Source organism: Rattus norvegicus, chromosome 8 (assembly GCF_036323735.1).
Source record: "Rattus norvegicus strain BN/NHsdMcwi chromosome 8, GRCr8, whole genome shotgun sequence".
NCBI lineage: Eukaryota > Metazoa > Chordata > Mammalia > Rodentia > Muridae > Rattus > Rattus norvegicus.
Window position 1 is genome coordinate 31937455 of NC_086026.1, and position 136565 is coordinate 32074019.

The 136565-nt window shown below is 38.7% G+C and overlaps 1 protein-coding gene, 1 long non-coding RNA gene and 1 pseudogene across 8 annotated transcripts; 1 reads left to right on the forward strand and 2 right to left on the reverse strand.

The window, feature by feature from the left end:
• Positions 1-18898: 18898 nt before the first annotated feature.
• LOC108351664 (uncharacterized) lies at positions 18899-58074 on the reverse strand. Of its 2 annotated transcripts, none has more exons than XR_005488015.2 (3): positions 57938-58074; positions 25602-25690; positions 18899-23615 (listed from the first exon to the last, which is right to left on the reverse strand). It is a non-coding gene; the product is annotated as an uncharacterized LOC108351664 (long non-coding RNA). The 2 variants fall into 2 exon arrangements; XR_010054098.1 differs by having other exon boundaries at positions 28962-58013.
• Positions 58075-58142: 68 nt separating this feature from the next.
• Septin7 (septin 7) lies at positions 58143-121615 on the forward strand. 6 transcript variants are annotated; one of them, NM_022616.2, is made up of 14 exons: positions 58144-58329; positions 64283-64284; positions 79060-79162; positions 92680-92786; positions 100237-100337; positions 101704-101838; positions 107074-107191; positions 109868-109960; positions 111040-111136; positions 112772-112823; positions 114966-115091; positions 117275-117410; positions 119187-119326; positions 120553-121615. In NM_022616.2, exons 1-14 carry the CDS (start codon positions 58269-58271, stop codon positions 120590-120592), a joined length of 1311 nt encoding a protein of 436 aa, NP_072138.2. In that variant the 5' UTR covers positions 58144-58268; the 3' UTR covers positions 120593-121615. The 6 variants fall into 6 exon arrangements, with proteins under 6 accessions (XP_063122146.1, NP_072138.2, NP_001107212.1 ...); NM_001113740.1 differs by lacking the exon at positions 64283-64284 and adding an exon at positions 77874-77878; XM_063266076.1 differs by lacking the exon at positions 64283-64284 and having other exon boundaries at positions 58143-58329.
• On the reverse strand, positions 89822-90612 carry Rps6-ps5 (ribosomal protein S6, pseudogene 5; annotated as a pseudogene).
• Positions 121616-136565: the final 14950 nt, after the last annotated feature.

Consider the following 136565-nt stretch of genomic DNA (forward strand, 5'->3'; position numbering starts at 1 on the left):
AGACATACAAACACCTTTTGATGGTGTGTGAAAAATAATCTACTGCCCATCAATTCATATCATCGGGTCTGGAGTAGGTCGTTCAGAGACTCGGCCTGGCTGGTAACCACATGTGGGTTCAGCCCACTGATGGCAACTATGGGTTGAACAGGCAACCCTCTTTCCATGACGGACGCCCAAGGCTTCAACAAGTCATGTTTGTATGCTTCACCCAGTGGACTTTTGTCTTTAACTTCCCTATATGGCACATATATTATGAGCTCATCTTCCATCTCTGAGTGCCAACAAACACTCAGTAAGTCAGGAAGGCCATTTGAAGGTCTAGTTAACCACAAAGAAAAGCAGATGTGAGAAATGATTTACTTATACTGAGCCCAGCAGCTTGCGGCAAGAGAAAGCCCATGTTACAATGGGGCTTTTATGAGCACAACCTTGTATAACAGATGTATTCCATTCAACCTTTGCTCTCACATGTAACCATGCAACTGGGAAAGTGATTTTTATACCTGTAGGTTTTATCATCATATACCTTAACAACAGCACTGTGAGGGTTAATCTCCACCGTCAACTCCACTGGGTTTTAAATCAGCACTGAAGTACAGGTGTGTCTGTGAAGATGGTTCCAGAAAAATTTAACTTGACAGGGAAGACCTACCCTGAATGTCTGCAGCATCACCTGTGAGCTGGGATCCTAGACTGAATGAAAAAGAGAAAGAAAGCCAAGTGCCAGGTCCATCATCTCTCTCTGCTTCCTCACTGTGAATACAGTGCTAAAATGATGTCTCAAGACCATGTTGCTATGACTTAACTTTTATGATGAACTGTATTTTTTAATCTATGAGTCAAAATAGAGAATCAATTCCCTAAGTTTCTTTTGTCAGGTTTAGGCACAGCAATGAAAAAGAGAATACAAGTGTCTACCTCTTTGGATTTTGGTTTTAGGTGTATTTACTTTTATTATTTTATGTGTATGAGTGGTTTAACTGCATGTATGTGTGGGGCAGCGAGCTGTAAAAGGTACCCTGATTCCTGGTCGAGACAGGTCAAATCCCTGGGGATCCTAAAGGGGATGGCAGGCACATTCCCAACCACCCAGATCAGGGCCTCACTAGCTGCAGCCCCCAACAAACCCCTGTAGAGAGGTTTGAGAGACCAGTCACATAAAGCAATGCCCGAGCCCCTCCTCCACAGGTGAGGATGTGACCACAGGTCACATAGGCTCAAGACAGATCAGCCGTGGAAACAGGATCACGCCCCTGAATATGTAGATGAGGTCTTCCCAAGCTCTCCGGCTAAACCAATAGGAAGTACCTGCTGTCAGACACTGACCCGATGCAAAAAAATGTATTTAAGTGCCATGCTCAGAATTAAAGGTGTGCAGGAATTATTCCATCATCTGAGAGCTTCTGTCATAAGAGCTGTAACACTGCCACTTGGGGAAGAGATCTGCTCTTGCCGAAATGGCCACCAGAAGCTCCCCTGCATCCTTTGTTGGCTAGTCAGTCTCCTGCTGGCTCAGCCAGACCCAGCAACTGAAGTGGCAGGCAGCGGCAGAAAGGAGCAGTGTAGCCGTGGAAGGCCTTGGGCACCAATGGAAGAAAAACCCTTGGTCCTGCCAAGGCTGGACTTCCCAGTGTAGGGGAATGTGTGTGGGGGTTGTTGGGAAGGGGAACACCCTTAATAGAAGAAGGGAGGGGTGTTGGATAGGGGGCTTATGTCTGAGAGACCGGGAAAGGGAATAACATTTAAAATGTAAATTTAAAAAATCCAATAAAAAATTAAAAAAAAAAAAAAGGAGCAGAACCGGCACCGGGGGTGGCAAAAGCTGTTCCACCTCCCTGCCTGAGTTCTCTTTCCTATCTCCCGAACCCACACCCACATACCTAGCCAGGCAAGAGATCGCTGTACAGAGCACCCCTGCACCAGAGCCCAACATGTGTGTATGTGTTCTACATGCATGCTGGTGCCCATGGAGGCCAGAAGAGGGTGTTAGATTTCTTGTAACTGGAGTTACAGGTAGCTGTGAGTTACTGTGTGCACTCTGGGAGCTCAACTGCAGCCTCTGCAAGAGCAGCAAGTACTCTTAACTACTAGAACACTTCTCTAGGCCCCCAATAGCTGTTTTCTGAGCAACTATTTTATATATTCCTGCTGTATGTCAGGTACTGCCCTTGAAGAGAAATACACAGCAGTAAGCAAAGAAAACCCTTGCCCTAGTATGTTCGTAGAAGACAGACAATAAAGAAAATCAGATCGTTCTTCTAGAAGGAAAAGAATCTATGGTTTGTTTGGGAGGGCTGACATTTTAGGTGAAGTGCCTAATGGGCCCCTTAGTTAGAAGACAGTTCTGCGAACATGACAGCAGCAAGTGTGTACTGGGAGACAGCCCTCCAGGAGAGGGAACAGCCTACAGCACGATCCTGAGATAGAATTTTAATTAGTGTGGTAAGTTTTCCTCTTACTCAGCTAGCTCTTAAATAATTAAGACCGAACCATTATATATATATATATTATTTTTTCATTTTTTTTATTTAATTTACATCCAGATCACAGCTCTCCCTCCTTTCCTCCCAGTCCCAGTCTTACAAATTCCTTCCCCCACTGTCCCTTCCCCCTTATCCTCAGAGAAGGGGGAGCCCCACCTTGGGTACCATCCCACCCTGGGACATCTAGTCCCAGCAGGACTAGGCACATCTTCTCCCACCAAGTGACTGCATGTAGTTCCTGGGAATTGAACTCAAGATCTCCTGGAAGAGTAGCTAGTGCTTTTTTTTTTTTTTTTTTTTTTTTGGTTCTTTTTTTCGGAGCTGGGGACCGAACCCAGGGCCTTGCGCTTCCTAGGCAAGCGCTCTACCACTGAGCTAAATCCCCAACCCCGCTAGTGCTCTTAACCATTAAGTCACCTCTCCAGTCGCCAAGATTGGACCATTATATTTATTTAACATGCTTTAAACGCACAACAACTGAGCAGTGTTATTCTATTTTAATCCTCTAAACTAATCTGACTACTTCCCAGCCAAAACTCCCGAGACACTTGCATTTTATGTTTTCTCTGCTCGAGCTGTTTTCTCACGATATGCTGTACCCTCTCCCCATTGCTAATCCACTTCCTCTCTCTCCTGCCACGCCTCTGACTGGGAGGAAGTCCTGCCCTATTCTCTTCCCTGCCCAGTCATTGGCTGATCAGATTTTATTGGCAAATCAGGGAAGAATTGTGGAGGAATGTTTACATAACATTGAGACAGGAGATACTTAGAATAAGAATCGCAACTAGATATGTGGGTACAGAAATCACTGTTTGAATCATACAGTGCACAATAAGATTATGCCTACAAAGCAAGCCTAGTGTGAAGAATAGTGGATTTGGCTGAAGCTATCTAAAAATGGAGTCTGCATAAAGGGAAATGAAGTTTGAGAGTAGGAGATCATGGTTGACTTGAGGGGGAGAAGGCAAGTATCCAACTTACGTTTTCATGGGGCTTCCCAGGCTGCTGGGTTGTGTGAGACTTCGGTACTGTGTGAGAGCACCTCTCACTCCTGGAGAGATTGAGCAAATGTCAGTTCACTCCGGATAGAGCATTAATGACAAAGTAATGAAGCTTCCATCCAAGTCCAGCTTAGTGAGCCAGTGAGCTTGCCTGGGCTACTTACTACAAAGCATAGGTGAGTCAAGGACTCCTCATCACCAGAAAGCCCACCCCACAATATGTGACAACTCATGAAAGCCACCTGCGGCTCCCGGAAGGACTGCATCATTTCAGCAGGTCAGAGTCTCCTGTCCACAGCAGTTACTGCTTATATAACCCAGGCAGGGAGTTTAGTAATTCTGTAATAGTCAGAAGCTGGCCAAGCCCGGTGAGCTTTGTTACTTCCTAAGACTTTGTATGATGTGTACATGTGTGTACAAGTATGTGTGTGTATAGGTGTGCGTGTATGTGCACATGCATGTGAAGGTCAGGTGCAACCTTGGTGCAAATCATCAGGACCTATCCACACAACTTTGGGGACAGGACCTCTCACTGGCTGAAAACTCACCAAGTAGTCCAGGCTGGCTGGCTAGTGAGCCCTGGGGATCCTCCCATCTGTGTTCCCAATGCTGGTACTACAAGCACAGTCACCACACTCATCCTTTCTACATGGGTTCTGGTAGTTGAACTCTGGTCTTCAAGCACTTTAACCAACTGAACAAGCTCCTCTGCCTCAACTTAGTGAGTCTTACAAGCTACCTCCTCCCTGCATGAAGGAAAGTTTCGATTTGAAGAAAATTGCTGCACAGTACAGAACAGGACAGAAGTAGGGTTAGAAATTGTTGCAGTGGTTTATGGGAAATGACACATGTGATGCTCTTACCTTAGTGCCTGATGTTAAAACCACCAGAGTCTGCTTGCCTCTTTCATGTCACATGATGGCCCTTGGCTACCACCCCACATCCTTTCTCAGTACCTATTTTTATTCTCTCTAGGCCTCCTTTCTCACTACCCATATCTGCACTATTATAAACTTAAAGACACACTGCCGTGTCCCAGATATACTACTCCTGGGCATGTAGCCATCTCCCCGTGTCCCACCACAGAGAGAACAGCACATCCACATTAACAGTGTCACTAGCACAGGAGCAAGGGGATCGAACAACCACGGTGCCTGTCAGCATATGAACAGACGATGGCCGTGTGGAGCGTACACACAATGGAATTTTATTTAACTAGTTTACAATACATTATCCCACTCTTAACTGGACCCCTGTTGGCTTCCTCACATTGCTCCGAGGAAAAGTCTGTCCGTCCAAGGAAGCTTTGAAGGTTCTTTTGATTCTTGGTTAGACAGTAACAAGTCTTTCACCCAAGTGGCTTGAAGAGCCACATTCTACAGGGTACATCAAAAGGAGAGACAGACAGTGCTAGAAGAAGGTTCTGCCATAGAAGTTGATTGACATTATTGGTGGAGCCAATCAGATTGCAGCCAGGACAGGAGTAGCCTGTGCATTATTTGCCAGTATAGATGATCTAAGAAAGGCATCCTGAGGACATTTTCTTCATTGAATCAACATCAAAGCATGCACAAAACTGAATGGGACAGCTTACTATAAACCTAAAGATATAGTATAGATAATTTTTTTAAAGCTTTTGATTTTTAAAAACATTTTTAAAACTACTTTTGTTTAAAACTTCTGTACAATTAGAGAGCCTATACCCATAGTTCACAGGAGGCAGACACAAGAGGGTCATTAGCCTCTAGTCAACCTGGGCTGTCTACTGAGACCCTGCATCAACAAACAAACCAAAGCAAAAAACAAAACAAGCAAAGATCAGACATCACTAAGTCCACAAGATCAGGTAAATAATGCCCTCTCCCTCTGTCCCATTGGAATATCTCTAGGGACAATGTCAGATGCAGCTGTCACCTCCTATGACAATAGTAGCTCCCTTTGCAGCTACTAGTAAAAGACATGCCCAAGGATGTTTCACATTAATTAACTAATTAATTAATTAATTTTAGTAAATAAAGTGAGCGTTTTGCTTCCATGTGTATCTGTACACATATGTGTGTAGCACCTGCAAAGGCTAGCAAAGGGCATTGTATCTCTTGGAACTGGAGTTACAGATGGTTTGTAGCTCCCATAGGGGTGCTGGGAATTGAACCCAGGTCCTTTGCAAGAGTAACATGCCATCTCTCCAGCTTTCTATTTATAATGAGAAATGATATACTTTAGAATAATAAAAACATGTCACAAACCCATAAAGCAATAACATTGTTTCGTTATCAAGAACTATGAGCTAAGTGCTGAGAGATAGCTCATTTGGTAAACTGTTTGCTCTAAAGGCAAACGTACCTGAGTCAACCCCCCAAATCCATGTAAAATAGACAGGCCAATGGACTGAGTTCTGAATGCTAGCACTGGGGAGCTAGAAATGGGCATATCCCTCTATCTCACTCTCTGGCCAGCCAGTGTCACTGATGACCTTCAAGCCAGCATAGATTTCCAGGACTACTTCTGGAAATGTATCCTATGTGTACTACTGTATGCTATACATAATTGTATATGCTTACTTTTATACAACTAAATGGTTGTCCCGACAATGGGTTTGTCTGGACTGGCACTGCCACAAATTCCTGAGCAATACACTGTACTACATAAAAATTACAGCAGCTAAACATCATTAAGCAGTTGGGCTTTTGAGCTCTATCACAGGCTTGAGGGACTGCAGAGACATATGTGGCCTGGTGTTGGCTGAAACTCTTCTTGTGCAGTTTAGGACAGTATTGAAGGTGCTACCTGGAAGGATGCTAGCATAGGTAACCAGAAGTTGATTCATCCACTGGCTGGACCTGGGAGTAGCAGGAGTGGGGGTTGGTCATTTCCATTCATAGCACAGGAGGATGAGAAGACAGGACCCATAATTCCATACCTATAGCTCCAAATCAGATGACACAAAAGTATGTTTTATAGCTGCCACCTTCTTGGTGTTGCAATTCAAATGATCTTTCATGTGAGCAACAGAGGTAGTTTTTGGGAGCTGTTCTGACATCAGAGCTGCGATGACTACACAGACATGGGTCCAAAGCACTGAGCCAAACTGACTGTGTCATCCAGCTCAACTGTCTCTTCATCAGAGCCCCAAGAAATCCAAGTCTACTCTAACGGTCCCAACCAGGGGACAGAGAAATTCAAGCAGAGCCAGACAGTGGCCTTAAATCATGAAAATCTCTTAAAATCTCTTCCTTGTGCCTATCTTATGCAACTATTTGGACCTGTGGACACATTATAGACTCCTGTGATGACACTGGAATAATCCTGTCAGGGAAGGTTTGAGCTTGCAGAAAATCAGCACTTGACCAGAACAGACACAATACACTTTGATAGCCAGAAAATTAATTGTGTTACAGGAAAGGCATTAAGGCAGGCAAGAGAGTTTCCTTAGGCATTGTTCACAGCAATAATGAATTGCCCATACTTGTTTGTGAACTAAATCGTACTGAAGGCACCTACTTTGTGGGTACCATGCTCAGCTCACACAGTGAGGAAAAGTACATGCAAGCCGTGTCTTCACAGGGCCCTCCAAGGAATATACTCAACATCAGACAGCCAGTGATATTATCACAGATCCAGGGAGAGAAGATGCTCAGAGTGCAGGACGGGTCATCCCGAGCTTGTGAGGACATTAGAAACGACAGATGTAAGGATTCATTTTTCTCAGGAGCTTTGTTTTTCAGTGCTGAGCACGGCCCCTCTAGCCTTGTGCCTGCTAAGCAGGTGTTCTACACTGAATCATGCTTGAACTAGTTATAGCCACTCTTTGCAGGGCCTTCGAGAGGCTGTTCAGCTGCTTGAGAATATATGTCATTATCATGGCGATTTGAGATGATGTCATGGCTGTATTCCCAGTTTTGCCAGTCCTCAATAATTATCTTTGAGTGCCTATTATTTGCCTAAATAGCCAAAGACTAGGAAAATAGTGAACAAAGGTTCAGAACCCTGCCTTTGTAGGACTGTGTCCGTGAGGGATGGGGTGGGGGTGGGGGAGGAGCAGAATCAGACTGTACCCTCGCTAGCTATAGGCTGCAACCTAGTGATGGCTTCCTTCATGGGACAATGCAGGTACAGATGTGCATGTGTGTCAACAGGGTTAGCCAGCAAGGACAGACTTTCTGAGGGAACCACAGTGTGCTAAGAGTCAGAGATACAGTTAGTGAAACAGGGAAGAAAGCAGGAGACCTATTTATAAAGTTCCAAGTAAAGCTTACTGCTCTGATAAAAGTCACTGTGTAAGGGTGAGAAGACACCTCTGCAGGACACTCATTGGGGTGGGGGGATGGGGAGGTAGTGTGTCTAAAGTAGATGGGAAGCTAAGAATGACGTTAAGCAGGGAGTGACATGGCCCAGGGATATAAAAAATGGCTGCTCTGGCTGCAGCAAAAATATCAGATTACACTGGTTGCTTCTGCCTTTCTCACTCTGCTTTCCTGTGATTTCAGAGATTTAAATAAATGCACACCTGATATGGCTGGAGGCCAGTCAACAATGAAGAACTGTGTGGCCTGTGGAAGTGGGCACTGCTTGGTTCTGAGCAGCTCTGCCTCTGCCCCTCTCCTCTTACCTCTTCTGGAATCCATGTTCCTCCCGGTCTATGGAGTGGGAAGAGCAATATCCACTCTGGGGAGTCACAAGAGCAATAGCAAAGGGGTTCACCCATCGCCTGGCACTGGCAGAACTCTGTATGTGCCAGCCGTTATAGGTAGCCAATGTGCCACTGCCACGCCAGTCACAGGACTACATCTAGCATATACCTGGTGTGTGTGTGTGTGTGTGTGTGTGTGTGTGTGTGTGTGTGTGCCAGCACTACATATTTTTTTAAGCACTACATATTTTTATAGATAGCTAATGATATCCACCTAACACCAGTACATAAGACAAGCTTGTACTGCCTGCACTATTTAAATATAAACACATAGATAATAACATTTAAAACCATTTCTCGGGGCTGGGGATTTAGCTCAGTGGTAGAGCGCTTACCTAGGAAGCGCAAGGCCCTGGGTTCGGTCCCCAGCTCCGAAAAAAAAAGAACCAAAAAAAAAAAAAAAAAAAAACCATTTCTCAGTCTTTTATATGACATACAAGTCATTCATGGTTGGAACTTGTGCGATTATTCCCTGCACCAACAAATCAGCATATTCATTAGCTTGTCCATCCTCCTGCCTAAATGGCATTAACTTCTTAGGAATAATTTTTTCCAACAGCTTGTTGTAGCCCATTGGGGAGTCTGATGTGCCACAGTAGGTGCCCAGTAAAAAACTGCAGGATGGAAAACCGAGTAAAGAATAAGTGAATACATTTAACTACACCTTACGAGGCATTTAAAGAGTGGAATATTTGATATCCAGACTGCCCTAGAAGAGTCAAGAGGTATGATCAGCATATACTCGGACTTTATGTGAGCACACTGTCGCTGTCTCAGACACCAGCAGAGGGCATCAGATCCCATGACAGATGGTTGTGAGGCACCGTGTGGTTGCTGGGAATTGAACTCAGGACCTCTGGAAGAGCAGTCAGTGCTCTCAACCACTGAGCCATCTCTCCAGCCCCCCTTTTTTTAATTTATTTATTTTGTATATGAGTACACTGTAGCTGTCTTCTGACACACCAGAAGAGGGCATCGGATCTCTTTACAGATGGTTGTGAGCCACCATGTGGTTGCTGGTATTTGAACTCAGGACCTCTGGAAGAGCAGTCGGTGCTCTTAACCACTGAGCCATCTCTCCAGCCCACACTCCGACTTTAAACAGAGCTACGGGGAGCAGCTATAACAAGTTCCACTGTGGGCCTGTGCTATGTTTAGTTTTGAGCCTAAAAATTCTTCCAAGCTCCTTGTTCACAGAAAAGAAACAACCTAGATCTTAAAGGTCCTCTGTTTAACCCCAGACACAGGGTCCCCAGATCGGCTTTTCTCTTATCTCACTCGCTATAATTAGCTGCCTTGACCAGACCTCTGCTGGCACTGAAAGAGCAAGCCAAACAGCGGTAGATTTTGTTTGTTAGGCACAGCTGAGCCTGGCTCAACAGAGTGTCGATTCAAATGGGAAATAAAATATGCAGTGAAGTAGAGAAACTGGGAACAAAGAATCCAGTCTGACAATTTACAGGAGAGCTAAAGAAACACTCAAAATGGCATCCAAAATGCCCCAAGAATCCAAAAGAGAGAAGATGGACTGAGAAACTGAGAGGAGCTCAAAGGCCTGATTCAAAGTCAAGGAAGAGATTCAGGGCTTTGGAAGAGGGCGGTTTAAAGTGAGGCTCACTGAAGTGTACTCTATGTACAAAATGAAATTTACCCTTGTGCTATACAGCCTTCTAAGTTTTGACCAGCACATACAACTATGCTGTTATCACCATAGCTATAATATAGAGGTGTTTAATTATTGCAACATTTCTTCTTATTCTTTTGGAACCAGATATTCCCCTAGCCCTGATCTGTTTTCTGTCCCTCTAGCTTTGATAGGAGTGCAACCACAGGCAAGTTCCTAGTTCAATCCCTGGTGCCACCCTCAAAATTAGGAAAGGGGCTAAAACGGCCAGTAGAGCTTAGCCTGTGTGGGTGATGGCTGAGACTCTTTAGCCATCAACGTCTGTCCATTTTCCATGCTGTTTAATCATTTAACGGACATTTATATTAACCAGAAATCGATTATCGATAAACCCTTTAATAACAAACTGTAGACAGCATGCACTGTCTTTCTTTCTTATAGCCCATCTGTGAGGAAGTAGAGTCAGCACTTCTCAGATAAGAGGAGAGAATCACCGAGACGTCCAGCAGGTAAGGCGAGCAGTGACTGAGAATAAAGACAGGCAGAAATGGTACCATGACTTCCCTCTGGTGCTAGATGAGGTCAGTCTGAACTTTCCTCTTTTTTTTTTTTAAATCATACTTTGACAATGAGATTATGTTACTTCTGCAAACAAAAGACTACTATGTATAAATGACCTATGTAAATACACATACCTATGCATAAACAAAAAATGATACATGCAAAGTTTGATTCTATAGCCTTTTCTCTTTGCTGAACCGAGCAGAGTGTTGGGAGATAGTTTAAAAGGAGACAAAAGGCTCCTCTTGGTGACTAGCACTCATTTAGAGAGAAGTGAGGCTCACAAAAAGGACTAAAGCTCTTCTCACAATAGCTCTCTGCACTATTGACCATGAATAGACCATTTCAAGCATAGGTGTCACCATAAAGGGCCACAAATAATTGGCCTTGGGAAAGTCCAAAGCCCTTCGAGACACTCCAGACATAGAAAGGCTTCCTATCCTCATCTTTTTATCTTGCCCCATACCTTCAGAAGACCAGACAAGAGGAACTTATCCTCCTGGGCAATCCGAAGCATACGGCTGTTTTAACAGCACTAGAGTGGCAGGAAGCCATATTATGAGACCAAAGCTCAAAATACAGGCCAGATGTGAACATAAAAGTAGTGCATACATTTAAATAAAAGGTTTGTTGAGCATCTATTCCCCAAAGAATTGTATCTAGAACAGTGATTCTCAACCTGGGTTGAGACCAGGCTATGACCCCTTTGGCAAACCTTTATCTTCAAAATTATTTATATCGGGATTCATAACAGTAGCAAAATTACAGTTATGAAGTAGCAACAAAAATAATTTTATGGTTGGGGTCACTGCAACATGAGGAACTGTATTAAAGGGTCACAAGGTTAGGAAGGTTGAGAACCACTGCTCTAAAATAAAAAAAAAAAAACCAACTTAAAAAAGTCAATTTGGATTGCCTTCACAATGGATCAATGGATGATACACAAATGGCTTTAATCAGATTCCACTCACTTCCCTTTCTTGAGAAGCAGTCTTCTGCATAATCTCAGGGGTCTAGGTATGCAAAATGAGTACAAACCAGATAGGTTGACAATCCATCATAAGAATGTATGTTAAAACATTTGTTCGGTAGATAATCTGACCATTTCCTACAGAAGAAAACAACCGAGGGGAAGTGTCTGCTTATTATCGCCTGGCTAACTGAACCTGGGCTGAGTATTTTATATTTCAGGCTGGAGAGAATCTTCCCAGTTTCTCAGAGATGACTGAAGTGCTCATTTACAGTCTTTGATGCTGAGGATGCTGTTTTGCATAAATACACAGTACAAAGCAGCAGAGGCATGTGTAGGGTCATTTCAGAAATTGTTGGGAAATTCATCCTAACCATAAGCCAAAATTCATTTAATGTCTTTGTTTTCTTTCTGCCTTATTTAATTCAAGGCAGCAATTCAAATAGCAATTCATAAAAGCATTTAAAATTTTTGTGCTTGTGCCTGTGGTGTGGATGTGGCATGTGTGAATATGTGTATATGTTCATATATATGTGGGCACATGTGCCTATGGAAGAACATGTTAGCATTGGGACTTTTCTTCAATCACTTTCTACTTTATTCATGGAGGCAAGGTCTCTCAATTGAACCCAGAGCTCACCAGTATAATATGGCTAGAACAAGCAGCCATCTTACTTTGGATCTCCTGGACAAGTACTGGAACTGCAGGTATCACCTCACGCCCACCTAGTGCTGAACTCAAGTCTTCGAGCTTGCCTAGAAAGAGCTTTGCCAGCTAAGCCCTGTCCTCAGCCCTCAAAGGGCTGCGTACACTGTAATCCCAGCACTCGGGAGTCAGAGGTAGGTGGATCTGAGTTTGAAGCCAGCCTGGTCCACAAAGGAGGCCAGGACAGCCAGGGATACACAGAGAAACCCTGTCTCAAACAAACAAACAAACAAACAACAAAAGCAAAGCAAAACAAAACAACAGCAAAAAGAAAATCATTCTGAGACTGGAGAGAGGGCTCAGTGGTTAAGAGCACCATTGCTCTTGCAGAGGACCCCAAATCAATTCCCAGCACCCATATGAAGGCTCATGCCTGCCAGTAACTCCAGTTCCAGGGCATCAGATACTCTCTTCTTGCCCCTAAGGGCACCAGGCAGGAATATAGTACTCATACATGTAGGCAAACATGCAAACCTGAAATAAAAGTAAATAACTTAAAAATATCTAACATTCTAATACAGCATGACCCAGCAACGTAAGAAGTTGACATTTACGTGCTGAGAAATGATTTTAGGAAACTACTAAATGATTTTGTCTTTGGGAAACAAACTTGTGTTACTCAAAGAGCAGAAAGTTCATTCCTCCAGTAAAATCACTGCAGTTCCTAACCAAACCATTAGAATTTGAGCTGAGGTGTTATGGGCCACATTCACTGGTGCTATGTGATGGGGCTGCACGAATGGTGCAGTGTAACCAGGGTGGGATAGATTCCTGTAGTAAAACATAGGTGAGCATTGCTAGAAACACCTTTAACTCATTACATAGTTGATTTTGAATTAATTTTTTATTTTTAAATCCATTACTGTTACGAATTTTTGTGGTCCCTCCTCATATTCAAATACATAACTTCATATGGGAACATGACCCACAATTTTTAAAAAGGCTGGAGCTGTGGATTCCCAGAGCTCTCTGGCCACCCCTGTAACCAGGTGATGACATCGGGTTGGTTGAGAGACCCTGTCTCCAGTGGCATGGTGGGACGACAGCTAGCATCAACCTCTGCTTTACACAGGAACAAGTGCAGCAGACACATCCTGTGTTGGTTAGTCTTTGTCTCCGAGACACAAACTACTGTTACCTGGAAAGAAGGAACCTTCACTGAGTACTTGCCTCCATCAAACGTCTGTGGGCATGGACGTGAGGCACAGCCTGTTTGTTTGTTTTGTTTTTGTTGTTTCAAGACAGGGGTTCACTGTATAACCCTGGCTGTCCTGAAACTTGATCTGTAAACCAGGCCAGCCTCAAATTCACAAGAGATCTGCCTGTCTCTGCCCTCCTAATGCTGGGATTAAAGAACTGCGCCACCTGTCTTCGAGGTATACTCTTGATTAAGGAATGACACGGGAGGGCACAGTGCACTGCCCTGAGCTCTGTAACATAGCCATCTGAGCAAGCCAGTAAGCAGCACTCCTCCATGGTCTCTGCTTCAGTTCTCACCATCCAGGTTCCTTCCTTGAGTTCTTGTGTTTGATCTCCCTTGATGAAAAACTGGTCCTGTAAACCAAATGCACCCATTCCTCCCCAAGTTGGTTTTAGATAATTTTTTTTAATCACAGCAATAAAAAGCAAACTATGACATATATTCCCCCCACCACCAATAAAAGTAAAGATACCATCATTAGTCATTAGGGAAAAGCAAATTAAAGTCACAATGTTTTACAAATGGCTAAAGTAGAAGGTCTTGAAAACAAGAAAATTGATACATAAATAATAAAAAATAGATACATAACAATAAATAAAACAAAACAAATAAAAATAGATAATAAAAAATAAAAATGCACACACACACACACACACACACACACACACACACACACACACACACACACACACCAGTATTGACAGCAGCACAAGTGAAAGAACATGAATTAATCAGACTTTTCTATGCTAGTAGTGGCACTTCAGCTTAGCTACATGTCAAAAGTCATGGAGGCATTTCTAGAGACTTGTGCAGAAGTGTTCGTTGCTACTTTAATTGACAAATAAACTGAGCTCACAATGGATCCCTACTCGGCATCATAACGTAACAAAACCTGAAAGACATCATGCTGTAGACTACTCTTTTAAAGGTAATCTTGAGTGAAAGAGGACCCAGGAAAAATCATAGTGTATGACTGTATCTGTAATGAAATGCTCAAAAACACAAAACTAGCCTATGATGGGAAAAAATGAAAGGCAATTGCCTCTGAAGTTGTTAGGACAAAAGGATGGATGTAAGGGAGCTTTCTGGAATAAAAGCAATGTGCTCTATTTTAATAAGTGTTTTCATTTTATAGAAGCTTCGACCTTCATTCCAGAGCCAATGAATCAAACCCAAAAGGTGAATGTGCTTTGACCACTTTAACCAGTAAGGAAGAAGTGAGTCTGACCAAATACCAAACTCTACTTGATGGTATACATACTACAATCTTTAGGGGTAAGGGAGAATAAATGCATGTAAAAAATAAGATGGCTTGTTGAATCTGGGCATGACTACATGCATGGGTGAGGGGTAATTGCTCAGAGAGTAGAAGGCCACTTGTACAATGCAGACTGCAGCATGAGGCTGCTGACATTGTTTTTCATTTGTTTGTTATGTGTTGTGTTTTTTGAAACAGGATTTCCCTGTGTAGCCCTGGCTGTCCTGGAGCTCATCTGCAGGCAGGCTGGCCTCAAACTCAGAGATCGGCTTGCCTCTGCCTTGAGTGCTGGGATTAAAGTCTGTGACAACATTGCCTAATGCTGTTAAGCTTTTTGTCAGGGAACTAGCTAATATTTAGGAAAAAGGAATAATGAGGTCAGACAAAAGGGATGGACTTGATGTAAGAACAGTTTCAGATCTGTGAGTCAGGGAGGGGAACAAAACAAGAGAAGGAAAAGGAAGGGGAGAGAGCTGATCCACGGTGGGCAATGCTCACGTGATTAAGTTCTCGTTTCCATGGAATCTTTCCTCTATAAATATTTTGTATGCTATTCTGAGAAAACATTATTTTTAGAATAGGGTGACGGCCTCCTTGTGTTCTAGCAGAGGGCATGGGGAAGATATGTTGACCACAACAGATTTCACTAACTGCCCAGGTCACCAAACTGTGATGCTGTGTTCTCATAAAGTACCAGCTTTTCTCTTTCTGAAAGAGAAGGTCTGGCTGGGTTGCCCAAGTAGCTGGCAAATGCTTTGCTGCAGCCCTGGGCTTTGGAGGCTAGGTTTTAGCAAATCAACAGGGAGAGGCTTCTTGAAGAGGTCTCTCTTGACACACTACCTTGTTAAAGAGGAGGTAAGTTCACTTCGCCCACACACAATAGACCACAGACAGTGCTCCAAGATAACAATGCTGGCTCCATTCTCTACACAGCCAGGGAAAATGGAGTAGCAGTTCCCAAAATTCTATAACAGAGAAAATGGCTGCAGTGACTTAGCAAGGAAAAAAAAGAAAAGATGGACTCCAAAGCTGGAAAGAACATTAAAAGTTCTCTAAGAAATAGATTCTCACTTACATCATCTACCTCAATGTATCTTGCTAAAGTCGTTCCTCTCCAAGCATGTACCATATGTTAGGAACCACAGGGAAAGATAATAATAGCTTTCTTATACCATATATTCACAATTCTAAGATGCATAATTATTTTTTGCATATTTAGGCATCCCTGAGATGAGATGGTTTTTACAATTAATGTCATGTAATAAGTACTACATTTTTAATGGTGTATGAGATAACTGATTCCTAAAATCATTTTTTTTAGAGTTATTAAGCTACAATATCTGGTGTTTCATTGCACAAAGTGTTCTCATCTTATTTAAACTCAAGAGCATCACATTTTGGTGAGCTGGGCAGTTCCTGAGATCTGGCAATGGACAACACATCTCCCCATGTCCTCAACTAGAATATGATGAGGTCATCACTCTACTCTAAAAATGTTGTTTTCTCTTAATAATACACAAAATATTTATAGAGTGAAAAGTCCATGGAAACAAGGACTTTGTCTTACTTCTAAAGCACCAGGGTACAAAGGATTTTTTGGCAGAGAAGATATTCAATAAATATCTATTGAATAAATGTTGTATTATAGGAGGAAATGAGAGGTCAGAGAGGGGAAGGAGGGAGGGAAAGGGAGAGGGTGAAGGAAGGGAGAGGGAGAGAGAGGGGGGAGGAAGGGAGGGAGAGGGAGAGAGAGGGGGGAGGAAGGGAGGGAGAGGGAGGGAGGGGAAGAGAGAGGGGGGAGGAAGGGGGGAGAGGGAGGGAGGGAGAGAGAGAGAGGGAGAGAGAGAGAGAGGGAGAGAGAGAGAGAGCGCTCTGAGGGATTTGTGTGCTGGAACACTTATACAAGGGGTGGCTATCCTACCATTTTCCCTCTGTTGATAGTGTTTCATAAATCAGTCAAGTCATCCACCCACAAAGCCTTCTTTGGGTCAACCTAAATGCAGTTGGTCCCCAGCATATTACAAAGCATACTGGTTTCTACATCAACTGACCTGATTTTAACCATCTGCTGCTGCATGAAACTTTGGGAGAGAATATCTAAGTTGTCTTGTTCTTAATCTTTGTTTATCTGCAAACTGAGGAATAATAAAACCTTCAGAAATAACTGTGAGTCTTAAAGGATTTCAGCTATGGTGAATGTACCCAACAAAAGGCAGGGGTTAACAACTCTTCCCTCCCCTCACCCTGCTCTATGTCAGCTTGATTACACTTCATTAGTTTACCTTCCCCCTCAGATATTAATTTAATTCATAGCCAGCTTTTCAACGCTCAAGAGAGTCCCTGACACATTCTAAGTGCCCTTGAATATTTTGGAATTGATTCATTCATTCATTTCATAATTAAATACCTACTATGTGCCTGCTATGTACTAGGGGCCATTCTAACTACAGGGTGTGCCATAATTCTTAATAATAGAACTTGAAAACTCCCTGTGCACGGGTTGAGGATATAGCTGACTGGCAGAGAAATTGCCCAGCATGAACAAGGCCCTGAATTTGATCCTTGGCACTGTTAAAAAAAAAACTCTTTGTCTTCATGGTGGGAAGATAGGCAGATGGACAAGACACAAGGAAATGCATTATGGGCAGTGGTAAGTATTGTAGAGAAAATAACACATAAATGGATTATAATACATGTGGGATGGGTAGGAGTAGATTGTTGTAATACTAATTTAAATGTAGTAACTGTTGGAGAGATGGCTTATCGGTTAAGAGCACTGACTGCTCTTCTAGAGGTCCTGAGTTCAAATCCCAGCAACCACATGGTGGCTCACAACCATCTATAATGAGATCTGATGCCCTCTTCTGGTGTGTCTGAAGACAGCTACAGCATACTTATATATGCTAAATAAATAAATCTTTAAAAAAAAAAGAGCAGAAACTCCAAAGGAATTATGGAAATCTGTGCCCATATCAATCTAGTAATTTCTGAGAGAAATTAAAATATTTATAGGGAAAATTGGAAGAAAGTAGCTAGAGCATTCTAGAAGGTGGAAACATTTGACCAAGAGCAAATTAAGCAAAGCACTGTGTGGACAATGCTAAGTGGACCGTTTACTAGAGAGTCTTAGCACTGTGAATATCAAGATAAGAATTTACATTGTACCTTAAGTACAATGCTGAATTACTGAAGGTTTTTAAGCAGATGGGTATCACTGGAAACTATCTGGCAGAACAACACTTACAGAAAGTGTTTAAAACAAACAAAAAAAAAAAGACAGCAGCTCCATTTAAAATTCTTGAGTTTGGCATCACAGTGGGTCACCAGGAAAAATCTGCAAGTGTTAGGAAATGTAGGCTTGAGGTTAAGACAGAAAAACCTGGGATTTGAGAGATGGGCTTTGAGATTTCAGAAGCTCAAGCCAGGCCTAGTATGTCTCAGTCTCTTCCGGCTGCCTGCAGATCTAGATGCAGAACACTCAGTTATGCTACAGCACAGTGTCTGCCTGCTTTCCCATGTTCCCCCATGATGATGATGGGTTAAACTTCTGAACTGTAAGCCACCCCCAATTAATGTTTTCCTTTGCTGGGTGGTGGCAACGCACACCTTTGATACCAGCACTCAGAAGGCAAAGGCAGGCAGATTTCTGAGATCAAGACCAGCCAGGTTTATAGAGCAAGTTCTAGGACAGCCAGGGCTACACAAAAAAAAAACTCTGACTTTAAAAACAAAACATCAAACAAACAAACAAACAAACAAAAAAGTTGTTCTTTATAACAGTTGCCATGGTCGTGGTGTCTCTTCACAGCAATGAAACTCTAAGACACCAGACTAAACAGCTCGTGAGAGTCCATTCTAATGATCTCCCAAGGCTGCAGCAAATGGAACATGTTAAATCTCCCTCCTGACTTAAGAGTATTTCTCTCTGGAATGTTCCACACTTAGCCCAACACTAGATAACCAGAGTAAAAAGCAGAAAACAACGTGCTTTGGAAAGCTCAGATTCACTGGGAATCTGCAAGAACATTTCTCATGCCAGATGCTTCTGTCTTATAGAGGGATTTTGTTTAAAAGTGTGCTATGTGAAATTATCTAAGCACTTTTCATAAAGCAGTATGCCTATAATTAGTCCTATCTTAAAAACCACATGGCCCCTCACATTTGACTTCTCAATCTAGCCCTGACTGGAAGCATCAGAAAAACAATCTAAACCTAATTCTTTAGCATCTGGGATGATCTCTTGTTTACCCTTCAGCAAGCAGAAGCAGAGGTGTGGGAGGGCTGCAGAACCAAGGAGTGGGGTTTATAAACTCCAGGGAGAGAAGACACAGGAAGCAGCTGCTTCTTTACGTAAGATTCTTGAGAGCTGCTACCGTGCTGTGTGACAGTGGAGATCTGAGAAAAAGAAAAAAGAAAATGTTGCTGAAATAAACTTCGTTCTTCCTGACAGAAGTTAATAGTTGTCATCTTGCCTACAATTTCCCAAGTGTGTTAGTTGTCTATAGTTAGCACCAGGTTCCTCAGGAGGAAAGAAACTGGAGGAACACACAAAGAGTTAGCTTGTTTTACTTGAAATAATATCATCTTATTCTAGAGATCTTCAAATGTTTTGCTTACATAACCCCCAAAAGAATTTGAGTTACGTAACCCTTCACATATTTTCAGTTGACATATGAAAATTTCCAACATAAGGTAAAATGAGATGATCAACCATAACTAGGATGATATTATTGGAAAAAACAGGTCTTCCCTCCCCAAGGAACAAAACACTCCAAATTTGAAAGGAATCATGTAAACATTTTCTAAGTCATTCAAAGTTTTTCAGCATTTGTAATTGTCCTGAAGAACATTCCAATTCACATAAAGAGAATCAACACTTTGTCTGCTTTCTAGGTGTGTCAAATCCAGAGCTCCTCCCAGAAAGGCCATCAATCATCCCACCTCCATTTGGGAGTGACACACTTACTATTAATAAAAAGTCTTTGCTAGCTAGTGATTATAATGAGAATGGCCTTCATATGCTCATATATTTAAATGTTTGGTCTTTAGCTGGTGGAACTATTTGGGAAGGATTAAGAGGTGGGGCCTTGTTGGGGGAGCCACTTTACTGGTGGTGGACTTTGAGGTTTCAAAAGCCCATGCAGACCCAGTTTCTTTCTGTGTCTGTTGCTTATGGATCAGATATAAGCTCTTTTGATCTGGTAATGCATCCCTAATTGTAGTTATGTTGTGCCCAATGGATCAAAACATGATTCCTGGGGAATGAAAAAATTTACTCTTTCTTGTATACAGCACAAATGTACATTCAGTATGTAAATATCCATGAAGGACTCCTGTGGTGTTTTTACAATAAGGAAATGGTTGGAGCTAACGCCTAAAAATGATTCCCCCGCCCCCCAGGGGTGTGGAGAAACACTGGAAGACTGAAAAAGCACAGGTCTCTGTCCTGACGCTGATGGACTGAGAAGTCCCCACCCTCAGCATGTGCATTCCCTTGCTTTCTATGTGTGGTCACATCCAATGACTGAATAAGGCTGACTCATACTGTGTCATTTCCACCCAACATGGGGACTTATAAGAGAAGTCTTGACTCTGGAGTTTCTTCTCTGAGCTGAGGAAGACTTGTGGCATCTGCAATGTCTGACTCCCACTACCTCTGTTTCTGTGAACATCACTCCTCTGTACAACATGGGCACTCCTAGCTCTGTTCTCCTCCTAGAGAACAAAACTGGTATTGCGAAGACCAATGCTGGCTCACAAATAGATTTTAGCAATGAGTAGACAGAAAGCTAATGATCTGGAAAATGGCCCCTTTAAAATTGCAAAAAAGTCTTTACCTTCGAAAGGAATAAGGAACCACTCAAGGTTCAATTAGAGAAGAATGCTAAAAACAAATTATTTTAATTTAAGCTAATTTATAATTTATTTAATATGGGATTTAATGTAAGAATTTGATCCTCCTTAATTCTGGGGGCTGGTCACAGCTGGTTGCTTCTATGTCTAGTGCTGAAAGCCTTGACATTCTCAGAGAAAGCATTTGGGAAATAGAGATGGCAGTGAGGCCTAAACAAAGGAGCTCACAGGGAGAGATCAGAATCAGCATTATCTTTCTGCCCCAAGCTTCCAATGTCAGTAATCTGGTACTTTCTGAAGACGCTGGAGTCCATTAGGAGGCCAAACACATCTCTTAAGGGAGGCAGAGAAGCCGGAGAAGCTGCTGTCCTACCCTACAGTGGTGGGAGTGGCATGAATGAGCTGCAAGAACAGAAGTAACCTGCACCAGCTCCCAGAGTGAGGAGAAGTAGCTGCTGTCCAATGTTCTTTTAGCTGTTTAGATCTCACATATGAAAGGTCCCATGCAGCCCATTCCATTCCACAGGTGCACAGAGAAGGGAATGTGGAGCCCACAGCTTCAGCTGAGCTCAGATGGCACTCAAATCTGCCCCCTCTAACTAAGACCCGCTGACTGCATAAATTACAAAGGGCCAGAATTCCACCTGAAAGTTACATCTTAGAGTTAAAGATAAAATGTGTACCTCTGTTGAATATACTAAAAGTTCATTAAGCCTAAAAGTCTACTGGCTGGGGGAGGAAATTACTTCTTTAGGACTTTGGCAATGACCTAGGGATGTAGAAGAGGAAGCTTAAATCTTAGAGATCTAGGGGTGTGTGTGTGTGTGGGGGGGGTTGGTTATTAACCTCTGTAATGTTCTGTTTATTCATCCATAAGAAGGACAGGATTCGGTGAGGATTACAATAGCACACAAAGTTAAGGTATACAGTGTCAGTCCATCATTAGTGTTTACCAAAGGTCAACCATTATTTCAGAGGTGTTTTATAGCTTCTCCATTAATAAAATCATGCTGAGACCGTAGATGCACTGAATTCCTAGACAATCACACCAGACAAAGATTGGTTAGGTTAGAGATTGAAGCTTTCAGAACTATCAGCTCAAGTCCCCTAAAACCAGAGTCACCCAGTGTCCTTGGGTGACAAAAGCAGACACAATTCTGATAGTCCTAATGGGTTAGCTCCCAATTGATCCCACAAATAGCTGAAGGCAGAAGATCATAACCAACGAGAAATGATGCTTCACTGATATTGAAAGTCATTGTTTCCTCAAGGCAGATCCCCCCTTCATGCCTCAAAGAGCTGAACTGACCTGGGAGTTGTGGGAGCAAATAAAGTGTGAAGAGCAGGGAAAAGGTCATTTTGTTCTGTCCTAATGTAATGTGTTTCATCCTCTGCTTCCTTCTACTAGTGTGTAATTTAAGGACCACAAATGCAGTTCTCGGTCAGAATGCACCTGGTCTGGAATTAATCAAAACTGTGTTTTTTGACAACTACAAATCCAAGTCTAACTATCTGTAAAAAGACAAATACTCAAAAAAAGAAAGATGAAAGGACAGAAGATGGGAAAGAAGGAAGGAGGGCAGGGCAGAGAGGGGGACGGGAGGGTGGGGGAGGGAGGGCGTTGTTCCTTATTTGGCTCAGCAATGTGTATTCCAGAGGAAGTGGACTCTGGATTTTGCAGAGCCTTAGGAATCCAATCTCTAGGTTCTCTCTCTGTAGCCCAGGCTGTCTTCAAGCTCATAATCCCCCTGTCTCACCTTCCTGACCATTAGAATTATAGGCATGTGGGACCATGTCTGGAGTTCTGTCTCTGCAGAATGACTTCAAACTCAATGAACTAAATAAACAGTTAGTGCGTGTGTACTCGCCGAGCCCATTCCTAGCTTGCAGCACAGTCTATTACCCTTAACTTTGTCTACAAGCCTCCCGTGACTCATTCATGCCTTTGTGCTTTAAAGAAAGGCTGATGATGCACTTTGCAGGATCCTGTGACGATTACAATAGTGAGCACAAAGTGAAAAGCACACAGGATTCCTGCTGCACCCCATCAACGTCATCCATACTTCCCATATTCTGCATTACTGTACAGAGATCCTACAGCACACTTCTCTGCCACACAAGTCTATCGATTTTTTTTTTTAAAGAATATCTGAATTGGCAGCAGAACTCCTTTAGAAACAAAAATAGTGTTTACACCAATTCGAGCTAAAACACTCCTCCTCCGAATGATTTAAGATATTCAAGCAGCGTCTGCTGTTTCAGCCTTTAACAAAGGGTCTTTTACATGGCAGCAGCAGCTGGGGGAAAGAAGAGGGAGACAGAAGCTGGCTCTGCTGTACTCATCTGCCACCCATAAACGATCTTTTCACGAGGACAGCCGATAAGGAGGAGAGGGAAGACAAAAAGCATTCTTGACTGAGGACTGGAAGAGCAGCACCCCCATGCCACGTCTGGTTCAGATATGCAGAGTGGCTTTCTCAGGCCTGTGCCTCTTGTGAATTATGATTCCCCCCACTCCCAGCCCCACCCTCTGGCTTCATATTAGAGACAAGATGCAGCTGTCAGGGTCTCCAGAGATTTCCTAGCAGTCTACTATAGTGAAATAAAATAGCATGTTATGCTGGAAAACTAGCTAGTCCTCTTTTCACATGGGCTGTGCTATCTCAGGGGCAGGACAAATGATCCCTGGCCTTGCTTCTCTTGAGATTTGTACCATGAGTTACACAAACTGTGTGTGTGTGTGTGTGTGTGTGTGTGTGTGTGTTTTAATGTGTTCCCTGATAATTTATTTTTGAGACTGATTCTCATCATGTAAACTAGGCTGGCCTTTAATTTATATGTAGGGGAAACTAGCCTGGAACTCAAAACTCTTCTATATTAGCCTCCCAAGTGCAGGACCTACAAGGCATGTGCTACCATGTCTGCAGAGCTGGTTGAAGTAGAGTACACTTCTGGAAGAATTGGATTTGCTTGTGTGATATATAAACAACACACACACAGGTGAAAAATTCTCTCTCCCCCCCCTTGGAAATCTGTCCTGAAGGAAGACAACTATTTTATTTTCAACTGGAGAGAGGTTGGTAGCCGTAGTGTCCCAGGTGACTCAGGATGTCGGCAGCCTTGTGACTTCTGTTTTTATCTTTGGCTCGTTACTAGTAGAGCATCACACATCACACCATGGGCAGGTTGAACTGCTTCTGCCGTTCCATGCTTAGCTTGATCCACATCAGAGAAGAGCAGAGCTGGCTGAAGTAGAACTGAAACCCTACATGGATATTGGAATACATCAGTAAAATGTTGGGCAGTGTCAACTGTGGGCGCTTTCTGGTTTAAACTGTAGGAGAGATCTCTGTAATTTGAATATGGAATGTTCCAGTGGTTTGTTTCAGGTAAGTTCTAGCAGGAGCTTTTAGAAACTTCTGTAGCTAAAGAGTACAGGGAAGAAGTTAGACTGCTGGGGCCATCCCCTCCAAGGGACCATGGAGACTCTAGCTCCGTTCTCTCTACATCCATGCTGGACAGGGTGAGCAGACTTCTTGCCTTGCACACCCCCAATCATGATGTTTTCCCCACTACAGACCCAAAAGCAATGGTCCCACATGACCCTGCACCAAAACTCTGAAACCAAAAGCCAGAATAAATCTCTAGTCCTTTGTATTGTTTGTCTCCAGATTTTGGCAGAGCACCAGAGAGCTAACTTACACAGAGAATGAGTTAAAAGCAAATGTGACACCTCATCTTCACATCTTGATGTCAATCTTTGGACATACCTCATGCAGAAATCTTTGCTAGAATAAAATTATCAGTTGCCAAAAAACAAATCAGTTCTGGACTGATAACCTGGTAAGGACCTAATTCAAGACACAAATATAAAATTATGTGTTCATTCAGACAGATCAGTCACTCAAAGCAAAACCTGAAGCAACAGAATTAATTTATCAGCTGAGGGAAACAGGGAGATTTTTTGGTTTTCTTTTTTGCATTAAGAGCTTAATAAATATAGTACAGCTAATAAATACAGTAGAGTAGTACATTGAATTTATCTATGTCTATTTTAAAGACACTAATTCAAAAGGAATTGACCAAGTACAACAAATTATTAACTTTATCCTATATAACTTCTTATTTCTAAATTATGGTAATTTTAGTATCAACTATGCTGATATAGTTTTTTTCTTCAGAATCTCTTAAGTTTTTTGTGAACTAGTGAAACTCTGCTGCCATAATCTGATTTGGTCCTCACAAAGGTAGTATTACATAAGTATTCTTTTAATATCTTTGTACAAATAAAGAAGCAGAGATTTAGAGAGGTAAGTGACCTACTTTGAAGGACATCACTTAAATATGAAAATTCAAAATCAAACTTGGCCAACCTTGGTGGTATTCGCCTGTAACTCCAACCCTCAGAAGCTAGAGGCATGAGCATGGCAAACTCCAGGCCAATTTGGGCTACACAGACATGGAGAGAATCTGTTTTGCACTACTCATCCCTGCCCCCAAGTCAAGTGTCTTTGAATCCTGAATAAAGTATTTTTAAAAGTCTCTCTCTGGCTCTCATCTCTTCCTCTCTTCACTCCTCTTCCCTCCTTACCCTCCCCCTTCCTTTTCCTCCCCCCATTCCTCTTGTCTGTCTCCCTCCCTTGCCCTCCTCTCTTCAGTAGTAAACATTCTGACGTATGCATGTTTCCTGCATATTCTCTAAAGCTTCCATGAACCAGCGAACTTCCATCACCAGAGACCCCTGCAGTCCCACGCTGTAAAGATAAGCAGGATGGCTGACATTCCTGCTACTAGACAGCCATGAGGTCGTTACCCAGATGCTAGATTCACCCGATACTAACTACTTAGACTGCTCAGACTGCGGCTGTTCAGGCTGGGGCTGTTCTTGGATTTTTTTTTTGTCACTTAAGTGTATTAATGGCAATCATTAACTTAAAAAGCAAAGTTTAGAAATGACTGTGACTTTGGTCAACTAGGTTGTATAAACATGTGCTATTGATGTAAATAATGTGCATCAGACATTTGCTTTTGGTGGTTTGCAGAAGCACTCTTCACATTCCAGAAATCGTGAGAATCCAAGTAATATCCGGGTCACAGTTACAGTTTTTCCTTTGATTCAACACAGAGACACATACTTCTAATCACTAATACTCGGCCCTATAAACACACTGCTCCATGGTTTTACATATGTTATCTTATTTAACCAAGGCTTATAGGAAGCAGGCATAAGCTGACTAGTCAAACGACTCACTGGCAAAGACAGCTCTCCAGTATACGTTGGCCTTATGTCAGATCTAATTCTGAATCTCCTGCTCTTGGTGACAAGCCTGTGGCATCCCTCTACAAGACAAAAAAGAAATAGCTCTGTCAAGGAATGTGGAATCCATTCTCAGATTATTTTAAATGTTCACAAATGTAATAATAAAAGGCAAGATGAAATCTAATATTATCCCCTCTAGCCAACAGATAAGGAGTTGTAATGATTTCGTAAAAGGAATAGAGCCTTAATTTGTGAGCAATGCTTTTTCAAGGACCTAGGAAAATGAGGAAACCGCAGAGCACACTCTGAGATACGCAGCCTTCCAAACATCACCATTTCGTCTATGGGATAGCAGAGCCAGGAGTGGGGGTGGGGTGTCCAGAGAGCATGGCTGGGATAGATTTGAAACTGGTCTATTTATCTGGAGATGAAAGGGTCAGAAGGCCCAAGGGAAGATTAGAGCTAATGACTCACAGGACTAGAAGGTGGGTGGCTACTACTGTCATCATAGAACGGACAGTAAGGATCCAAGAATTAACTACTGGGATGGTAAGGCCCTTGAAGACCAAGACCTTTTGGAGGATTTTGCTATAAATAATTTACTTCATAAGCCACAGTCTTTAGGACAACACTTGTTGTATTAACTTATAATCATTACTAGCTTGAGGAAAAAAAGGAAAAGAAATCTTGTAAGTTTTTTCTTTATATTTGTGACTTTGTGAAGAAAGTCAATACCAAGAGTCATTTTTTTTTCTGAAAAGTTGGAATTATTATATCACTCATCCAACTCCAAAAATTCTAAAGGACCACACACTTCAGCTACTCTGGCAATAGATGATTTCCCCCTCCTAAACACTACTTTTCTTAAATGTCTATGCAGCTTTACCTTTCAATGGATTAAGAATGTTGTAGGGATGCAGTTACCAAGTTCTGTAGGTTGGTGTGAGACAGGTAAGAGTCTGTGTCCTTCAGTGGCTGTCAGATTGCTCTCTAACAGTGAGAAATACATTCTGCCCTTTGCTGATTGCATTCCCATCTGGAATGGCTAAAGCAACAGTGCAAAGGGATCACAGAAAAAGAAGCTCATTTGTGTCCCAACTACCCTTTGAAGGTTATCAGATCACAATTATCTTTTTCCAAAAAATCTGGTGGGAACTTGCAACGTACTAGCAGAAATTAGTGCGGAACAGCCAAGCATTGGTAAGTCCAAGAAGGTTTAAAAAAAAAGAATCTTGACTTTGAAAAGTATTTACATACGTTCCAGAGCATTCCAAGAACATAAAGAAAAAACTCAGCAGAGAAAGGCATTCCATGCCCCAAATTTTGTCTTTGAAACTAGGATTTGTGTGGAAGAAATACATTCTGTTTCTGCCAAGTGGGGAGAAACAAAACAGAAGTCAAAGGCCCAGATGAAGTGTTCTTGGAAAATTCGTGAGAAAGAGGGGCAGACACCATGGAGAAGCTTTGCAGAAGGACATGCCTTGCAATTTGAGCATTTTTGAGCTTGCAATGGAATTTTAAAGCCATCCAGAAACAACAGATGTTTGAACCCAAATGCTTCAACTTCTTGAAGCCAAAATGAGGAGGGCTCTGAAGAGGAATGATAGAGTTGTAACATATGAAGAATAACTTCAGGAACTCGTTTTCTCTAGGCAAACAGTTCAAAGAGATTGATTCTGTGGCTTGCTGACCTGCCTCCCCACGGTGCTCATTTATATTCTAAGCGATAAACTTCCTGTCAAATGGGAATATTAGTAACTCAGGTCCACATCTTCTCTCTAGCTAGGTCTGACCTCAGTCTCTACTCTTCTCCTCGTTCATCGTAACTCCTGACTACACTGAGATGTCAGAATCTTATATGTAAAAATCTCTACTTATTATGGCTGCTGGCTCCAGCATTACCTAGTTAATTTAATATCTGCAAGCAAGACACTGTGAGCATGCAACCAAACTAAACTATTATTAAGGCCCTTCAGCAATTAATAAGCCAAGTCCACTTCTGAAGTTTATTTTTCTGAGTATATGCTATAGGTGATGGATACATGTCAAATATGCTTTATTTGATTTAAAATAATCTATCATTCCTTCTAAAGCAAGATTATTATCATTATACTAGCTTGTCAGACCAACTCTGCCTTTCTATATCTCTCTGTTTAAAAATGAGTGCCGTACAGACTACTGCTTCACTCTATTCAGCTTCTAGAAACATTTCTTGTATACCATATTTACCAAATAAACTTCCCAGAGAGGGAGCAAGGTTAATTTATTTCCAGAAAGTTATTGGAATAAAGATATGCCATAATTAGCTAGAGAAATACTGTTAAATAGCATCTTGCGGAGAAAGCAGCAGTATGGCTGTACTGTTAAACGGCAGCCAGGAACTCACATTGCAACTGCACTTTAAAAATAGACAAGCAACTATGATTATAATTTAGCTCCACAGCACGTACGCATGGTATGAACAGGAAGTGGGAGTGCATCTTCTCAGCCTGATAAGAGTCTCTAATGCAAGACATATGCTTTGCTGCTTAGCTGGCAAGCTAGGCCTTGTCAGAAGGAGGAAGAGCATATATATTTATCTTAACTGAAAGATCAAACTTATAAACCTTGGAAGACTTTTTTAATTACTTTGGAATAAAGCTATGATATCAAGAGTCTGTGGCTTAGACTCAAGTTTTGAAAAGATAGATTCATTGGAAGAAAATAAAGACTTGAAGTAATTTCCAGAGAAAAATTCATTAAAGTTAGTTAGGTATTGCCAAGCTGTTATCTCAGGGCAGTCTCAGCAGGGCAGGGTCAGCCCTTACAGAAATCACTCTGGTCAAGAAAATGTGCCTAACAACAAGAACAGCAGCAGCAACAACAACCACTCACCAATGTCTATAAAAAGTCAGTAGTGAGCTTTCTATGGATTTTATGTTTCAAGAACATTTTACAATATCAATGATTATTCATAGTTTAACCTGGGGCACATAAAAATATAACAGAATACATTTGAGGTTACTCTTATGTTTTAGGAAGAATCTGGTAATTCTAAACTTCCAGATAAGTGTTTTAGAAAATAGAGAAAACAGACCAACATGGTTCAGCAATGGACACATGATAGTACATCAGCACAGATTGTTAAGTTTTCCAGTCTATATTAAAAATAATGAAGAGGGGACAAATGCAAAACCTATCATCAAAATTCAAATGGGATTCCTTAACATAGTGATATAATTCATACTAAGAAAAATCCGAGACACATGGAAAACATTTTAAAAGGGACTTTGATTTTAACTTGTATTCCTTTAGAAATAGAAGTCTTGGAATATTTCTCTGGTTATTCAGAATAAGAATGAGTTTACTCACCTTCCAGTTTCCCTCTGTGCCCGAAGGTGATTCTGTGCCACAGCTCTCTCCTCAGGAGAGAGCTGGACTCCCAAGAGTGCTGACACACTGACTTACAGGAGGGTCAAGCCACTGTCAGAATCAACAGGACCAACTAATACCAGAGATAAGCAGATGGAGAGAGGCAAGCACAAGAACATAAGCAACAGAAACCAAGTCCACTCGACATCATTAGAATACAGTCCTTCCACCATAGCAAGTACTAGAAAGCCCAACACACCAAAAAAGCAAGATTCTGATTTAAAATCACATCTCATGATGATGATAGAGGATCTTAAGAAGGACATAAATAACTCCCTTAAAGAAATACAGGACAACACAGGTAAACAGGTAGAAGCCCTTAAAGAGGAAACACAAAAACCCCTTAAAGAATTATAGGAAAACACAACCAAACAGGTGAAAGATTGGAACAAAATCATCCAGGATCTAAAAATGGAAATAGAAACAACAAAGACATCACAAAGAAATACAACCATGGAGACAGAAAATCTAGGAAAGAGATCAGGAGTCATAGATGCAAACATCACCAACAGAATACAAGAGATAGAAGAGAGAATTTCAGGGGCAGAATATAACATAGAAACATTGACACAACCATCAAAGGAAATGTAAAACTCAAAAAGCTTCTAACTCAAAACACTCAGGAAATCAAAGACACAGTGAGAAGATTAAACATAAGGATAATAGGTGTAGAAGAGAGTGAAGACTCCCCACTTAAAGGGCCAGTAAATATCTTCATCAAAATTATGGAAGAAAACATCCCTAACCTAAAGAAAGAGATGCCCATAAACATGCAAGAAGCCTACTACAGAACTCCAAATAGAGTGGACCACAAAAGAAATTCCTCCCATCATATAATAGTCAAAACATCAAATGCACAAAACAAAGAAAGAATGTTAAAAGCAGTAAGGGAAAAAGGTCAAGTAACATAATGAAGGCAGACCTATCAGAATTACACCATACTTCTCAAAAGAGACTATGAAAGCCAGAAGATCCGGGGAGAGGTCATATAGACCCTAAGAGAACACAAATGCCAGGGTAGGATACTATATCCAGTAAAACTCTCAATTACCATAGATGGAGAAAATAAGATATTCCATGACAAAACCAAATTTACACAATATATTTCCACAAATCCAGTGCTACAAAGGATAATAGATGGAAAACTGCAATGCAAGGAGGGAAACTACACCCTAGAAAAAGCAAGAAAGTAATCTCCTTTAAACACACCCAAAAGAAGATTGCTACACAAACATAATTCCATCTCTAACAACAAAAATAATAGGAAACAACAACCATTGGTCCCTAATATCTCTCAACATAAATGGACTCAATTCCCCAATAAAAAGACATAGACTAACAGACTGGATAAGTAAAGAGGACCCAGCATTTTGCTGCATGCAGGAAACACACCTCAGTAACAAAGACAGACACTACCTCAGAGTAAAAAGCTGGGAAAATTTTTTCCAAGCAAATGGTTCCAAGAAACAAACTGGAGTAGCCATTTTAATATTGAACAAAATCAACTTTCAACCAAAAGTCATCAAAAAAGATAAGAAAGAACACTTCATACTCCTCAAAGGAAAACTCCACCAAGATGAACTCTCACTTCTGAATATCTATGTTCCAAATGCAAGGGCACCTACATTAATGAAAGAAACTTTACTAAGGCTCAAAGCACACATTGCACCTCACACAATAATAGTGGGAGACTATAACATACTACTCTCAGCAATGGACAGATCAAGGAAACAGAAACTAAACAGAGACACAGAGAAACTAACAGAGGTTATAAACTAAATGGATTTAACAGATATTTATAGAACATTTCGTCCAAAAAAAAAAAAAAAGAGAGAATATATCTTCTTCTCAGTACTTCATGGTACCGTCTCCAAAACTGACCATATGATCAGTCACAAAACAGGACTCAAAAGATACAAGAAGACTTAAATAATCCTCTGCATCCTATCAGATCACCACAGACTAAGGCTGGTCTTCAATAAGAACAAAAACAAAAGAAAGCCCATGTATACATAAAAGCTGAACAATGCTCTACTTGTTGCTAATTTGGTCAAGGAAGAAACAAAGAAAGAAATTAAAGAATTTTTAGAATTTAATGAAAATGAAGACACAACATACCTAAACTTATGGGACACAATGAAAGAAGTGCTATGAGGAAAACTCATAGCTCTGAGTGCCTCCAAAAAGAAACTGGAGAGAGCATACATTAGTAGCTTGACAGCACACCTAAAAGCTCTGGAACAAAAAGAAGCAAATACACCCAAGAGAAGTAGACTGCAGGAAATAATCAAACTCAGGGCTGAAATCAACCAAGTAGAAATGAAAATAACTGTACAAAGAATTAACAAAACCAGGAGGGGGTTCTTTGACAAAAATCAACAAAATAGATACATTCTTAACCATACTAACCACAGGGCACAGAGACAGTATCCAAATTAACAAAATCAGAAATGAAAAGGGAGACATAAGAACAGAAACAGAGGAAATTCAAAAAATCATCAGATCCTACTACAAAAGCCTATATTCAACAAAACTTGAACACCTGGATGAAATGGACAAATTTCTAGAGAAATACTAGGTACCAAAGTTAAATCAGAATCAGATAAACCATCTAACTAGTCCCATAACACCTAAAGAAATAGAAGCAGACATTAAAAGTCTCCCACCCAAAAAGTCACCAGGACCAGATGGGTTTCGTGCAGAATTCTATCAGATCTTCATAGAAGGCTTAATGTCAATACTCTCCAAACTATTACACAAAATAGAAACAGAAGGAACACTATCCAATTCATTCTATGAAGTCACAATTACACTTACACCTAAACAACACAAAAACCCAACAAAGAATTAGAACTTCAGACCAATTTCCCTTATGGATATCAATGCCAAAATACTCAATAAAATTCTTGCAACCTGAAACCAAGAACATATCAAAACAATCATCCATCATGATCAAGTAGCCTTCATCCCAGGAATGCAGGGATGGTTCAATATATGAAAATCCATCAATGTAATCCACTATATAAACAAACTAAAAAAAAAAAAAAAAGAAAAAGAAAAAGAAAACCCAACACAAGATCATCTCATTAGGTGCCGAGAAAGCAAGCATTTGACAGAATTCAACACCCCTTCATGGTAAAAGTCTTGAAAAGATTAAGAATTCAAGGCCTATAACTAATCACAGTAAAAGCAATATATAGCAAACCAGTAGCCAACATCAAGCTAAATGGAGAGAAACTTGAAGCAGTCCCATTAAAATCAGGGACTAGACAAGGCTGGCCACTTCTCCCTACCTGCTCAATAGAGTACTAAATTCCTAACTAGAGCAATTATACAACAAAAAGAGGTCAAAGGGATACAAATTGGAAAGAAAGAATTCAAAATATCACTATTCACAGATGTTATGATAGTATACTTAAGTGAGGCCAAAAATTCTACCAGAGAATTCCTATAGTTGATAAATAACTTTACTAAAGTGGCTGGATATCAAGTTAACTCAAACAAATCAGTAATCTTTCTCTACTGAGAAGATATTCAGGCTGAGAAAGAAATTAGAGAAATGACATCGTTCACAACAGTCACAAATAACATAAAATACCTTGGTGTGACTCTAACCAAGCAAGTGAAAGATCTGTATGGCAAGAACCACAAGTTCCCTAAGAGAGAAATTGAAGATCTCAGAAGATGGAAAGATCTCCTATGCTCATGGACTGGCAGGATTAACATGGTAAAATGGCCATCTTGCTAAAAGCAATCTACAGATTCAACGTGATGTCCATCAACATTCCAATTCAATTGCTTATGCTCTAAGATCAGGAATTGGCAAATGGGACCTCTTAAAATTGCAAAGCTTTTGTAGAGCAAAGGACACTGTCAATAGGACAAAATGGCAACCAACAGATTGGGAAAAGATCTTTAACAATCCTACATCTGATAGAGGACTAATATCCCATATATACAAAGAACTCAAGAAGTTAGACTCCAGAGAATCCAATAATCTATTTTCAAAAAGGTACTGAGCTAAACAAAGAATTCTCAACTGAGGAATATCGAATGGCCAAGAAGCACCTTAACAAATGTTCAACATCCTTAGTCATCAGGGAAATGCAAATCAAAACAACCCTTGAGATTCCACCTCACACCAGTCAGAATGGCTAAGATAAAAAATCAGGTTACAGCAGATTCTGGAGAGGATGTGGAGAAATAAGGACACTCCTCCATTGCTGGTGGGATTGCAAGCTGGTGCAACCACTCTGGAAATCAGACTGGTGGTTCCTCAAAAAACTGGTCATAGTAGTACCTGAGTACCCAGCTATACCACTCCTGGGCATATACCCAAAGATCCTCCAACATATAACAAGGACACAGGCTCCACTACGTTCATAGCCGACTTATTTATAGTAGCCAGAAGCTGGAGAGAGCCCCGATATCCTTGAACAGAGGAATGGACAGAAAAAATATGGTACATTTTTACACAATGAGTACTACTCAGCTATTAAAAACAATGACTTCATGAAATTCTTAGGCAAAAGGATGGAGCTAGAAAATATGAGTGAGGTAATCTAATCACAAAAGAATACACATGGTATGCACTTACTGATAAGCGGATATTAGCCCCAAAGTTCAGAATACCCAAGATACAATTCAGAGACCACAGGAAGCTCAGAAGAAGGAAGACCAAAGCATGGAGGCTTCAGTCCTTCTTAGAAGGGGGAACAGAAATGCTCACAGGAAGAAATATGGAGACAAAGTGTGGAGCAGAGTCTGAAATAAAGGTCATCTAGAGACTGCCCACCTAAGGATCTATCTCATATATAGCCACCAAACCCAGAGAATGTTGCCCACGCTAAGAAGTTCATGCTAACAGAAGACTGATCCAGCTGTCTCTTGAGCTGTCTGCTAGAGCCTGACAAATACAGAGGCAGATGCTTGCAGCCAACCATTGAACTGAGAACAAGGTCCCCAGTGGAGGAGTTAGAGAAAGAACTGAAGGAACTGAAGGGGTTTGCAACCCCATAAGAATAACAATATCAAACAACCAGACTCCCCAGAGCACCCAGGGACTAAACTACCATCCTAAGAGTACACAGGGATGGACTTATGGATTCAGCTGCATATGTAGCAGAGGATGGCCTTGTTGGGCATCAATGGGAGGAGAGGCCCTTGGTCCTGTCAAGGCTGAATAGCCCAGTCTAGGGGAATGTCAGGGCAGGGAGGTAAGAGGGAGTTGGTGGGTGGGGGAGCACCCTTATAGAAGCAGGAAGATAGCGGGTTTCTGGAGGGGAAATTGGGAAAGGGGACAATATTTGAAATGGAAAAAAAATCCACAAAAATGAATTTAGTAAATTCAGCAAATAGTATATTGTTTCCTGTATATGAGGTCCTGTTGTCCTTGCAGAGATCTGGCAATGGGAAAGATAGATAGGATGATGGAATTCAAGAAGAAGTTGACAGTCAAGAAGCAGGTAAAGGAAGAGCCCTTCAAGCCTGTAAGGGTGAGGTGTTGTGGGTGACAAAATAGGTAATAGAATACTGAAGGAGAGCTTTGAGATGAGACCTGAACAAGTGGAGGAAACAAAGTTACTTCCCCTCACCCCAGCTTTCTCTTCCTCTCCCCTTCCTCTTTCACTCTTTTTCTCTCTGCCTTGTAGAATCCTAAGAAGCAAGCACTAATCCACAGATCCTGATCCTGAAGAAAATCTAGTGAAGTCTGAAGATGGTGACTGAGAGATAGAAACTTGGAGAAGATCAAACTGGAGCTATTGTGCCAGGTAGTGTGGTTTGGATAAGTATTTCCCCGACAAAGTTCCACATGTTAAGGGCTGAATCTGCCTGTGACACTATTGGGAGTAGTGAAGCTTTACATGGGTGAAATCTAATTTGATAGTCTAAATAGGATTTAGGGTCCACTGTTGGTGATGCTGTCTGGGGAGGGCTAGGAGGTATAGCTTTGTTGAAAGGAGTATGTTGTTGGGGTGGACCAGGCTTTGAAAGCCCCAGCCTACTTCCAGTTACCTCTCTCGGCTTTGAGCTTGTGGTTTAGAATAGCTCTCAGCTTCCTGTCGGGCTGTCATGCCTGCTTGATGCCATGCTTTCCTGCCTTGATGGACTCTACCACTCTGGAAACTGAAGCCCAAATAAACTTTTCATTCTCTAAGTGGAATCATCCATGGTATCTTAACATAGCATCAGGGAAGTGACTAGTACATCTAAGAAAGAAAGTTATGTTATTGGAGCATGCTTCTGATAGGAATAGTGGGATCCTGGTCTTTTCTCATTCCTGCTATTAGTTCCTGGCACAAGCTGAGTTATTCCTTTTGTCTTGTGCCTCACCATGATCTTGCTACAGGCCCAGGAACAATGTGTCTACCTACTGTGGATGGAAACTTCCCAAAGTATGAGGCAAAACAAACCTTTAAGGTGATTTTTCTCAGGTATTTTGGCACAGTTATGGAAATCATAAGAAGGTCAAATTCGCTGAAAAAGATGGTCCTTTTCTAAAGAGATCAAATAAGTCGGGATCATGTAATACTGAACACGCCAGTTTTCCACAATCCTCCTCATGCTTTCTTAAATATCATCTTTCCTGTAACCTCCTATATCCCTATATGCTCTCACTTATGTGTTTCTCCCAACCCCTGTAAAACCATCTGTTATCTCTGGGGCTCTCCTTTGTATGTAATTCTTTAATATCATTTAAGACATAAATTCATGGTTTTTGTGAGTTTATATCCTTCACTTAAGTGTAACTTTATCTAAGAAACCAGTTAGTGTAGTTCAGTAATTTTACACCCCCAGACTGCAAACTATTGCCTAATACAATGGGGGTCTGAAAATAAATTACTAGATTATTAAGTTACCAAAGTTGGAAAAAAAAGAAATCTAATTTTTTTCCATCCTTGAAGCCATGTTTTGGTTATTATCTATATTTAAAGTCCTTTTCTTAGATCATTTGTAAAGATGAATGAGTATTCTCTATGGAGATGAAATACTAGGCAGTGATCCTTCAAAGTACTTCAGCATTCATTTCCTTCTTTGGGAGGTTAAGATGTCTTGTTCTTCCTTTGTGAATGAAGTGCTAACATTTTAATGGTGAGTCCAACTGTAGATACGGCTCCAGCAGGTTTGTGGCTCTCTGTTTAGGCTATTTTTCCATTCCTGGGTGATGACCTATGCTCTCCACTGAAAAGATATGAGGCACAGCTCCTGCTAGTGATTAAGGTGAGTACGAGGTGGCTAAGGGTGCATACCACAGAACAGAGAGCTCTTACTGAAAGCTGGAAATGTGACCTGGCTTGACTAATAACAATTTCATAGGTGTGTATATGATTCTGCCTTGATGAAAACCAATGTGTGTGGTAATACATACTGTATTTGGAAATAGGGTTCATTATGAATGTAAGCCTTAACATGGAAGCTTGTGGCAGACATCTCTAAGACACTAGGCTGAAATACTGTTAGATTAGTACATGATAATCAAGAACCTTCATATACACAGAACTGCTTAAAATATAAAGAAAACTATTTATAATAAAGAGTAATAAATATAATATGTTCATCCTGGCTCATTTTAAGAAAAAGGGTATCAGGACCTGAAAGCCCCATATCTACTACTTGATTACACAGATGAGGTCTGAAGGTCTTTAAAATATGCTATATTGTCCTGTCTGTGGTCCTCTCCAAAGGCACACAAACACGATCTTTATAGAAGGCAATTTGACAAAAGTGTAAATTGCAAATAACTTCCTTTTTAGCCAACAGTGTCATTTCTGGGAATTTATCTTTTATTATTTGTATAATTCAAAATCGTCCATGTGAGAGGCTGGAGAGATGTCTTAGTGGTTAAGAGCTGTTCTTCCAGAGGTCCAGAGTTCAATTCCCAGGAACCCCATGGAGAGGCTCACAGCCACCATAATAGGGTCTGAGGCTGTCTTTGGCATACAGGTGTAAACGTAGATAGAGCATTTATACAGATAAGATAATAAATATTTTTTAAAAGTCCATGTGAAGCATTGCTACGTTGTCATAACTATAGTTATGAGATGCTTGAGAAAAGTTCTTCAGTGTTATTATGTGTAGTAAAACGTAAAGATATAAAAAGCAGTTGTGGATGAGGATGTTGGTCATAGTCAAGAGTACTGAACTAGTACTCACAAGGCTTTGAGCTGGGTCCTAGAACTCAGGTTGAGGAATGGGCAGTGATTGTTGAAAGCTTGGCAGATCCAAAAAACATTGTTTAAAAGGAAGAGTGAGCTATGAGAATGTTTTTAATTAAAAATAAGGAAGTCGAGCTGTCTTGTGCCTTAGGGTAGTATTCCCTCATTGGATATTTCAGTGGTAGACATAGGAGAGGGACAGAAGGGAAAGGTAGAAGCTACTCATGAAAACAAAACTGTAGGGCAGGAGAGCTGGCTTGGCAGTTTTAAGAGTCCATGCTGCTCTTGCAGATGTCTGGATTTGGTTCCCAGTACTCATGCCTCCTGGCTCACAATTTCCTGTAACTTCACCTCCAATGGAATCAGACACTTGTGGCCTCCATGGGCACTTGCACACAGCCACATGGAGATACATGCACATGCACATATACATGATCGTTAGTCCTTTAAGCTAAGGATCCTGTGACCTATCCATCCTTGTACCACATGAGCTGGGAAGTCCTCCATTCTGGTTACCCTGAATCGATATAATGCAGTCACAAAGGCTGTGAGTGGGCACAAGCCACTAACAACACAGGCTTTCACTCCATGGAGAGTGAAAGGCCTGAGTGGAAACTTCAAAGTTCAGGCCTCACGGTTAGTGACCTTTCTCACCCAAAGTTGATATGGAACAGAGTCTGGTCTTGAACTCCTGATCTTCCTGCCTCTATCCTGGGATTATAAGTGTGAGGAGAGATTTTCATTAAAATATTGATATGCAGATATACGTGTAAAATAGGAATGAAGAGATAGCTCAGCAGTTAAGAACACATACTGTTCTTCTAGAAGATCTGAGTTCAATATTGGCACATCAAGTGATTCACTGTCACCTGTAACTCCAGCTCCAAGATAACCATGCCTCTGCCCTCTGTGTTCACACCTGCATTCATGTATGCACTAAAAAAATAATTAAAAATAACCAAGCTCATTATTGTTTTGTGTGATTTTTTTTTTACATACTATATGAGTTAAGAGAAGATCTCTAAGAGGATAATTGGAGGTAGAAAGAATGAAAAAGAAGGCTTACTCATCAGCTGACACCATTCTGACCTGGATTTTAGAAAAATACAATGTAGACAAAATTTACTTGTTTACATTAATATACCAAAAAATTAAAGCTCTTATCATAATCCTTAAGCAAATACAGAATTTTTGAATACTGATTTGAATTATTGGGAAGTCTTTTGGCCCACAGATGAAATATGCCAACACAACATATTAGGTAATATGATAAATACAGAAATTCTATTTTCTCTTAATGGCAACATCCACATCTGAAGCAAGCTGTCAGTAGGAAGCAGTTTTGCTCGAGTTGCACAGCTTAGCAGATGTCTTTGTTAGGAATGTGACAATTCTGGTCATATTTACTTCACTGAATATCAAGTGGGAGAGAGAGAGAGATGCCAAGTCCTTGGCAATAGCTCGTGATTAATCACATCAAGCAAGCTCGGTGCATGCTTTGCCCTTTGTTACTTGTTCTGCACATTATCATAAAAATACATCCTAACTCTGATTCCAAATGGAACCCAATGCAGTTAGTATCGATGGTTACACAAACTATGTAAACTCCACGGGGAAAAGGGATTCCTGTCCCTTATGCTTTACTGCATAATACTGCTGAGTACCAATCACTTGGCATTTACTCTGTACCAAATTATGAGGAAGTACTCTGCAGTCACTATTTCGGACAATTGTAATCAGAGAGTCTCTGATAATCACACATATTCTCTCACCTGCTCTCTCTTCCTTTAACATTTTATTTGTTATATCAGTTAATCACTTGTTTTGATACGATGAGTGCTGTGAACTTTTGTGCACTGAATAATTCTGATGATAAAGAGTCTGTGCTGAATAGGAAATTATTGGGTAAAAAATATCAAATTACTGCCAAAAACAAATTTAGAGTATTGCTGCCTCAAATAAGTGAAAAAATCCATCCTTAATTCTATGGATTAAAAAGAAGCCAGCATTAATATAGCATTCAACAGTTCAGTGAGCAATTAAGTGCCTACTGTGTACATGCTTCACAGTCATCTAATAGTACACCGAAAATGAACTTGACCCAGCTCCTCTCTTTCAAGTATTTGCTCTAGTGGAGAATAAACAGTAATTTTTGTGCAAAGACAGATTTAAGTATTTTCTGTGTTCTGGATAGTAATTTAATTTAACACTGTGGGGGGCGTATTTTTTGATTCTGATGATGGGAAGAAAGCTTTTTAGAGAATAATTTGAATTTGGTGTCAAAAGTCTCTACTACGGCATGAATAGTGAGGGCCCAAGTCTAGTCTTCCTTGTGCCCTGCAAAGACTATTTGAGAGGAAGCCACAAGACACAAGCAATACTCTAAGAAAACATGATTGAGTACAGACTATGTTTAGGAACTTGTTACAGACCAACACTGGAAGGAGTAAGGTTAGAGAGACAGAGATGGACTAAACTAAGCAGGGTTTGACTATAGAGAACAAGGGGTGAAATCCTTTGACCTGAAAGTGGAACCCACTTAGGTCTGAGCCTAGGGAAGATAACTCTAGCAGCAATGTCCTAGAATGCAGTATTTAAGACACCGGTTGATGCAGACAAATAAGCTGAAGAGTGGGAGAGAGCTTTCAAAACCATTAGCGTGTGACTCCACTCCAGCAAATGGAGTGAACACTGAATGAAGGACGGGAAGCCTATTGCAAAGCCCCACACAAGGATTAATAAGGTTCTTGCTCTTTTCTAGATATGAAGCAGCCAGTGTGAGCATGCAAACACAGTATCTATGGCTACCTGAGCAAAAAAGACATTAAAGAAAAGGGGAACAAGTGGAGAAGAAAAGGGGGTTCAGGTTGTGGGAAGGGGATAATAGGATAATGGAGGTTGAATATATCCTCAGTGTATATATGCATGAAATTGTCAAAATGAAATAAAAGGTTGAAAAAAGAATTAATAGGCTTCTGGGACAGTAGAGAACAGGGAAGAGTGATTTGGGAGTTAACTGGGAAAGATACTGTATTGGATTCATTGGCCAAGATGAAGGACAATGCAGGAGTAGGGGTAAGGTGCATTCAGTGTAGGCCAGAGTTTAAAGTGTCTGAAATCCACCACCTTGCGATGGTCAGCATTTATAAGAGATAAGGGCATACAAACTAAAAAGGAAATGAGGGCTTGTTAGAGGAAGACAGATGAGGGTTACAGCCACCATACTGGGGGTCACTCTCACAAAGAAGACAGACAGACAGTTCAAGCCAGAAGGTTGATGAAACTAGGATAGGCTATTGGCAATTAAATGAAAAACACTGAAATACCAATCTTCAGATAGTCTGCATTTAGATAGCATGGGGATTGTTTGTTAGTGGGGCTGCTTTTTGTTTGCTTGTTTGTTTGTTTGCTTTTTTTAGGGAGAAAAGAATCCTGAATGGAACCTAAAGGGCAGCCACTAAGACAGGAGAACCAGAAGAACGTAACAGGGATACCAGGGTAAGAGGAGAGTTCTAGTAGGAAGGAGTGGGCACTGTGTTAAATGGAGCGGATGGACTAGGAGGCTCTGGCCTTGGGAAGCCCAATAGGCTAGTGATGCCGAGGACCCAGTGGGAGAAGAAAGCAAAGAGCATGAAGTGTAGACGGAGACTGGTATACCACGAGTGGAGTTGTCATTTAGGAGCCTTTCTCATTAGAGTAGGAGAGCAAAGGTGGTCGATGTCAAGGGAGGGCTTGAAAGAAAGGTAGGCTCAGAACACACAGAAAGGAGTCATGTCAAGAAGGCTGTGAAAAGGAAACAGATCACTGTACCTAATAAAGTCGCTGAGCTTTTCTCCAAAGTAAAAACCTAGTTACTTTTCAAAGTTTAGAAAACTGTGCCTCTGTGTGTGGTAAGACTGGAGAGAAGGTAAAGGGAATGGGTAATAATCTTAATACAGTTAAACAAACCACATCACATGACCACTAGCATATTCTAAAATAGGCAGCAAGCATGATGTGGAGAAATTTAATGAGACTACGGAAGATTGAAATAACAGGCATTATTATTATTTTAAAGAGTAAATCAGTGAGAGGTGAGAACAGGAGCACAGTGTTGTTGAGTCCCCAGGCTAACTGAATGGGAGGCATTTTACATTATCCTAACAACCCAATGATGCTATACATTCTGGAGATGTCCAGGTGCTTAGAAAAGTAAAAAGAACACACAGATGGATGCTTTAACCAGTGTTGAAAATTGGCTGAAATAAGAATAATTGGTCAGTGGGGCTGGAGAGATGGTTTTGTGGTGAAGAGTGGCTTGTGTGCTTGTAGAGAATCTAGGTTTGGTTCCCATCATGGCTATCAGATGGCATACAACTGTTTATAACTCTAGCTCCAGATGATCCAACACCTTCTTCTGACTTCCAAAGCCACTGAACTCACATGTACAGAAAGTACATCTAGACATACATATATATACACTCAATTAAAAACAAAAAATAAGGGGTGGACAGATGGCTCACTGTTCATCCAGGGGTCTTGAGTTCAAGTCACAGCAATTACATGGTGGCTCACAACCATCTGTAATGAGGTCTGGTGTTGTCTTTCAGTGTGTCTGAAGATAGCTACTTTATACTCATATTCCTAAAATAAATCTTTAAAAAAACCCTAAAAATAAAAAGTTTATTAAAATATAAGTCAAGATCAGAGTGCATGCAGTTAAGGGTATAGTGAAATAAATCTGCCTGAGATTTGGGAAAGGGAAACTTACAGAAGCTTGCTAGAAGATGACTCATCAAGGGATGAATCAGGAGTGAGGCACTAAGTAGAGAGAGGAAGATAGGTAGTCTAAGACTCTCCAGTATGGAGAGGTTATAGGTGACAGTGACTATTAGGCATTATTAGTTTGCTAGAGGATTTGAGGCAGAATTATGTGGGAGTGAAGGAGGACAGAGTTAGAAAGATGATCAAGAGCAATTATAGACTTTTCCAATATGACAAAAGCCATATTAATATGGTACAAAAGAATATCTGCAAAAAATATTTAGAAAGACACTCAGTCTTTTTCATTCATCAAATATTATGTATTGAGTATTAAAATGTATCCAACATGAAACTATATTTAAGAAAGCATGCAATGTGAAAGACTCTTCTGTAAATGATGGCTTAATTAACATTTAGACATTAGTTCCTGCTGTCTGTACTGATGGGTGACCTTGTACTAAAAGTAAAAAATAGACAGAGGTTACCTTGAGTAATGGAAAGAAATAAACTAGAAAGGCTAAACCTAGTCATTGTGAACCACCACCCTACAGTGAAACGGATAGCTGACCCAAGTGAATAAGTCATTCTTAAGAAACTGCTTGTGCTCATCTTGAGATCACCAATCATTTCCCTTCCCAATCATTTCCCTTTCCATAAGCTTTCACGGTCTTTCTGTGTCAATGAACACAAAAAAGGCTCATCACCATATCCCCTGGGTTGTCATAAGACTAACTTGGAGGTGGCACATCTGGAGCCACTGAACACACAAACCACAACAAGCTGGAATCACTGGCCCTTTGTACCCTGGGTGGGTACAGAGCCACGATTTTCTCGAGTTTGAAAAATAAATAAGTTGTTTTTTTTTTTTTAGAGACAAGTACAGTGACTCTATTATATACACTCATCAGGAGACTGTGCAGAGTTTAGGATGCTGTAATCATCCAACTGAAAGAGCAATTGTTAGCTCAGCACTGAAAATATATGTAAACAGGCTCGGCGAGTACACACTATCTTTGAGTCTTTGACTAAACATGACAGCATTGTTTACACAGTGTCAAACACTCTTTAAAGATGGGGAAGCCCCATTTTTATATTACTTAAGTGGAATATAGACAAAATGTTAATTATGGAAGTTGCATGGCAGATAAAAAGTTTATTGTACTTTTCTTGTATCTTTTAGCTGTGCTTAAAATTTCCTTTAATTAAAATAAATTCGAGAGAAATCCTTTTTGTTCTCACTCTGTAGCTCCGATTGCCCTCAAGCTCACAGCAATCCTATTTCAGTTTTATAAGTTCTAGATTTGCAGGTACATGCTGAATCTGGTTTAGAAAATCTACTTATTGTGCTAATGTAGCTAGTAGATGTGAGGTTAACATTTTTGTTTTTCTCCTCCCTGTTGACATACACTGCAATGTCTGGAGAGTAGCTTATCACACTTCCTGCTTTTCTAGGACAAATTAGACGACATGGACACTAAAATTTCACTGAAGTTGGATGGTATGACATCATTACTATTGTCCCCTCATACCTTGTAACTTTTACATAGGCTGCTACTTCATTGATTTCTATGTACCTAATACATTCACAGCTTTTCTCCTAAATAGGTGCCCTACCTCGATTCAGGCTGAATGGAACAGGTTTTAATTAATCACCAATGGATCTTGAGAACCTAGTATATATCATTATTTAACATTACTTTATGTTCAATGGCACACAAAATGTAAAGTGGAGAACAGCATGCAATAGACTGTCTTGAATTACTCATTAAAAATTTATTGGGCTGGAGAGATGGCTCAGTGGTTAAGAGCACTGACTGCTCTTCCAGAGGTCCTAAGCTCAAATCCCAGCAACCACATGGTGGCTCACAACCATCTGTAATGAGATCTGACACCCTCTTCTTGTGTGTCTGAAGACAGCTACAGTGTACTTATATATAATAAATAAATAAATCTCTTAAAAATTTATTAATGCCTATTATCTTCAAAAAGGCTACCAAGGCCTTGGTCATACAGCATACTGGGAATCTCTGCAAGGAATCAAGAGTAAGTAAGGCACAGTGATGTGGAAGTTCTAAGTGAAGAGTGGGGGATTTTATAAGAATTCAAATTCCCAGATCCAACAACAAGAGGTCCCAGGAAGCCGTGAAAACTACTGCTCTCAGTCATCAAGCCTCAAGGGCCCATAGCCCATCCAGGTGGAACTGTTTTCCAGTTAGAATGCAGGAAATGTGTTTGAAATCCATCCTGATGCTGGAAGGCAAATGCAAAGAGGGTCAAAGCCTAGAGACAAAGCAACAGGATCTGGGTAAGGGTGAGAACTGAATCTCAGAAGCCTGCGGATCAAGGCTGGCTGGCTTGGGTCCTGTTGGAGTCCTAAGGTCTATTTAAAGATGGGTTTGTATTTTGTCATTGTGTGTGTGTGTGTGTGTGTGTGTGTGTGTGTGTGTGTGTGTGTGTGTGTGTATGTATGAGAGAGAGAGAGAGAGAGAGAGAGAGAGAGAGACTATGTAAAGCTCTTTACTTGTGTAATCTCATTCCATATTCATGACAGTTCTGTGAGACAGGAGCTGATGTGTTCAAAGTCAGATGGCTAAGAAGTGACTAACAACTCCTTCTAATGATGTCTTGTTCTGTCTTCCCCCCTTCATGTTGCCTTTAAAAGCAGGTCAGACTCCTGCATAGATAGCTGGGAAAACATTTAAGCATGAGGGGCTTGTCTTTTTTAAAACATTTTAATTAATTCTTTGCGAATGTCATACATGCACACAGTGTATTTTGTTTGTATTCACGCCCTGCTCCTTCATCCCTGTCAATTTTTAAACTTTTCTATTAATTTTTATTTATATGAATACACTGTAGAGTCTTTAGACACATTGAGGAGGACATCAGATCCCATTACAGATGGTTGTGAGCCACCATGTGGTTGCTGGGAATTGAACTCAGGACTTCTGGAAGTACAGTCAGTGCTCTTAACCACTGAGCCATCTCTCCAGCCCTAGCAGCCATGTCAATTTTATGTCTTTTCTCTCTCTTTTACCATCATGACCACTGTGTGCTACCTATATATTCATGAATGTGGGGGCATCTGCTGGAACTTGTTTGACCGTCTTTCTTTCCTTTAAGGAAAAACAATTGTCCTAAAAGTCATCAAACGTAGATAGCTCTCCACTAGAGGTGGGGGCTTGTGCGTCCCTTCCCTCTTCATGCTGGAATGCTGACTGGCTTGATGTGCAGTCCTGGGCAGCAGCCAGTTACAGCTGCTGTGAGGTTTTTCAGTGCAACAGTGCTTCCATACCCAAATAACACTGCTTAGCTCCAGTCCTCTCCAACCTATGGCTTTACGGTCTTTCCATTCCCTTTTGTCTTAATAGACCCTGAGTCTCAGGGAAGAGATTATGACATAGATGACCCACCTACAGCTGAGCACTTCGTAGGCTTTTATTGTCTGTGCTTCGACCAGTTGTGAGTTTCTGCAAGAACTGCTTTCCACTGCACAAAAATTTCTGAGTCCTGAGAGCAGCACTAATCCATGGGTACAGAGAGAGGAATTTAGAGGCAGTTTGATACTATGCCCATTTAACAAGAAAATAGTAGATTCCATGCTGGGGCTTCTGAGCTTTTAACAGGTTCTTGGCCAGATTTACAGCATTAGGTATGTATTTCCTTCTGTGGAGCAGGCCTTAATAAGTGCTACTATTTTGTCCATGGTATATCTCACCATGTTGGTTGTTGTTATAGCTGAAAGGGTTCACAGCTGAATAACACATTTATGGCTTTTCTTCTTCAGCAGCCTGCATGGCACCTTCTAGTATGATGAATGCTAGCCAGTGGAGGAGGGCTTGGGGGTGGGGGACTGTGAGGGATGGGTGGGTGGGATTTCTAAGTCAGTATCAACTTGATATCCCCATGTCCTGTGACATTTTCATCAATGGAGTCTTAACATCAAGTTCTACTTTTTAGGAAGCTTATAAAATAGTAGGTTTCCAATCAGCCTTTTCAAACATCCTTAGTGTTAGTTGTCTCTTCAGCTCCTCCAACCTCTCATCCCTCTCCCCTTCTTAAACCTCTCTTCCAGTTATTCAGTCATTACCTGTATTAGTCAGGGTTCCCTAGTCACAGAACTTATGAAACGACTCTATATATTAAGGGAATTTATTATGATGACTTACTGTCTGTAGTCCAAGTAACCCAACAATGGGCAGCTGTGGAGGGGAAGTCCAAGAATCTAGTAGTTTCTCGGTCCCATGAAGCTAGTTGTTTCAGTTGGTCTCCTATAGAAGTAGGTTCTAACAGATGTGCTGGCAAGCAGGCAAAAAAGAGTGAATCTTCCTTCTTCCAATGTCCTTATGTGGATCTCCAGCAGAAGGTCCCCAGATTAAAGCCTGGATCTGGGACTTGCTTGTCCTAGGCTGACCTTGAACTCAGAGATCTCCTTGCCTCAGTCTCCTAGGATTAAAGGTGTGTACTACATTGCCTGGGCCTAAGCTTTTTATGGCCACTATGCCTTAAGATCTCCATGCCAAGATCCAGGTCAGAAATTTGTATCTTCCAGCCTTAGATCTGGATCACAGGTGAGCCCTCCAATTTTGGATTGTCGTCAAGTAGTAACCATTATATTCCCTTTCATATCACCCAGGGGCTCCTCTTACAGGAGATACCAGGCAGCTTAGAGTGTCCATACCATATTCATGAGGGGTGAAATAAGCTCCCATTAACTTATGACTGTGAAGGCTCCCATTATTTGCAGAATCATATCTCAGCCAACGTTGGGAAGTTTGTCTTTATGCCCTCCATGGCTATCTAGTTCTGTTTCTCCTCCAGTAATCAGGTTGTGTGTTTGGGTGGGCTACCTAATATTCTTCAACTGCCTTCACATCAAACAATAGTCTGTTGACAGAATCAAAAGGGCTGTGCTTTGGGAACCATTGATTTTGAACAAAGATTGGGAACTTGAATGAACGAAAGTAGTATCAGGACAGGGGCATAAGGGTTTGACAGATATGCTGAATTCCTGAAGTCACACTTTGGGATAAACTGGAGGCAAAGTGCTGTAGGAGAGAGATAAGATCTCAGGAAATAAAGGGACCAAGGGTTCTGCTGCTTCAGGTTCTCTTCAAGTACTCTTCCTGCCACTGTACAAAGTCCTCAGTGTTCACTGGGAACAATGAGTATGTGTACATTTAAACAAAGATGGTCATTAACGTTCACAATCCGTCAAAGCCACTTTCTTTTGATAAGTGAGGTTACAGACCTCACTACTACTATGTTAGTATTCCAAAGGAAAGTCTGTCCTGCCTACAATAAGGGGTACACAAAACATCTCTCCTCGTACTCTTTATTTTAGTGCCACAGGAACTCAAGACAATGGACTTTTTCTACTCACCAATTACTGTTGAGCTCCTTATGGCTCTAACAAATGCATCCGACTAGTGGCTGCCACATAGATTTAAGTACTTCCATACTTTTAGATTTAGAAGTGATGTTTGCTGAGGGAATAGAGACCAGTAAATGATATTCTAAGATAATGTCAAACTTTGGATAGTTTTCTATATCCTGTATATAAAACAGAAGTAATTTTGTAAGTCAACAGTACAAAGCCAACAAGAGTTGACTTTGTGGTTTATTCTCTGCAAATTTTGAAAATCACCTGACTCTCCTACGATGTGCTTTCCACGGTGTACTACGATAGAGCAGCAATAATAACACTTGCCTAGAGAAGTTCTTCCAAGAATTCAAGTATACTATCTGGGAAAGTGCTCAAAGATGTTGATGGGGAGCTACTTGATGCTCAATAAATGAAGCTTTGAAAATGTATTGTCAAACTTTAGAGACTGGAATCCTATCTACCTAAGTGTGTAGAGGAGAATTTAAGAATTATCAATTTCACTTTTAATTCAAAACAACATGTCTATTGAGGTATTCCAACTACACAAATGGACAGATAAAAAGTACAAGGCTCCATCCCAAAGTTTATACCTTGGAGGTAGTCATTCTTGACAGGGTGACGTTTAGCTAGGTATGTTCGAATATTTAATTTTAAATCATAGTGTACATTATATAGTGTTCTGCAATTTTAAATTTGACTTAGCAGTGTATATAGACTCACTGTTCTATTTCCTCAGTTGGATTCTAATTTAATGATATAAACATGTTGTTAATGAATAATTGGTCGCTTTATTATTTTTTGCTCTTTGACTCAAGGGGGTAGTGAACATTCTTAAGTATGTACTCATATTTTGGCATGTGTACTAGATATTTTTTTCTAGGACAAATTTCTAGAAAATTGGTAAGTACTTGTACTGACCGGCCTTTGTTAACTTGAATGGAGAATGTTACAGCATGAGTTGTGTCCCTCAAGAACTACAATCTTTTAATTTACCTGGTGCTTCAGGGTGAGAATGTATTTCAAGACAGAGCCTTTAAAATGGAGATTAAGTTATTAAGAAACATGTTGTTAAAGGGGTCCTAACCCTGTCTGACTGGTATCCTAATAAGACAAAGATGTTTGGATGTACAAAGACATCAACAACGTGCACACGCAGAGCAAAGAGACACGGAAAAGTCAGGCATCTGTAAACCAAGGCGAGAAGCTTCAGGAAAAGCTAGCTTATTAACACAATTCATCTTGGCCTTTTAGCTTCTACAACTGTAAAAAATAGATTCATGGACAACATTCACATTGTGGTATGATATTTCATCATGGCAACCCTCCCAGACTGTGAAAGTCACTAAAGGCTGTGTCACCTGCTTTGCTGAGCCCAGTGTTAAGAAGCTGAGGTAGTCCCTCTCTCTGCACCTCTGGCCTATCCATCTCTCACTGCTTGTATTGCCCTGCCTTGTTGCTGTTTATTTAATCAGATTGTTTACTCTGAACCTTGGGGAAACCAAGGATTTTGGGAGGTTTATGAAAAATAATTATTTATACTTTTAGGGTTTTTGTTTTGACTAGAATGTATGTGTACTTAGTATATATTGCTAATTACGTATCACAGCACATGAATGGAAATTAGAAGACAATTTGTAGAGTTTCACCCCCCAATCCCCACCATTTATATGGATCAGTTATCTGACTTGCACTCTTACCTGCTGAGACATTTCTATGGCCACATCTTTGGTCTTTTTGTTTTGTTTTGTTTTGTTTTGTGCTTTGTTGTAACACATTTTGCCAAAAAACTACAGGTCAAAATATTTTCCACTGAATCATTTTCTACTTTTTCACAATAAAATAGTAAAAGTAAAAGCAATAATTTCTTCCCCTCAAATTTTCTCAAATATTTCTTTCTTGGATTGATGGGAAAACACGTCTCCCTTTAGTAGATCATTTTGAGCTTATTAAATATGTTGTTCTGTAATACTAAGGCTTGCACTTAGAGATTGCATATGCCAGGCAAGCTGTCTTGCCACTGAGCCACTTCTCTGTCCCTTCTAGGACTTTTATTTTGATTATTTTTGGAGACAAATTCCCGCTAAGCTGTTCAGACATCCTCGTGTGACAGCTTCCACATAACTAGTATTATAGGCCTGCGCTACCAGGCAGACACTCCTTCTGGGTCACATAATTAAATGAACCTGGACTAACCCAGTAGCTAAAAGGCATCTACCCTTTCACCGAGTCCCTCTTGACCACTCTGTTTTCCCAACCCTCAGTAAATTTGATGTGTGTGCTTCCTCAAGAAGCAGGAAGGAAACCTGAAATTACGGCCTGCAGCCTCATCAGCAACCTTCACATACTTGACATTCTTTTCATTTCCTAAAGAAGTGACTCACCCAGAACTCATAGCCAAGGTAGCTGGAATGGTTGGCCTATTTCTTTTCCTTTAACAATTTACTTGTAAAATCAAGGCTGCTTTGCTGGATATTTTTGCATGTTGAGAATAAAAGCAGAGGAGAGTCTGTCAGGGGTCTAAAGAGGATTTTCCTTTTCTGATCTTTCTCATTTGTTTTCTTCCCATTTTGGCCTGGTAAGTCTCTTTACTATCAGATTAGTAAACCATGGGAGCTGAGTCAGAACTGACTCAACTAAGTGATCAGGAGAAGCATGGCCTAGAAGACCTGACTAAAGTAAGGCAGGTTAGCACACTCCCAATGTGATCAACTGAGCCTTTCATTTCAGTGTCACAGAACAGAAAGAGAAAAGAGAAGAGAAGAGAAGAGAAGAGAGAGTTGTCATGCAAAATTCACAGGAAGACTATTTACCAAAGGACTATTCTCTTGTTTGTGTTTATTTTTTCTCTAATGTTTTTGCATGTATGTGCAAAGGAAGTTGGGAACAATTTAAGAAGCAAACCCAAAGATAATCTCCTTATTTGTAATATTCATGTTCTACTTTTTTGTTCTTTGTATTTTTTGATATTGCCATTTCCATTTTATTTAGTTTACTAAGTCGCATAAGAACCTCAAAATATATGCAATTATTCCCAATAAACTTGAGTGCTATATTAGGCCCTGTATGAGACACTAAGTTCTATATCAGATAGTTAAGATTTAATCTATCTCAGCATCTAGAGATCTACTCAACAATTTGCAGACACCTAGATTTTAAAGCTAGTGGCCACTGGGAAAAATTTAAATCACTTATATTTAGCTCAAAGCCCAAGATTATTTTGAGACAATAACAATTAAATGAATACTTTTATCAGAAACTAATTCCAGAAGTGTTCGTTTGTGTGTTGAGAATCATGAAAGGGAAAGGGAGTTACACCCGTGGCATATGTGCACTCTGGAGCTACAGTAATATCATCATCTGCGATACAGCTGCTTCCCTTAAATGCTCACACTCATAACTTCAATAGTAGGCAGGATATGAGCTATGAAAAGGCAGTTCTGCACTTGGTGGGTAGCTGATTGAGAGTATGAGGTCCTCTAACCTTCTAACTCTGAGACTAAGTGAAGGACACACATAGAGAGAGCCTTTGGGGTCAGGAACTTGAATAGATAAGCAAGCACTACTGTCAACTGTGATATTACTATCATTTTGGATGAAAAAGATGGTCATTATTTTCATTTCATGAAGTCTCTTCAATCTTTAGTGTTCAATGCATAATGTTATTACTTACTACAAATTTTCTGGAACAAATAAAATACGAAAAAGTATTAAGATAAACAAGAGAAGTCATTTGATTCATGGAATCATTTGATTCATGGAATGAAATCACATTATGGGTAGCAATCATGAATACTATTACTTGCCTCTTACTTTTTGTCAGGTGCTTAAGTACCTCTCTAGAGTAGAGTCCAATCAACACAAAATGGCTAATGATACAGTAAGTCTCTAAGTTGGGGGGCTGGAGAGATGGCTTAGTTGGTAAAGTGCTTGTCATGAAAATGTGAGGAACCCACACTAAAAACACAGATTTGGGCCAGGTGGTAATGGCAATACACCTTTAATCCCAGCAAGAGGCATACAGATCTCTGTGAGTTTGAGGCCAGTCTGGTCTACAGAGTGAACTCCAGAACAGTCCGGGTTCCACAGAGAAACCCTGTCTCAAGAAAACAAAAACAAAAATGAGGCATGGTCCATATGCCTGCAATCTCAGTGCTGGAGATGCTGAGACAGAGAGTCTCTGGGGCTTCTTCTCATTGCCAGTGGAGCCACTTGATTCAGCCTCAACAAAATAAGATGGAGAAAAGACTGAGGAAGACACCTATTGACTTCTGGTCTTTGTACATATACACACATGTATGTGGACTCACATGAAAACACATATATGTATGTGCTTACACATACACACAACACAGTCTCTGAAGTTGTTAGGAGCCTCACAAAAAAGGGCAGCAGTGACACAATATTGTTACTAACAGTTTGACTTGTCTCAGTCTCCATGGTACTGTAATGCAATTGCTCACTTAAAAGAAACAGACTAGACTAACAAAAATGTCAAGGCATTTGCTTCCACTTTAAATTTCCCCTTATTCTCTCAGGTATACCTTCAGAAAACTCATCAGTCACTAATCATGGTTTATAGGGATGTAATAGGTCAGCTAGAAAAGAACAGGGCTAGTGCCTACTGCTTATAAAATGATGGTCAACTGCTAACCTATTACATCCTTATAAACTTAGTTAAGTTCAGTTCACTTTTGTATTATTTAGCAGGAAGTGTTCAGCCATTGCCAAAGTCAATATATTGAGCCTAGTTGCTGCAGGCAGCTGGTTTCCCATAGATAGAACCATGTGTCCCTATTTCCTATTTCAGTCAATTTCTGATTCAGTGGTAGGAAATGCCAAAGGGAGTTGGCAGCAATGGCCTTTTCCACTTGCAATAGATTTTATAAACTTTGGATTTTTTTCCTTGATAGCTCTAAAACAAGGTACTGATGTCAAACAAATCATAATGAAAAACAAGGTAAGTGCTTTATTCTCGTTCCTGTCCCAGAGGCAACTGCACTGCCAGTCTATTGCCAGGGATGTGGGGCCCTCAAGGAACAGAGGGATTCTCATATGTATGAGAAATACGTTTGTAAAAAAGGCTGGGATGTGAACATTCCTTGAGACTTCAGTGATAAATTGAGATAAATTTGGACTTCTGGGACATCCTATTTCTGTGCTATGATTTTACCCACTCTCTTCTTGGCTGGTGGGAAAAATAGGTAGAGGTTAAGAATGGAGGTTGTTCTGATATTTTTTCCATTTTTTCAACTCTCTGGGATGAAGCTGAAATCTCCCTGCTTTTCCTTCCCTCTCTCTTCTTGCTGTGTATTTTGGCTTTTCTTCTACAATGTTTCATCTTTAAAGTATGGGGTTTTATTTTTCTCTATTTTTTGTTCATTAACCTCAAAAATGTCCCATCTTGTACTTCAGATTCTTAATCCATATAGGGATAAATCAGTATCTATTCCCTTTTGTTTGTCAAACACCACAAATTTTCAATTATTTTAATAAGCTTGTCTGAGCTCACCCCGACTTTCTTCTGGCACTATGCTATTTAATTACAATTATTTAATCTACACTCAGATTTCATGAAAACTTAAAGTGATTGTCTGGACGGTACACACATTAGTTTTTTGTTGTTGATGATGCTGTGATAAAACAGACTGACAAAAGCAGCTTAAGGACGTCTCTTTTTCTATTTTCCTTTCTTTTCTCTTGGTTCCAGAGGGATAGAGTCTTGGGAGGGCAAGGGAAAAGAAGGTAGAGGGGGGAGAGAGAGGGAGAGAATTCCTATGCACTAGGTGTGGGGAAGCACATGTGCCATTTCAGCACTAGCAAGAATGAGGCAGGAGGATTGTTAGTCGAAGATCAGCCTAGACTACACAGAGAAGCACAGCATTTCAAAGTGTCCTAAGTAGTTGTCTTGGAGTGCTGGTAAAGTGGAAGTCACTGGTGAACAACAGACACCTGGCATGCATTACCTATGCCTCTGCAGCAGGGCTCACATGTTTCCTCACACAGCACCTTGCTATTACTCAAGTCACTGAGGATGCTAAGGTATACTGCCTATGTGGAATACATGAGCTACTTCATTTGATTTGTTTTTTTTTTTTTTTTCTTTTTTTTCCGGAGCTGGGGACCGAACCCGGGGCCTTGCGCTTGCTAGTCAAGCGCTCTACCACTGAGCTAAATCCCCAACCCCGAGCTACTTTATTTGAAATTAAAACCGAGAAAGTTTAGATTATTTTCTAATTCAATTCACAAATATCTAAAATACATTAAAATATAATAATCTATGTCAACACAAAGCACAGCTTATGAAAAATATCTGTATCTTCAAAGCAATAAAAATTAGTTTGGGACATCACTGCTTTATATTTTGGCAGCTAAAAATGTCGAGCTTGATAAGAAACAGCTAATTATTTATTTATTTATTGCATTTAACGTGTTACAATTATCATACTGAAAAATACTAGTGTATTTTTATGAGAAACAGATTTAATAGAGAATAAAGCCTCATAATCAGTTTAATATTGCCTTTAAAAGTCAGTATTAGTATGTTAAAATATTGACCTCCAGCTCCCACATTGTCAGAGACACAGTTCCCTACTCACTGTTGGGATTCCTCATTCAACATGTAGTACTATATTAGTGCCTACTACACAATTATCCCTCAGGAAATAGCTGCCGAATTAAGTAGTGAACACTGTACCCTATGTGGGGCTATCTATGTTACCAAGAATCCCTGCTCTTAAAGAGTTTGTACTCCACTGGAAGGGAGACAAATATTTACAAAAATGTACTATTAGCACAATTTGAAAGTAAATACAAGAAACTATAGAAGTTTAGAGGGCATGTCACCCAATCATGGGAGATCAGAAAAAGACTTTTAGAGAAATAATGGTCAAACTGATACTGAAAGGAAAAATAAAAAAAGCATGAGTGCAGAAAAGGAAATGGAATGTTAGAGTATTACAGACAGAGGGTCAGCAAGTCTTGCTAGAGTCTAGAGAGAGAGAAACAGTGAGCAGGCCAGAAATGAGGAAATATATCATGTACACCTTCTGGTATAAAGACTAAACAGACTGATCTAGTTAAGGCTTAGAATGGTCACTATGGATATAGAAGAATGAGTTATAAATCATGAAGCAATAGTCACTGGAATGATGATGATACCATCTAGAGATCTGAAGCAAACATAGACAAAATGAAATGAGAAGTTTAGTTTCAGATGTTATTTTGAAATACCTTGGACTATGTAGGATAGACATTTTAAAGGTATGTGAACTTTATTCTTAAAAGGGAGAAGTAGACTTGAAACTTATACTTAGGAGTCATCAGCACACATATGATCTCAGAAGCCAACAAGACACAAGAGGACTGTTAAAGGTGAAATGGGATTCGGGATGGTGCAGGGGATGAAAACACTTGCTGGGAAGCCTTATGAGTTTCAGGGATGGAATCAATGGTGAAATGATAGAACAGATTCCTCAAAGTCCTCTGACTTCTGCACATATGTTATATGCACATATACACAGTAATATACTACTAATAAATGACTTTTTAAATCATGAGACAGGGATCTGGTGAGATGCCTCAGTAGTTACGGTTTCAGGCTGATCTTCCAGAGGACCTACTTTCCATTCTCAGCACTCATGGCAATTCCTAATCTTTGGCACTACAGTCTCAGGGATGTGATGGCCTCTTCTGGCCTCTTTGGGTGTCATGCACACACATGATTAATAAACATATAATACATAGTGCGCGCGCACGCACACACACACACACACACACACACACAAAGTGAAAATAGGAACAAGTCCTATATATAAAGTGAAAATACAGATCAATTTGAACAACTTCTAGGTGTTAAGCGATAGGCAGATGATCCTAGAGTGAAAGATTAAAACAAACAAACAAACAAACAAACAAACAAACAAAAAGGTAGAGATCTAGGAGGAAAACCAGGAAAGTGTAGTTTTACAAATCAAATGATATATATTCAGAAAACCATGATTACTACTATCTAATACTGCAGAGAAGTTGATTTAATAAAGAAAAAAAGGTCCACTCTATCGAAAAACTGAGTACTGATGACCTAAGGTAGAGTGATAGGGATAAAATCCTGAAGCTTATTGAGTGGAATAAAATATCTGTTGAGAGAAGTTCCTGAAGAGACAGAAATATGTGCTTCGGAGATGGTAGGGGGTAAGGGAGTATCCAGTTCCTGGTGCCAAGTCGGATGCCTGTGCAGGCAGGCTTGTGAATGAGGAAACAATCCATTGGTTTATATATTTTTTTCTTTTTTCTGAAAATAAGTGAAAGATGACTTGAAAATAATGCAGAAATTCTGAGGAGGTTGTTGTTGAAAGTGGAAAGAAGAGCTGACTAGGGAAATAAGCACTTGATGAAGCTGGTAGTTTACTGGATGTGTACATTGTAAATATATATTGGAAATTTCCTGCATGCTAAGCCCAGAAATTTCTTTTTCAAGACTCTCTCTGAATTAGGTTAACGTCTAGGCATTATTTTGTTAACAAGGACACACAACAGATCATAAAATGAGCATAATTGGAAACTGAATCTCTTTCTGAGAAAACTCTACATGGTATAAACTCATTTCCTGTAATTTACCATGCATTTTCAATAGAACACACTGACGTTATTATTTGGGGTGAACTTAGTATGACAGCACAAATGTACCTTTGACATTATTTATATTGAGAATTTATCCATTTCCAGGAAATGACAAAGCTCACAATTCACTAATCTCTTAAGATTCAGATCCTACTAAAAGCTTGTCTTCAAAGAAATTTACTTACAAAGATAGATATTTTCTTTATAGACTATTAAATTATATAAAAATATTTTAATTTTGCACTATAAATTCATCATGATAAATTAACTACATGTAAGAAATATCAGTAAGCTTCTACTAGGCAATGGGCATGCATTAGTGTACTGAATTCAGACACTTGTAGAGGAAGAAACTTGATCATAGAAAGTTAAGAAATTTTTCTGTCCTTGGCCACGTACGTGCCTAATAATGTGAGCTGGGATTTGAACCCAAACACTCTAACTTCCTAGACCTTGTATTTTCTATACTGCTCTTTTATTCGACCCCCTCCCCCCTCAGTATAGCTCTGGTTGTCCTGGAATTCACTCTGTAGACCAGGCTGACCTCGAACTCAGAGATCTGCCTGCCTCTGTCTCCTGAATGCTGGGATAAAGGTAGTGCCCTACCGGCCCAATGGCAGGCTATATTGCCTTTTTTGAGACAGAAACTTAATGAAAGAACTTTAACACAATAATTGGTTGGCAGCTAAGGTGGGATACATTGATAAATGTAAAAATGTAGGTGTAGGAACAGCATAAATCAAGATACAATATAATTGGATTTTTAGATAAAATTTCTTTCTTTAAAAAAGGCTACTTGGAAGTATTTCAAGCACACAGGAAATTGAACACCCTTGTGCCCTATACTTAATTTTAACATATTTTAACTTTTGGCTGTCGCATTTTCTTCAGATTACTTGGACAGAAAATAAAAAGATACAATGGAACGCTTCCTGTTACACTCCCTCTGGTCCTCAGTAAAAGTAGCCATTATTTTAAACTTGATATGTATCATTTATGAGACCTTTGCACTTTGATTTCACAGCTTCTCATTTAAAAAATAAAACCTTTCTAAAAACATTACTTATACTAGATAATTTTTGCAACCTGCTTCCCCCTCAGTATTGCGTTCTCCATAAATGCTGATAGCTGTACTTCACTGAATTCACATAGTAGTCTGTGTACCAACTTTTTAAACGATGTGGGATTCCATTAGTAGATACTGTTTCACTGACAGAGCTGTGCTGCTACGAACATTTCTTTAGGGCTCACAGTAACTTTATACAAAATGTCTTAACTTGTGCACCAACTTTACAGAACCATCAGTTTCAAGCAGGGACGAAAGAAGGATCATTCATAGCGACTTAAGAACACTCTCACTAGGGAGGGAAGGTTCTAAGGACCGTATAAGACGACACCTCCCGCCTTCCGATATCCTCAACTGTTACTGAGTTTCTTTCTCATGCGTCCATTCATTTCCTCAACCAGAGGGCGAGCAGGGACCAAGGTGAGTCAACAAGTGTGATGAAACTGCAGCAGTCGGTCTCTCGACTGCGCCAGACCACCAGACATGACAAGAAGGAAGTGTCCAGGCAAGCAGGGCCTAACCTCACTTTCCACCCACAAAGTCACGGAAGTGAGGAAATGGGGTGGCCAGGAGAACTAGGAGAACAGACACCTGCCTGTCTCTTCTCTTTCACAAAGACGTCAGCTCCACAGCAGAACCGCCTAACCGGGGGCCCCCACCCTGAGGGCAATTTTCCAAGAGCTGGCTGGCTCTTTAACCAGCGCCTCCCAGCCTTACGCCAATTCCGTAAGGAGAAGCGGGGGCCAACCCCGCGGCTCCCGCTGCTCCAGAACCTGAGGTGAAATTGCGCGGGGAGGCACTGGCGGCGGCCATCTTTAGTTCGGGCAAGACCCCGCCCTCGCGCCCCAGTCACCGCTCCCACTAAATCCCCAGGACTTTCAGTGACAAAAGTAGCGCAGTTAACCGTAGAGGTAGTGTCGAGAAAAAAAAATACTGAAGACCCTACTGTCCACGACAACGGAAGTGCCCAGACGCGGCCAATGTAAACATGGCGGTTGAGGAGGCACAGCAAATCGGCGGCGGCGCCAGGGAGAACACGCTCAGAGCGAACGAAGCAGGGCGGCAGGTCGCGGAGGTGGGTAATCTCGCGAGAGCGTAGCCGCCTCGGCTCGGCCCGGAAGCCTCAGGGCGGGCGAGAGCCAGTGGGGCAGTCCGCCTGCTGCCGTGTGCGTAAGTGGGGCAGTGACGCTGGGCGGCTACGCTGCGGAATCGGCGTAGGAGGTTTTGGAGAATCCGCCGGCTGCGACGCGCCGGGGCTGGTCGCGGAGGGGGAGGGGATGTCGGTCAGTGCGAGATCCGCTGCTGCTGAGGAGAGGAGCGTCAACTGCAGCACCATGGGTGAGCCTCAGCCCCCGGCCGCCGGCGATCCCGGCTCCGGCTCGGGACGCGCGGGTACTCGGCGACCTCCGGACCAGCCGGGGAACGCCCTGGGGCTAGAGGGGCGAGCGGCACGGCGGGGAGGCGGCGGGCCCGGGGCGCGGCGGCCGGGGGGAGGGGAGGGGAGGCGGCCTCGGTGACAGTTTGAATTGAGCGTGAGCGGAGCCGAGGCGGCGGCGTTTCCTGCGCTTTGGCGGGCAGGCCGGGGGAGCGGGCGGGCGGACCGTGGCCTCTGAGGCCCGAGTCGCCCGAGCCGCCCCGTCCCAGCCCAGCCCTCACCCGCCTTGGAGGCCAGTCTTTCCTGCGTCTCCTCTGGGCCTCCGGCCCTCGACTCTTCGGTCCCGAGGCCTTGCCTGCTCGGGTCTCCCGCCCGAGCAGCCTGGGTTGAGGTCCCCTTGTGGGTGTGTAGGCCGGGCGAGCAGGGTGGGGATGTTTGAGCGAGTTGGGCGCGGGTTCTCCGTGGGCCGGCCAGGGAGGGCAGCTGGAGGGAGGGAGGGAGGAAGAAGATGCCCTGGGCTGGGGCTGCGATGGAGGCGGCGGCGGCGGAGGCTGCAGCAGCAGCAGCAGCAGCTCCAGCAAACGTGGTGCTGCTCGCTTCGCCTTCTCCCGGCTCAACCCTGAAGGCCGGTGGATGGCGGGCGAGTCTCGAGACAGATCCTGAGCTTGGTTTGGGTTTAATTTTTTAGGAATTAGGGAAAGAGAAGGTCTCGGAGGGCGCCCCCCGGAGGAGGTGTAAAGGGATGGGAACGGTGCCTGGAAAAAGGAGGGGGTTGGGCAGACACGGACTGGAGAAGTTTAAGGAAATTAATTTTTGAAAATAATTTCAGTAGTCTGTTTTTCTCTTAAGCCTTTTCATTTCCTCTCCTCCCCCACATGCTGGAAAAAGAACAGGCCATCTCATTCATATTTTCCACTCCAGAGTTCCACTTCGTACTTTTTATGTAGTATGAACTAAGCAATTGAGTCTTTTTTCTTACACATTTCTTTTTCTGCTAAGTTACTTTTTATAGTACACTGTTCCATATCTGCTTTCTTTCAGTTGAAGGGTTAGAATCTGTGATGACCAGATGTTTGCTAAGTTGCTGAAATCATTACTTGTTACTTAAATCTTGGCAAGCTTATTGCTAAGTAGTTCAACTTTGAGAGTTACTTATTTTAATTCTCTAATTTTGATGAAAAGGAAAGCTCTTTCCAATTGCCTCTGGGGAGAGGAACAGGTAATCTAGAGTGACAAGCATTTTTTTTAAAACATATTTATGTGCATTCAGGTAGTGAGAAGTTGAGGAAACTCTGGGATTCATGCATATAGCAGGACTGCAACTTGTAGAATCTTGAGAGACTGAAGGATGGGCACAATTTCTTCCTGGATTCATTATTTCTCCAATCAGCAAGGGAAAGAGTAGGGGATGGTGGGGTTGGGGGAGTAGAGGCAAGAAACAATCTTCATTACAGCCAGCTGAATGAGACTAGAGGAGATAGGGCTTGAATGGCACTATCAAAGAAATATGGAAGCTACATGGGTAGTTTACATGCTAAAGTGTGCCATTCAGTGATAGGGCAGCGATGGAGCTTGGCCCTCTTTATACTGTTATTAAAAATATCACATTGCACTCAGGCTTACATAATTGAAAACAAAGTTTCTGTGTGACTATGAGAACTTGGTGAATGTTTTCCTAATTTAGCAATTTATAGGTACTGGTTTTGGTTTAGAGATAATTTGTAGGTAAGGACACGAAAAGTTATGGTAAAGACATAATCTATTGGGATATTTGAAGGACTCTTAGACCAGACTCTTATTATTAAGTTCAATCTACAGAAAATGCTCTTACTATTAATGCAAACCAAAACTGTTTATGAGAGCGGGGATGCAGCTTAGTGGCAGAGCAAGGTCAGTTTAGCAGAGGACTCCAAGCCGACCTTAGGACAGTTTAAAGGACTGTAACAACCAAAGTGTTAAGGAAGCAGGAGGAGAGTTAACTTGGGACTTTATGACAGATTGGAATGAAGCTAGTTGTAGAGCAGGTTGGCCTCAGACATATAATTTGATGGTATATATATATTCAGCATAGACTGGACAGTAGTGTTGCTTGACTGAATTGCTGACAGAAAGCCTAATTTCATATTTTGACTTAAAAAGCTATCTTCAAATTTTTATTAAAAGTTGAAATTTGTTAATGCATTTTACTGAGCTTTGAGACAAAAATGTGTAGATTCCATTCTCTGTACTGTGTGGTCAAAAAGTGCTGTTGGTCAAAAGTAAGGATGTTAAAAGGGTTTGCGGCCTTGGTATGAGAAAAGAAGATTTAAATAAAGGCTGTTAAGTTCATGTTGCCTTTTTCTTATTTTTGGCTTCAGTTATTCTGCACACCAGAAGCTAGTAGGGCTAGAGAGGCCATATTTGTAATCTTCAGAAGAGGTCACCCTCAAAACCAGATAAAAATCAGGGCTGGTCCAAAAAAAAAAAATAGTAGCCAATGACTGTTTCACCTTTTGAAAAGAATAGTTTTGTAGGGTTTTTATTTTATTTGTTTGTTTTCTTTTGATCATTTGTGTCATCAGATTTCTAGAGAGTCTAGGAGAGGGGGAGGGGCATTTTCTGGTTCAGAATCTTAATGAAAGTACACCTTTGCATGATTGAGAACTTGAAGCTTGATGTCAGACATAGATTCAGATCTTCACTTGCTCCTTCTACTGAGGTGTCACTCATTTTAAGTTAGTGTTCACAAAAGGTGAAGGATTTTTATTTTTTTCCCTTCCCCTTTTCTCCTCACTACATAAGTCCCTTTCTTTCCTCACTGCCCCAAATCCAAAGTTCTGCAAACGTCTTTTAAATAAAAGCAGAATGAGAAAGATAGCAAAAGTCCCAGCTTCTTCTTCTTAGGTCTAATATACAGAAAATGCTCTTGCTATTTTAGCAAAACAGAACTGTTTATGAGAGAGGGGATGCAGTTTAGTGGCAGAACACAGTTAACTTAGCATCTACAGGTTCTGGATTTGGTTCTAGTAGCCTCAGTCCTCACAGGAAGTCTTATTTTATTATGCTTAAAATTTCTATCTTTTAATATAATCCTGTGCATCTTCATACACTGGTCTGCCATGCTTTCAGAATAGAAACCTGGATTAGGGCGTTATGCAGTAATTTCTGGGTGGCTAAAGATGGTGCCTTATCAGATAGATGACTTAAAAGATTATGTACTTGTAGCCAGTAACTTTAAAAGTACTTTAAAAACTGAGAAGAGCAAAGTATACCTGTGTTTAAAAAATAGCAGGAGGCTGCTCCTGTTTACTTTATGTAGGGCTTTAGCTTTGCATCTTCATGTATTTGTGTTTTAGTCTATGTTTACTTTACAAAGAATATTAAGAGTATATCTCCCTTGGTAATCAAAAGTTACGATGACTCCTTTTTATTTTTAAAATTTTAAAATTTGTGTATGACTGTTTATATCTATTGTGGTGGGGGTGCATGTGGAGTTGAGAGGACAATTTGTTAGAGTCGGTTTTCTCCTTTCACTGTGTTTGGCACAGAACCAAGCTCAAGAGGTCAGGCTTAGTGGCACTTTAGAGGTCACCTTTGTGCCCCAAGCATGCTAAATCTGCTCCATTTTACTCTGGAGTCATAAATGAATAATTTTGGAAGCTTCACTTGAGATGAGCCTTCAGTCAGTTTCTCAATCTTGGCAATGTTAATGTGTATAGAGTAATATATAATAAGAGTTTATTATTGTTCTGTGAGTATAACCTGTAGGAGCATGTGTGTGCATGTATGGTGCATGTATGTGTGCATATTACATATACTTAGTATTTCTCAAACTTGAGAATTAGGATTATCTAGGTAGCAGTTTTGCTTTTATTGTTCATATTTGATTCATCATTATTATTATTGTAATTCCTTGACATTGTGCTAGATCAGTCAATAGATCCCAGAGTATAAATTGTGATCATTAAAAATGAAGAGGCCATCATGGCCTTGTGTTTAAAAGTGCAGATTATCTTATTCTCAGTAATGTTCCTAGATTCGTAGTGTTTGGGAGAGGAACCTAGAAACCTTCATTTCCAAGTATTTTTCAATTTAGTAAGTTTATTAAGGTATTTATGCTATACGTTTATTTATACTATATAACTTTATTAAGGCCCTTATACTATAACATTTACAGGTTTTAAGCATGCACTTCAAGGAACCTTGATATGTAAGCACAGATATATCTTATAGCCTTATGTACCAATCAAGACATTGAACATTTTAACATCTTGACATTTTCTTGTTTTTCTTTTCAATCTTAACCTTGTTGCTCCAGGTAACCATTGATCTGATTTCTGTTAGTCATTGATTAGATTACATACATATATATATATATATATATATATATATATAAAACTATATATAGTCAGTCTCTCTATATAGCTATATATAGTCATAGTTTTTCTGGGTAGTTTTTGAAGTTTTTCTTCCTTCCTGATTTTGTATTTGGTGCATATGCGTGTGTGTGTGCGTGTATGTCTATCTGTGTGTCTACCTTTGTGTCCATCCATATATTCAAGTGTGGCAGTCAGAGACTAATCAGTGGTTGATGCTGTCCCCTATGGTCTCCACCTTATTTTAATTTTTGGTACATGTTTTTGTGCTGTGGTTATGCACATGACTGTGGGTGCATGTGCCTAATTGCATCCATGTAAAGGCCAACGGAGGACATTAGGCATCTTCATCTATTACTATTATATTGAAACAGAGTCTCTCACTGAACAGAAGCTCAGTTTAGGGGTCCATTTGTCTCTGACTCTCCTCTTTCTGTGCTGGGGTTAGAGGCATGTGCATCCATGCCTAGCTTTGTGTGTGTGTGAGTGTGTGTGGTGCTGGAGATTTGAATTTAGGTCCTCAGGCTTACATAGAAAGTGTTCTTATTTACGGAATCAACTCCCCAGCCTATTTGTCTGATTTATCAACCTGAGCTCCCTGATTGGCTAGACTAGCTTGCTTGTAAGCCCCAGACATCATGCTGCCTACACCAGTCCGTACAGGGTTGCACATGCGTGGTGTCATCTGTGGATTTTATGGCTTACACTGGGGTAGTGGGAATCCAAATTGAGACTCTCATGCTTTCATGGCAAGTACTTTACTGACTAGGTGATATCTGCAGCCCCTTTATAAGATTTCAAATGCACAGAAAAAAGTTAAAAGATCACCTTGGTATATTTAAAGGAACATAATTCTAGTAGCTTTCTAGAGTTTGATAAACAGTCTTGGGATGGGCCTCTGGAAATATGAATAACTTTTGTCAATATAAAAAAAATTTTTTACAGCGTCTGAACATTGTAAAATAGTCTTGTAATGACAATTTGATATTTTGTAAGCCCTTTTTCATTTTATTAACAGATACTGCTTATAGAAGTCTTATACCTATGGACCCATAGCCTTGTGTATATTATTGTGTTTCTATTTTGTTTCTGGAATTGCTTTTTGTCCCTCCTCATACCTTTTCCATTTTTTTGGTGGGAGTGTCTTACTGTGTAGTTCAGGCAGGTCTGTAACTCATTATGTAGACCAGGCTGACCTAGTAGTAATCTCAGTAGACCACCTGCCTCTGACTCCCCCTGGGATTAAAAGTGAGCACCACTGTGCTGAGCTCCTCCTATCTTGAAAGTCATCTTTTCTACTCTTCAGGCCATCTATGTTAATAGCTTCTTGTATGTTAGTTTGAAGAATTCTTTTAAAGTACAGAATCAAAAATCATACAGGTTTCCTGCCCTATAAAACATCATATTGTGTTTTAGTTTGTTTGTGCTGTGATAACAGTATACCTAAGATTGAATCAATTCTAAAGAACAAAGTCAATTCTTACAGTTTTGGGCTGAGAAGGTCAAGATCCAAGTGCCAACAGGGTTACCTGGTTAGCTGGTTATAGCCCAGTCTGCTTAGCTGTGGCTTCCTAAGGAGACAAGTACCCTTTCATTGTGGTGAGGAAGCTTAGAATAAATAGTTTTCTTGCACCTCTTCTCAACAGTGCTTCTATTGTTTCTTTCTTTTTCTCTTTCTTTTTTTTTTTTTTTTTTTTAAAGATTTATTTATTTATTATATATAAGTACACTGTAGCTGTCTTCAGATACACCAGAAGAGGGCATCGGATCTCTTTACAGATGGTTGTGAGCCATCATGTGGTTGCTGGGAATTGAACTCATGACCTCTGGAAGAGCAGTCGGGTGCTCTTAACCGCTGAGCCATCTCTCCAGCCCTCTTTTTCTCTTTCTTATTTTTTGGCTCTAAATATTTTTATAAGATTTTTATTTTTTGAAATTTAAAAAACATCATTTCCCCTCTTCTCGCCAACCTACCCCTCTCCCTCTCTCTCTCTCTCTCTCTCTCTCTCTCTCTCTCTCTCTCTCTCTGATCCATGACTTTTTCTTTAGTTGTTATTACACACACGCTATTTGTACATATGTGATCTCAGGCTTAGTATTCTATAACCAATTGAATTCTTCTTGGGGAAGAAGACCATTTCTCCTTCTCAGCATTTCTCAGTTGCCCATTACTTACTAGGGTTGAGGGTCTGTGAGCTTCCCCATTCCATGTTGGCATGCTCATTGGTGTTGTTGATATATATGCAGGTCTTGTTAAGGGAGCTATGTGGATGAGACTTCTCCACATGTGGATCATCACCTCTGACGTTTCTAGGAGTTGCAGCCTCATAGCAAACTTGGTGTTCCAGCTCTCAGAAAACTTTTTACTCTCTCTTCCAAAAATGTCCCCAGAGCTCAGGAATTGTGTTATAGGTGGATCAGTTGGGACTGGAAATCTTGTTTTCTGTATTTTGATTTATAGTTTTCCGTGATGATCTGTGTTGCAAAGAGAAGTTTCTCTAATGAGAGCTGATAATTAATACTTGATGGTATAAGGGTAAATATTTAGATTTTGCTGATTTAGTAAGGTGAAAGTTGTAAGTTTTCCTCTAAGACCTCACTAGCCCTGGATATTTGGCTAGGTTTCTAGTACCCGGCATGGTTTCCCTCTTGATAAGAAGGTCTTAAGGAAAGAGTCTTTGGTTGCTACTACTGTACCCTTAGAGTTACCATGCCCATGCTTGTTTTTGTTGTGGTTCATAGTTGGCATATCTGGGTAGCACTGTTGGTCGCTTCCCTCCTTTGGAAGCTGGCATGGGTGTCTTCTGGTACCAGGAAAGCTGGTTCTCGTGAAGGAAGCGTGTTCTCTAGGTCCTGTGTCTGAAGTAGATGCTATCTTCGGCAATAGGGCTTTAACCTTCCACTTCTGGGGTGGCTCAACGGGTAGCAGCAATAGCATATCATATTTTGGAAATTTCTTATGCAATCTTGATAACAACTTAAAGGGGGCTTCTCATGCATAGTAGAGGGGTTTTCTTCCTTTTTTTTTTTTATGTTTGTTTGTCCATTTGTTTGTTTTAAGATAGTCCATGGCTCTTGGGAGGAGCACTGTGAGTCCAGGTGGGAAAATTTCATTTAAACAATCTATGTATGTATGCATGTACACATACAACACAGACTTGATATGTGCTATATTTCATTTTAGGTAGAGAATATGACCCCTTATGGCTTCTCTGATAATTGTTTGTCTTCCCCTTTTATATTCATGCACCTCTCCCAAATTAAAGTCCCATTTTCCCCATTTCCCCCTTGAATTCACTTAGACTGTGTTAACGCCACTTCCCCCTTCCTGCTTTTATTTCCTTGTTTTCTGCAGTTACCATATACTCATATCTGTAGACTTAGAGGAGCTAGGAATTGCAGATGAGCGAAAACCTATCGTCATTTGCCCTTCTGTCTGGATTGCCTCACTCAATATGATGAGTTCCATAGATTTACCTTCAAATTTCTTGATTTGATTTTTTAAACAGAGGAATGGTGTCACATAGTGTATATGTATTACATTTTCTTTATCATTTGTTAGTTGAAGGGCAGTTAGGTTGTTTTGATTTCTCTATTGTGAAAAGAGAGAGTGCAAAGAAGTTGGCTGAGACAAGTATCTGTACAGTATGATGTTGAGTCCTTTGAGTATATGTCAGGGAATGCTGTAGCTGGGTCATATGGTAGACTTGTTTTTAGCTTTCGAGGGTTCCTTCATACTGATTTCCAGAGTGGACGAACAAGTTTGCGATCCTACTGACCCGAGTGAGGGTTCACTTTTCCACACATCCCCTCCAGCATTTGTTTTTAGTTTGTTGTTGATGATCTTTATTATTTTTGACTAGAATAAGGTGAAGTCTCAAAGCTGTTTTGATTTGCGTTTCCCTAATTGTTCAAGATGGTAAACATTTTTGAGATATTTTTGAGCTATTTAAAATTTATTTTAATTTTATTTTGTACGCATGATTGTTGTGCCTGCCTACATGTCTGTGCACCATGTGAATGCCCAGTACCCACAGAAGTCAGATACTCTAACTGGAATTCCTGATGGTTGTGAACTGTGCTGTATGTGCTGGGTACAGAGTCCAGGTTCTCTAATTTTTGCTTTTGATGTAATATACCATTAGATTTTGACAACTTTGACACTACAAGTTCGTTCATTTAACAAATACATGTCTTGTATCTGCTATTTGTGTGTTTGGCTCTGGGAAATTGAAGCTAATACTTTGACAGAAGCAGAGCCATGATGATTAAGATCTTAGGTTACAAAGTCTGACCAGGATTCACATTTCAGGTTTAATGAATGCCTAACTGAATGCTGGGCAAGTAAAGTAGCAGTTTTCTTTTCCCTTCTTAAAGTAATAAGTAGACAAATCTTATTTAGCATGATGCCTGCTAAATGAGAAACATTGAGATAACTACCTTAGGAAGTTATCAGACTGTATTACTATATAGTGGACTGCCTCCACTATGCATTCCTGAGCTTGTTTGTTTTGTATTCCCAGATCTTTGTTGTACTTAGTAAATAACTTGTGGTGTGATTTAAAGGCCTGTAGCATATACTGATCCCAGACTGCCCTGTTCAGACTGGAGAAGGGGAATCTTTGGTAGATAAAAAGGATGGTTACTTTGTTACATGCTGAGAAATCATGGTAGTATCAGATTATGAAGCTAGAGGAAAAGATAATAAGAAATAAACTCATTAAAGAAGTTTAAAAGAATAGCAATGATGGGAATCATCTTGATGGTTATCACTGGAAGACTGGATAAGGTATCAAGGTAGGGTCAAGTGATTGGAAAAGGTTATTTATCTTTTCCAGGACTAAGATAGAATTAGAGCAGTCATAAGGAGACAAAGGGTTGGTTGGTAGCTCTTAGGGAAGGTGGAGATGCAGGCATAGAGTGCATAGGTACCTACCATTTCCTGACTGAGATGGACAGTTTAAAACATGAGACAGAGAGGCTTGGAGAGAGAGAGAATGAATGTGTGTGTGTGTGTGTGTGTGTGTGTGTGTGTGTGTGTGTGTGTGTGTGTGTGTGTTAGTTTTATTTCCTATGGTATCAGTAAGACATGGTCACCTAAGATCTAAAAGAACTGTTTTTAAGATTACTGTATTCACTTGTGCCTTAATTTATTATATTTTGTAAGTGAACAGATTAATTTGCACATCAGAAAATTCTAAAAGTGATTTAGTGAAGTTTTCCTGTTCTCGGTTAGGCCAAATCTCCTAATTTCTTGAACATATTATTACTAAAGTTTATTAACATTTGAACTGGTACATTTCAAACTAATGTCTTTTTTTTAAAAGAATTGACATTTTGTATCTTTTAAACTTTTAAAAAGTTATTAATTTAAAAAAAGATTTAATGTATGTTAGTACTCTATTTGTATGTACACCCGGATGCCAGAAGGTATCATACCACAGTAACCATGTGGTTGCTGGGAATTGACTCAGGACCTCTGGAAGAGCAGACAGTGTCTTAACTGCTGAGCTACCTCTCCAGCCCTATGTTTTTTTTTTAATTTTATTTTATGTGCATTGGTTTGAGGGTATCAGATCCCCAGGAACTGAGTTAGACAGTTGTGAGCTGCCACATGGTGCTGGGAATTGAACATAAGTTCCTCTAGAACACCTAGTCCTCTTAATTGAGGAACCATCTCTAGTCCAAGATTTTGTATTCTTATATATAGTCAAGAGTTCTATTGAAGGATTTTTTTCTATTTTATCAAGTTTAGAGACTATTTTGAGGGAGATTATTTGTGTAAGAGGAAAAAAAGTTTTTTTGTAATTTTATCTTTATGCTTTTAATGTATACTACTATTAAAAATAACTTGAATACCATTCCACTTGTTGTAACATTCTGAAATATGAAGTGATTTTCTACAAAGAAAACTTCTCTAGTAGCTAACTCATTTCTAATACTGACATTGTAAACCATTTTTAAAGTAAGTATAAAAATAAAATTTTAGTGAATGGACTTTTATGATTAGGTTAAATAACAGGGAACAGGGAAAACAGTAACTTCAATAATCGCTGATTAATTCATTTCACTCTTAATTGCTATAATCAGTGTTATTATTAAATGCTATAATCAGTGGTATTATGCCCAATTTTGGTGTCGGAAATATTTAAAGTATATAACCCATTCAAAGATTCATTTATTCTCTAGGTGAGAGAAAGGGTCCAGAAATTTGTATTTAAGTATTTTATATTTTAGGTGATTTTGACGAATAGCCAGGGCTGAGACTCTTTATAAGAAAGAATCTTTCTTACAATATGAGGCAATATATGTGAAAATATTCTGTAAATACGTTATGAAAGTTTGGTATTCACTTAATATAGTCTTTTGATCTATTAAACCATTATTAGTATGTTTTAAGTACATTTAATATTTTTAAACTTCAGAATTAAATGTGTTAAAGTTGCTTATCTATTTTGTAGTTTCTGGACATTTTATAGCTTCGATATTTTAAATTATAAACAATATTTTAAAGAGAATATTTAGCAAACCTCTTCCCCTTCTCTAGTTATTCTTACGGTGTTTATTAGTACTTTAAGTTAGTAATTTACTTTTCTTACATTTTTGGGATGAGTTTTAAAACTGTAGCTTTTTGAATTTTCTGCTTTGTACATATATCTACCTACCTTTTATTCTTATTTCCTGGTTTCTTTTTTAAAAAGCCATCTATCTGACCTATGTGTTTCTGTCTGTCTATCTATCTATAAATATAAATATTTAAAAGGTAGTTTGACAACATGATATAGGTTTTCCCCTAGGGCCTTTGACTTCCTTACTCATATTTTGACCATGTTTACAGTACCAGATCTCAATTCTCCTGTGTAAACATGCCTCAAATTCAGTCCAATTTAAGATCTACACTGTTAATCATAGAGCTAGATTACTTGTTTAGCTCTCAGTTTTTTTCCTATAAAGTTGAGATGCTGGTTGAAAAGGAAGTTAATTTAAGTAGGGATAATCTTGTTCTGCGGATATATAAAACAATCTACTAGTAAAGGAGCCACCAAACCCATTTAGGCTGTTGACTAAAGATGCTCAGAATATACGGCTTGCCCAACAGGGTGAATTGATTACTCTAGTTTAAGTTTGGAGAAATGAAAATTTGACGTGAATGGAAATAGTGAAAGCATACAGAAAGTAGTCAGTCTTGCCTTGGCGTTTTTTGTTAGAAAGCACAAGTTGGTTAAATACAGCATACTCATAGCTTACTTCAGGCTTTTTTGATTGAAGGGTAGGTATTCTAAGTTCTGTTGGTTATAGGTATTGTGTTTAATGAAGTAGAATCTAGTTAAGTTAAACAAAGGACCTTAATTCCCGTAGCTAGCTTCTTCATCAATCTTTACTGTTTTGGCTTTTTCCTAACTAGTGAATCTGTGTTGAGAATATTGCACCTAAACCTCTACTTTAATAAGCTGGTTTATCTATTACTGAACTTTAGTATCTTTTCATTACTTACAGTGTGGGTTTTTAGGTTATTATTAAGATTACTATATCTCAGGCTCTACAGCCAAGCTATAGATTTTAATTGCCTATTTCTAGGTGGGGGTTAGGTGTGTGCTTTCATCAAAAGCTTACTAGAATCTGTAGCCTTCAAAGCTAAAGAAAAAAGGCCATACACCTTTTTTGTGATATTAAGTTATTTTTTTGCTTCAGTAGCTTAACAAAGAAGGCTTTTCAAATCTTTAGTTATAGAATTTAGCTTATAATTTTAGAGAAACCTTTATAATTTATTAAGAATTTAGCTAATAATTTTTGTAAAAATTTTAATTTCCCAGCAACTACATCAATATGCTAGGTCTGTCACAACTACTCTCCCCCACCCCCCAAAACCAAGTGTTTGTTTTTTCATGGGAATGCAGTAGGGAAGCAATACAAAAATAGAATTTTTTTCACTTACAAAGTTTTTCTGTTCAGAACCCTACAGTAAAATTAGAGAATGCTCATATATTGCATAAAGAAAAGATAACAATGACAGACGAAAACTGTGATAAAACTAATCCCTAAATTTCTGGGATAATCTTCCCAATAATTTCAGGAGATTGTAGGACAGGAAATAAATCATTTAGTCTCATCATAGAAGCAGCTCACCCTGCAGTCTAAGTTAGGTGGTTGCTTAACCCTGAACTGTCCGACATAATAGTAACACATGGTGGTTGAACACTTTAGATGAGGTGAGGTGTGAATTAAGGTATGGATTGTGAAACATTTTTATATGAAGTATCTTGTTAACTTTTTTTGTTTTTTTGCTTTTTTCCTTGTTAATTTTATATTGATTATAGAATGTTTTGAACATCTTGCATTGGTAAAGTATGTTGTTACATTAATTTTGTTTCCTTTTGCTTTTTTAATGTAACTCAAAGAAAATTTAAAAACACTTATGTCCTGTATTAGAACTCAGAGGTTCTCATTTGTTTCTTGAGATCAGAAGGCTATTTCTTCTTCAGTATTAGATAATCTTCTGGAGGCAATCCTGCGGCTTTTCTGAGGTTTGGGAGTTTGTTTTCCTTTCTTTTGACAGTGTTTATGAAGCAGACAGCCAGGGCTTTTGTACCATTGCTACTTCCTCTGAACTATATTTTGTACATGGCCTTTCCTGGGGTTACATTCTAGAGAAATAAGCTAATGAATCTTAAAGTTAAATAACCTTTTAGGACAGTTTTGTTTCCCTACTGATGTATGTTGTCAACTAAGATATATTTCTTTTTTCCTTGGGCTGCTATATAGTTTTTGCTTATTCATTCTTTCCTTAAATTTGGAGAATTTACTGAATAGATCAAATATGTTTTCCATCTCTTATTTCTGAAGTTCTGTTCTAGTTATGACCTTCATTAAAACTTTGTCTTTCAGAAAAGGCACACGGTTTGGCTAGAGGTCTAGAGTCCTAGAAAGTAACTTTTAGCTTAGTCACTTGCAGACTTCACGTGTACCTTCTGTTTTTTTCACTGAATTAAGAAATAATAGGACTTAATTGGGGTCATAAGACTACCAGACTCTTGAAATGTCTAACTCTGCTGTGGTTGATATACACTTGAGCAACTGTTTATCTGTCTTACTTTATTAATAGTTTATTTCTCGACTTTCCTTGTATTCTCCTTACAGCTAAGATTTTTTTCTTTTGTAGTTTTATGAGTTTGTCAACATACAAAAAGTCTAATTTACCTGTTTAAAAGAAAGAGCTAGGGGCAGGACTGAAAGAGCTGAAGGGGATTGCAACCCCGTAAGAACAGTATCAACTAACTGGACCACCCACAGCTCCCAGGGACTAAAACACCAACCAAAGATTATACGTGGAGGGAGCCAGGATTCCAGATACCTATGTAACAGAGGATGGCCTTATTTAACATCAGTGGGTGGGGAGGGAGGCTTGACCCCCCAGGGTAGGGGGATTCTAGACTGTGAAGTGGGAGTGGGTGGAGAAGCATCTTCATAGAGGCGAAAGGGGAGGGGAGAAGGGGAATGTGGTGGGGGTGGGGGGTAACTGGGAAGGGGAATATCATTTGAAATGGAAACGAATAAAATGACTTAAAGAAAAGTAAACACACAGTAGTTTATGAAGTACATGGCTTCATTTTCTTTCATTGTGAATTTTTAAAAATTGAGTTGCTTCTGATTCCTTGGCGATAACTTGGGAGATAGTAGAAGAATTGCCATGAAGCCCAGCTAGCCAAACAACACTGATGTTAATTAAGATTGGGGTACTGTCTTCTTTTATATTGTTTTTATTATTTTTATTTATTTATTTACATTTGTTTATTTATCCTGGGTATGGGGATACTTGTGGAGGTCAGAGAACAACTTGCAGGAGTTGGTTATCATTCTGTCTTGTGGGTTTGGGGAAATTGAGCTGATGTCTTCATGCTTGCCAGCAGTCACCTTTCCCCACAGAGCTCTTCAGCTGGTTGGCTGTTAATTGACTTAAAAAAATTCTGTAGTGATGATGACTTAGGGTTCATTTCTTTAGTCTGACTCAAATACACAGATGTATACATGTTAATTTTTTTTCAAGCTATTACAAATCTTTTCCAATTAGTAGCAGTACTTATAGTCCTACCAGGAATTTATTACAGTTAGGGTTTTCTATATACTCATTTATTATATTTATAGAGGTGACCCATTTTATTTTATTTTATTTTATTTTATTTTATTTTATTTTATTGAGGCAAGTTCGCTTTCTGTTATTCTAGGACTTGCTTTGTAGATAATGTTGGCTCCTATGTGTGATCCTTTTGGCTTTGCCTCTGAGAACAGTCAATGATACAACATGTGTAGTGGAAAAGAGAATATTCTATATTGTGAGTACACACCAGAGAGCTACATCCTTAACTTCAGCTAGAATTTTAATGGCCGTATAAGGGGCCTGAAACTTGTGTTTCTTTTGTTAAATCTTAAAAAGACACTCCCTTCTACAGTTTTCACACTTCACATTCTTTTAGTTATTGCCTTCTCCACATGTGACCCCTTAATTCAGCTCTACTTGCCAGCTCTCTTGAGTCTGGTCCTTTTGTCTTTTCCAGAGAATAACAGTTTCAGATAAATCCTAAATTTGTTACTTTATGTTCAAGTTATAGGTTGCTATTTGAAAACAAAATATCACATGGCTTCAAGTTTACATCCAAAGATTTTGTGATCTACAGCCTTACTTTTTATTTTTACTCTCTCTTTTTTTGTATTTTGAATCAGGTTGAATCAGGGCCTTGTTCATACTAAACTCTCCAACACCAACTTACATCATATTCAACCTTGTTAACTTTGGCAGGCCTTGAACCTGTATTCTTCCTGCCTTAGACTCCCTAGTAGCCACCAGGTCTAACTCCTTGCCCTCTCTACCTGTTTTTATTGTTTGCATATATTTGTCTCTTAAAATTTTTCTAGTCATTCCTCTCTTTTAAGATTAGAAGAATTAATCTAAATTAATGGTACATTAAATTGAAATGATTTCTATATTTACTAATATGTACAACAGTTCATCTAGTTGCTCAAACCTGAAATCAGAAATATAAGAATTAGCACCCCCCCCCAGGTTAATTATAGAAGTACATCAGCTTAGTACTTTGGTATATAGTCCAGTATACATCTACTGCATTTAATTTAATGCATTTGAGGCTGGAAAAGTGCTCAGTGGTTAAGAGGCTTTTGCTGTTTTTTTCAGAAGACTTTTATTTCACAGCACCCATACTGGGTAGTTCACAACCACCTGGAACTTCAGCTCCAAGGGAGTTGATGCCCAGTTCTGGCTTCTATAGGTACTCATGTGCATGTGACATGTACACACACAGACACACGTAGGTGCACATGAATGAAAATAAAAATGAATTTTATTTTAGTTCATCACTTCCATCTGTAATCCTATCACTAGCTTAAAATTTACAACAGCAGAAATGAGATAGAACCCCCCTCAACATTGTAGAAATAAAGAACTGACTCCCAAAATTGTCTGACATTAGAGCCATGATATCCACAAGTTTGTACTCACACAAAATACATTTTACAACATAAAAAAACCAACAAAAACAAAACCCACATTGTAGTAGAAACTAGCTGGAGAAATACAGAAAAGCACATGAACCTTTAAAATAGGAGTAGGAGATATGCCTATGTAATCCTGTAATATTTCAGTGTTTGTGTTATACTAAGTTTAATATGTACTTTTTAGATTATTTATAATAAAAATATTCATACCATTTTAATGGTGCAGTTCTTCAACATTTTCTCTTTTGCTATATGATTTAGAAATTCAGCTAAGCAAGTGCCTGAGAGTTGTAGTTATATGTATTATGTAATGCTAGAGATATTATGTAGTAGACAAGTAAATTTTTGTGGTAATATCTTTTCCTTTTATAATTTGTGATTGGTTCTCATAGTTATAATGAGTTAATTAGCTTTGCAGTGGAGGTTTCACTGGGCTGGCCTTGAGTCCCAGTGCTCGAGTGACTCTGTTGCTCTGCTTCCATTTGGGGCTGGGACTGTGGCTGTGCACCACTGCCTGCCTCCTCCATTAGAATTAGTTGAAAGACTTGGAGGTAAATTTAATTTTTTGTCATTGAGTAAAACAACATGTAATATACATATATGCTAAAATTCAAAGATTGAATTTAAACCATAGAGGAAAGATCAGTGTTTATCCATGCTATTTAAAGTTATTGATGTATCCTTTGTATCTTTGCAACCTGGTATTTTTTTCTTAAATGCAATGACAGTGGGAGAAATAGAATCTATATATATGGTAAAAAAAATATAACCCAGTTCTGCAAAATTTTCAATTTTATAGCCGGTTATAACTTATTTGAAATATATTGTTATTCTAGTATTTTTTAATTTCTACAACTAGTTAAATGAATTTAACACAGATCTATACAATGTATTTTATTTCCATCAACAGAGTAGTTTGTCTTCTCAAATAAGATATTTGATATAGAAATTTTATCTATTAACTAAAATATTTTATAAATACAAGCTATTATAAGAGATCAGTGTTGCTTCTTATGTAACTAGCTTCAGGTCAGGGAGTACCTTCATGATCCAAGGGCCTCAGTGAAACTGTTTATTTATAGTTTCATTATTATAAAAGTCATAATTATACCACTCACACATACATATAAATAACATTTCCTTACCCAGAGATTTAACTTCCTTCTGGCACTGTGACTATTTTATGTGTGCAGGAAAAGGAGTAATGGGTGGTTAGGACTTTCAGATTTAGGGGCTGGAGAGATAGCTCAGTGGTTAAGAGCACTGACTGCTCTTTTGGAGGTCCTGAGTTCAAATCCCAGCAACCACATGGTGGCTCACAACCATCTGTAATGAGATCTGATGCCCTCTTCTGGTGTGTCTGAAGACAGCTACAGTGTACTTACGTATAATAAATAAATAAATCTTTAAAAAAAAAAAGACTTTCAGATTTAAAGACTTAGGTTTTTAAAGTTCAGAGTTAGGAAAGATGCTTAAAACTTATCTCCTCTGGTTAACAAACAGTGTTATGTTGTTAGTATAGTTTTTACATTGTATTTGGTGCCAGGTTAGCTCCAGGCTGTAGGTTTTGTATTTTCTGGGATGCTTGCATGCAAATTCTAGGAAAATTTGTTGGCGGCAGTAGCCAAATTCCTTTGTCATTTGGATAAATTTTTTTTCAGAAGAAATTTGTTTTGAAAGTGTGATCATCCACTCTTTTGGAGATTATCAGTTATGGATTCATATTTTGTTAGGATTTTAGAGAAAATCTAGCACTCAGAAACCAGTCATATGGGAATTGTTAAGTTAAATGTTCTAGATCATTTAAATTTAAGTGTACCTAAATCAGCCTAATCACATCTTTGCTGTATTATTAAGAGTGGTCTTGTTAAAAGGTAGCAGTAAACTTAAAACTGTACAGGTCATCTTTTCCTTTGTTAGGTATAACAGTTAAAAGGCTGTCCCATCCTTGCAGTCTTAGTTTTCCTCCCATCTTCCTGGTAGGGTTTTCTCAACTTTAATTTTCAGCCTAATGTGTTAGAGTGCGTCAAGGCTTTGCCTTGGAGCCTCTTCCATTTGGAATCCAGTAGTATCCATGTGCAGATAACTTGCAACCTTGGAATTTTCTAGTCATCTGTTTAAAGCTGTCTACTGAACACCTCTGCTTGAATAAGACATCCCAAACTTACATGTTTAAGGCTGTGTTGATTTTGGCATTCCCTACCCATTTCCTCCATTACCCAGAGTTTTCATAACTATCACTAACCATCAAGTTGCTCAAGTCAGAAGCCAGTAGTTACTCTTGATTTGTTTTTTTTTTTCATTGATATTATCCAATTTATTAGCAATATTCCACCAACTCTACCTTGAAAAACACACTTGGAATCCTTAATCTCTCATTGCTTCCTGCTAGTAGCTTAATTTAATGTACTCTTCGTTGGATAATTGCAGCAGTCTTCTTAGTTCTTCTGCTTCACTTAGCAGTAAGAGCTATCTTTAACTTGTTAATCAGGTCACTTGCCTGTGTAAAACCCTCGGGTGGCTTCCTTTCCTGTCTAAAATAATATTCCAACTTCTTGCTTTAGCTGAGTCCCATATGATCTGGCCCCTGCCTGCCTCCCTGACCTTATTTCCTATCCTGTTGTCTTTTTCCTCTGGTGTAGATCACATATCTTCTCTTTTGTTCCCGAAAGTAGCAGATTTATTGCCAGTTTAGGGTCCTTCCTGTTGTCTGGAATGCTTCCTGCCTTTTCTTAATTCAACCCTAAAACAGTACTGATTATGAACCAAGGACTACTGAAGAAAAGACAGTAAGACACAGGTACATACTCTGAGGTGTTTCTACCTTCTGTCTGGTGGCTTCCTTTACATGGCATGAGAAAAGGATAGGTGGTGAAGACTTTTAACTCGCAGATAATTTGCACAGCAGTGCGTGAGTGAGTGTGTGTGTGTGACAGTTTTTGAAATTTTGCTTTTACTTATTAAATTAATTTAATTATCGGCTACGAGAAGACCTTAACTGCCTCAAATTGTTTGAGGTAGGCTGTACACAAGTGTAAACATGTGCCTTTCACAGGGAATTGATTCTAATTTGTTTTTCTGTGTTCTTTAAGTTGTCTTCCAGTTTTCATAGCCTGTAGTTTACCTAATTATGCCTGTGTGCTACCTTTAGCTACAATCTACTTGTCTTTTAAGTCTGAATTGACAGATTTTGAAATGCTGCATTGAATGTGTCAAAACTTAGCTATTGACCGACAACAATATGAAATTCATAGTATACCTTCCTGAAACTTCTTAGGTCTACATTTTCCTCAGCGTTTCCTGTAAGATTTCAGGTACATAGTATAGTAACTGGCTTTTAGTAAAAGATAGGAGATCTTTAAATGTTTCCAAAGGAAATAGCAAAAGTACTGAAAATGTGAGAGTATTCCTTGGACATGCATAGGAGTCTGTCTTCAGTTTATTTTAGCTTATTAATTTACTTTTAATTTGTTGAGTTACATGTAAGTAACTTTCATTTTTCTGTATTTTGCTGTGTTCCAATGGATCTGCTACTCCTGTTTGGACTGAATGGGCCATTTTGTGGAATTCTTCACTTGTCTTCTGTGAATTTGTTCTGTTGGAATCTGGAATACTGGAATGATGGAAATGTTTCCATTACAAAGTAGCTGTGAGTATACTATGTAATTTATATAAAACATTGTTTATAGTCTAAATTAAGTTAAATTTAACTTATAATTAGATGAAATATGATCTTTAAGGAACTTAGCTGTACTCATAACACTTGGCTTTAAAATATTATAGTCTGATTAGACTCCTAATTGCGCTCAAAATTAACTCTTAATTTATTTGACTAGCTTGGGTCTTCAATATTTGGATTAAAAATTAGTTTAAAATAGTGGGAAGCATGGAAGTTGTGGTTTAGCTGTAAATGTGATCCCAGTTAAGAGTATAGACCATTTGAATCCAGACATGTTGGAGTAACTCTTTGATATCACATGTTTTACCATTAGAATTGAAATGTGTCAGAAACAGAGTCAGATTTACTTGACCAATTTAAAATTATTTTTAAAAATTACTCATGAAATGATTGTTCATCAATGAATCAAAACTCCGTATAACTGACATAGTTATAGTTTATTTTAAATCCAGTATTATACGTTTTATTTCATGAAGAGGGAGGTAGCAAGATCATGGGTCATCTTGAAATGATACAAGATCATGGGTCATCTTGAAATGATACAAGATCATGGGTCATCTTGAAATGATACAAGGTCATGGGTCATCTTGAAATGATACAAGATCATGGGTCATCTTGAAATGATACAAGTGGGCCTGGGATTACAGCTAGAAAGAAACATGCCTTTTGACATTGATACTGAAAATCTTCAAGATTTATGGAAAAGATGTGCTTTAAGCACAAATTTTTATATTCTTGCTTGAGTCAAGATAATTTAAAGAACATTTAAGTGTGGAAACTAGTGTGCAAAGGTTGTCAGTATATACATTTAAGGGGATTTGGTTTTTTCCTGTTAAAACTTCTTTGTTACTTTGTTGCTTTAGTAAGTCAGTCAGCTCTTGTTACTAATTTACTGTCAAGTGAGATCTTTGCTCTGAGAATAGGCTTTATTCATTCTTCCTTCCTGGGTTTTAGTAATTAGTCACTTTTATTTTCAAGTCATGCTCAATTTTTCTGTACCTTTTTCAATTAATGTTTTTATTGATGATAATATAAGCTATTTGACTTGCTATGAAGAATAGCTTGTATAATTAAAAAAATAAGTTAATGAGGGAATTTGTAATGTTACAAAATTAATACATGAATTACATGGTTCTTCCTACCTTCCTCAGCAACCGAAGAACCTTGAGGGCTATGTGGGATTTGCCAACCTCCCAAATCAAGTGTACAGAAAATCGGTGAAAAGAGGATTTGAATTCACTCTTATGGTAGTAGGTGAGATGATTTCTTACTAATCTGAAGTTTTGTTCTTTTTAATCATCTTTGGTTAAATTTAAAAAATAGTATCTCTAACTTCAGTGAATGTATGTTGAACTTTATCTTATGTTCAAACATTTAGGAATACAGCTATTGCATAATAGAGTTTATATCTCCTCCTTCCTTTGGTAAAGCTGAGAACTGAGAAATGATGGGCATAGTAGTTGAGTAGAACAACAGTAATTCTCTCCAAGTGATTGCTAAAAGGGAAAGCCACCAAGTGGCTGCTTACTACTGTGTTTGTCCTCTGGCTAACCTCCTTTAGTGAAGTTAATGTTCAAGTGTTTGCTTTGAATTTTGGAAAGAAAGGTGTGTTAAAAGATCATAATTCAGATTATTACCTTTTGATTTACATTCATTGTGTGACTGTTGCAGGGAAGTGCTATTTTCTAACTCAGTCTTAACACTTTGATCTATAATCCACTTTGAAGACATCATTGAGGGTTATTTTGAATATAGGTTGGTTAATGCCATCAGTTTATATATAGAAATAGCCTGTATTTTTACTCTGGGTAAGATTAGTAATCTTCAAAGACATTCTTATTCTTTTTTTTTTTTTTAAAGATTTATTTATTATGTTTACAGCACTCTGCCTGCATGTACAACCGCAGGCCAGAAGAGGGCATCAGATCCCATTACAGATGGTTGTGAGCCACCATGTGGTTGCTGGGAATTGCACTCAGGACCTCTGGAAGAGCAGACAGTGCTCTTAACCTCTGAGCCATCTCTCCAGCCCAGACATTCTTATTCTTAAGTGACTGTTTTCACTGGCTAGAGGCTGGCTTTACATTCTAAAATCATGAGTGTAAAGGAAATTTGTTATATTTCCTTGTTACTGGTTTTAAGGATGTGAAAGCAGGACAGTGGATAAACTGTTCTTGACAAAGTTGAGTCCATGCTGGTCTTACACAGTGTATATTGTTTTGCTAATCATGCTTTACCACATATTTATTCTGATGTTAAGATACTAGACTTAACTCAAATACTCTTTACTGAGGGGAACATTATTTTTTTAATTACATATTTTTCCCTATTGGTTAATTTTTTTTTGCATTTTGGAGGTTGCATTTATTTTAATAGTTCATGTGGTTAAAACATTACAGTTTTATACTTAATAGTGTTAGTGTAGGGTTTTGAGAGGAAAATGTCCCTTCATCTGAACATTGGTTCCTGCGCTCAAGCTGTGCTCGTTGTGGAACTTCTGCTGCCTGTGGAGGATCAAGATGTAGAACTCTCAGCTCTTTATTTAGCACCATGCATGCCTGGATGCTGCCATGCTTCCTGCCAGGATGAAACTCTACTAAACCTCTGAAATTGTTAGCCAGCCCCAATTAAAATGCTTTCCTTTATAAGAGTTGCCATGGTCATGGTGTTTCTCCACATCATGAAAACCCTAAGACACTAAGAGAACTCTTAAAAGTATTTTAATTTAAGGAATAGCATTTGAATGTGTTTTAGTAGAATAATGCCTGGTAGTTTGAATAAGATGCCCCTATAGTCTCTGTGGTGCTGTTTGGGGCAAGCTGGAGGATGTGGCTTTCCTAGAGGAAGGATGTCACTAGCAGCAGGCTTTTAAAGTCTGTTTCATGTTTGTGATTCAAAATATGGGCTCTCATCTTGCTGTTCCAGCTATGCCTGCTGCCATGATTTCCCTGCTATCATGAGATTCTAATCTTTTGGAACCATAAGCCCAAAATAAACTCTTTAAGTTGCTTTGATCGTGATGTTTTGTCAAAACAACAGAAAAGTAAGTAATATACTCTTGTAGCCCTGGCTATCCTGGAACTCTCTTTGTAGACCAGGCTGGCCTAGAACTTAGAAATCTTCCTGCTTCTGCCTCCCAAGTACAGGTATTAAAGGTGTGTGCCATCATACCCAGACAGCTTACCTTTTTTCTTAAGGGGGAAAAACCACCCATTCCTGGACTACTTGCCTAGAGGTGGCACTGCCCACAGTCAAGAAAGTGCCCCATAGACTTGATAGAGGCCCTAGTTGAAGTCTCCGCCTTCCACATTACCCCATCTCCACACACTCACACATACTTTATTTCTAGATATATCATTGTTCATCCCATTATTACTGAAAACAATCTTGATTTCTTCTAATTTTGGACAATTATAATAAACAAGGAATAAGAAGTCTTGGAGATTTTTGTATTGGACACATAAAACCAGCTAGTACACCACTTGTATATCTTATTTAGTAATGTCTCAAAGTATTAGGCCCATTTTATACCCCCACCCCCAGTTTTAAAGCATCTGTATATTTTTTGGATAATAGCACTTCAGTCCTTTATCAGGTATGGAGAGGCGTATGTGCGTGTATATGCATGTTTGTGTATGTGTTCTGTCTTTTCATTCTATAGACATTGCCTTTCACAGAACTGAAGTGTTTGATTTTTAACAAAGTCTAGCTTTTCATGAGCTCTACCTTTTAAGGTTCTAAGAAGCATTGCTATATAAGGGACATCTAGGTTTACTCTTATGTTATCTCCCATGAGTTCTGCATTTTCAAGTAGGACTATCATCTATTTGGAGTTATTTTTTTTTTTTATGAAAGGTGTGAAACAGATTTTTATTGGATTATGAATAGTCAGATGTAACACATAGTTGTGAAAATAACTTTTTTACTCTGGAATATACCTTTATTTCTGTGTAAGATTGACTGACTCTATCTTAGTCTCTCTAGGTTGTCTATTCTGAATTAATCTGTTTCACATGTATATAAGCATATGTACACATAGATATATGAATATAAGGTGTATACAAATACATAATTGAATACATTGTTTCTATTATTTTGAGCAAAATATGTTTTGATCAATTATGAATAAGAAAAAAAATGAAGATAAGAAAACTAAAAGTTGGCGCTGGTAAGATGGCTTAGCCATTAAGAGCACTGGCTGCTCTTCCAGAGCCTGAGTTCAATCCCCAGAAACTACATGGTGGCTTACAAGCATCTATAAGGAGAGCTGATGCCCTCTTCTGGCCTCTGGGTGTATCTGCAGCAGAGCACTTATACATTAAATAAATTAAATAACTGAAATAAGAAAAAAGTTTAAAAAGAAAGCTAAAAGTTGCTGGGCATAGTGGTGTACACCTTTGATCCCAGCATTTTGAGAGTCAGAGGTAGGTTGATCTTTGTGAGTTCAAGACCAAATTGGTTTACAGAGCAAGTTCTAGGGCAGCCACAGTTAGATAGTGAGCCCTGTCTCATAAAAATTAAAAAAAAAAAAAAAAAAAAAAAAAGGAAAGAAAAAATAAAAAGGAAACACTTAAATTTTCATTAGCTGTTGTTTTTCCTTTGATGCCTTTTTTTTTTTTTAATGTTGCTACTGATCTGCCTTATTCAATGTGGTATTTCCCAATTACATCTATTTGCCTAAGCATTTGCAGTTTTTGGAGGATTAAAATAAAATACACATGTCCTTTAGGTGTGTGCATGTTGTCACAAATGACAAGATATACATCCCTTTTAAGGCTGACCATTATTCCATTTTCTGTGTGCCATGGTTCCTTTAAGTATCTACTCATAGACTGTTGAGAATCATGGTGCAGTAAAACACTTCTTCCGATGTACCAGTTTCACTTGCTCTGGTTACATAAACATTAGTTGGGTCGCTGAATATGTAGTTCATTTAATTTTCTTTTTCATATTTCTATGTTGTGATGGTGTCTTGTATGTGTAATTTCATGATTACATGTGTATGAGTGTGCATGTGAAGGCCAGAAGACTGTCTTTGATCACTGTCTAATTTACTGAGACAGGTTCTCTTGCTAAACCTGAAAGTCTTGAATTTGCTCCAGGGAAATTCTGTCTCTGCCTCAGGGGTACTAGCTCCATCTGGTCTCTCTCTTTGGTATATTGAGTATTCCAGTCCTCACGATTGCTTGGTATATGATTTATCCACTGAGACTTCTCTAACCCCTTATTTTTATTTTTTTTAAGAAGTACTTTACTGTTTTCTATAATGCCTATCCCACTGGTGCAGAAGGGTTTCCTTCCAATTCCTGGCCAACACTCAGTTACCTCTTTCCTTCTGACTAATAGGCATTATTCTAACAAGTATGGTCTGATGGTGCTTTTAATTTGTGTTTCCCAGTTAGTTACTAAGACTGAGTGTGTTAGGGTTCTCTAGTGGAGTAGATCTGATTTTATAGATTGGCTTACACACTATTGTCTGGGAAGCCTAACAGTGGTTCTCTCCACACCAAAGAAGCTAAGAACCTGCCATCTGCTCTGTTATGAGACTGAATTGTTTGGTGAAGGCTTGGTGGATTACTGGGGAGCCACTAGTCCTCATACTGTGTTGGAAGCCTCCAGGAAGCTGGGTTCTGTTACTAGTGAAGAGATGTAGAAGTAGCAGCAGCTGCAGCAGCAGTAGGGTAAATGAACTTGTCAACAGGGTTAAGTGAACGTACCAGTGAAATATGAAGGCAGTGAAGCATACAATAAAGCATATTCTCTTAACTTTTGTTTTTTAATCTAGCTATACTGGAAAGTGCCACCCACATTTTACAGTGTGTCTTCTAACTTTAAGTAGCCAGGTCGAGAAGATCATTTATATGTGTGTGAGTGAGTGCTTTATCTTTTCATTGAATCTGGATCTGGGGCAAGTTGAAAACTAAGATTTAACCATCACACAGAACACTTTTTACATATATGGTTATTTGTAACTTTACTGTTTCAAGACAGGGCTCAACTGTGTAACCCAGGGTGGCCTGGAACTCTGTGTAGTTCAAGCTGTCCTTGAACTTACATTCATCCTGCCTGTTCTTTCTATGTGCTGGGAGTTCAAGTGTCTTCGTGGTTCATATGTTCTTCTTTCATAATGTTCTTCTAACAGAAATGTCTGTTGTAATCCTTGCCCAATTTTACATTTGCTTGTTGCTATGAGTTTGTTGTTCAGTGGTGAGAGTCCCTCACCTATTCTGCATAGTAACCCTGTTGTATGTGTGTTCAAGATATTTTGTCCTGTTTTGATCATCCCTGTCCCTGCCATGCTATGAAAAAGTTTTTTAGTTTGATGTAATCTTGTACTCCTATTTATTCCCCCACCCCTATGCTTTGGGGGAGGGTCATATCAAAAGCCCCCTTAAACCTTTAACTGAGAATCCAATAATTACTGAGATATATTTCACTGACTGGTTTCCTATGTTTCTTCCTTAGGATTTTACAGTTTCAGGCCTTATGTTTAAATCTTTAATTCATTTTTAATTAAATTTTGTAATCTCATAATTTTGCATTTGGACATTAGTTTTTTTAAACACTGTTTATTGAAGAAACTGTTCTTTATATGGTGTGTTTTTCTCATTTATGTTCTTTGCTGACAACCAATTGGCCATAAATTTAAATATTTCATAAACATATTCTAAGTATTCTCTTCTGTGATCTTTGGTATCAGAACAATTGTTCTCATTATAATAGTTCTGTAATGTAATCTGAAATCAGTTTAATACCTTGCTTTGTTTATGTTTCTTTTTAGGGGTGTGTGTGTGTGTGTGTGTGTGTGTGTGTGTGTGTGTTAGTGGTGTACTTGCATGTATGTGTGTATGTATGTATGTATGTGTACTGTGTGATTCCTGGTGCCCATGGAGTCTAGAAGAGGGTGTTGGATTCTCTGGAAGTGTAATTATGATTGTGAAACACCATGTGGGTAATGGGTCCTCTGTAAAAGCAATAGGTATACTTAACAAATGAACCATTTCTCTAACCCTGATATTCAAGAGTCTTTTTGTGGCCCCGTAGGAATTTGCATATTCTTCCTCATCAGTCAAATATGCCATTGGAATTCTGATCTCTTAAGCAATATTGTTATTTATTAATGTGGATTTTTGTTTTAGTTCATAAACACAGGCTTCTTTGTTTTTATTTCTGGTGTCTTTCATTTCTCTTGCTTTATGTTTATGTTTATGTGTGCTCTTTCATCTTCCTGGGTGATTATCCCTCCCTCCCACCCCCTTTTTTTGAGATAGGATTGCTGCGTGTAGCCCTGACTGGCTGTCCTGGAACACTCTCTGTAGACCAGGCTGGCCTTGAATCAGGGATCCATCTGCTTCTGCCTGCTGAGTGCTGGGATTAAAGGCATGAGCCACAGCTGCCCCCGTTTATTCCTTCATATTTTTGGGTGCAATGAGTTTCTTTTCCCTTCTCCTTTTATTTATTTTCTGTATAGTTAATTATTAGTATGTAGAAACACTGTCTTAGTTAGGGTTTTACTGCTGTGAACACATACTATGACCAATGCAAATCTTATAAAGACAGCATTTAATTGAGGCTGGCTTACAGATTCAGAGATTCAGTCCATCATCATCAAGGCAGGAGCATGGAATCATCCAGGCAGGCGTGGTACAGGAGGAGCTGCGAGTTCAACATCTTCATCTGAAGAATGCTAGCAGAATTCTGACTTCTAGGCAGCTTGGATGAGGGTGAGGGTCTTAAACCCACACCCACAGTGACACACCTATTCCAACAAGACCACACCTTCTAATAGTGCCACTCCCTGGGACTAGCATATACAAACCATCACATTCCACTCCCTGGCTTCCATAGGCTTGTCCAAACATATGAGTCTATGGGGACCATACCTAAACATAGCATAACGCAAAAATACATTTAGTCCAACTTTAAAAGCCCCCATAGTCTATAGCAGTCTGAACAGTGTTAAAAGTCTAAAGTTAAAAATCTCTTCTGAGATTCATCCAGTCACTTAACTGTAATCCCAAAGCGAGACAGGAAACCATCTGGGCAAACTCCAAACTCTGATTCTCCATGTCTGATGTCAAAGTGGTTTTCAGATCTCCAACTCATTTTTTATCTTTGTTAACTGTAACAAACTTCTTTCTCCTGGACTGGTTCCACTCCCTGTTAGCAGCTTTCCTCAGCAGATAGACCATGGTTCTGGCATCTCGAACATCTTGGGGTCTCCAAGGCAACTTCAATGTTACAGCTTCTTGTTTCAATGTCTGGGATCCACACATGATCTTCTGGACTCCTCCAGAGACCTGGTGTCACTTCTCCAATTCCATCCTCTGTAGCACTCTAAACTCAGGTTGATCCACTCCACTGCCACTGCTGTTCTTGGTGATCATCCCATGGCACTGGCATCTCCATACACTGAGGTCTTCTGTTGCAACTGGGCTTCACCAATAACCTCTCATAGGCTCCCTTCGTGGTGCCAAGCCTCAACTCCTTTGCATTACCCTTTCAGGCGTGGGGCTTCAACTGCAACTGAGGCTGCACCTTCACCAATGGCCTTTTATGACCTCTCACAGTGCCAAGCCCCAGCTTATGACCCCTTCAGGCTTTCAAAACCTGAGTGACTCTTACACATTACCAAGTACACCTGCAGCACGGGATACAACCTTGACTTTTTCTAGAACACAGCTTCTTTGTGCTCTCAGAAAACACTTTGCCGAAGATTTCACCTCAGTGATGCTGGTGTCTTCTAATTACCACTGATTTCTTAGCTCCAGCTAACCAGTATTGATTGTCTCAGTAATCCCTTTCATTCTGGAGTCTAAAGCCAAAGCCACGTGGCCAAAGCTGACAGATTCTGCTGCCTGCTGGGGTTGGAACATGTGTGTCCTCCCCACCCCCCTTGTTCTATTATATCAGCTTTCTGCTTTTCAACTCCTTCACTGCCTAAGCTTGGCTTTCCTGGAACTTGCTCTGTAGACTCACTGAATTCAGAGATCTACATGCCTGTCTCCTAAACACTGGGATTAAAAGTGTGGTTTACCAAGCCAGCCTGGAATTAAGTTTTTCTTCACCTAGAACTTGCTCTGTTCTAGACCGGCCTTGAGCTCAGAGATCTGCTTGTCTTTGCCTCCTGGATCAAAGGCTTGTACTACTATGCCTGGACCTAAACTTAGACAGGTGGGATCTTGTCCCAAGGTCACTACTCCCTTAATTCAAGTTAATATCCCTGAACACAGGATTCAGCTCCATTTCTCTTTCTGGTGTCCCTTTAATACATGAACCATATATATATTTTATATTTTTCCCTTCTCAGCTTGCTATGCTTGTTTTAAATACTGTTCATGAGAGTTAACCAGAGAATCAAGTCTATGACGGGCATTTCTGAGACTTCAGTCTCTGTCAGTGCAATTAATCTTAGTCTCTTCACCTTAGGCTCAGGCAGACTCTTTAGACAAGGGCAAAAAATAGCCACAGTCTTCACCAAAATACCACAAAGATTGTCTTTAGGCCACATATGGAAATTTTCCACTGAAACCTTTTGGGCCAGGTCCACACAATTCAAATCACTCTCAGTAACAAAGTCTTCCATATTCCTACTAGGATAGCTAATTAATCCCCATTTAAAGCATTCTAATGCTTTCTAAATCCAAAGTCCCAAAATCCATATTCTTTCAAACAAAAGCATGGTCAGGCCTATTACAGCAGTACCTCACTCTGGTACCAACTTCTGTCTTAGGGTTTTACTGTTACTGCTATGAACACACACTATGACCAATACAAGTCTTATAAAGGACAACATATAATTGGGGCTAGCTTACAGGCTCAGTGGTTCAGTCTACTATCAAGGCAGGAGCATGGCAGTATCTAGGCAGGCATGGCACAGGAAGAACTGAGAGTCCTACATCTTCATCTAAAGACTGCTAGCAGAATTCTGACTTTCAGGCAACTTGGATGAGGGTCTTATAGCCCACAGCCACAGTGACATGCCTACTTCAACAGGACTATACCTTTACTCCCTGGGCTGAGCATATACAAACCACCACACACACACTGTGTGTGTGTGTGTGTGTGTGTGTGTGTGTGACCACTCCCTACCCCAGAAGTTTGGTAGACCAAAAATTTAGTCTCCTAAATATAAAAATTATGTCTTATGTCACCAGAAACCAAACAGTTTTTCTATTTTAGACCCTCCTTTCTCTTACTTGTCTGCTCTGACTTGGACTTCCAGTGCTATTGTGCTCTGTACATGTGGTAAGAATGAATATCTCTGTGTTTGAGCTCTTAAAGGAATAGCTTTCATTTTGCATTTGAGTTTATTAGCAGTGAACTTGTTGAATGTTTTTCATGAAAGGATTTTGTATTTTGTCATTTTGCCTTTTTTGTATCTATTTTCAGATTTGTGTTTCTTATTATTAATGGTGCCATTGTTTGATTATGAAGAGGAATCTTTGCATTTAAGGTGCAGATTCTCCCCAGTCATGGGTTATGATTCTTCTAATGTGCTGTTGTATAATTCATTTTTCTAATCGCTTGTTTAGGACTTCTGCATCCTAGTCTTCAGTGGTGTTAGTCTCTAATCCCATCCTCTACACCTTCTTGTTTGTAAGAGTATCTCATATAGTCTGTATTTTCCTGTAACTGACCGAGGCTACTGTCCAACTCTCGATCCTCCTACTTTGGGATTGTAGGCCTGAACTTTTACAAAACCCAGCTTAATTTTCTCTTCTTAGTTTTGTTTCAGCTTAGTATGAAGATGATTCTAGCCTCATAGAATGAGTGTTCCTCCTCTAAGTTCTGGGAAGGATTTAAAGAGAACTGGTTTTCTTTAAGTGCTGGCGAGAGTTCTTTAGTGAGGCTGTTCAGCCCAAGGCTTTTCTTTGGTGGAAAGTTTGGTTAGTTGCAATTTTCTTCCAAGATGTAAATCTATTAGCACGGTTTCTTCTTCATGGCTCAGGTTTTATCGGGCATTTAAGTTTCAGAGTTTTATCTGTTTCTTGTGTTGTCCAATTTGTTGGCATATTCACAGTACTCTGTTAGCCATTTTTTTCTGTAAAATTCAGAATAATCCATTCTTTAATAATTTCAATATTTAATTTTTCCTCTTTTATTCTCAGTGTAATTGATTACTTGATTGTGTAATTGATTGTTAATTTGAAGGCCCTTTTGGACAACTCATTTAGCTTTGCTAATTTTTTCCCTCCCTCCTTCCTTTCATTTTTGGTTTGCTATGATCATTATTATGTTTAATTCACTTTTTTCTAGATCTATAACCTGAAAATGTAGTTTTAATGTAAACATTTACAACTGACAGTTCCCTAGTGCTGCCTTACTTACTGCCCTAAGGCTGGCACTGTCATTTTCATTGTTCTCTGTATGTATTTTAGTTCTTCTTACAGTTTCTTTTTTTAATCCTTTTGTTTATACAAGAGTATGTTGATTCATTTCTAAATATGTATGGATTTTTCAGTTAATTTTTTGTGTTTGTTTATGTGTTCGTGTGTGCATGCATGTAGAGGTCAGAAGATGGTATTGGTGTCTTCCTCCGTTGTTTTGCCTCCTTGGTTTTTTTTAGACAGTATCTCACTGAACCTAGAGCTCACTGGTTAGGCTAGGCTGACTGATGAGCTCCAGGGATCCTCATGCCTCTGCTTCTCTTGTATTAGGGTTACAGGTGAGTACGGTCAGATCCAGCTTTTAAACATGGATACTGGAGATTAAACTCTGAACTTCATGTTTTCATTGCAGAACACTTTACTCACTGAGCTGTCTCCATAGCACCAGTTTTATTAATTATGATGAGGAAATATGTGTTTTATTTCAGCTTTAAATTTTAAGATCTAATTGTTACTCTTAGAGACTTATTTTTGACTAGATAGACTCAGACTTAGATGTAGAAGCTGTCAGCGAGGACAGCTTTCATCTCTTGGCAATCTGTTCCTGGAGCTTTTCTTTGGATTCCTTCATTCTCTTGACCAACAGTTTAGTATAATCTGCAGCCTCCTTGTTCTTCTTAGTGCATTGTTTCTTCAGAGCAACACATCTGCATTTGTGTGTAGGACACGCACAGTAACAAGACAGTAAATGCTGGGTGCTTTGGTCCCGGGCTTCTTTACCATCTTTATTTAAGGTCTTTCTGACAGTATATTGGTGACCATCATCTTTTAGAGAGATTGACAGGTTTTCATATCCTGCTAGCTCTTTTAGTCCCTGACAGAGACAGAGGCATCTGTCAGGTCTACAATGTCCTTATCTCCTTTTTTCTCCTTTTGGTCTAACAATATCCAATTTGAGAACACTTAGATTGAAAGACTTAAATTAGAATCTACAATTTGTCTGCAAACAGATTTGTTTTTCCTCTCTCCAGTTCTCCCTAGTCTATAACAAGAACACCTCTTACTCAACAGGAGGTGCACTCTGTTGTCAGTCAGGATTCTTTGATTATTAGGAAAACCTTGTTTCTCATTCCCACCCCTGATGCAGACCAACATAACCCTTCCACTCTTCACCCAGAGCTCCAGCAGCCACTTCTGTGGCCATGTGCTTCTCATAGAATGTATGGAACTTGACGTCATCTACTTAAACGAGTTTTTGACAGCTTACCGAACACCTGGGAGGCACCCCAAAAATGAACTTTTTAAAAAGACATAAGACGTTTAGTCATCCCTGAGAACAATGTGTATTATTCTACTGAGTTCAGTGTTTTATCTGCATTGTTAGTTCTGCTTTGTTTATAGTATAGTTTAAATCTTACCTTTCCTTCAATTTGTGTGATCTAGTTGTTCTGTGTATGACTGTATAGTTCTGTGTATAATGTATAGTGTGTCCATCTATAGTTATAGGACTATTTATTTCTTCACTGTTATCATTGTTTCCTTTACATTCCTTGACATTATGGCATTTGGTATATATTATAAGCATTACATCTTTGTGTGTGTTGTATTGATGTGTGTTTATAAGTCATATCTTTGTGAATTGACACTTTTATCAGCATGGAAAGGTTTTTTTTTGATTGTCTTGATAGTTTTTTAATTTCTGTTTTGTGTGATAATAGCGTAACTGTTCTGCCTCTTTTTGCATGGAGTGTCTTTCTAACCTGTCTGTATTCTTAGGTCTAAAGCGACTTCTTTATAGATACCATGCAACTATATAATGCTTTTTATCCATTTGACTCTGGAAAAATTCACATGTAAATGTTATGAAGAACTTGCACTATCCTGCTATTTGTTCTCTGGATATCTTGTAACTGTAAGGATCTTAATTCTGTTTTGAGATATTATGAACAGAACCCAGCCTGCAAGTGTAAATTTATTTATTCAAATCATGCCTATTATATATTAAGTGGTAAAATGCATTAACTATTGCATTAATCATTATGTTTTATAATACATTTTAACCTTGTATGTTTTTGACAAAAAATGAGCCGTATGCTTGGTAGTATATATTAGACATACAAAATTGAAGAATATGTGATTGCAGTAGAAATCATGCTATAGCCCCTTTTCCTCTTTGTTGGGCATGCGCATGGAAATGCACGTGCCCTTTGAGGCTCGAGGCATTGATCACCTGCAACTGGAGTTTTACACAGTTGTGAGCTACCCGAATTAGGTGCAGGGAACCTAATTTGGTTCCTACCCAAAACAGTATGTATTCTTAACCACTACTGAGCTGTCTTTCTAGTCCCAGATTTCTGCTTTTTAATATCTTTCATCATTTATTATTATCTGTAATAACGATTAATACTTTCACTTTTTATTTCACTGTGAAGTGGTGATATACATGCTAGCTAATCTTTTTTTGTTCCTTAAAATGACTGTTTTTGGTTGCTAAAATACTTTTCTGTTAAATGTGTCAGTTACAGTATTAGATATGTTATTTATTTATTTATTTTTTTTGGTTCTTTTTTTCGGAGCTGGGGACCGAACCCAGGGCCTTGCGCTTCCTAGGCAAGCGCTCTACCACTGAGCTAAATCCCCAACCCTAGATATGTTATTTTTAAAGGGAGATGGGTGGTAAACTATTAAACATTTATTTAAAAAACCTTTGGTGTGGATCTTATTTGGTCAGTGTTTTACTTTTCCTGTGGCTTTGATAAAATACCCTGACAAAAGCAACATCAGACGGGTTTATTTTGGTTCATAGTCTCTTGTAGCAGAGAAAGGCTGGTATCAGAGACCCAGTCAAGAACCAAAGAAAGTTGATTGTTCTTCTCAGCTGTCTTTTCTTTATGGAATCCCGGACCGTACCCCCAGGTGTCTCCTCTCAGCCCCCATTCTTTAAAGATGGGTTTTCCAATTTATATTACCCAAATCAAAATTATCCCTCATTTGTATGCCCCGTGGCTAATGTAATCTAAAGAGGCCAGAGGTTTGTTTCCTAGGTGATTCAAGATCCTATCAAGCCTACTGCCTTACCTATCACTTCATGTGAAATTGAGGATAAATATTTTTCTGAGCCCTGGTCTTTTCTGAAAAGAAATGGAGAACCAGTGGCGACAGGGGAAACTCAGGGAGACAGGAATGGTGGGAAGGGAGGCTGTGGTTGGGATATATTAAGAAAAGAATAAATAAAAAGAAAAAAATTAAAATTTTTTTTCTAATATGGAGTCTTGATGTTTTAGATCGTGAACCTAGCCTTTGATGGCTGAACCATCTTTTTGGTCCCAATATAGAGTCTTCATAGTTTATTTTTGAGTGTCACTAGCTAGTGAAGTCCTAGTGTGATAGTCATTGTATAAAACAGCTAAATTTGACAGATTTTCCTTCTATTTCTTTTAGGTGAATCTGGACTGGGAAAGTCGACATTAATCAACTCATTATTCCTCACAGATTTGTATTCTCCAGAGTATCCAGGACCTTCTCATAGAATCAAAAAGACTGTTCAGGTATATATGTTTCTGTTAACTAGTAATAAACTAGAGTTATGTTGATAGAGAACAAATTATGGTAGAACTTTGATTTGGTCTCTAGAAGTAGATTCATCTTTGACCTTAACTGGAAAGTAATAAGCATGACTTCACTAAATTAAAACCAAAACCACATATATAGCTGATCAGAGGAATTATCTTGACTAGAACCTGCCATAAATTACCCCTGCAACCCTGCTAGAAATTGCATTGTGATCTAGTAATAACCCTAGAGTTGTGTTGTCCATTATCATACTCACTTTGCACATATGACTAAGCTTTTTTTTTTTTGGTTCTTTTTTTTTTTTCCGGAGCTGGGGACCGAACCCAGGGCCTTGCGCTTCCTAGGTAAGCGCTCTACCACTGATCTAAATCCCCAGGATGACTAAGCTTTAACCAATACCATTAAGTAAAGTTTAGAATGCAATTTCTTAATTGCATCATACACATCTCAAATGCTGTGTTGCTATATGTGCTTTTTCTTATTTTGGGCAGTCATGTAACATTTCCACTATTGTAATAAGTTAATACCACATATTAGCTAAATGTCACTAGTAGTTATGTAAGACAACCAAGCTATGTATGGTCCAATTTATGACCCCTTAGTCTTAGTAAGTATACAGATGAGCTATTAATTCATATGCTTCCTAATTGTGAATATTTGTGGTAGGACTGGATTTCTGCATTTTTGACAGGATCACAAGTGGTATAGCAAGGCCTAGACTCTAGACCAGTGTTCTTCAAACTTCTGATCCTTTAATGCAGTTCTTCATGATGCAGTGACCCCCACTCATAAAAGCATTTTGTTGCTACTTCGTAAACATAATGTTGCCACTGCTATGAATTGTAGTGTAAATATCTGATATGTAGGATATCTGATATGTGACTCCCAAAGGGGTTACAACCCATAGATGAGAACTGCTGCACTGGACACTAGAGCTGTACTTTGCAACACATTAATCTGTAGCTCCATGTTGTTCTTGAGTTTTTGCAATAAATGTTGTCCAAATTAGGATATTGTGCAGGTGTAAAATGTACTGCAGAGTTTGGACAGTTAGCATGGAGAAAAAGAATGTAACTGCTCTCATTTTTATGTCAACTATATTTACAGTAGCTAATGAACAGTTTTAAAGTACTAATGTAGGTCACTATACATTTTTGTTTGGTAGCACTGGTTCAACTTTTGGTTAAAAGCTTATTGATGGGCTGATGAAGTGATTAACACCACATTGTTGAGGGGTTGTGGGCTTAGAGCTGGATTGAAAGTACTAATGACCATGTCAGTGTTTAAGATTGACAGAAAACACATACTCACTGCTAGACAGTTTACTCATCTGATTAAGGAGTGTTTTGTGATGAAAATAATTTATTTTTCATTTAGCTTTGTTAGAGAGGGAGGAAAATGAAACCTTAAAATGAACCCACTGGAAGATACTTGAAGGAATGTGAATCTACCTGGTGGCATATTTTGTGATTAATATTGATTCTAATCCTGAAGAACAAAAACTCATATTTTTTTAATATAGGTTGTAATATTCAAGATTGGGAAACTTGGAAATTTTTAATCAACTCTGCAGAATAGACTTCTAAATTCAGATGATTTGGTATAAAATAATATGCTAGATATTGTCATGGACCTACAAAATCTATTTTTGGTTAGGTAATTTTCTAAGTTTTCATTATTGTTCTAACCTGTAGGTGACTAATTCCAGATCTACATTAATAATAAAATCTAACACTTAATGAGTCACTGCTGTCACCGTCTAGCTACTACTGTAAATGCTGTGAATGTTTACTAATTTACTTTGTTCTTAGTCTTTGTGTGGTAGGTGGTAGTAATAGCTCATTTTACAAATGCAGCAGTTGAAACAGACTGTGTTGTGCCCTGAGGTGATGTAATGAAATGGAAGAGACAACTTCCAACTCCAAACTGCAGGGTGTCCACTTTCTAGTCACACACATGCACACAAACATATATGCTGTAGTGTTTAATGACTGTTAGTTGAATAGACTAATCAGTTCTTCATAAATAGATTAACTTTCTTTATTACTACTTTAGAAATGACAACATGCTGTCAGTTTATAAATTAACAGCTTTCTTGTGGTTTATTTTGCTAAATGACCATCCCAGGTATCTGCCTTAGGAGCTGTCAACCTTGTTTTTTGAGACATGTCTTCCTTCCATTGGCTGGGAGCTTGCTACTTAGGCTGTGTTGGTTGGCCAGTGAACCTCAGGGATATTCCTTTTTCCACTGTCCAGCATGGGGATGGTAAATACACACTGCTGCTGCATCTCGCTGGCCTCTTACATAGATTTGGGGAATCAACATCTGGTCCTTTTGCTTGTGTGCCAGTACTTTACTGACTTATCTCTCCACCCCTCGTTTTTAGCTCTTTATACATTCAGTATAGCAGTTGAAAATATTAACATGTAATTTTGGGGCTTTCAACACATAGGAATCTAGTTTAACACGTGATATGAAAAAATATTTGGTAAAAGATTATAGTCATGGGAGAGATGGCTCAGCGGTTAAGAGCTCTGTTTTCCAGAGGTCCTGAGTTCAATTCCCAGCATTCACATGGTGTCTTACAACTATCTGTAATGGACTCTGATGCCCTCTTCTGGTGTCTGATGACAGCTATAGTGTACTTATATTCATAAATAATTCTTTTAAAAAAAGATTATAGTCATGGTTAATTGATTGTTCTACAAATTGTAGAAATATCTAATAAGTGGTTCATAGACACTGCCATCACTGATTTTCTACACTACATGCGATATTTTTCCTTTGACCTTTTAACTCAGTTTTGTTCTGAAAATACTTTTTTTTTTTGTTTTGTTTTGGTTTTTTTTGTTTTTTTTTTGTTTTTTTTTTTCCGGAGCTGGGGACGAAACCCAGGGCCTTGCGCTTGCTAGGCAAGCACTCTACCGCTGAGCTAAACCCCCAGCCCCAAAATACTTTTATTATTAAAACATCTTTTTGAAAAAAAAGCGCAAATGTAAGCAAACTTAAGTATTAAGGATTGTCACACATGTATACATATATCCAGTTTCTGGGTCAATGAGTACTACATTTGCAGCTGGTTGTACTTGTGTCTCATTGATGGGGAATATTTTGTAGAAATATATTACAGCATATACTTTCATTTTTGAATGAGCATGTGGGTTTCTGGTTTTTTACTTACACTAATATTCTGTGCATATGTCTGTATAGGCAAAAGCATCTCATTGCTTTCATGTATTGTTTTCCATGTTCTGTAAGGTAGAGTATGTCTGCTTTACCAGCTGGCTAGTGAGGTGTCATTGGACTGCTTTGGTCATTTTAATACTTCCTATCTTTTCTTCCTCATTTCCAGCACCTTACAGGTGTCTACCCAGGTAGCATTTATTTAGGAAGGTAAAACTTTTGCCCATTTACTCCCAGGGAAGAACATATTGTGGATGAGTGTCATTCAAGAGGCCCAAGTACAACTAGAATTTGATCATCTTTTGCAGCCTCTTGACTGCCCGACAGTCCAGTAGTCTAACAGATGATTTGTCCTTGAAGTAATAAATTGATTCAATAGAGGGAATTAATATACATTATTATATTATATTTCATACATATAAACCAATTCTGGAGTTTCAAAAGACAAACATCTGACTTTGATGACCTGAAGGTTTTTGTTTATTTTGTTTTGTTTTTAACATTTTCAGTTTTTAGAAAATGAAAGAAAAATCCTCTCCTATGTTATTTATATCAAAGAGTAAAACTTTGATAAATAATACCACAACATCAATCTCTTTCCTGAATGTTATATTTATAGGAGATTGTGTTTTGGGGAAGAGATTCGTTGACATTCATAGGCTTGGAAGATTTCTAAGTATTTAGTAGAAAACTGGTTCTGAGATCAGTTCCTCAGTGGTTCTGATGGCAAATGAAGATCTCACTTGAATAAGATTTATTTTAACCTCCTCCGTTGGCCTAAGGACCTTTACGGAGCATTTCTAGATGTGAGCACATACCAGGCATGGGTTTCCCTATCCTAGGTTCTCATCATGGGTAAACATTAAGTGGAAGCAAGGCCCAAATAATTTCATCTCTTGTAAATTCATAGTTTGCTGTAGTCACAAAGTTTAACATTCAAGAATATCTGCTCTGTGATGTTCCTGGACTGTTGGAAACTGCCTTTATTTTATCTCGGAAAAAGTAGGAGAGGGAAGTATTTCTCCTTACCACTTTGAAGTGAATGCGTTGATGTCATGTTTCATCTGTCTTGGTTTATATATTTTTTTTACCAATAGATTATTAAAGTTAAGTGACGGGAAAGTAGACAGTTGTAGTCTTCATGTTCTTATTTCAAATATAGACCCCAAGATTGACAAAAAATTAAGCAAACAGTATTCTGTATACAATAGCAAATGTATGCAGTAATTACATTCTGTTTCACATTTTATACTGATTTTTAAAAATTTAAAATTTTTTGTTATACGATTGTGAACTATCTTTCCTTGGAGAAAATTGTCTTTTATTTGAGATTTAGTTCATTTCAATGTTAAGTTCTTGGTTGGCCAATTTATCTTGATGTACTGTAAATGTTTTCTTAGTATATGAAGCTTAGTAATCACTTTAATAATCATTCGGTAATGATAAATATTAGGTAGCTGCACAATTTTTCTGGAGGCAAGAAAAATTGAAAGCAGTAGAATATACTCAGAATAAAACATTTCATATTAGAGCATTGGATACTTTTCCAGAAAAACGTAGGTAAATCTGCCTATACATATTATTCCTTTTTGGTTTTTGAACCATTCAAGTGCATAAACAAATTGAGTGTTTTACATAATAGGTTGGGGGGGTCTTCAGTAATGATAGAGACATTTTCGAGAATCTGTATGGAAAACAGAACAGTATGAAATAACCAAGATGCTGTCCTAGGGAAGGTGCCATTGAGGTAGTTTTTAGGGTTTAGTGAAGTGGTATGATGGCAGGAGTCAGTAGGTTGAGTGACAAATGAGGCATTGAAGATCAGTGATAGCTATGTAGAAAAGGGCAAGAATGAATAACTATAAATGAATATAAAGGAAGCATATATGAATATATTATATATATATGTGTGTATAAACATATATGACATACATATCTATTGCTGTTGTAATATATTAATACCTCTTACATAAATTATAATAAATTTAAACCTTTTAACTGTAATTTTGTTTGTTATATAAATTATATTTCATCCTAACTTACCTAATTTTTTAGACTTAAGTTTTTCAGTAAGTTATAGATGAACTAAACATTCATGGAATTACAACTCACATTGAAGTTGAGTTACTCACATTGTAGTTAACATTTTTTTGACTCTCAAAATACCCAGTAAGTTTATCATGAGGTTTTTGTATTGTGCAAGGGTTGTGCATCTCTACCAGGTCTCCTTCACTTGCTATGTTTTCCAAATAAAGGTTTGAGGTATTAAACGGACTATTTCCTATCTTTGATTCAAGTAAATGTATCAGGCTCTCTTCAGAGCTTTGGCCTTACTGCCACTTCTTGAGGAAGTATGAGTGAAGGTGTAAACCCTTGACAGAAAGTTTTAACGTTTCCTTCAGCAAGTTACTCACTTAATTAAATAATGCATTTTGTTTATGTTAATACATGTCTTGTGAACATGAGGTTAAAAAGTGGATTGCACTTTGTAGTCCTTTGGTGGTAAAGCTGAATAGTAAGCATGAAGACATGGCTTGTCCTTCGATGGAAAAGCTACAGTGTTAGAAGTATAGGTATCTTTGATTTGTTGAATGTAGGGAGTCAAAAATGCCTCAGTAAATCAACAACACACATAAACAATATGGAATGTAGTTTTACTTCCTTTCTAGAGAAAATCAGTAGAAAATGCCCTTGCTTCATTCCTTTAAGTCACTTCATTTCTTTGATGTTAAGTTATGCATTTAATCTTAGAGAACCCTTGCTGATGCTTTAGAATATGCTGATGTGACCTGCATAAGGAGAGAGAGAGAATGGGAAAGTGACTGTTCAGACAGATTGTTAGGAAAACTTTGAAATTCCTGGGCTTGAATTAACTTGTCTTCTGTGGATCCCATAGGATACTTAGAAAATCAGATGAGATGACAGAACTGGATCCTGTGAATCAGTACTTTACAGTTGCAGTTTTTGGATCTTTTTTTATTGATTGCTGACTTCTTTGTATTTGATCATGTATGGATACCCAGAATTTCATAGGCCAGAGAAATATCTGTATAAACAAATGCATCAGAGTACATAAAAACTTAATTTTTCTTATCAAATCAATAAATAAGTTAAATTTTTAAAAAATGGTACCGGAGGTTGAACCTGGGGTCTTGAAAATGCTAAATAATCACTTTGCCTCTTTATTTACATTCCCAGTGCTTATTACTCTTTTTTTAGTACAAAAATACTTTAAAATTTAAGCTGTCATGTTAGCATTAAAGGAATATTAGATTTGTTAGTAAGAAAACCAGACACTACTTGAAGTAATTTGATTTATGATATGTATGTTATGTGTATGTACAGCATGTGTGTGTTCAGAGTTTAGAAAGAATGTCATGGCTCCTGGGACTGCAGTTACGGTTCCTTGTAAGTCACCCTGTGCTGCTAGTAACCAAACCTGGTTCCTGCACCGCACACTCTTAACCGCCGAGTCACGCATTGTTCAGCCTCCGGTGGTTTCTGTTTATGACACCGATCGATCATTAATTATTATGAAAAGGCTGGGAATGGATTAAAAATAATTTGAGATGTAGATTTGATGAGATTATCCTTTGGGGAAGCATAAGAAAATTTTAAAGTCTGAATTTCTTAAACATTTGTTTGATAATCGAATGCTGATAAGTAGTTAAAACTCTTCCTTATTGGTATTTAGTTTTAATCTATATAGACCTCATACTTACTAAAATTTAATTGATACCTTCAAATATTCTAATTGCTAGTAGATAAATATGCTTATAGTCAATTTTCACTGATGATATAAGCCAAGATCAAAGCAGTTTGAATAACTTACATTCAAGGCTTACCTAAGAGATAGGAAACAAGCCTTCCTTCCATAGACAGGTATGTCCAAATTGTTGGCTTTTTCCCCCAATTTCAATTCTTTCTCCTAATTTCAGTATCTTTCTGATAATAAACTACTTTCATAAAAAAAAACACTCTTGATTGTGATAAACATATAATGTTCAGTTTGTTAGCTACATGAAATAAAACTAAATATTCAGTCCTTGGTCACACTCATCAACATCCCACGTGGTAACAATGGGGACAAAATAGCGCTCACACACATGCATGTAGGTGGTTAGATTTAATTTGCAATCAGTTTCCAAATTGGTTTTAAGAAACTTGAGTATTCTTACCTCTTGTTATAGAAAACAACTCACATAATACATAATTAACTTGTACAACAATGACTCTTACAGGTGGAGCAATCCAAAGTTTTAATCAAAGAAGGTGGCGTTCAGTTGCTGCTGACGATAGTTGATACTCCGGGATTTGGAGATGCAGTGGATAATAGTAATTGGTAAGATTGCTGTTTTGCCCCCATTGTTTCCCAGTATAGTCAGACCTTTACCTTTTATTTAATCCTATCAGTTTGGGAGACAGAGGCAGGCATGTCTTTTGAGTTCAGGGCAAGCCTGGTAAATAGCAAATGAGACTCTGCTTTACAAACAAAAACAGAATAACAAAAATGTAAAAACAAAAAAAAGTAACAGTGAGAATCATTGATTTTAAATGGTTAGGACTTCATATACCAACTTTGCTATATCTCTTATTTGAAAATACTGCTTTCCGGAATGGTTTGGGTTCTTGTTTTGTCGTTTTTTTTCTCTTGGTGTTTTAAGACAAGATTTCTTTGGGTCCCAAGATGGTTGAGAACTTAAATCCTCTTGCTTAGCCTCTGAGTTCTTTCTATATAGAGTGGAATGTTACTGTTTATACATATATATTATATATGTATGTGTATAAACATATATGACATACATATCTATTGCTGTTGTAATATATTAATACCTCTTACATAAATTATAATAAATTTAATCCTTTTAACTGTAATTTTGTTTGTTATATAAATTATATTTCATCCTAACTTACCTAATTTTTTAGACTTCAGTTTTTCAGTAAGTTATAGATGAATTAAACAGTCATGGAATTACAACTCACATTGAAGTTGAGTTGTAGTTAATTATCATTTTTTGACTCTCAAAATACCCAGTAAATTTATCATGAAGTTTTTGTATTGTTTAATCTTTGTTAGAAATTTAAAACTATGGATGCAGTTTTTCAGATTGCATAATATTTAGCATTGATATAGTTATCAGTGTAAATAATTACTAATTATCAAAGTTTTGTTGACACAGAACAATTCATTTTTTAATTTGAGAGTTAAATAATGAATCAAGATATACTTCATGTAGTTTAATCTTTTTTTTCTGTGTGTGTGTAGGGGATTGCTGTTTTCATGGTGATATATATAAAATGTATGTACATTCAAGTGTAGAGGCCCAAGGTCTAGGTTAGTGTCTCCTTGATTACTCTCCACCTTTAACTTTTGAGACAGGGTAAAGCTTATCAGTTTGGCTAGACCAGCTACCAGGGGTCCGACTCGACCTCACAACTCTCTTCAAGTTTGAGGTTACAGGCACTTGCCACTACACCTGGCTTTTTATGTGCGTTCTAAGGATTAGAATACAAGTCCCCATGCTTTAGTGGTTGAGCCATCTCCCCAACCAAATTTTTACCTACTTTTGAGTCAGTATGTAGAAAAAGGTGAGATGTTTTCTGCTGGTGAGTTCTTTTATTAAATTAAAACTACTATCCTTTCATTGTCAAACAGTTAATTCTTTGTAGGATTGCAACTTAATTGTTCTCTTTATCTGCATATACAGCTGGCAGCCTGTTATCGACTACATTGATAGTAAATTTGAAGATTACTTAAATGCAGAATCTCGAGTGAACAGACGACAGATGCCTGATAACAGGGTGCAGTGTTGTTTATACTTCATTGCTCCTTCAGGACATGGGTCAGTACCTCGATGCTTTGCTACATCGTTGTTTTTATCGTGTATCATTATGTAAATCATATCTATGTTTTAGAATAATGTCTATGAAGTACATGAAACTAGATCATTTATAAAACAACGTAATCCCATGTAAAAGTGGTTTGGAATAACCTGTTTAAGTCCTAGGTTGTCATTTTACTCCTTAATTCTACATACATACTGCATTTCATCTGCTTCACAAAAGGAAGCATGTCCAGTTTCCACTCTGAGTTTTGAGATCTTAAAACTGATAGTTTTTGTTTTAACCTCACTTTTATAAGAGATTGAACCACCAAATTAAAAAGACAGTCATAATTTTTGAGTTTATATAAACCCCAAGGCAACAACCTATAAACAAAGTAACTTACTGTAAACAATAGAAAAGGTAATAATAATTAAAAATGAGCTTAGATGCCAATGGTTTCTTAGTTATCTTTATATTTTTCAATAAGTGGTTTGTTACACCTTAACTGTAAAGATCACTTTAAATCAGTATTACTCTCATTTTAGGTAGTTAAGACTGAACTATTAAGACATTGGTCTGATACTCTCTACTTGATAATGACTAATCCCTTCTTCAAAAACAGAAAAGTTATGTACTCTTCTACTATTACTAATATTATTATTAGCTATTAATATTTCCATTAATTTTCACCAATTTATTTTGTTGGTGGGGCGTAAATCACAGCCTAATTTAACCACTTAACATGGTAATTCTACCTTCTCTTTGCCAAAAGGAACTAGACTATTACATGATATAAAGCTATAAAGTATTATTACCCCATATTCAAATTAGAGTGGTATACCCTCTTTTTCCTCTACTGCTTTTGATTTCTCTTTCTGTGTCCTACTGTAATGCCTGTTTTCATTCTGGTAGAACAGGGAGCCATAGTTATGTGATCACTGTTTGATTTGTGGGAAGATTAGAAAGGTTTCTTTTATGCTTACTATTATGCCTTATTTTCAGAATTTTATTTATATCACTAAACCATCATATCTACTCATAAGACTCATTTTTGTTTTGTTTTGTTTTGTTTTGTTTTGTTTTAGAAATGTGACACACCAGCAGGCTCTGATGGCCATACCTTTAATCTCAGTACTCAGAGAGCTCAAGCTAAAAGGTTGAAAATTCAAGACCAGCCTCGGCTGTGTCTTTTGGTAGCAAAATCCTATCAAAAGAAAGAAATACTAAAAATAGATAAAACAGCACAAAACCATGCGCTAGGATGTCGCTCAGTTCAAAGCTCTGCAGTCAGTCCCCAGGACAGCCAGTGCCTTACCCATGTCTCTCTACTTCTCAGAAGTCAAACCAAAACCCCAAACTGTCACTCACACACTGCATGTACAGCTTTCTATGAGCATGTAGGTAGCTCTAGAATTTATACTTTTATCTTCTTTTTTTTTTTTTTTTTTTTTTTTTTTTTTTTTTTTGGAGACAGGGTTTTTTCTGTATAGCCCTGCCTGTCTTGGAACTTGCTCTGTAGACAAGGCTGGCCTCAGACTCCTATAGATCCTCCCGCGTCTGCCTTCTAAGTACTAGAATTGAAGGTCTGTGCCACCACACTCCAGTTCTACTAACTGGTTTTTATTAGCACAGCTTCTTAGAAGTCAGCCTAGTAAGAGCATCTACAGTTAATAGAAATCAGTGAGTTTCTAACAGATGTTTTGTACTCTTTCCAAGTGTTAGGATTCTCATGAAATTACATTCTTATTTTCCTTAGAGGGTAATTTTTATCTTAAAATTACATGGGAAATAAGAGTTGTTCTATTAAAGAAATGAAATTATAATTCAAATGATATATATGGCTTTAATCCATTTCTTGATTTTTCACAAGGGAAAATTTTTATTTCCTGTGTCTTTTCCTAAACAGTCGACCAGCTTAATTTTTAGAGATGGAACAAAATTTTTCCTATTGGTATGTAATACTCATAGATTAAATTGAAGAATATGACAGTGAATTTGGTATCAGATTATACATGACCTGCTCTCTCTGTGGGCTGAAATTATATACAATATGGCAAATGAAGCATGGGCCTTCTGTGAGTCCCTCAGTTCTATGCAATATAGTATCAATTCCTTTTTCAATCATCTACTTGTGTCATTACTGGATATTAGGCAATTCAAATTTCATTTTCGATTGCTTCCTTTGTCTTGTTCACTGTTCAGTAACTGCTATTAAAAGCTAGGTTTAAGATAATAAAATACTGTTTTATCCTTTTAATATCGATTGTCACTTTAAACAAAGATGACTCAATTAGTTTTATTTAGAAATGTATGTAATTGTAGTTTAGTTTAAAATCATGTTACAGGCTTTGAAGTAAAATAACCTTTTCCCTTCTAGAAATTGTATATGAAGGTCTTTTTATTGTTTAAAAACTAATTGTTGAGTTGAACATTTTAGTTCATACATGTAATCTCACCTTCAGAGTTGGCTATGTAGTGAGTTCAAGTTTAGCCTGGGCCTGTCTTAACCCCCACCCCCCCATTGAATTTATATTAATTTAATCTTTGAAAACTAAATGGGCACAGAAAAAATTTCAGCCACTTTATGCTCAACATGTTGAATTAAAGTTTTTTAAGCATCCGATACTTTTAAACTGATTTAAAAGTATAGAAGGGTTTTATGAAGGCTTTTATCCTCCCTACAATTTAATTTTTAAATTGATTTCGATGTTCTTTGGTTCTGATTTTATCTATTGCTTTTTCATATTCCAACTGTATGAACCAGTCTGTCCTGTAATGTGCTTTGAAAACCCACTTCCTTCCATCCCCCCAGTGCTACAGTTACTGCACACCCTATGACTGCAGTGCTACAGTTACTGCACTCCCTATGACTGCAGTGCTACAGTTACTGCACACCCTATGACTGCAATGCTACAGTTACTGCACACCCTATGACTGCTGTGCTACAGTTACTGCACACCCTATGACTGCAGTGCTACAGTTACAGCACACCCTATGACTGCAGTGCTACAGTTATAGCACACCCTATGACTGCAGTGCTACAGTTATAGCACACCCTATGACTGCAGTGCTACAGTTACTGTACACCCTCTGACTGCAGTGCTACAGTTACTGCACACCCTATGACTGCAGGAGCTCTTAGTTTATGCTTATGACATTAAGTTCCCTGAGCCCGTGCCATAGCTATTATAGGTACCTCCCTTTTTAAAAGTTGTGATACTATACACTAAGTGCATAGTATTTAGATAATAGAACTAAAACAGAACTTATGTATTGCTTTTAAATATAAAATCCTTGTGTAGGCAGAAAAACTAAAAACTTTTATGCTGTTTTATACTGTTCACTGGGAAGATTCTGTTAAAAACTGAATTTTGCCTTTATCACTGTTTATAACAGTGAATTATAACAGAATTCAGCCTTTCTTCCATTTTTCTCATTGTTCCTTATACAGTTAAGGAATACGCTTTAGGATCGCATTTCCGTTATCTTGACTTACTGCTGTGGATCATCAGTTATAGTCCTGGAACATTTTAGGGGTACAGACTCAGTCCTCACTATGGTTTCTAAAAGACTTGAGATAATGATAGCTTTTTACTTCTTTTGTTAGCACCTTTGCTGGATGCTAAAAAAACACAGATGATTGAGTTAAAAAGCACTCAACTAAAAGGATTTTTTTAGTGTTAGAATGGAAAAACAGGGCAAATGTTTCTTAACACAGCACATAGAGGATCTAGAAAATGATTTCCAGAGGGATTGAACTGTCAACCATGTCTAAAAGAATGCATAAGTAAGAAATGAATCAAAATAGGTGGGGTGTAAAAATAAAGAGTGTTCCAGGCAGGGATGGTAGTAGCCTATGACACTTTTTAAGTATAGCACTTTTAAAGAATTGTGAGAAGTTAAAAACATCCTGGTACATTGCAAGTAGATTAAGGAGAGAATATTTGTCTTCACAATGTTAGTGAGTCATAACAGCTAAAGAATATGGCTTTTAGTAAGACTGTCAGTCAAATAATGAATGCTGCTGTCAGATTGAGGTAGTAGTTGTGTGGGTACGGTGCTAGGAAACCGGAAAGGCTTATGTAGAGAACTCCACGGTGGACTTCTTGGGGGTCTGAATTGAAATGTTTAAAATGGATAGGGTATCTGTTTTAGTGCCTCTGTCTTTCATGCAGGCCTTGATAATCTCAGGAAATGGAGAATAAATGAAGGAGAAATCTTAGGTGTTTGGGTACATTGTGAAGTACCTACCATGTATTAATAATGGAGAAGAGGAGTGAAAAATGAAGGTTCAGATGGAGAATGGCACATACCAGGAGTATAACCACTGAGTTAGACGGTATCTTGGACATCAGAGTGAAGTTTTGAATGGGTGTAGTTTGGGGAATTATTGGCACTAAATGATTGTAGTGATTTTAGTCAGAAAGAATGTAGGGTTAACAAATAAAGGTGACCTAGCACAGAAGTCTGGGGAATTCACAAGTTAAAGATCTACCTTACTGAACTGGAGAGATGGCTCAGTGGTTAAGAGCACTCACTGACTGCTTTTTGAGAGGACTTGAGTTCACTTCCAGCAGCCACATTGTGGCTTACAACCATTTACACTGGGATCCAAAACCCTCTCAAGACAGCTACAGTGTACACCTATACTTAAAATAAATAAATCTTAAAAAAAAAAAAAAAGATTTGACTTACAAAGGGGATCCTGAGGGTTCTAGAGGTGAGGGAATGTGTTTTAGATGCTGCATACTGGCCACATTAGATGACAAGTACCATAGTTTTATTTTGGTTTTAAAAGTATAAGGCCAAAACACAGCAGCCAGATGATAACAAACAGGCATATTGAGGACTGACTTTTAGTATTTTGTCTAAGAAAGATAGTTGACAGCAAGAATTGTGTTTATCAAAAAAGAACTAAAATTTTTCATGGAAAAAAAAACCCTTACCCACCTTGTAAACCTTAATAGATATAAAGCTGATCTAGGAAATACTATTAGGAGCCTTTCAGGTTTTTCCAGTTCCTCCAGGACCAAAAATCAATGACCAGGGTATTTCAAAGCCAAGAGTCAAAAATCCTCCTTAACCACTCCATTGCTTCTTTTAAAGTCCTGTCCTGCTTGTTGGCTGACCTATTACATCTTTAGAATGTTTCTGATAAGTAAGTAAAGTAGCTCACTGTATTCATTGTCAAAGATGTGAAGAATCTTTTTTTTCAAAGAGATGAATACAATATTAAATACTATATATTTCAGACTTAAACCATTGGATATTGAGTTTATGAAACGTTTGCATGAAAAAGTGAATATCATTCCTTTAATTGCCAAAGCAGACACACTTACACCAGAGGAATGCCAACAGTTTAAAAAGCAGGTAAGCAAGAATTAACCTACATGTTTTCCAACCATTCTTGTCATTAATAGCTTTTATTACAATATACAATATAGTCCATTTATCTTTTGCTTATCATTATAAGCTTATGCTTTTTCTATTTTCTCTTGAATCTTAATTTTGCTTGTATTACTTAATAGGATAAACATTTAGAAGATAATTGTGTGTGTGTGTGTGTGTGTGTGTGTGTGTGCGCGCGCACGCGCTTCCTCCCCTAAACTCATGCCCTGTTACCTCAGTAATATTCTTAATGATACACTTTTCTCACATTATTGTATTTGTTTTGTTACATTTGACATCTATGAACTCTAAGGTAAATTTCTGAAAGTCTGTCTATTCCAATAGTCTATTTTTTAATTTTAGGCCAATATTTTAAAAACAATAGAAATTTTGTATTATATTCAAAATAGACTTTAGAGTTTTGTTATTTCGTTATCTTTATAGGCTTCAATGTAACAAAATATCTTTTTAAAATGAATTTTAGAATACTTCAAAACTTGTTACAGTAAGAAAAACCTGTTTAAATTTGCTTTGGAGTGGTGTTGAATTCTTAGAAATTTTGACATCTTAAACAGATTTTACTACTAATATTCTCAGTATAGGTGGTTTCTTCCTTTAGCCTCTTCCATTCTTTTTCTTCCTCCTTCACTTCCTGTTCATCTTCCTCCTTTTCCTCATTCCTCTTTCTACCTGTTCTCTTCCTCTTTCCCATTTTTCTTCTTATTTCTCATTTTTATTTGAGACAGGGTGAATGCAGCATCACGGCACTATTTCTGTCTCTACCGCTAAAGTTTCTACCTTCAATGGTCAATATCTTTGTGTGGATTTATTGTGACAAGTTAGAAGTAAAAGGATGGATTAGTAACGAGTTCTACTTTCAGATTGGTCACATGCCTATTTGTTGTCTCCCTTCCTCTTTTTCTTTCACTGAACACTGAACCCAAGTCCTTCGGTGCATATACTTGACACCTGTGTTCTTCTAGTCTTAAATTTCTTTTTTGTATGCTTAGAGCCATGTTTCTTACCCATAGAATTATTTGGAGGTTTATCAAAATCATTGTTGGACATTATCCTTACCAATTAGTTCTGTAGGATAAGTTGGGGTCGTAGGCTTTATTTTGAAAATGCTTGCTTACATAAGTTTCCTGTGTAACTTCTGACCAAGGACCACTACTGTTAAAGCTAGGAACTATTTTATTGGTTGGTTATTTTATTAAAGATAGGGAGGGTCTCTATGTAGTCTTGACTTTATAGACCAGGATTTATGGAACTTGTTCTATAGACCAGGCTGCCCTCAAGCTTACAGAGATTTGCCTGCCTCGGCTTCCTGAGTGCTGGGATTTAAAACATGAGCTATCACGCCAGGTATCACTTATTTTCACTGTTTATCCTTTGAGACAGGGTCTCACATTGTAGGTCTGGTTTGCCTGGAACCCACTATTTAGATCAGGATGGCCTCAAATCAGAGATCCACTTACCTACTAAGTGCTTAAATTAATGTCATGTGCCATTTCACCTAGTCATTATTTTGTTTTTAGAGTAGATATATGCCCAGTGATGACGATATGGTCCTATTGATGGGCATTGATAATTTAACTTGTTCTTTTTTTTTTTTTTGAGATAGGCTCTTATCTACAGCCTAGGCTAGCAAGGAGCTCTCAGTCCTCTTGTTTTAGCTAGTATTACAGGCATGTACCAACATGCAGATCTTACTTCTGTTATTTCTGTTCAGTATATTAGTCATTTAACTCACCTTGTTTATAGCCCCTTTGTTGATGTTGGAGACTCTTGCTGTGAGAATAGCCGTGTAATAAAAGTACAGCCAGGGAAGGTTGTGCTAGGAGAGTGGTAGGAGTTCAAATTGTATGGGTGGGTGACATTTTATTTACATTGCATTCCCTTGTCTTTGAAATCCTTTTGGATTTCATAATTTGTTTTAATCTTCATAATTTGTTTTGAACCAGGTAATTCTGATATTACTAAGTCTTGAGGTTCTTTATTTCTACTGTGTGTTTTCTCTATACTTGCTTTAGATTTATGCCTATGCAATGTGTCCATGTAATGAATTTTTCTGTTAAAGTGTAAACCTTTCTCCTGCGACTGTTGTGTTTTTTACTTGTTCTTGGTACAATTTTTAGGTGACTTTAAGCTCTGTTGTTTCAGCTTTCAGAATTAAGATATATGAAGAAAAATAATCTCCTTCTCTTTAAATAAATGACCAAAAACCACTGTAGTGGAGACCAGCTGAATAAATGCCATTGTAATTGTAAAATATTCTGTAATTCTTTATAATTCATTTGGGACAGGACTCATATGATTCACACTTCTGAAATAGTTGAATTTAAAATATTTTAAATTTCATTTCACTATTTGTCTTTGTGTACCTGGGTTAAGGAAGGTGCGTGCCCTGTCGTACTTGTAGAGGTTGGAGAAGAATTTTGTAGAATCAGTTCTCTCTTTCTGTTTTTTTCTCCTTCTACTTTGCACGGTAGGCACCGTTATGTTCTCTCCCTGTTACCCTGTATTGGGTTTTGGTATTTAAATAAAAACAAGAAAGCACCAGAGGTCTCATATTAAAATAGAATCTAAGACATATTTAGTAAAAATACTGCCAATGTCATAATCATGTACGGTGCCCTTTCTCTTCTTCTGTTTTAGATAATGAAAGAAATCCAAGAACATAAAATTAAAATATATGAATTTCCAGAAACGGATGATGAAGAAGAGAATAAGCTGGTTAAGAAGATAAAGGTAGGCTCCTTTGTCTGCACAGTAAACTGTTTGAGCCTTCCAGTTGTGCTCTAATATGAAAGACCACAGTCTTAAAAAACAAATAGGGATGTTCCCTAATGTTTATCAGCCTTACAGCTACCTCTGACTGACAGCACCTAGACCAGCATTGCAGAGCAGTGGGTGAATGCCACCCTGAATGGGTGTCAGTACATTGCTTTCATATTTATAAACAAGTATGAGTAGGAAGGGAATTAATTTTTGTTTTCCGTTTTTTTTAAGAGTCTGATAAAACTTACTTCTTTTTATCAAAGTCAACAAAAGCCCTACATCATTTTAATTTTGTAGTGTTTGTTATGATAGGTTCCTCTGTGTAGCCTGGCCATCCTAGAACTAGCTCTGTACACCAGGAGGACCTTGAAACTCCAAGGTTGATCACCTGCTTCTGTCTCCCAGATGGTGGGGCCACCACACCTGGCTTTTAATTTTGTGTTTTTATTCATACTTGTTTTTGAGTACCTGGAGCCAAAGTGGTTTAGTAAATACTGGTCTTTTATATACATGTATAATTGATAGAATATTTATGTCTGACCAATGAAGAATTTCAGAAGTTTTGCAAAATAGCCTCTTCTAGAATTCTGAGAGAGCAAAAATATTGGAAAGTTCTACTCTGCATTAAAATGAGTGGATATAGATTTAACAAGTGGGTGTGAGGTTCTGACTAGTTTAGAAAATAGGTATTTCCTGCACCTCATATTGTTAAGGATAATAATGAAATAGATTTGTGGTCCTTTCCCTTGCTCTCTTTTCTTTCTGAATATCAATGTATTTTTTTATTCTGTGTCAAATATGGGATGCTTTTTAGAGTAGTTTTTGGCAACTAATTTGACAAATACATAATACATTATTCTTAAAATTGTACCTAAAAAGCAATTATTTATCATACACTCTCATAATAATGCTTGAGTAACCATTTTCTGGATAATTATTGCTTGCTGGTAAGAGTGAATGTAGGTAATTTTTTGTTAATATGTTGAATATTTTATTATTGAACCATGAGTACTGTAGAGATGTGTTTATAATATCACTTTATTTTATAGGACCGTTTACCTCTTGCTGTGGTGGGTAGTAATACTATCATTGAAGTTAATGGCAAAAGAGTCAGAGGAAGGCAGTATCCTTGGGGTGTGGCTGAAGGTAAGGTTTTTTTCAGTGAATAACAATGTAAGGTCTCAAAAAGGGGCTAAAAATGTGTACTGAAGTTTGTAATATAAAATCACAATGTATAACACACTCCAGGTTTTCAAATGATAGGTTTTATTTCATTTTCCTACTCTTCATTTTTCTGTTAAGTAGAATTCTGTTTCTCAGTTACGTAAGTTAGGGAAGTATATATTAATTCTTCAGCTCCTATACTTTGCAGTCAGCAGTCATTTGTCATTGTCCCCCTCTCCTGGACCTGTACAACCTTCATGCCAGTTTATCTTTCTTGAAAGCATGTTTCATAGTTGAGGGTTTTTTCCCGTGGTCTAAGGTTATTTCCTAGGATCTAATAAATCTTTGGAAATGGAGCAATTTGGAGAGAGCCAGTCACAATCATGTGACTAGTGCCTTGTTTTCAGTATGGTTCCTAGTATGTTAGTTTTCAATGCCAGTAAACTTTTAGTGATAACATCAAACCTCAGAAATCCTACTGGAAAGAGAAGTATTTTCCTAAGTTTGTAGTATATTAGTTTACTCTAATAGTTTTCTATGTTGTACTAAGTTCTTATTAGAAAGAGAAGTATTTTCCTAAGTTTGTAGTATATTAGTTTACTCTAATAGTCTTCTGTGTTGTACTAAATTGGAGTTGTTTGCTTTATTATGTGTTGATGTTTTAAATATTTGTGTAATTTTTATAAAATCATGCCAAGTTATTGTCCTTATTTGTGATTTTGGCCAAGGACTGTCAACTTTGTTCCCAAGTGACCTGCAATTACTGAATTAAGGCTTTGCAATTTTTATGTCCCTTAGAAGCATACTCTGAAACAATTGCTTTATTTATGTAATTGCTATTTTTTTTTTTTTTTTTTGCTCATTCCCTTGCTATATCCTCATTTAGTGTTCCTGTTGATGACTTTTTTCTTTTTAAATAAAGAATCTTGAAGCTCTTGACTAGCCTTTTCATTTTGGTTGTCTCAAGGAAGTTTTTATATATATTCTCCCTTAGCTACAACACCAAGGATTTTTAATGAATCATGTAATAAATTTATTCTATACTAATAAGGAGAAAGTGCATCTTTCTTTAAACTTATCAGTATTTGTTTCCAGAGAGCTCACTTAGGACATTTCTATCACTGAGGATTAAGTTACATGAAGATGCGCTAAGGGGTTGTCTTAGTGGATAAAAATGCTTGCCATAAAAACATGAGGACTGGCTTGGCATTCAACCTGTAATCATAGTGCTCTGAGGGTCTGCAGGTTTATCAACAGACTGCTTCTATAAATAAAATCGAGGGTGGAAATTAGGAGGCCACATTTGATGTGAAACTTTCCTTCACAGATACACATACATACATCCACACATACATTGGACCTATATAAACATTCACAAAGAAAAGTCTAAGAATAGAAAAGTGATGTTTTTAAAATGCTCCAATAGCAGTATTGTGCCTATTGTTCCTTGTTAGTTCCATAGTATAGTTCTATGTTAGTATTAAACCATAGTAAAAATCAGATCTAGGCAGTTCTCTCTAGACATATTCTCTCCTTGGTTTTATTTTCATATTCCTTTGAAAATATAAACGTTATTAAAATTAACCTGTGGTCTATTTTCTTTTACTTTTTCTACAGTTGAAAATGGTGAGCATTGTGATTTTACAATTCTAAGAAATATGTTGATACGGTAAGTGTGAGCAGCAGTGAAAGCAGCACTCAGTACAGTTCAAGTTCAGAGGCCACTTTGTGTTTTATAAGTATAGCTATTGTTATGCTATCTTTACTCCTGTTGACTTGTAAATAATCTGTGACAATAATTTGCATTGTTTATCCAAGATTTTAGTTATTAGTTGCTTCAGACCCAGTAAGGAGGACTCCCTAATATTGCAGAGGAGCCTGACCATGTTTACAGGAGGATTTAATAAGCACATCAGCACTTCATGTACATAGGAAAATATAAATTCTGCTATTAGACTGAAGAGACGCTCACCAATTAACATCACCGGCTGTTCTTCCAAATGACCTGGGTCTCGTTCCTAGCACCACATAGTAGCTCACAACTTTCTAACTCCAGGGAAATTCCAGAAACTCTGACTGCCACAGCAGCAGGCACACAAGTGGTACACAGACATACATGTGGACCAAGCACCCATACACATGACATAAAAGTAAAATTTCTAGTATATTTGCCATAAGAGGGATGAGTGTTTGATGTAGCTACTGGTTGTTTAATAAGTATTTGAAGAAAGGAGATGCCAATGCCAATTTCCTAATGCCTGTTTCTATAAGTCTTGTCTCAAGTTTGAAATCTTACAGGCTAACATCGGGAATCATACTCGGCAATCACACTCTAGTGACATAGATAACCACCATGCTAAATGACACTAATATAGGAGTTTGACAATATCTTAATTTATTCATAAATTTATTTTATTAGTTTTTAAGGGATATAGTGATTAAATTAGATTTAAATTAAGACAATAACATTTTTCTTTAATTTCTAATTTTAGTGAAGTTGTAGTTAATGTTTCATGCAGCCCAGCCTGACCTTGAACTTTGTATATAGCTATAACACTGGCCTTGTATAATTGATCCTGCAGCCTCCACTTCCCAATATTGGGAATACAGATTTGCCCCACAACACTCTGCTAAAAATGTTTCATGTTAGCATCATGAAATTCTCCTTTTTCTACATTTGGAAAAACTTACATAGTGATATATTCTTAAATACTATTCATCTTACCTTCTGAATATAGTTACTATATTTTTTACAGTTCCACTATCTAGTATTTATCCGTAGCAAGAGCATAAAAGAAATACATCTTTTATTTTAAAGAAGAGCTCACAGTATAGCTAATTATATAGTTTGATGTCACTCATAACTTATACTAGTTCCAAAAGATTTAACAAATTAGTGTGAGTTGTTTCATTTCATTTCATGTGTTCTAGGAGCTGGGACCTGCCCAGCCTGACTAACGCAGAGGGAGTAGAGGCTTAGGTATAACTGTTGTAACTAGAAGAGAAAATGAGTGTGTTGTAGACAGGAAAATCAAACTTAGTACTAAGACAAGTAAGCTTTGAGAACTGGGAATATCAGATAGGAGATTAACCAGATACTTAAGTTACCTGCTAACTTAAGGTTAAGTACCTTCATGATGTGAGGTAAGGTACTTCATAGGAAATGGGATTTGGATGTAAGGAAAGACAAATACTGTGTGTTCTGTTGAAGCTGTGATAAAATGGTAAAGATGGTGTATACTGCAAGTGTGAAGTGTGGTGGGAAAGAGAAAAAGGAGGGTTATTACTCAGTCTTTATCATCTCTAATCATTGATAATCATGCCATCATATCCTATAAGTTGTATACTTTATCTCTTGTACCTTGATTTTTATATACAATATAAAGGTTACCCAAAACAGCACATTCACTGGACAGCTTGGATAAACAGGAAGTTATTATAAATTAAGATTCCCTAGTTAGTAAACAATCTGATCTATTATTTTAAGGGTCCATGTGTAAACTACCTTGGTAACAGTTGCTTCAAGGAAAGCAATTTCTGTTTCTGTTAGGTACGACCTTCAATAGCATAGCAATCCACTTTTCCTTCTTTAACTATTTCTTTGGTAGAAAGTTTATTCTTTGATTGATTGATGGCCCTTGAAAGCTCATCAGGAATTTAAATTTCTGTTTGGCTTTATCTGCTTTGTCTGTCAATGAAGACATGTGAATGCCATCTTTCTTAATAGTTTAAATTTGAGATTTTTATCTTGGTGAAATTTTTAATTGTGTCAAAGCCTTTAACAAAAGCAAACTCTTGCTATTTATGACAGAACACACATGCAGGACTTGAAAGATGTTACCAATAACGTACACTATGAGAACTACAGAAGCAGAAAACTAGCAGCAGTGACCTACAATGGAGTAGATAACAACAAGAACAAAGGGCAACTTACCAAGTACGTATATATTTTTCTCCAGGAAAACCCGAAATATTTTATTTCCTTTCTTGAAATTTTTGTTACTCATTAGAATATTTGGGCAAAAATTCTCTATTTATAACTGCTGTTAAGATTTGTCTTGGTAGTTTTATGTCTTACTGTTAATTGTTGGAATGATTATTGTTCTGTTCTTTAAGAACTATATGTTTTCTTTCCATTTGCCAGTCATCTTTATAATTCATACAGCACACAAGCTAAACAGATAAATAGATAAGTACAGTTTCGAAGAGAAAGTTATAAGCAATATTTTGGGCTGGCAAGATGACTCAGCTGGTAAGAGCACCTGGAGGTGCATTTTATTGTGTGATGGAGTTTTTGTTATTGTAGCTTGAGGGTCATAGTTGGGTTTGATTGAAGACCTTTCTCCTGGTAGGATGCATATCATCCTAGTGGAGGTTAAACTTCAGTTGAGTACCAGCTGTATTTTTCTGTGTTCTTTGATTTAAGTTTGTGATGTCTTCAGCAAGAGGATCCTACCATCAAATCTGGAGGGTAAATAATGTTGGCAGTGTCTTGTAATTGTATGCTTGGGGGAGTTTTTGGGGATCCCATTTGCCAACAGGTTAAAAGGGGATAATCCACTTGTGATGCTGGGGTAGTTATCTGTTAACATGTGGTGAGTATTGCCCTCAATTATAGGGAACTTCATTTAACGTCCTTCTATGTGGGTAGATTTTAGAAAGCATCTACAGTAGCACATTTTTGCATGACTTTTTAAAAGGCCTTTAGTGATATCTTCCCTCACACTTCCTTCCTGTGCTCTACCACCATACCCTGTTTACTCTTTGCTGTAGGGGTATTCCTCCTTTATCCCTTTATAACAGTGTATTTTATTTCACCCTCTTTGAAAGATCTCTGTGGACTTTAATGTCTACAGACTGAACTTGTTTATTTAATTCTTTAATGTCTATTCTAGTATTTCAGAAACATTTTATGTTTAGCTCACTGAAAATGTTTAAAACTTAAGACATTAAAATATTTAAGTGAATGGATTTTCATCAGCATTAAAGTTATTAAGAACATAAAGGTAGCGTGCATAACCTAAATGGTATTTTAGGTATTAGATAGTAGTTATCTTGGGCATTTCAATTGAGTTGCATAAATAAAATATAATAAATGTAATTGTGACATCAGTAGTTATCTTAGAGAAGATTATAATACTTGAAATTTTAGTAAAACGAAACATGTTCTTTACATACTGACTTTGTTGGCTAAGTTATTTTTTTCTCCCACTGAGTTTATTTCTTTAAGGAAAATCATGTGACTTTCTATGATGTATTTTGGAACTGTTCCTTTTTTGGTTTTCCTTGTACAGTTTATTTCAAATGTAACATTGTCTATAATAGATCTGGTTTCTGTTGCTATGATAAAACACCATGACCAAAGGCAACTTGGGGATGAAAGGGTTTATTTTACTTATACTTCCATAAAGTTCATCACTGAAGGAAATCAGGGCAAGCACTCAAAACAGGGCAGGAACTATAAGGCAAGAGTTGATGCAGAGGCCAGGGAAGAGTGCTGCTTACTGGTTCACTCCTTATGGTTTGCTCGACTTGCTGTCTTTTTTTTTTTGACTTGCTGTCTTATATACACCAGAACCACCAGTGCCAACAGAGTGGCACTACCCACAATGGGCTGGGTTTCCCTTATCATTCACTAATTAAGAAAATGACCCACAGATTTACCTACAGGTAAACACAGGTCTAATCTTATCTAATCCATTCAGATCTCCTACTCTCACTGGCTTTAGCTTGTGTCAGGTTACATAAAACCTACCCAGAGCAATCATCTTTAGAACCAAGGTACACAAGACACAGAGAAACAGCTTCCCAGCAGTGTTATTCTTAGGCTTTACTTCATAGTACACATTTGTAGAGATTGAGATTTAAATAAAATACTAATGGAGGGGGTGTTAACTTCTATGATTATGAGCATATTTATACATTTTACAGTTTCTGAAGGATTCTTCACCCATATGTATTGTATAAGACTTGGAATTTGTGTCTAAAGTGATGTAAATATTTGTGTGCATCCAAATGATAATGGCCTCTGTAACATCTCGTTGTTCGTCAGCTCCTTGATAATTTAGTGTTGCAGTTTTGACTTACAGACCTTAATGGTTCTTCCTCATGTCGTGGCAGGAGCCCTCTGGCGCAGATGGAGGAGGAGAGAAGGGAGCACGTGGCCAAGATGAAGAAGATGGAGATGGAGATGGAGCAGGTGTTTGAGATGAAGGTCAAGGAAAAAGTTCAAAAGCTGAAGGACTCTGAAGCCGAGGTAATCACTTTAATTAGCAGTCTGTCAGTATTCCTTTTAAATAACATGTTTATTAAAGTTCAAATGACATCTGTATACATTTCAGAAATAATATACAAACATAGTAAGAGAAGAAAAAAGTAGATGCGAGGAAGGGTGAAATACATTCGTCAGTACTGCCGATGCATGAGCCAGCATGAGGACAGTGTGTACGCGTTTTGGTTGTTGTTGGTGCCTAGATAACTCAGAATGTCTATTTTAAACATAATTTAGTTATTTTTTTGTGTTTCGGGGTAAACACATATCATGGCATGGGGCTGGAGGTTAGAAGACAACTTGTGGAAGCCACTTTTCTCCTTCTACCACGTGGGTTCTGGGGATTAAACCCAGGTGATCAGGCCTGGTGGATGGCACCTTTACAGCTGAGCCTCTGTCTTTCAGGCCTGTTGCTTTTTTAATATTTGAAAAATTTTCAGCTTCCTAATACATTTGACCCAAAGATTTCTTGGAAACAACTCATTAGGACCTATGGAAATTATTTATTTGTAAATTTTAAATGTTACTTATTTGTAAAGAATAAACAGCTTTAAGCCTACTTCACAGCTTGAAAAAAAATAACTATGAATTCATTTCAGTTCTGTATGTCCTCTCCTGTATATGTCATCTCTCTTTCCCAGAGGAAATTACTGTTCTGAATTGTATGTCATTGCTTTGTATTCTTTTATACCAACTCTTTGATACAAAATTTGCATTCTGCTGTATTACATTTTCCTTAGTAAATTGCTGTCATGAAGAAGGTTTCACCTCAGATTTGACTCACCTTGGAATAAATTTCTTTTATAGGAATTAGATGAAATCTTTACAGTAGAAATAAATTTAAAAAATTGCTTTTGAGGATAGACAAAACAAATTATATGCAAAATTATATTAAAATTTAAATCCAAAATTTTTTTTATCAATAACTCTTTAATGCATGTGATTCCGGAATAATGTCAACTCAGTCATTGCGCATTTAGTATAGTGTGACTTAATCTGTTCTCTTTTTTCTTTTTAATTGTCGATTTTCTTCAGAGACAGATTGACTAGTGCTGCAATGATTTTTCTGATGATCCATTAGATGTATGCTTTTTGGTTCCGTAGTTCACTGCCTGTGAGCCAGCAGTTCTTTACAGCATTAGTTCTCAGCCTTGGAAGGACCACCACCATTAGAAACACTGGGACCTACCTGTTGAAAATCCAGATCTCTACATATAACACCTGAAGGTTCTAATCCACTGGCTTTTGATTAAAGTTTAGGGTTCAGTATTTTTAGCAAGCACCCCAGGTAAAATTTGTATGAAGAATAATGTTGGGGAACAACTCCTTTACAGGAATTGGGAGACGTCCACTGCCAGGATCCATTTGGAAATAGGTCCTTCACTACTTGCTCTAGTTGCTGACTCAGATCTCTGAACCTGGAATTAGGAAACTTGGGCTTAAGTTCTTTATATTGTCACTGTCTGGTCTGTAGTCCACAGCTATTTCTTTGTCAAGAAGGGGTAATGCTTTTTCTGTTCAACCTCCATCATGCTTGTGAACCAAAAAAAAATGAAATAACAGTTGTCTATTATAAAATGTTTTCTAAGGTAATTCTTTGAAGTCATTGGCTTTTGGGGTGGCAGATTCCACAGTGGGAAAAATCTCAGCAGTGCTTTCCAGGAAGCACTCTGATATTGTGACACAGGCACCCATTTTTGACACTAGAATATCTACCCTACATGTCTTAAGCAATTTACTTCATCTATGATTCTGATTTAGCTCCAGCGGCGCCATGAGCAAATGAAAAAGAATTTAGAAGCACAGCACAAAGAATTAGAGGAAAAACGTCGTCAGTTTGAAGAAGAAAAAGCAAACTGGGAAGCTCAACAACGTATTTTAGAGCAACAGAATTCTTCAAGGTAACTAATATCAGGATACCCAAGTAGATATTTTAAAGAACTTTTCATCTATTTTTAAAAGATTCAAAATCCATATTCTATTATACATCTCATTCTTAGTTTTCTATTTCAAAGTAAGAATTCATTTAGGGCTTGCGATTGTGGCAAGAGCATGCATGGGTGCCAGCACGCCTGCGACACTAGAGCAGTAGGGAGAGCTTACGTCATGATCCAAAGCCAGAGATGGAGGGAGCTAACTGGGATAGCATGTGCTCTTGAAACCTCAAAGCCTGCTCCCAGTGACACTCTAACACGCTCACATCACCCAATCCTGTCCAGATAGTTACACCAACTGGGTGCCAAGTATTCAAATGAGAGTATGAGAGCCTACAGGGGCATCTTACAATCACCACAATCCCCTGCCAGCTGATTTCATGGTAAATGTTTTAGGTTCACTTGGTGTATGGTAATAGTGTTCTCTTCAGCCCAGATCTTTGTCTGTGCCTAATTTTTAAAATTGTGCATCATAACAGTATCCACAGTTAGCGTATCAGAAGTGATTTCTTACCTTAGGTGTTGGATATATTGATGGTTTGGGTGCTGGGATGGAACCTGATGCCTTGTACTTACTAGATAGGCGCTCGACTCCCAGCCCTTAGGAGGTGCTTTAATCATATCTTTGGACTAGGTCCCCTAAGGTGATAAATAAGAGATATATAATTTGTAATACACCTAATCATTTCCTCCTCTTAATTATACAAAACTCAGTAGTGTTTGTACATTGGTTTCCATCTTTTGATAATTAGTGTCATTTAACATTGAAATGTGATATCTCTTTGAGGAGTCTCTAAAGTGTTCTCCTAGCCAGGAACTTAGCTCTTCTTCCAGCACCTTCCTTCCTGTGAGTTGTCTGCCCAAAGAAGAAACTACATTTGTTAAGCAGATATATCTAAAGATACAGCTGGCAGTAGAAAGGACACCAGAGTAATAATCTTTTAAGTTTTTACAATTTTAATTTGGCAGAAAAAAATTCTTCTAAATTAAAATGAATAAAATGTTGCCATACCGTGTCATTTATGCTTGTTTTGGAATTTTTGTCAAATACTTGATTGTCTTAAGACAATTTACTTTAAATAATCTAGGATTTTTTCTTCTCGTTGAATGCATTGTCTGTGGGTCAGCTGTTGCTGCCCTTTGTTGCCTAGCATTTGTATGGCCCTCACCCTCACTGTTTTCTTATTCCTTAGAACCTTGGAAAAGAACAAGAAGAAAGGCAAGATCTTTTAAACTCTATTGACCACCAGTTATGTATTAGTTGCCAATACGCCAGCTTGGACATCAGTGTTTGTTGGATCCGTTTGACCAATTTGCACCAATTTTATCCATAATGATGGATTTAACAGCATGACAAAAATTATTTTTTTGTTGTTGTTCTCGAAGGAGATTAAGATGCCTTGAATTGTCTAGGATATTGTGTACTTAGAAATTAACAGCTCTAAGTACCTTTCTACATTTTTTCTTTTTTTTTTTTTTTTTAAATTAAAAAGATGTCTTCAGTTTAATGCAAGAAAACATTTTACTGTTGTACAATCATGTTCTGGTGGTTTGATTGTTTACAGAATATTCTAAAATAAAAGGACTCTGGAAGGTTTTCATTGAGGATAAATTGCCATAATATGATGCAAACTATGCTACTCTATGATAATTATAATACAGAGGTTCCATTCGATGCAGCCTATACAATAATGTATTTAGTCTAACACAGTGGACCCTATTTTTTGACACTTCCATTGTTTAAAAGTACACATGGAAAAAACCTATATGCTTACAGTGCACCTAGAGCTTTTTATAACAGCCTTTTTTGTTGTTTGTTTTGGATTCTTTAAATATATATATATATATATTATTCTCGTTTAGTACCCCTTTAGCCAGAATCTCATTACTGCTTCATTTTTGTAATAACATTTAATTTAGATATTTTCCATGTATTGGCCCTGCTAAAATAGAAGATAGCATCTTTCATATGGTAGAAACCAACGAGGAAACTTTACTTTAACTCCCTTTTTACATTTTATGGTAAGTAGCAGGAGGAAAAATGCATTTGTAGATCATTTCTAGGCAAATTGTGAAGTTTACGACCAGCCTGTTTCTACCTATACTCAGTCTTGTTTTACTAGAAATGGGAATCATGGCCTCTTGAAGAGAAAAAAAGTCACCATTCTGCATTTAGCTGTATCTATATATTGCATACCTGTATTTTTTGTTTGTATTGTAAAAAAAATTCACATAATAAACAATGTTGTGACGTAACAGAGTGCAGTGTCTTGTATATTCTGTAGTAGATTGACAAGTTGGGAAGACCCAACTTGGGAAGAGCCTCTGAGGGTTTGCTGCTTGTCTGTCTTGGTAAGTGTGTGCACAAGCCAGTTCTCATCGAGTGCCAGCACCCTCAGCTCTTACTAGTGCTCTGTAATAAGTTACTTCTAGGAACATTTTCCCATTCATTTGGATTATATGTGCTCTGGAACACTTTCTGAAACTATTGCATCTTTTTTTTTTTTTAAAAGAGTGTAGTGCTGGGTTGTTTGTTTGTTTGTTTTTTAAACTAAAGTCAAAATACTTGACTGTGGTCAGATTTTTGAATTTATGACCAAAGCGTAAGTAAATGATGATTCTTATTAGTTAGTAGTTTTTAATTGAGAACTTAAAGGCTTAAATCAGAATGCTTGAAAGATGCTTACTGCTTTTCAGAAATTTTAAAACATTAGTTAGAAATACTGTTCATATTACAGAATCATTATCTAAAAATTCACCCCAAGTGGCTATTTTAAAAGTAAAATTTACAAGTCATTTCAAACATTACTTAGGAAAACCCAATAGATATTTATCCTTAAGAGATGGCCCTGGTTAATTTGAAATTACATTACGTATGTACTTTTATTAATCCTAGAATATCTACCTTTAGAAAACATAAAACGTGTGTGGCTTTTGGAAAATAAAAGTATAGCAGTGATACTGGTTGTGGTGGTACATACCTTATTCCTAGCTTTGAGGAGGCAGAGGCAAGATGACTGCTGTGAGTGTGAGCCCAGGCCACATAGTGAGACATCGTGTCCAAGATAAGTGAGTGCATTTATACAGTGTAGTCATGTGTGCTGAAGGAGGATAACTGGCACGGATTGTTGTTGGGAATTTTTTGTTTTGTTTTGTTTTGTTTTTTTCCTAATATTGTTGAGGGATTTACAAAAGCCCTGTATAAAAAGGCCTGATTTGTTTAAGAACTTAAGTTGGAAGAATGGGAAATGAAAAGTCTTTAGGCTTCCTGTTTAATTAAGAATTGTTGCTTCTGTATATGGTTGTCATATACTCTGTGTTATGAAGATATGGATAAGATCTTCATTTTATTACCCTTAATGAAAACACTCCAAAGCCCTATCTATCCATGCCCAGCCTTTTACCTGAGTCCTATAAAGGGGTCTGTGGAATTTTATTGAGTCTTTCGATCATTAACTCTTGAGTTTTAAGCACAAGGACAGCCATTTTGCTGTGTGACTTTTGTATATCTGATTTTTTTCTTTTTTTTAAGGTTTTGCAATGTGTTTTAATTTTTTAATTGGATTTTTTTATTTATTTACATTTCAAATGTTACCCCTTTCTCAGTTTCTGTCCATAAACCCCCATCCCATCCCTCCTCCCCCTTCTATGAGGGTTTTCCCCCCACCCATCCACCCAACCCTTTCCACCTCCCCGCCTGACATTCCCCTTCCCTGGGGTTGTTGAAGTCCATCCTCTGCTGCATATGTAGTTTGGATGGTGGTTTAGTCCCTGAGTGCTCTGGTTGGTTGGTACTGTTGCTTTTACGGGGTTGCAGACCCCTTCATATCCTTCAGTACTTTCAGTAATGTCTCCAATGGGGACCCTCTTCTCAGTTCAATGGTTGGTTGCCAGCATAGCATATACCTCTATATTTGTCATGCTGTGACAGAACCTCTCAGGAAACAGCTGTATCAGGCTCTGTCAGTATACATTTCTTGGCATTAGTAATGTTGATTGGGTTTGGTGGTTGTATGTATATGGGCTGCCCCAGGTAGGGCAGTTTCAGGATGGCCTTTCCTTCAGTCTCTGCTCCAAACTTTGTCTCTGTCTTTCCTCTTATCGATACTTTTGTTCCCCCTTCTAAGAAGGACGGAAGCATCCACACTCCTGGTAATCCTTCTTTTTGAGCTTCATGTGGTCTGTGGATTGTGTCTTGGGAAATCTGAGCTTATCAGTGAGTGCATACCATGTGTGTTTTCTTGTGATTGGGTTACCTCACTCAGGATGATATTTTCTAGTTCTGTCCATTTGTCTATGAATTTCATGAAGTCATTGTTTTTGATAGCTGAGTAGTGCTCCATTGAGTAAATGTACCACTTTTTCTGTATCCATTCCTCTGTTGAAGGACATCTGGTTCTTTCCAGCTTCTGGCTATTATAAATAAAGCTGCTATAAACTTAGTGGAACATGTGTCCTTGTTATATGTTGGAGCATCTTTGAGTATATGCCCGGGAGTGGTATAGCTGGGTCCTCAGGTAGTACTATGTCCAGTTTTCTGAGGAACCTCCAGACTGATTTCCAGAGTGGTTGTACCAGTTTGCACTCCTACCAAGAATGGAGGAGTGTTCCTATTTCTCTACATCCTCAAAGGTATCTGTTGTCACCTGAGTTTTTGATCTTAGCCATTCTGACTGGTGTGAGGTGGAATCTCAGGGCTGTTTTGATGTGTATTTATTTTCCTGATGACTAAAGGATGTTGAACATTTCTTTAGGTGCTTCTCAGCCATTCAAGATTCCTCAATTGAGAATTCTTTGTTTAGCTCTGCCCCATTTTTTATTAGGATAATTTGGTTCTTTGGAATTTAACTTCTTGAGTTTGTTGAATAGATTGGATATTAGCCCTCTATTGGATGTAGGATTGGCAAAGATCTTTTCCAATTTGTGTGTTGCTAATTTGTCCTAACGACAGAAGCTTTTCAGTTTTACAAAGTCCCATTTGTCTATTCTTGATCTTAGAGCATAAGCCATTGGTATTCTTTTCAGAAAAATTTCCCCTGTGTCCATGTATTTGAGGCTCTTCCCCACTTTTTCTTCTATGAGTTTGAGTGTTTTTCTTCTGTTTTTATGTGGAGGTCTTGATCCACTTGGACTTGAGCTTTGTACAGGGCAATAAGAATGGATCGATTTGCATTCTTCTACATGCTGACCTCCAGTTGAACCAGCACCATTTGTTGAAAATGCTATATTTCTTCCATAGAATGGTTTTAGCTCCTTTGTTAAAGATCAAGTAACCATAGGTGTATGGGTTCATTTCTGGGTCTTCAATTCTATTCCATTGATCTACCTCCCTGTCTCCCTGTCTCTGTACCAGTTTTTTTGTTTGTTTGTTTTGTTTTTTGTTTTTTTGTGTTTTTGTTTTTTAATCACTGTTGCTCTGTAATACTGCTTGAGGTCAGGGATGGTGATTCTCCCAGAAGTTCTTTTATTGTGGAGGAGAGTTTTCACTATCCTGAGTTTTTTGTTACTCCAAATGAATTTGCAAATTGCTCTTTTTAACTCTATGAAGAATTGACTTGGAATTTGATGGGGATTGCTTTGAATCTGTAGATTACTTTTCACAAGATGGGCATTTTTACTATATTAATCCTGCCAATCCATGAGCATGAGAGTCCTTTCCATCTTCTGAAATACTCAGTTTCTTTCTTCAGAGACTTGAAGTTCTTGTCATACAGGTCTTTCATTTACTTGGTTAGAATCACAGAAAGGTATTTTTATGTTATTTGTGACTATTGTGAAGGGTGTAATTTCCCTAATTTCTTTCTTAGCTGGTTTGTCCTTTGAGTAGAGGAAGGCTATTGATTTGTTTGAGTTAATTTTATACCCTTCCACTTTGCTGAAGTTGTTTATCAGGCTTAGTAGTTCTCTGGTGGAACTTAGGGTGTCACTTAAGTACACTATCATATCATCTGCAAATAGTGATATTTTGACTTCTTCCTTTCCATTTTGTCTGATTGCTCTGGCTAGGACTTTGAGTACTATATTGAATAAGTAGGGATAGAGTGGGCAGCTTTGTCTAGTCCTTGATTTTAGTGGGATTGCTTCAAGTTTCTGTCCATTTAGTTTGATGTTGGATAATGGTTTGCTGTATATTGCTATGTTTAGGTATGGGCCTTGAATTCCTTATCTTCCAAGACTTTTAGCATGAAGGGGTGCTGAATTTTGTCAAATGCTTTCTCAGCATCTAATGAGATGATCATGTGTTATTTTTTCTTTGAGTTTGTTTATATAGTAGATTACATTGATGGATTTCAGTATATTGAACCATCCCTGCATCCCTGGGCATTTTTCATTAAGTTCTGAAATGTCTTTAATTTCTTTCTTTCTTGACCAAGTTATCATTGAGTAGAGCATTGTTTAGTTTCCATGATTATGTGAGCTTTCTGTCATTTTTGTTGTTATTGAAGACCATCCTTAGTCTGTGGTGATCTGATAGGATGCATGGGATTATTTCAATCTTGTATCTGTTGAGGCCTGTTTTGTGACTGATCATATGGTCAGTTTGGGAGAAGTTATCATGTGCTGAGAAGAAGGTATATTCTTTTGTTTTAGGATGAAAAGTTCTATAGATATCTGTTAAAATCCATTTGGTTTATATCTTCTGTTAGTTTCACTGTGTCTCTGTTTAGTTCTGTTTCCATGATCTGTCCATTGATCAGTGTGGGGTGTTGAAGTCTCCCACCATTGTAGTGTGAGGTACAATGTGTGCTTTGAGCTTTAGTACTGTTTCTTGTATAAATGTAGGTGCCCTTGCGTTTGGAGCATAGATATTCAGAATTGAGAGTTCATCTTGATGGATTTTTTTTTCTTGAGGAGTATGAAGTGTTCTTTCTTACCTTTTTTGGTAACTTTTGATTGAAAGTTGATTTTGTTCGATGTTAGAGTGTCTACTCCAGCTTGTTCTTTGGGACCATTTGATTGGGAATTTTTTCCCAGCTTTTTACTCTGAGGAAGTGTCTGTCTTTGTTACTGAGGTGTGTTTTTTGTTTGCAGCGGAATGCTCGGTCTGTTTCCCTGTCCAGTCTGTTAGTCTGTGTCTTTTTATTGGGGAATTGAGTCCATCGATGCTGAGCGACATTAGGGACCAGTGATTGTTTCCTGATATTTTTGTTGTTAGAGACGGAATTATGTTTGTGTGGCTATCTTCATTTGGATTCATTGAAAGAAGATTACTTTCTTGCTTTTTCTAGGGTGTAGTTTCCCTCCTTGTTTTGGAGTTTTCCATCTATTATCCTTTGTAGGGCTGGATTTGTGGAAAGCTATTGTGTAAATTTGCTGTTGTCATGGGATATCTTGGTTTCTCCATCTATGTTAATTGAGAGTTTTGCTGGATACAGTAACCTTGTTAACAATTTTTAGGGCCTGTATGACATCTGCCCAGGGTCTTCTGGCTTTCATAGTCTCTGGTCAGAAGTCTGGTGTAGTTTTGATAGGTCTGCCTTTATATGTTTCTTGACCTTTTTCTCTTACTTCTTTTAATATTCTTTCTTTGTGCATTTGTGTTTTGACTATTATGTACCAGGATGAATTTCTCCTGGTCTAATCTATTTGGAGTTCTGTAGGCTTCTTGTATGTTTATGGGCATCTCTTTAGGTTAGGGACATTTTCTTCTGTAACTTTGTTGAAGGTATTTACTGGCCCTTTAAGTTGGAAATCTTCGCTCTCTTTTATACCTATTATCCTTAGGTTTGATCTTCTCATTGTGTCCTGGATTTCCTGGATTTTTTGGATTACGAGCTTTTTGTGTTTTTCATTATCTTTGACAGTTGTGTCAATGTTTTCTATGGTATCTTCTGCCCCTGAGATCCTTCTGTTGTTGATGCTTGCGTCTATGACTCCTGATCTCTTTCCCAGGCTTTCTATCTCTAGGGTTGTCTCCCTTTGTGATTTCTTTAATGTTTCTATTTCCATTTTTAGATCCTGGTTGTTTTTGCTCAGTTCCTTTACCTGTTTGGTTGTGTTTCCCTGAAATGCTTTAATGGATTTTTTTTATTTTTCCTCTTTAAGGGCTTCTACCTGTTTACCTGTGTTGTCCTGTATTTCTTTAAGGGACTTACTTATGTCCTTCTTAAAGTTCTCTAACATCATCATGAGTTGTGATTTTAAATCAAAATCTTGCTTTTCTGGTGTGGTGGGGTATCCAGGGCTTGCTGTGGTGGGGAACCTGGGTTCTGATGATGCCAAGTGGTCTTGGTTTCTGTTGTTTATGTTCTTGCCCTTGCCTCTCACCATCTGCTTATGTCTGGTGTTAGCTGGTCTTGCTGTCTCTAACACTAGCTTGATCTTCCTATAAGCCTGTGTTTCAGCACTCCTGGAGACAGGCTTTCTCTGGGTGGGATTTGGGTACAGACATTTTGTCACAGGGCCAGCCCTGGTCCTAGGTGCAGACTGAAAGGATCCAGTCCCAGACTGCTCCAAGCAGGTTCTTCTTGGGCCAGGAATGTGAGCAAAAGTGATGGTGTCACCTGCGTTCTCAGGATTGTTGTCACTTCTGAGAATCTAGCTTTCTCCCCATGGGATCTGGGTACCGTGAATTTCTCTATGCAGTCACATAAGTAGGGCTGACCAGCCAGGTGCTAACCCAAATATATTGAAATGCCTAAACACCTGATAGTATTCTACTGCCATCTGGTGGACAATGGACGGATTGTTTCTACTTTCACAGTTTTAGATTGTATAGCTCAGATTGCATTCATGAAAGCTGAGGAGGGGCAGGGCTGCCTCTCATGCATGCTGGCTGTGTGTCATCTCACCTGTGTACTCTGATCTAGGAGTGGAAGTCAGGTTGGAAAAAGGAAACATTCACTGTTGCCGTTTATGCTGCAAGAACACTGGTGATATAAAAAGTTGCCTGGGTCCCCAGTTCTAACCCTGATCCTGCTTACTTAGTAAAATATTTTGGATATACAGCTGGAGTTTTATGTATGCGAATATGAAGCTCTAAAATTTGCTAAGAATATTTTGAACATTGAACTAAAGTGTGCTACCAAATTATTGTGAGCACTGAAGTAAGTAAATCTAAGTTTAGCATTCAGTACGCTGTGTGGGAACCAGTGATGTAGGTTGTGTTGCTAGTAGTTGAACACTGTCTTCCTCTTCTGAAATGAAAACTTGGCACTCTAATAAATTACTAAAAGCCTTGCTCTAAATAACTGGAAGTGCCTGCACTTCATTCACCCACGACTTCTTCCCCTAGTCATTTATGAACTGTTCCAGAAAATAAACCCAGTATAAGTGTACTATGTTTAATCTTTGATAGATACCATACCAGAATTGCTTGCAGAACTAAAAACAGGTTGGGAGGTTTGTACTCACCTAATGGGTAGTTCCTGACAAGGCTGAGTGAATATTCTTGTTTGGTTCAGGACTTGGGTGGATGGGTTTCATGGTATCACCTGGTCTTGTCTGTCTGTCCTGGTTGTCTCTAGTCATTAGCACAAACTGATGTCACTGGTGCTCTGTGGCTTCAAATCTCACCTGGAGTGTATCCCAGTACTAAATAGTACTTTTTCTCCTCAGTTTCAGGAGATGGTTCATTTTGAGTGTCTGTGCTGCTGTAAGTTTCTATGCCTGCTTCTTTGCACACAGGAGATAGCCTTTGGTATCTTTTTATACATTTTGTTTTGCTTTATGTGTCTGTGTCTATTTGTGTTTATGCTCCAAGTATTTGGGTGTCCTTGGAGGCCAGAAGAAGTTTGCAGTTAGGGATCCCTGGCAGTTGTGAGCCACCTGATGGTGGTACTCGGAACTGAAGTTAGTCCTCTATGAACAGTAGCAAGCACTGGTATCAGCTGAGCAATCTTTCCAGCCCAGGAGAGAGCTCTTTGGAATTAATGAATGAACTCTCTCTCGATAGTAGGCCATTATGTAGACATAAAGTAACTATTCCATAGATGAAAGCTGTTAATAATGGAAGTCAGAAAGTGTTGTTCTGCGTAAGTAATGACTAAATTGTTTACTGGCCATCTCTGGTACGTTTTCATTTCTCTCTAGGACACTCTTAGCTTTTGTGTTGGAGGGAATTAATGAATGCTCTGCTAAGAATACATCCTAAGAAACAGAGGTAGATGGTAAGTAGCCGTGAAGTAGCCCAAGATAGTTTTGGCTCCTGACCTATGCAGCATCTCTCTCTCTCTCTCTCTCTCTCTCTCTCTCTCTCTCTCTCTCTCTCTCACACACACACACACACACACACACACACACACACACACACTAAATAATTAAAATTATATCAAAACTAATTACATATACCTTAAGACAGTTTTTTAAAGCTCTGAAGTATAAAATGTAAATATTTGACCTAAGAGTTGACAAAAGGGATGTTCTTAGGATGGTTTTGAGTTTCACTACCTGGGAATCTCAGTTGAGAATAAAGAGGGCCTTCTCTATTCTACATGGATATACCCTTGAGAGTGCCATTCATTTAGACAGGAAATGCAAGTCCACAATTCTCTCCCAAAGCTGCTTAGAAATGCCTGAAGATGCCCTTTTCCTCAAGGCTGGAGTCTGCTGTGGCATTTCCCAGTAAGTGAGATCACTTGTTTTTAGCTTTCATTCATTAATTCATCATCTCCCATGAACTCCTGAAAGACTGATTCTAAATTTTTAGTTACTTTTGAAATGCCCTTACAATAGTGTTCATCCCATCCTGTCTCCATTCTCACAGGATGTCCAATAGGTAAAAGAAGCTAAATCCTTTTTCAGACTGGGTAGATACTAGATTCAGAAGAATGTTTTGAATGAAAGAAGCCAGGAACTTGAGTGACTTGCTAACTGATGGTTTTAGAGTGGTATGTGTTCAGTCAATCCAGATTATTAAAACTAGAAAATACAAGGTCAGTCTTACAAATAGTTGCAGCTACTCATTTGTCAAATGAGTCCTGTGCTCAATACAAAGCCCCCAACTCAAAAGTTAATCCTTTCTCACAGGTGGCTTCTGAGGGGAGACTTTAGCCCAATGGTAAAGCTACAAATTAGCATAACATCTTGGTACTGGGGACATTTGGATAAAACTTAATTATCCAATTCAAATAGTTCATTTTGTGAAGGGCTAAAACAAAATACGTGTTCTTAAGGCTAGTTTTTGAAGCTATAAAAACTTAAAATGGAGAATCAGGTTTCAGTTTGATACTAGCATGTTATATTTTGGCCTACAACAGTTATGAGAAGCTGTAATTGTGGTGAACTTAATCATGTATGTCCAGTTAAGTGACACGTTTCACAAGCTTTGCCACACACCTCCAGATTTGTTCTCATTTATACTTCTACTTTGCAACAATCTTTACTTGTGGGATAAACCATCATCCAAAGTTCTTTTTCGTCCAAAAGCATTTTCTTACTAACCTGATTTCATTTTTTCACAGTTCTCCCCTTTATACCTAGAGCTTCTCATAGATATTCCCATTTTATAAGATGGCAGGCAGAAACACTGAAAAGCTGGACCCTGAGAAGAAACATGGAGCCAAGGCTGGTGCCAGAAGAGTGTTTTGAAAGGGTAACCATCCAGCTGAGAAGCAAAGAGGGAGCAGCTTCCAGCAGAAGCCTTACCTTGGTTAGAGAATTGGCAGACATTACTAAAAGGCTATGTATTCCAGGCCCTATACACGAAAAAATACTTAGCAGCTAAATTCAACGTTGGAAAAGTTCTTGTTACTGTCACAAAGCCAGGATGGTGGTACAGGGGCCTTCAGCTCAGAGTGCCTGCAGATGTGCTGCAGAAACTGCTGTGTTGTAGCAGAGGTCTCCAGGTGGCATGTGGAAAAGTGGTATGCTCTTGTCACTCCCAGGGTCATCTCAAGGAACCCTGTGTCGGATGCGGTGCTGTCAACTTGAGCTCTTGCTCCAAGAATACTGTGAGACATGGTAAGTGGATCCGAGTTGGCTCTGAGTAACATGTCCTACCCTGGAAGTGGTTGCATGAACTTACAGCCATAGAACAGAATGTTGTACATTAGTGCAGGAGCTGTGGAGAGAGCTCAGTGAGTAGTGCACTCACTATGCAAGCTTGTTAACTTGTATTTGAGCACTAGAGTCCACACAAAGCTGGATGTCGTGGTATCCATCTGTCATTATTCCTACACTTCTATAGTGAGGTGGAAGGCAGAGATGAGAGATGCTTGTGGACTAGCCATTTCTGAGGTAGAGAAGGCAGGGTAGCAACAGAACAGAGGCCCTGCTTCAACAAGGCAGAAGGGAAGAACTGGCTCCCTAAAGGTTGTCCTCTGACTTCTACATGTATGCTGTGACATCTGCACCCCCTCATACATAAGTAATAGGTGGGAATTTTTGTTTTGTTACATATGCCAAATACACTGGTAAGGACACCAGACAGGCAGGTTTTGCAGATTTCACTGATATTTTAGATTCCGGTCTGCTAAGAACATATTCCAAAGTTTTAGCTACTAGTTAAAGGATATTAGACCAGAGACAGAGGTGATAAGTGGCCATTAAGGATATTAAAGATAGCCTTGTTGTCTATCATTTCAGTTCTCTCCAATCAGAAATTCTAATCAGTCTGTGGACTCTGTTAACATAAGTGGCTTTTGGAGGGAATGCAAGCTTATGAGTCATTAGTCTCAGGAAGAGCTATTTCACTCGGCATCAAGAATGAGTTTTCTTGTTTTGTGTTTGCTGGGTAGGATTTAGAATCTGCATCTCCCCACCTGAGCCTCTTACATCATAGTGCTGCATTAGGTCACCCCACGTGGTCTGTTAGGTTCCTGGAACATGGCCTGAAGACAACTGAATTCTCTCTGTGATCTGTGCTGGCAAACCGGGCTTGATGATCTAGTTCATGCCTTGCATGGAATGTGCTATTTTTTCCAACTGTACTATAAGAGTTGTAATACTCACTGGGCAGTGATGACACATGCCTTTAATCCCAGCACTTAGGAGGCCAGAGACAGGTGGATCTCTCTCTGAGTTCAAGTTCTGGCCATCAGAGTGAGTTGAGTGAGTTCCAGGACAGCCAGAACTACACAGAAAATCCTGTCCCCTAAACCAAAACCAAATTAACCTATCAGACCCATCCCACCAGTGTGAACATTTTCAATAATACTGGTAAATATACCTATTTAGCAAGCAAAAGAGCTTTAAAATGTGAGGGAAGGGGGAGACAGTAATACAGCAACAAGAGTGGAATACCTTCTACATGCCAAATGCCAATTCCATCCGGGTTCTCAGAGCCATTCAACCCGACAAACAAAGCCTCCTAGTATTGTGTATACTCAGTCTCAGAAATGATAGACGCCCTTCAACTCTAGCAACAGCACCTGCAGTGTGCATGCATGGCAGGGGCTAATGGACTAGCTAGCTGCTTCTAGCTAGGGACTGTGGTGCGGTTGTCCACTGAGGCTCTGGTCAGCAAAGGGTTTCAATGAGCCTGCTGGAGCACATGTCACTGGCAAGCTGGTGTCAGGAGTACTCCGTCTCCTTTGCCACATGAATATCTTCATAGGATTGCTTTGAATGCCTTTTGGAATGATGTAGTACAAGTGCCCCTCAAAGGCTGAACAGGTCAGGAAGATATACTCGGACTTTAAAAAGACTGAGGTCCACGCAACATGGATGAATCTTGAAACTGTGGTACCAAAAGTGAAAGAAGCTAGACACAAAAAAGTGTATGACTGTGTGTGTAAGAGAGAGAAACACACAAACTCACAGAGAGAGAGCGAGAGAGCGAGCTAAAACACCTTAGGGCCTGTCTGACAATTGCCATCTAGCTTCACAGTCTTAAGAAACAAAGCCAGGAAGGAGCCTGCAGCCTATACCAGAGGTTGCTGTAGAGAGGGGTAATATGGAAATTTCTGGTTTCTTTAGAAAATTTAGTTGTGTCAAATGATGTTCTTCTGAAAATTGTCTTATAAGATGATGTTTTGCTGAAGCAGCTGCTTGAGTGCACATGATTTGGAAAGGGTAGAGGTAGAGCCCCATAGGCAGTGAAAGGACCCTTGCATTGTTATGCTGTGCAACAGTTCACCGGTCTTTGCTTGCTATGCAACTCTTAGCTAGTCTTTGCTGGTCTTAGAAACACCAAAGAACTCATGGTACTCTGGATAATTCCTGCCGATTTGCTGACTTGTGTTAATTTGCTGGAGCCTCGCAGTTTCTGCTGGATCGAGCCGCTGCTACTGATTCATGTTTGGTGTTTGCTATTGAACTCGACTGCTGGTATCCTAATGACAAAGAGTGGAATCGCCCCAAAGAACTACTACTTCTAAACAGGTCCACAACACCCTTTTCCTAGAAACCTTTTTCTAGTTGGTGGACTAGAAGGGAGGTTGAAGCATTCAAGAACCCTAAATAAAATAGGTTTAGAGAAAACTCTAAGCCTGCAGAGGGGTGCAAGGGCTAGATTGCCCAGTGGAAATGGCCAGGAGAGATAATGCTGGGCCAGGGAGACAATGGAGTGCTAGACATAATGGTAGCAGATAGGTTACTGTGTATGTCCCATTTAAAGCTGCAGTCAAAGACAAGGGGCAGAGGCACCAGTGCCTTGGTGACTTTGAAGGGGGTAATATCCACAGTGGAGAATTATCTGACTGGATTTGGAAGTGGAACACCAGGGTTACAAGTCCTGTGATAGTGGCTGAGCAGTAGTGGCACCTGCCTGTAATCCCAGCACTTGGGAGGCAGATGCAGGCTTACCTTTTTGAGCTCAAGGCTAGTCTGGTCTACAAAGTAAATTCCAGGACAGCCAGAGCTACTCACAGAACCTGTCTTGAAAAGTAAGAGAGACAGATTATCTAGATAGCTAAATATCTGGGCCATGGAGCTGCCTGCAGGCTGTAGCTACAATGATTGTGCCTTGTGAGCCTTGGGATGTCTGAAACTGAAGTCAGGGAGGTATGTGGTAGCCTGGAGCTCCTGCAGAAACATGTCATTACTGAATAGGGATAGTCCTTATCTCCGAAGGCTGGCCCACAGCATAGAGCTGTCACTGCTGCTGCTCACCCATCTGGAAAGGGCAATGTAGGGCTATAGCTCTACTCACAGGCTGCAAGCACAACCTTTGTGCCCTGGGAGTCTTGAGGCAGTTGGCACCAAGGGCAGGGAGGTGTGCAGTGGCCTGGAACTCATGTAGATCTACCCTCCACCCTCAACAGTCACCCCTTCTCTCCATTGCCCTGCCTAGCAGAATAATCATCCTGACTCTGGGCAACAGCAGGATATCAGGGAGGAGTCACCGTAATAGTCCAGTATTTATGGTGCTAGAAACCAGAAACCTTGAAACAGACCAATGACTCCTTGCAATGACTCGGGGAAAATACTGCAGTGCCACTCTGACAATGGAGAGAGGAGGAATTTGAGATGTGATAGTGGTGACAAGTGTGAGAAAAGGCTGTGGTAGACAGAGTAGCATGTAATTACCAAGTAGAGCCAGAGGGTTTGTCTGTAGCACCTGGAGATTGTAGCCTCAAATACACTACCCAGTTGCATGGCTGCCCTGGCTCTGAGCTACAACAGAATGTCCTAATGGAGAACAGTTCAGTTTTGGATTAGGACTCCTCCTCTAAAGACTTCCAGGTTCCATGCTGCCCTGGAGGCCGTGGTGGCATCCATGGCCTGTGCTACCACTGGAGGCCAAGAGCACGTCTGTGGTATGTGCTACTACTAAAGGCCATGTTGACGTCCATGCTCCATGTTGCTGCTGGGAGCCACAGTGATGTGTATGGCCTTTGCTGGTGTCTGTGGTCCTACTGCAGCTGGGGACTGTTTAGATGTCCATTGCTGTGGATCTGCTGATGAGGTATGGGGTTTGGCCACTGGGGAGCAGGCTAGACTGTGTTGACCCTGCACCACCACTGTCCGGTGTTGGGCTTTGGGGAAGCTCTGAGACACCACTCAGAGGATGGGGAAATGCAGCCTAGCATGGGATGCCAAAGTTGGAGTTTCTTGACTCCTGGCCATCTAGTCACAGCTTGGGTGTTGCATAGAGGGGTGGGGAACAAAGGATCAGGAATCCACAGGCCACTATCAGACCAAGACATCCAGGTGCAGCTGAGTCTCGAGGAGTTGGGAACAGAGTCATGGAAGCTCGGGCTTAGGTCATCCCTGATTCCCTTGGCTTAGCAGCAGTTGTCTAGAAGCAGAGAATCCTTTTACAAGGGACTTAGGCTATGACTAGGTGAAGACCTCCAATGTTCTCCAAGGCGGTTTTCATAGAGAGAGGCCATACTGTTTAACTGTTCATATTTGAAAATGGATGTATACCCACTTCTCAGGGTAAACTAGAGATTAAATACCTTTTGCAGGGAGGAAAGTTTATTGGCTAATCCCTTAGTGCTTCTAGATATCTCATTAGTATGGAGAACTCTGCCCGGGGATACATCACCGCAGGCTGAGTTTCCTTATGTGGGAAGTGTGGCACGTGTCCCAGGCCAGGAATCTGTCAGGGAGCTGCCTACAGTCTCAGATGGGTGCCCAGGTGCCGGGGACTCTAAACTCACTCAATCTACCAAGTTTCCTGGCATAGTCCACTGGCTGGTGTTACTGCAGGATGCCATGTTGTTTGTCCATGGACAATGTTACCTCCAAAGGCAATGTGGATATCCCTAGTCTGTGTTGCTGCCTGAAGTCATGTTAGTGTCCATGGCTTATGTTGCCATTGAAGGCCATGTTGATATCCATGTTCTATACTGCTGCTGATGTCCATGTTGATGTCTGTGGTCTGTACTGCCACCAGAGACCTGCTGAGGTCTGTGGTCCGTGCTGATGCCAGGAAGTATGTGGAAGTCCATGATTCATGCTGCTGCTGGTTCTAAAAGGTAAGGTAGCTTCTTGTGCAGAGGTATTGATGGCTTCAGACTCACAGTTGAGAATGGGAGACATAGATGACCTCTGTGACAGCCTCTTTCCCCCACCTCCAAAAAGTTAACGGCCTAGACAGTCAGCCATTGAAGAGAACTCTTAATATTTATGATAGGAATCCTGAAGCAGTGTAGTTCTTAAAAAAAGATTCTGGAAGGGTGGGGAAGGACTCAGCTTTCTTAAAGGGCTGACCGTGATCCAGTGAGTCTATGGGCCACACAAATTGGACTTAATATTCTCCCCCCATCCTTCTCCTCCTCCTCTTCCTCCTCTTCCTCCTCCTCATCCTTCTCTTCCTCCTTCTCCTCCTCCTCTTCCTCCTTCTTCTCCTCCTCCTTCTCTTCCTCCTTCTCCTCCT

Excerpts from the sequence above, each read along its gene's own strand:
- Septin7 (NM_001113740.1), top strand. The coding sequence starts at position 58,269 with ATGTCGGTCAGTGCGAGATCCGCTGCTGCTGAGGAGAGGAGCGTCAAC. Across the intron at positions 100,338-101,703 it reads GCAGTGGATAATAGTAATTG|CTGGCAGCCTGTTATCGACT; the intron begins GTAAGATTGCTG and ends CTGCATATACAG. Across the intron at positions 111,137-112,771 it reads TCCTTGGGGTGTGGCTGAAG|TTGAAAATGGTGAGCATTGT; the intron begins GTAAGGTTTTTT and ends CTTTTTCTACAG.